This window comes from Lithobates pipiens, unplaced genomic scaffold (assembly GCF_037356315.1).
Source record: "Lithobates pipiens isolate NorthernLeopardFrog02 unplaced genomic scaffold, aLitPip1_a1.2 Scaffold_3, whole genome shotgun sequence".
NCBI lineage: Eukaryota > Metazoa > Chordata > Amphibia > Anura > Ranidae > Lithobates > Lithobates pipiens.
In genome coordinates, this window is record NW_027507790.1 from 236,776,249 (window position 1) to 236,918,285 (window position 142,037).

At 45.1% G+C, this 142,037-nt stretch overlaps 1 protein-coding gene and 1 long non-coding RNA gene across 2 annotated transcripts; one reads left to right on the forward strand and one right to left on the reverse strand.

The window, feature by feature from the left end:
• The first annotated feature begins 31,173 nt into the window (after window positions 1-31,173).
• LMAN1 (lectin, mannose binding 1) lies at window positions 31,174-97,876 on the forward strand. Its single transcript, XM_077462908.1, has 13 exons — window positions 31,174-31,401; window positions 43,173-43,327; window positions 46,397-46,504; window positions 55,418-55,479; window positions 57,573-57,672; window positions 57,781-57,904; window positions 58,769-58,827; window positions 67,499-67,631; window positions 68,710-68,897; window positions 69,484-69,554; window positions 77,434-77,581; window positions 88,612-88,727; window positions 91,380-97,876. Exons 1-13 carry the CDS (start codon window positions 31,203-31,205, stop codon window positions 91,414-91,416), a joined length of 1,500 nt encoding a protein of 499 aa, XP_077319034.1. The 5' UTR covers window positions 31,174-31,202; the 3' UTR covers window positions 91,417-97,876.
• On the reverse strand, window positions 78,495-85,264 carry LOC143941026 (uncharacterized). The gene is made up of 2 exons (XR_013263968.1): window positions 84,582-85,264; window positions 78,495-79,997 (listed from the first exon to the last, which is right to left on the reverse strand). It is a non-coding gene; the product is annotated as an uncharacterized LOC143941026 (long non-coding RNA).
• Window positions 97,877-142,037: the final 44,161 nt, after the last annotated feature.

The window sequence follows — 142,037 nt, forward strand, 5'->3', positions numbered from 1 at the left end:
TGCCATCGCATTTTGAGAGACCCGAACCGTTACAGTTGTTACAGTTTACAGTTCAAAAAAAAGTGTATAAAAAAAAAATATATATAAAATATAAAAACCAAAAATAGTTGTCGTTTTATTGTTTTCTCTCTCTCTCTCTCTCTCTCTTCTCTCTAATTTTTTATACTTTACTGTTTACTGTGTTATTGTTAACCATTTTTCATGTTTTCAGGTACGCCATTCAGCTGCAGCGTGGATTTATTTATGTTGACAGCAACAGCGTTTGCTCCCACGATACATAAAGCCGTGACTCCAGTGCTGTAGGAGGTGATTTCACCACCACAGTTAAAAAAGAGCATATATGCCGAAGCATGGGGGCATAAGGGGTGGAGGAGCGATTTTGCTCCTAATGCCGCGTACATACGGTCAAAATTCCGACGGAGGGCTTGCCCGTGGAAAAGTTTGAACGTATGTACGCGGCATAACTTTTTTGCGGGAGGATGCCCCCATGCTTCGGCATATATAAATGGTGCATGTATGTCCATCATTAGAAGTGGGTGGATGAAGGGAGGTATTCTAATGGTGGGCATACCCACCGATCAATCTCTTTTTTTTCGTTCAGACAACATGACTCTCAGTAAATAGCTTGGGGTGTCTACTTTTCAAAATGGGGTAATTTGGGGGGGTTTTGTGCTATTTTGGCATTTTATGGCCTTCGAAACTGTAAGGCTGCGTACACACGCGGGGACTGTTCGGCCAACTTTGTCCGCTGAACAGTGTTTCGGCGGACAGTCCGCCCGTGTGTGGGCTTTCAGCGGACAGTTTCAGCGAACAGTCCGCTGAACAAGGTTTTTCGGAAATTCCGAAAAACTGTCCGCTGAAACTTTGTTTCAGCGAACAGTCCCCTCGTGTGTAGGCTTGTTCGTCAAACTAAGTTCCGCGCATGCTCAGAAAGGATTTACATGCCGAAAGTTATAATGCAGTGTATAGGACGTCGTATTTTTCGTCCCGTCGTACGTGCCGTTCACGTCATCGCGCACGGTTTCAGCAAACTGTTCGTTCGTCGTGTGTGGCCATGTCCATCCATGCTAATTTTGAGCGGACTGTTTGCTGAAACTGTTTGATGGACAAAGTTGGGCGAACAGTCCCCGCGTGTGTACGCGGCCTTATAGGTAGTGAGGAGTGAAATAAAAAAATTGCGCCCTTAGAAATCCAGAAGGTGGCGATTGGTTTTTGGGGCCCCGTACGCAGCTAGGCTCCCAAAAAGTCCCACACATGTGGTATCCCCGTACTCAGGAGAAGCAGCGAAATGTATTTTGGGGTGCAATTCCACATATAATTATGGCATGTGTTAGCAATATATCATTTAGTGACAACTTTTTGTAAAAAATTTTTATTTTATTTTTTGTCATTATTCAATCCCTTGGGACAAAAAAAAAAAAAAATATTCAATAGTCTCAAGATGGCCCTCGGCAAATAGCTTGGGGTGTCTACTTTCCAAAATGGGGTCATTTGGAGGAGTTTTGTGCCATCTTGGCATTTTATGGCCGTCAAAACTGTGATAGGTAGTGATAGGTAGTGAGGAGTAAAATAAAAAATTTATGCCCTTAGAAATCCTGAAGGCGGTGCTTGGATTTCGGGGTCCCGTACGCGGCTAGGCTCCCAAAAAGTCCCACACATGTGGTATCCCTGTACTCAGGAGAAGCAGCAGAATGTATTTTGGGGTGTCATTTCACATATGCCCATAGCATGTGTGAGCAATATATCATTTAGTGACAACTTTGTGCAAAAAAAAAGTTTGTAATATTCCCGCAACTTGTGGCAAAATATAAAATATTCCATGGACTCAACATGCCTCTCAGTAAATAGCTTGGGGTGTCTACTTTCCAAAATGGGGTCATTTTGGGGGGTTTTGTGCTATTTTGGCATTTTATGGCCTTTGAAACTGTGATAGGTAGTGAGGGGTGAAATCAAAAATTTGCACCCTTAGAAATCCTGAAGGTGGTGATTGGTTTTCGGGGTGCCGTGCACGAATAGACTCCCAAAAAGTCCCACACATGTGGTATCCCCGTACTCGGGAGAAGTAGCGGAATATATTTTGGGGTGCAATTCCACATATAACTATGGCATGTGTGAGCAATATATCATTTAGTGACAACTTTTTGTAAATTTTTTTATTTTTTTTTTGTCATTATTCAATCCCTTAGGACAAAAAAAATAAATATTCAATGGGCTCAACATACCCATCAGCAATTTCCTTGGGGTGTCTACTTTCCAAAATGGGGTCATTTGGGGGGGGGTTTGTACTGCCCTGCCATTTTAGCACCTCAAGAAATGAGATAGGCAGTCATAAATTAAAAGCTGTGTAAATTCCAGAAAATGTACTCTAGTTTGTAGACGCTATAACTTTTGCGCAAACCAAAAAATATACGCTTATTGACATTTTTTTTACTAAAGACATGTGGCTGAATAAATTTTGCCCTCAATGTATGACTAAAATTTAGTTTATTGGATTTTTCTTATAACAAAAAGAAGAAAATATCATTTTTTTTCAAAATTTTCGCTCTTTTTCCATTTATATCGCAAAATATAAAAATCGCAGAGGCAATCAAATACCATCAAAAGAAAGCTCTATTTGTGGGAAGAAAAGGACGCAAATTTCGTTTGGGTGCAATATTGCATGACCGCGCAATTACCAGTTAAAGCAGCGCAGTGCAAAATTGTAAAAAGACCTCTGGTCCTTAAGGTGTTTATTGGTCCGGGGCTGAAGTGGTTAAGCTTATGATCTACCCTTGATACTCCCAGTTGTTCTCCCCCTAGTATGTATGATGCATGCATATTCTTAGCCCCCAAGTGCATAACTTTATATTCATCAACATTAAACCTCATTTGCCACTTAGTTGCCCAATTAGACAGAGCATTGAGGTCGGCTTGTAAATTGGAGACATCCTGTAAGGACGTTATTCCATTGAATAGCTTGGTGTCATCTGCAAAGACAGAAATGTTACATTTAATCCCAGACCCAATATCATTTCTAAAGATATTACAATGTAAGGGTCCCAGCACTGAACCTTGGAGTACACCGCTGATAACCTTACACCATTCAAAGTAAGAATCATTAACCACTACTCTCTGAATTCTGTCTTTTAGCCAGTTTTCTATCCATTTATAAACTGATCTTTCCAGGCCTGTAGATTTTACCTTACACATTAGACATGTGTGGAGAACTGTGTCAAACGGTTTTGCAAAATCCAAGTATACCACGTTCACCGCCACCCCTCTGTCCAAGGTTTTACTTACCACCTCATAAAAAGAAATCAGGTTTGTTTGACAACTTCTGTCTTTTATGAATCAATGCTGTCTGTTGCGTAAAATATTTTTTTTTTTTCCAGCAAGAATGCGTCTATGTGGTCTTTTCTTAAACTCTCCAGTATCTTCCCGAATTTAGAAGTTAAACTAACAGGTCTATAGTTACTTGGTAAAGACTTTGATCCCTTTTTAAACCTTGTCAATTGGATGACATCTAGATTATTCAAGGTGTTTGATTAACTGCTTTCTGGTGAGTTTAAACCCCTAGGAGAGTGTGACTCACGCAGTGTGGACTCTGGTTCTTGGTGCACACTCATAGACTATCAACCTGAATCTTCACCCACCATTAAGAACTATTTCATCGCCAATTATCGGACTATTTTTCTCAAAGCCTCTGTATTGGTCTTTAAAAATAACATTTTACTGTATATTGCGACTTATCAGGAATGTATCATTCCAGTCTTGTAAAGTTTCTAAAAAGGACTACTTTACCAAATATCTGACCAAACTAGCCATAATTGTATTAATAAGGGGGAAAAACACAGACTGGGTTTTATTATTGTAAACTCTTTTGTATTTAAAAACTTTATTCCCCTTCCCATTTACAATTACTAATGAACTCCTAATTGTTAATTTATAAAGCCAGCGGCTTTTAACTTTGTTTTGTTGTAACGATTGTCCTATTTAACCAACTTTTTTTTGCCCCCCCTGTGCTTGAGTCATTAGTTGCTGCCATAATAAACATTTCCTCCACTTTCCATTTCTTTAGTTCCAGCAGGTTTTGGAGTCACTGACCATTCCCAGTTCATTAACTGATTGACCTCGGCATTAACACCCCCTCAGCCAGGGTTGTCTTGGAAACAAAGCTTCCTGTGCGTAATCCAAGATTATCCCGGTCTTTATCCCGCATGTGACCCTTAATTACTTGCTAAATTAGAATGGTTTTCTGAAAATCACAAGAGGAGGTTAATGTGTTCTTCCAAATCTGGTCAAGCTAAGATGACACTGAGTTTGCAGGGAATTCAAACTTCATGATCCCTGAAGGCGTCTCTTTTCAGGACAAGGGCAGACTATGCCAGTAGGAGCCAGTGTGCCCCTTGTAAAGAGTCTGTCACTACCTTCCTGGGGTCATTATCCAACTATTACCTAATCTCATCTACTCTATTTGCTCTTGTAAGTGGACTTACCTGATAATGAAGAGCTAGTCAGAAGTGATTGGGTAAGCAAAAGTGTATTATGAATACTGTAAAAAAAAATTAAAAATGGCGTTAGGTTCCCCTAAAAATACATACCAGAACCTTGATGAGGACCACTTACAGATGTCAAGAGGGCAAGAAAAAAAGGGAGGGTTCTACCACATTCCATATTCTGCTATGAGTTTAGAGGAGAAACCCAAAGGAAAAAAATGAGAAAAGAATTGTGGTGTCCCAACCAAAATTTATGCTAAAACATACCTGGTTTGGATTTTGAAATGAGGCCCTACCCATATTCCATACTCTGGTATGAATTTTAAGGGGGAACTTAAAATAGGAAAAATTAGGAAGATCAAAGTGTGGGGTCCCACCCAAAATCCATGCAGAGCATAACTGGTATGGATTTTGAAAAACATTGACCTTTTTCTTGATCAGAACCTGGTATGGATGTCAAGAGGGGCCTATGGAAAAAAAAAAAACAAAGGCATAGGGCTCCCCCGAAATTCCATATTCTGGTATGAATTTTAATGGGAAACCCAAAGGAAAAAAATGAGAAAAATACATTCCAGACTCCTTTGCTTGGTGAATATCTGGTATGGATGTTAAGTAAGCCCTTATCCAAAAAACAAAAACAAAGCAAACAAACAAGGGCATGGAGTCCTACCCACATGCTTTATTCTGGTATAAATTTTAAGGGGGAACCTAAAGAAACAAAAAAATTTATAAAAAAAATCATGGGGTCTCAACCAAATTCCATAGCAAAACATACCAGACCCCTTTTCATTACATACCAGACTCCTTTTCTTTGTGAGGATCTGGTATGGATGTCAAGAAAGGGCCTATACAAAAAAAGCAAACAAACAAGCAAAAAATTAGGGTCTCCCAAATTCTATATTCTGGTATGAATTTTAAAGGGGAATCCCAAGGAAAAAAATGAGAAAAGAAAAGCTTGGGATCCCACTCAAGATCCATACCAAAGCATTTCTGATATGGATTATAAACAATACTCAATATTCTCATAGTACAAGTAAGTTCCTGGAGTAGGCAATAGGTAGGTGGGTGCTGTAGAAACTACCAGCTGAGGACCAGTAAAATCATAAATCAAAGCATAAATCGCCAGTACATTATGGATCCTCAAGATAAAGTCTAAACGTTTATTAGGTCCCCTTTTTTCCGGCATATGAAGAGTTACTACGTATCCCTAAAATGTACTGCTGTGATGTGATCACCTTATTAACCAAATGTGTCCCCCCCTGTCAGTGCCACCCAGCAGTGCCCATAGTGCCACCCAGCAGTGCCCACAGTGCCACCCAGCAGTGCCACCCAGCAGTGCCCACAGTGCCACCCAGCAGTGCCCACAATCTGCCTCAACTAAGGTGCTGCACCCCAGTGCCACATATCTGTGCCCATCAGTGTCATCTACCAGTGCCCATCAGTGCCCAGCAGTGCCGCCCATCAGTGCCCAGCAGTGCCACCTATCAGTGCCACCTATCAGTGCCCATCATTCCCATCTATCAGTGCCCCTTAGTGCCACACATCCGTGCCACCCATCCGTGCCATCTTATCTGTGCCCATCTTTGCCCATCAGTGCCGCCTTATCTGTGCCCATCGGTGCCGCCTTATCTGTGCCTATTAGTGCCGCCTTAACTATGCCTATCAGTGCCCACCAGTGCAGCCTATCAGTGCCCACCAATGCAGCCTATCAGTGCCCACCAATGCAGCCTATCAGTGCCCACCAGTGCAGCCTATCAGTGCCGCCTCATCAGCGCACTTCAATGAAGGAGAAAAATTACCTGTTTGCAAAATTTTATAACAAACTATTAAACATGATTTTTTTTTTTTTTGCATCTTTTTTTGTTTGTTTAGCAAAAAATAAAACTCCCAGCTGTAATTAAATACCACCAAAAGAAAGCTCTATTTGTGGGGAAAAAAATGATAAAAATTTCATTTGGGTACAGTGTTGTATGCCCGTGCAATTGTCATTCAAAGTGCATCAGCGCTGAAAATTGGTCTGGGACTGAGGGGGGTTTAAGTGCCCAGTAAGCAAGTGGTTAAATATTTGCATGTTATTTTGAAATTCCATAGTGTGGAGGCGATATACTGTATGCTTGGACTCATGATGTTACCAGTCTTGCATATTTGTTGACTATTCCAGGAACGTTTGCAGTGGCAATATTGCATATTGTTCAAAATCCATACCAGACCCTTATCTGAGGATACAGACTGGTAACTGGTAAGCAAGGAAAGGTTGGGGACAAGTGTGCACCCCGCACCCAAACTATACCAGGCCACATGCCCTCAACATGGGGAGTGAGGTAGCTTGTCCCTCCCCAAGCTGTCAGCTGGAATGTAAACAAAGGTGCAGCATATATACATGTGGTCATATTTGGCCAATTGTGTCAGCAGCTCTCCCTCTCCAATTGCTTACATGGGGTTCACAGTAGACATGAGTGATTTGTTTCATACGAATTTCTGTAAATTCGTACATTCGGGAGGATCCGAAATACAAATTGCTATGCTTCCGAATTTTGTACGAAATACGAAATTTTGTTTACGAATTTCGGATCCAAATTCCGTTACAACGGAAAAATGACTGGTGTTTTGTAGACCAATCAGAGGTTTTCTTCTGCTGCGTGTGGGTTGGGAAAATTACCTTTTTTAATATGGGCGTGGGAGACTGGTACTGGTAGTCAATGGGAGATTCAGAATCAGACAAAATAAGAATTTTCGTTAATTATGATTATTCATTATGATGAAACGCAGGAAGTCAGCACAGCACAGGGATGGTGGGAGCCCCTCCTAATGATAAATTCATCATATGAACATTTGTAATTGTTACAAAAGGTTTACGAATCTAGAGAAAATTCGTATTTTGTACGAATCCAAATTGAATTTCGAACACGAATTACGAAATACAAATTAACGGCTAACACAAAATGGAACGGAACGAAACAAAACAAATTTATTGACGGTGCACATGTCTAGTTCACATCCAGCAAACAAATAAGGCTGTGTGACATCACCTGACACAAACAAGGTGGATAGCAGAATCCTCCACCCCTGCCGGGACATTGTATTCTGACAGCGGCAATCTCCACTGATAGAATACACTGATTCATAGCTGCAGCTGATTGGCTGTATCCACTGATCATTGAAGAATTTCTGACAGAAATCAATTAAATAATTGACTACTGTGGTGTGGTGTGTTGGGAGGTCACACCGTGATCAACATTTCAATCAGCGTATAGGCATTTTTAGGATGTGGTGGTTGCCGGTGTTCTGTCAAGAAGTGCCCCCCATGGAATAGTGATGTGACTGCGGCGCACGCCAGGAATATCTGTGACTGCCGGGTCAGCATCACGGTAAATGGCCGTCATTTGACAGAGCGATCACTAAACAAACCTGCGTTATGTCCGGTTCCTCTCTCCTCTCTCTGTACCGATCGTTACAGAGAGGGGAGTGGGGAGAGATCAGATGCTGCTGCAGAACTGTGGGCTGGATGTTTAGTGCCCACAGCGCTAATTTGTGCCCGCTTCAGCCATCCATTCATGCTCAGCCAGCCGTCCATGCTCAGCCAGCCATCCATGTCCAGCCAACCATCCATCCATCCATGCTCAGTCAGCTATCCATTCTCAGACAGTCATCCATCCATCCTTGCTCAGCCAGCCAGCCATCCATACTCAGCAATATTCATCCATGCCCGGCCATCCATCCATAATCAGCAATACTCATCCATGCTCATCCATCCATCCATACTCAGCATTACTCATCAATCCATCTATGCTCAGCCATCCATCCATACTCAGCAATACTCATCCATCCATCCATGCTCAGCCATCCATCCCTATTCAGCCAGCCATTCATACTCAGCAATACTCATCCATGCTCAGCCATCCATCCATACTCAGCAATACTCATCCATCCATCCATGCTTAGCCATCCCATTCACCCCATCCATACTCAGCCCTACCCAGCAATACCCAGCCATACTCAGCCATACCCAGCCATCCCACCCGTACTCAGCCATACTCAGCCGTACCCAGCCATCCCATCCGTACCCAGTCATACTCAGCCATGCCATCCCATCCGTATCCAACCTTACTCAGCCGTACTCGCCCATACCCAGCCATATTCAGCCGTACTCAGCTGTACTCAGCCATACCCAGCCGCACCTGGCCATACTTAGCCATATTCATTCCTGCTGAGTCATCCCATCCATACTCAGCCATCCACAGCTCATCCATCACCATTCATGCTCATCCATGCCACATCAGTTCTCATCCATGCCACATTCATTACACTAGAGTGCCTCACAAAAGTGTAATAGGTAGTCAAATTAGATTTTACATCATAGGGTAGGGACCAATGTGAGTGTGCAATATACAGGGATAGGGACAATTGTAGATGCTCACGCAGGTTGAACTGGATGGACTGGTGTCTTTATTCAACCTTACTAACTATGTAACTATGTAACATTTATGCCTCTAGAACGCCTGATGGCGCTCCATACATGTTGGACCTCTCGATGTGGCCAGGCTGTAAAAGTATCCCACAGGTGGTATCACCATACTCAGGAGGAGTAGGAGATTCTATTTTGGGATGTAATTTTTGGTATGTATATGCTATGTGTTAGAAATATTGTATAAATGGACAACTTTGTATAAAAAAAAATGCTTTTTCATTTTCTATACACATTTTCTAGAAACTTGTAGAAAAAAAATGAACCGTTCAAAAGGCTCATCATGCCTCATAGATTATACGTCGGGTTGTTTTCTTTCCAAAATGGGGCCTTTTTGGGGTGTTTCCATTGTCCTGAGCCTTCAAAAGTTTAGAGGTAGTCAAGAAATGATATGTGTAATTTATGCTCCAAGAACGCCTGATGGTGCTCCTTGCATATTGGGCCTCTGTATGTGGCCACGGTGTGTAAAAGTCTCACACATGTGGTATCGCCATACGCAGGAGGAGTAGTAGAATGTGTTTTGGGGCCTAATTTGTGGCATGCATATGCTGTGTCTGAGAAATTACCTGCTAATATAACAATTTTGTGGAAAAAAAAAGAAAGAAAAAACAATTTTGCAAAGAATTGTGGGGAAAAATTACAACTTCAAAAAACTCACCATGCCCCTTATTAAATACCTTGGAATGTCTACTTTCCAAAAAGGGGTAATTTAAGGGATATTTTTACTTTCCTGGCTTGTTAGAGTCTCAAGATATGAGATAGGCCGTCAGTACTTCAGGTGTGATCAATTTTCAGAGATTGGCACCATAGCTTGTGGACTCTATAACTTTCACAAAGACAAAAATAATATAAACTGATTTGGGTTACTTTTACCAAAGATATCTAGCAGTATACATTTTGGCCAAAATTTATGAAGAAAAAATACAAATTTGCTAAATTTTATAACAGAAACTACAGAATGTTCGGTCTTTTTTCTTTTATAGCACAATAAATTAAAAAAAAACAGCGGTGATTAAATACCAAGAAAAGAAAGCTCTATTTGAGTGAAAAAAGGACAAAAATTTCATATAGGTACAGTGTTGCATGACTGAGTAATTGTCATTCAAAATGTGAGAGCACCAAAAGCTGAAAATTGGTCTCGTTAGAAAAGGGATTTAAGTGCCCAGTGGTCAAGTTGTTAAGGGAAAAAAATCTGTCCAAACCTGCCTGGCCCCACTAAGTTAACTCAGTTAAGGTCAGTGTTCATGATTCAACAATAAGAAAGAGACTGGGCAAAAATGGCATCCATGGGAGAGCTCCAAGGCAAAGGCCACTGCAGACCAAAAAAGAACACAAAGGCTCGTCTAACATTTGCCAAAAAACATCTTGATTATCACCAAGACCTTTGGGAAAATATTCTGTGGACTTATGAGACCAAAGTTGAACTTTTTGAAGGTATGCATCCCATTACATCAGGCGTAAAACACAGCACTTCATAAAAAGAACATCATACCAACGGTCACACATGGTTGTGGTAGTGTGATGGTCGAGGGCTGCGTTGCAGCTTCAGGACCTGGATGACTGATCATAATTGATGGAACCATGAATTCTGCGCTCTACCAGAAAATCCTGAATAAGAATGTCCGGCCATCAGTTTGTGACCTCAAGCTCAAGCGCACTTGGGTTATGCAGCAGGACAATGACCTGAAACACACCAGGCATGACCTTAAACAGGCCTTTCATGCTCCAAAACCCTTCAATGTGGCTGAATTAAAACAATTCTGCAAAGAAGAGTAGGCCAAAATTCTTCCACAGTTATGTGAAAGACTCATTGCCAGCTATTGCAAACTCTTGGTTAGGCCGCGTACACACGCGCGGACTGTTCGCCCAACCTTGTCCGCTGAACAGTGTTTGGGCGGACAGTCCGCTCGTGTGTGGGGCTTCAGCGGACAGTTTCAGCGGACAGTTGGCCGAACAAGGTCTTACGGAAATTCCGAAAAACTGTCCGCTGAAACAAGGTTTCAGCGGACTGTTCGCTCGTGTGTAGGCTTGTTCGGCCAACTAAGTCTCGCGCATGCTCAGAAAGGATTTCCACGTCGGAAGGTTGCATTGCAGTGTATAGGACGTCGTATTTTTCGTCCCGTCGTACGTGCCGTTCACGTCATCGCGCACGGTTTCAGCAAACTGTTCGTCCGTCGTGTGTGGCCATGTCCGTCCATGCTAAGTTTGAGCGGACTGTTCGCTCAAACTGTTGGACGGACAAAGTTGGGCCAACAGTCCGCGCGTGTGTACGCGGCCTTACAGTTATTGCCGCAGAGGGTGGCACAACCAGTTATTAGGTTTAGGGGGCAATTACTTTTTTTATTTTTACAGCACTGTATATGGTAACTTATGTATATACAAAACAGCCATCACAACATATATTTGTTTTTAAGAATGTTTTGTTCCTTTTGTATTAATAAACATTGTATAAGGTCTTATGTATCATTGTTCACTTTTTTATAATATTTTTTCTGTGGTTGCCATTAACCGGTTCCTGACTGGCTCACATACATTTACTGCGGCACTATGGCACTGATGCGTGAAACCCCGTATACATACGGGTTCCTTTATAGATGTCAATGGTCCCAAAAATGTATCAAAAGTGTCTGACCCGTCCACCGCAATTTGGTAATACTTGCAAAAATTGCAGATCACGGTCATTACTAGTAAAAAAAATAATAATAAAAATGCCATAAAAATGCCTTAAATCTTTTCCGTGGTTTGAAGACGCTATAACTTTTGCGCAAACCAATCAATATATGCTTATTGGGATTTTTTACCAAAAATATGTAGAAAAATATATATTGGCCTAAACTGATGAAGAAATTCCTTTTTTAAAAACATTTTTGGGGATATTTATTATAGCAAAAAAGTAAAAAATATTGTTGTTTTTTTCAAACTTGACGCTCTTTTTTGTGTATAGCGCAAAAAATTAAAACCGCAGAGGTGATCAAATAGCACCAAAAGAAAGCTCTATTTGTGGGAACAAAAAGGACTCAAATTTAGTTTGGGTACAGCATTGCATTACCGCACAATTGTCAGTTAAAGCAACGCAGTTCCAAATTGTAAAAATTGCTCTGGTCAGGAAGGGGGTAAAAGCATCCGGGGCTGAAGTGGTTAAAGTAGTCTAGGGGTTGCTTTTGTTTTGTATTTTATGTTGAGTAACTTGTATAGGAAGGGAAGCCGTGAGATACTAATGCTGAGCAGTAATTACAGGACACCTTCCTCTCTGCAGCTACTTCTTAGAACACTTCCCTTAATGGAGCATGGAGGAACCATAGACAATGTCCCAGGCCAGGCTTAAGCCTAATCAAAAATGCAAGAAATTTGGCCCTGGACTTCATCCAGACCGGCCCACTTACATTTTGAGTGTCCCATCAGCAGCCCCCTTACATCAGAGTGTCCCATCAGTAGCCCCCTTACATCAGAGTGTCCCATTACCAGCCCCCTTACATCAGAGTGTCCCATCAGCAGCCCCCTTACATAAGAGTGTCCCATCACCAGCCCCCTTACATCAGAGTGTCCCATCACCAGCCCCCTTACATCAGAGTGTCCCATCAGCAGCCCCCTTACATCAGAGTGTCCCATCAGCAGCCCCCTTACATCAGAGTGTCCCATAACCAGCCCCCTTACATCAGAGTGTCCCATCAGTAGCCCCCTTACATCAGAGTGTCCCATCAGCAGTCCCCTTACATCAGAGTGTCCAATCAGCAGCCCCCTTACATCAGAGTGTCCCATCCGCAGCCCCCTTACATCAGAGTGGCCCACTGAGCCATCGGCCCACCGGGAAACTCCCGGTAGTCCCGATGGCCAGTACATGCCTGGTGAGACCTCATTTAGAACACTGTGTCCAGTTCTGGAGACCTCACTTACAGAAAGGTATTGATAAGACAGAACGAGTCCAGAGATGGGTAACAAAAATGGTGAATGGTCTGAGAGATAAAACATATCGAGAGCGACGTCAGGAACTGAATATGTACAGTCAAGGGAAAAAAGGAAAAGGTGAGACACGATTGAAATATTTAAAACGGTTGTAAACCATTGTGTTTTTTGTTTTGTGTTTGCAACCAGCAAGGCAATGCCATAATGTACTAGTATGCATCGTATACTAACACATTATGTGAAACTTACTTTAGAACAAAGCCTTCCAGTGGCACGCTGTCACCACTGAAAAGGCTTCCATCTTCACCTGGTCTTCCTTCCAGGTTTGCGAATTCCAGCTGTGTGAGTGGCCAGAGCCGCAATGACCGTCACTCCCGCAGGAGCCGCTGTTCATGGCACACGAACGTTCCTTCGGGGGGCATGTGGCGTGATGTCACCGGCTGCATGTCCAGTAAATATCTCCTAAATGGTGAAGGTGAAGGAGATATTTACAGTAAATATAGGCAAGCCTTATTATAGGCTTACCTATAGGTACAAATTTACTCCCACTTTAAATACATCAAGGGCGGTAAATAAGGTTTAGTTGGGCAGTATTTTCAATATGAAACCAAAAATAAAGAACACGACCTAAAACTAATTGAAAGAAAGTTCATAACTAATAAATTTCCTTAACCACTTCCTGCTTGCCAGCCGTCCAAATGATGGCTGGGCAGCACGGCTCTCATTCTGGATGGATGTCATATGACGGCCATCCAGAATGACCGCTCTTGCACGCATTGCGGCGATCGGTGGTGTGGTATATCAATCTGGCACACCGTTACACCAATCTCGGTAAAGAGCCTCTGACGGAGGCTCTTTCCCACGTGATCAGCTGTGTCCAATCACCACCAGGGCCGGACATACCATTGGGCTTGACTGGACTGGGCTTAAGCCCATGGGCCCCGCCGAGATACATAGCCGAATGTACTCAGCTCAGCTCCGCTCACAGTCACGCCCAGTCCCGCCCTATGATGGACATAACACAGGAACTGGGCGTGACTGTGAGCTGAGCTGAATACACTCGGCTACTCTTGGCTCCGCTCGGGACTGCGAGAGTACCAGAGAGCCAATGTAACGACATATTCTGCGACCCATCGCAGTTTGCTATGGAAGTGGCGGTCCGTTGCCACCATCTTGCTACACCCCACACTCATCCACAGTAAGGATACACTAAGAAGGGGTAAAGCTGACATGTTGTTACACCCACCAGAGTTTTGCATTTTACACATATTTATAACATTAAAGTTAGTATATAGTGAAATATAGTACAGTACCGTCTGACTACTTAATGTTGAATTTTCAAAGCAGCGAAATTCTGTCAGATTAGCAAACCTGTGAGATGAGCAGGGTTGCCATTGCTTTTAAAATTCAAGATTTAAGTAGTCAGACGCAGTTCTAAGTCCTGTATTTCACCATATAAACTGACTTTACTATTATAAATACGTGTAAAATGCAAAACTCCGGTGGGTGTAACAACATGTCTGCTTTACCCCTTCTTAGCCCTTGTACACACGGTCGGAGATTCTGACGGAATGTGTCTTATCAAACCGTTTTGTCGGATGTTCTGACTGTGTGTGGTCTGCATCGGACTGTTTCCGTCGGAATATCCGACGGACCAACTTTTCCAACTTGCCGGTAAAATTTTCCAACAAAATGCTCCGATCGGACATACTCCGATCATGTGTAGCCTACTCCGACGGACAAAGTGCCACGCATGCTCAGATCAAATTCCTAGACCAAAGTTATTGGCTACTAGCCTGAACGTAGTCCCGTCGTAACGAAATAACGTCATCACGTTATGTACAATCGGATTTTCCGACAACTTAGTCCGACCGTGTGTATGCACCTCTTCGGAATTAATCCGTCGGAATTACTCCGACGGATTTGGTTGTCGGAATCTCCGACCGTGTGTACAAGGGCTAAGTGTATCCTTACTGTGGACGAGTGTGGGGTGTACCAAGATGGCGGACAACGGAACCTCACTTCCGTAGCAAACTGCGATGGGTCGCCCAATATGTCGTTACACCGCCCAGAGGACATGGCAGCCGCCGAGATCCACAGGACTCTGTATCTCAGCAGTGCCATTTTTAAACTTCAAGACTGGAATGACAAGACTGCAAATGACAAGGCTGCAAATGACACTGGGGCAAGGCTGCAAATGACAAGGCTACACTGACAAGGCTGCCAGTGACACTGACAAGGCTGCATTGACACTGGACAAGGCTGCAGATGGATGGGCAAGGCTGCAGATGGACACTGATAAGGCTGCATTGATGGGCATTAAAATGTAAGTTTTTTCCTTAAACTTCCCTCCTAAACGTTATTTTCCTTAAAATTCCTCCTAAACTTGGGGGGCGTGTCATACGCCGATAAATATGGTAATGTATAGAAGATAGGACCCGAAAGTGACTCAAGCACGGCTGATCAGGGCTGATCACAATGTAAACAGGAAGAGTTGTTGATCGGCTTTTCCTCACTCATGTCTGCATAGTTGCCAACTGTCCCGAATTTCCTGGGACATTCTCGGGATTAGGACATTTGTCCCGATTTAATTTTATCCCGGGAAATGTCCCGGGAAATTCGGTTTGTCCCCGATTTTCGCTGCCGGCCGCTAGAGGTCCGCGGCCGGCGGAGACAATGTCTCAGTCGGCTGCCATTTTAAAGAAGACCAGAAGCTGGTCTTCAATAGAGATGCTGCGGCGCCGCCCACCCCCGCTGCCAGTGTCTGTGAAGTGCATGAAGTGCCCACCCCCGCTGCTGTCCCTCCACCCCCCCTCCCTCTCCATCCCGCATTCATCTCAGACTCTAACCACACCCCTTTTGGCCACACCCCCATGTAAGCCAAGCCCGCTATTTTACGTAAACTACGCCCATATTTTGCCGCGCGAGCCGCATTTTCACCTTTTTCTATGCCACACCTATAAACACATGCCCCGCCCCCTAATTATAATACAACTCCGCCTACTGACAATAAAGTGTCCCAATTTTTTTTTTTTTACAATGTTGGCAACTATGTGTCTGACAGACACGAGTAGAGGAGAGCTGATCAGCTGCTCTCCTGATGGGGGGGGGGGGTCTGTGCTAATTGTTTATCAGCACAGCCCCCCCCCTCAGAACCCCACCTCACCAGGTCCTCACCAGGTTGCTGCCAGGATGACCAGGGATTGCCACCACACTGGACAACCAGGTATGTCACCCTAAACCACCAGAGAAATGCCAATCAGTGCCCAGGCAGCTCCCAGTCAGTGCCCATCCCCTGTGCCTGCCAGTGCCATCAATGATGCCTATAAATGCCATCTATCAGTGCCGCACATTATTGCCCATCAGTGCCACGTATCAGTGCCACCTATCAGTGCCCAGCAGTGCCGCCTATCAGTGCCACCCATATGTACCCATCGGTGCAGCCTTTCAGTACCCATCAGTGTCACCTATAAGTACCCATCAGTGCCTACCCGTGACACCTATGAGTGCCCATCAGTGCCACCTATCAATGCCCATCAGTGCTGCATATCAGTACCACCCAACAGTGCCGCCTACCAGTGCCCATCAGTGCTGCCTATCAATGCCTATCATCAGTGCCCATCAGTGGCCATCAGTGCCACCTCATTGGTGCTACCTCATCAGTGCTGCCTTATCAGTGCCCGTCATTGCCACCTTATCAGTGCCCATCAGTGAAGGGGAAAACGTACTTATTTACAAAATTTCTTCTTCAGCCTTAGAGATTTCTTTATGTGGATACCCCTCGTTGTTGATCTTCTTGGCAGGTATCAGCTAAGTTGCCTGGCTGCTCCTGGAACAGGAACCTCAACTGCTCAAGCCTCGTCAGACTATTTATGTTCTCTCCAGCCACCCTCTAGGCACAGCTCACCAGGGATTGGACCTCATAAATATACAGAATGCTCACCCAGCATGCTCCACTCCTATGGTATGGAGCTTTACAGAAAGCAAGGAGAAGCAATCTAGTGTGCAGTCTGTGGGACCCTGATCAGTCCAAAGCAATCAGCACTGCTCCACTGATTACAGAAGAGCATAAAAAAATAACTAAATTTGCTTGACAGCCTAGCACCTAACTAGGAGGGTGCTACAGTGGGGAAAATAATTATTTGATCCCCTTCATATTTTGTAAGTTTTCCCACTTACAAAAAAATTAAGGGTCTATAGTTTTTTATCATAGGTGTATTTTATTTCAAAACTATAATCATAGTAAAAGGTGTGGGACTTTTGAGGCATAGCATTTTAGTAAAATATATAACATTTTATATAATTTCCTTAAAGTTGAACATAATAACACATTTATAATAAAATGCAATTATAAAACTGTCATTTCCAACCACTGCAGTGATTTATACAACATAGTCTTTCTGCTCAACACATTTCTTGGACATGGTCCTCTTCATCAGAAGCCCTATATGGCGTAGGGGTCCCATGGAGCCCTCTCCATGGGACCCCTATGCCATATATAGTTGAACCATGAGGAATATTTGGGTACATGTCGCAGTCCTTGGCATGATGTGTGAAATTATGCTATATATGCTATATTGATATGACTACTCATTCAAAACAAATTGTGTCATTCTATTTAGATGGCAGCAACAAAAGTCTGTTATCTCCTGATGAAGAGAACCATGTCTAAGAAACGCGTTGAGTGGAAAGACTATGTTTTATAAATCACTGCAGTGGTTGGAAATGACTGTGTTATAATTGCATATTATTATAAATTTGTTATTATTCAGGCTCCAGTCTCGTAGAACTTGTTAGACGTTATCAGGCTAATAACAGAAAAAGTGAGCAGGAGAACACCATGGCTTTGAAGAGAGATAAGAAAACGCTGCAGATATATGTGCTCAGCTTAAATTTCATAAATCGTGTTTACATTCACTTTAAGGTTTCTTGGCTGTTGCATGGCAACTTGAAGTTTCAGCTCCATCCATACATTTTCTAAAGGATTAAGGACTGGAGACTGACTAGGCCACTCCATTGCCTCATTGTGCTTCTTCTTGAGTCACTCCTTTGTTGCCTTGGTGTTATGTTTTGGGTCATTGTCATGATGAAAGACCCATCCATAACCCATCTTCAGTGTTCTGACTGAGGGACGGAGGTTTTCATCCAAGATTTTACAATGCATGGCCCCGTCCATTGGCCCCTCAATGCGGCAATTCGGCCTGTACCTGTAGCATAGTAACAGCCCCAAAGCATATTGTTTCCACCTTTGTGCTTGTGTTCTTAGGGTCATAGTCAGCATTTTCCTTCCTCCAAACATGGCGAGTTGAGTTCATGCCAAAGAGTTAAATTTTGGTCTCAGCTGACCACAGCACTTTCTCCCAATCCTTCTCTGAATCATTTAAATGTCCATTGGCAGGCCTGTACATGTGCCTTCTTGAGGAGGGGGACTTTGCAGGCGCTGCGGGATTCCAATCCATGGTGGCATATTTTGTTACCAATGGTTTATTTGGTGACTGTGGTCCCAACTGCCTTGAGAACATTCAAAAGCTCCTCCCATGTAGTTCTGGGCTGATCACCCTTGCCCCATGAGACAAAATCTTGCATGAAGCTCCAGACCGGGGAGCGATAGATAGTTATTTTGTATTTCTTCCATTTGCAAATAATAGTTGTCTCCTTCTCACCAAGGTTCTTGTTGATGGTCTTGTAGTCCATTTCAGCCTTGTGCAGGTCTACAATATTGTTCCTGACAACATTTGACAGCTCTTTGGTCTTACCCACGATGGTGGGTTTGAATGGAAGAAAGGGATTCTGTGGACAGGTGTCTTTTATACACATAATGAGTTGTCGTTAGGAGCACCTTCTTAAAGTAAACCCGCCTATCGTTTTCATCCAAGGAAGCTGCCATCTTGGCCTCTGTTTAATTTACAACTGCCATAATGCTGCACATGTGATCAGTTATGACACCAGCCATTGGATGGTTTGACAGTTTGGTTGAAAACACAACCAATGTGACCGTTAGCATTCCCGGCATTCCCGGCATGCCGGCAATATACATGTTTTTAGAAACTGTTAAATTGATGGGCTTACTTCCACTTTAAATTGACAGGACTAATCTGTGTACAACATGAGGAAATACTGTAGCCAGACTGTGGGAGCCAGAATTATTGTTGGTTGATATGAGATCAAATACTTATTTTACTCACTGAACTGCAACTCATAAACTTTATAACATTTTTATCATGCATTTTTTCTGAATTTTTGGTTGATAGTCTCTATCATTTAAAATACACCTATAATAAAAATGATAGATCCTTAATTTCTTTGTAAGTGGGCAAACTTACAAAATATGCAAGGGATCAAATAATCATTTCCCCCACTGTACACAAAGGTGGACTAACACTGTACACCCTTACCAACCCCCTCCCATTCCCTGCTGTACTCAAAGTGGTTGTAACCCTAAAAAAAAAAGAAAATTTGATCCTGTTCCTTTAAAGCATGTTATATAGCACAGTGCTTGCTTGTTCTGTGTAATTTGGTCCTTTCTATCATCTAAAATACCTAGCTGATCCTGCCTGGTGCTGCCCTCCCCTCTATAAACTGACCATGGTAATCATGGCTGCTGAGCCCAATACTGTGGTCAGTTTATGTGCCTCCATCATCCACTGTCTCTCCTCTTTCCCCCTCTTTGCCTGTCAGCTCTTTGCCAGTGCCCGTCCCTCCCCTCCTTCTGCTATAATTACTGTGCTTTGTTAATGGAATCCCCTGTGTTCCATTAAGTTATGTTCCCCACTGTATGTGCTTAAAAAAAATATGTAGATACAAGTATATACCTTATTTCAGAGCTGCTCAGTGCTCACGTGACTGTCCATCTCTCTCCACTTCTCCTCCCCTCTTCCCCGTCTAACGTCAGCTGAGTTTCTCAGCCCCACCCACCATAATTCTCAGATCAGGGAAGACAGTGGCGGGCATTCACGTAAGCACTTAGGCCGCGTACACACGGGCGGACTGTTCGCCCAACCTTGTTCGGCAAACAGTTTCATCAAACAGTCCGCTCAAAATTTGCATGAGCGGACTTGCCCACACACGAGCGGACTGTTTGACGAACAAGGTTGGGCAAACAGTTCGCTCAACTTTTGAAATGAACGGACTCGCCCACGTAAGGCGGAGGCAAATCCGCCCATTTCGAGCGCGTGTACAGGTAGGCGGGGCCCGCGAAGGAGACGTCGCGGGCTCCGCCGCCTGGAATGGGCTTAAAGGGGAACCCCAACGCCGAAAAAAATCGGCGTGGGGGTTCCCCCCAAGTCCACACCAGACCCTTGTCCGAGCACGCTACCCGGCCGGCCAGGAAAGGGGGGCGAGCGAGCGCGCCCCCCCTCCTGAGCCGTACCAGGCCGCGTGCCCTCAACATGGGGGGTGCCTTGGGGAAGGGGGGGCCGCGCGGCCCCCCCACCCCAAAGCACCTTGTCCCCATGTTGATGAGGACAAGGGCCTCTTCCCGACAACCCTGGCCGTTGGTTGTCGGGGTCTGCGGGCGGGGGGCTTATCGGAATCCGGGAGCCCCCTTTAAGAAGGGGGCCCCGGATACCGGCCTCCCACCCTATGTGAATGAGTATGGGGTACAATGTACCCCTACCCATTCACCTGTGAACTAAAGTACAATAAAAAACACAACACAGAGAAAAAATATTTTATTGCACAGCTCCGGGGGTCTTCGGGGGTCTTCTCGCCGGACTCCTCCGCTATGTGTGTGTAGCTCTTTTGCTAGCGGAGGAGTCCGGCTTTCTTCCTCCCCGCCGCCGGCCTCTTCTCCCGACTTCGGGGGTCTTGTCCCCCTCTTCGGTTCTTCTGCCGGGCCACCGCGCCTGGTCCGGTGGCCCGGTCTTCTGTTGCCGCTGTCGTCGCCGCCGCCGCCGCCGCCTTCCGTTCTTGTTCTTCTTCTTGTTCTTCTTCTTCTTCTCCTGGAGATGTTGACTCGACGAGCTCTCCGGCCGGAATGCCAGGGACACGCTCCGCTGCCACTTATATAGTGACAATGGGGCGGTGTCACATGGTATATGTCACATGGGTTGGTCACATGGGTTGATGTCACATGGGGACTATGACATCGTAAGGGGGCGGGGTCACCATGTGACCAACCCATGTGACATATACCATGTGACACCGCCCCATTGTCACTATATAAGTGGCAGCGGAGCGTGTCCCTGGCATTCCGGCCGGAGAGCTCGTCGAGTCAACATCTCCAGGAGAAGAAGAAGAAGAACAAGAAGAAGAACAAGAACGGAAGGCGGCGGCGGCGGCGGCGACGACAGCGGCGACAGAAGACCGGGCCACCGGACCAGGCGCGGTGGCCCGGCAGAAGAACCGAAGAGGGGGACAAGACCCCCGAAGTCGGGAGAAGAGGCCGGCGGCGGGGAGGAAGAAAGCCGGACTCCTCCGCTAGCAAAAGAGCTACACACACATAGCGGAGGAGTCCGGCGAGAAGACCCCCGAAGACCCCCGGAGCTGTGCAATAAAATATTTTTTCTCTGTGTTGTGTTTTTTATTGTACTTTAGTTCACAGGTGAATGGGTAGGGGTACATTGTACCCCATACTCATTCACATAGGGTGGGAGGCCGGTATCCGGGGCCCCCTTCTTAAAGGGGGCTCCCGGATTCCGATAAGCCCCCCGCCCGCAGACCCCGACAACCAACGGCCAGGGTTGTCGGGAAGAGGCCCTTGTCCTCATCAACATGGGGACAAGGTGCTTTGGGGTGGGGGGGCCGCGCGGCCCCCCCTTCCCCAAGGCACCCCCCATGTTGAGGGCACGCGGCCTGGTACGGCTCAGGAGGGGGGGCGCGCTCGCTCGCCCCCCTTTCCTGGCCGGCCGGGTAGCGTGCTCGGACAAGGGTCTGGTGTGGACTTGGGGGGAACCCCCACGCCGATTTTTTTCGGCGTTGGGGTTCCCCTTTAAGCCCATTCCAGGCGGCGGAGCCCGCGACGTCTCCTTCGCGGGCCCCGCCTACCTGTACACGCGCTCGAAATGGGCGGACTTTCCGAGCGGGAACAGTCCGCTCATTTCGAAAGTACAGCGGACAAGCCCACACACGGGCGGACTGTTCGCTCAAACACAGTTTCAGCGGACAGTTTTTCGGAATTTCCGAAAGACTTTGTCCGTCCAACTGTCCGCTGAAAGCCCACACACGAGCGGACTGTCCGCCCAAACACTGTTCAGCGGACAAGGTTGGGCGAACAGTCCGCCCGTGTGTACGCGGCCTTAGAGGTGTTCTGAAATAAGGTATAAAACTGTATTTTTTTTATAAACCACTTTAACCTTCAGCGATGCCCCCTCCTTTCCACTGGGATAGCTGTACCTAGAGCAGCCTTTCTCAATGTCTTAATTATCAGAACCCTTGAAATCATTTTCAGGTCCCAGGGAATCCCTGCTAATATGTTTTATATATGCATAAGCCATGCTTCATTAGCGTAATCAGTAAATCACGTAAATTATATTAAAGGAATGGGACAGGAAATGTGTTAAGACTATAGGACATCTCTTCCTCTCCTCTACTTCATAATATAGGAGTGAGGTGTTCTGTAGTCTACAGAGAAAGCTGTTAGTACTTCTGACTCCTACACTATATTTTTTTATGTCCTCCTGACCCTGGATTCTGTGCATTATGTACTCCAGACCCTGTGCATTACTGTACATACTCCTGACCCCTGTGCTCTGTGAATTATGTACTCCTGACCCCTGTGCTTTGTGCATTACATACTCCTGGCCCTGTGCTCTGTGCATTATGTACTCCTGACCCCTGTGCTCTGTGCAGTATGTACTCCTGACCAGGGGAGGGCTGGCAGCCTTAGGCCTGGGGGGAATGTCCAGTCAAGTGGCCCATAGAACCAGCGGTGACAAAGTGATGTATCAGGGAAAACAATCTAAGGTTTTACATTAACACAAAGTTGGGTTAGGGACAGGGAGGACAATGTGGCCCTCCAGGGTCCATTTGGGACTTGTACCACCATGGCCTCCAGGAACTAAAGTGCAAACAAATCTCTGATTGAATCCCTCAGAGCTGAGGAAGCTGAGGACCTGACCCCCCCTGCAACTATTGAAGGACTACAAGTCCAAGCATTAACGCCTGAGATCTAAGGATGTGACCCCCCCAATTAGTTACGGAGTACAAGTCCTAACATGAACACCTGAGATTTAAGGATGTGACCCCCCTTGGATCTCATGGATTCATGCTGTGACCTGTAATTCTTCACTAGTGGGGGGGGGGGGTTGTGACACATCCTGAGTGCTGGGGAGTTCATGCTGGGACCCGTATTCCTTCACTTTGGGGGTCACGTCCTCAAAAGTGAAGGAGTAAAGCAAGTCCCAGCATGAACCCCAGAGATTTAAGGATGTGGCCCCTTAGATCCCATGGGTTCATGCTGTGACCCTTTGTCCTACACTATTTGGGGGGTGTCACACATCCTGAGTGCTGAGGGGTTCATGCTGGGGACCTATAGTCCTTCACTATTTTAAGGGCCGGGGGACACGTCCTCAGTTCTGAGGGGTTTAAGCTGGGACTGTGGGACCTGTAATAAAACAACCCCCCTATTGGAATCCATATATCCGACATCCTGAAAGGGGTTGTGTGCATGGATGGATGGCGGCAGCAGGGATTTGGGGGGCAGTTCCCACAATACATGGGCTGCCACATTTGTATTGTTGCCCCACACAACAGATCAGGAGGTCTGTGATAAGTAACCTGTGGCCGACCATGTTGCTGCTTCCAGAAAAGGGTCATCACCTTGCTCAGCTGCAGTGTCTTCCCAGCAGGGAAAGGGGAAATAATTCTTCCCTCTCAGGCTCCCTCCAACTCGTACTCACTGCCTCATGATCCCCTCTCATCTCCCTCGATGTCCTTTGCAGCCTCCTGGTGTTCTCTCCCCTCCCCCTGTGCATGCTGCGGGCTACAATCAATTCCTAGGCAATCACCATTTTTCCACTGGTACTTGGGACTACATATCCAATGATCCTCTCCTGCTCTGACACCTCCCTCTCATTGGCTCTGACCAGGGCCAATGAGCAAAGGAAGAGAGCAGACGAAAGGCAGTGTCTGTGTGAAGAGGAAAGGGAGGGGGAGGAAATCCCCCCGCAGCTGAAGGTTATATCCCTTCACCTAGCCTGTCAGTGTCAGTGCCGCTGCCTTGTCAATCCTGTGGCAGCAACGGCTGGTAGTATGTCCGTATGGGGGCCAGACATGGACTATAAAGCTGCCACCTGATGGGGTTGTTCAGCCAATTGCGGAACTGCGCCTCGATGTTCACCACTGGCAGCACAATAGCACATCAGCCTTTTTCTGGGGAATCAGAGCGGCCCAGGGGGCAATTTCATCCCTGCCCCCTGGCCCAGCCCGCCCCTGCTCCTGACCACCCCTGTGCTCTGTGCATAACGTACTCTTGACTCCGTGCTCTGTGCTTAATGTATTCCTGACTCTGGGCTCTGTGCATTACGTACTTCTGACTCTGTGCATTATGTACTCCTGACCCCTGTGATTTGTACATTATGTAGTCCTGACCCCTGTGCATTATGTACTCCTGACTCTTTACTGTCTGCATTACATACTCCTGACTCTGTGCTCTGTGTATTATATACTCCAGACTCCTGACTAGGGATGAGCTGGGTGTTCGAATCGAACGCATGTTCGACTCGAATACCCAGGATGACTGTGGCCAATTATGGCTCAGGGGGTTTAGTACATGGCCCACACTATACAAGGCCGCCTGCGCGGCGGCCTTGTGTAGTGTGTTGCGGCTCATAGAGAGAGATAGACGAAGAGACAGTAACTTAATTTCCTTTGAAGCTATTCCAATTACAGTCGGTGTATTGTGCCCCTGCACAGTGTACACCTGAAGCTACCCCAATTGCTGGTGTTCCGGTCCTATACCACAGGCAGCTGCAGCAGTTACAGTCGGTGTATTGTGCCACCTTCACAGTGTGCACCTAAAGCTACCCCAATTGCTGGTGTTCTTCAGATCCTATACCACAGGCAGGCAGCTGCAGTAATTACAGTCGGTGTACTGTGTCATCTGCACAGTGTGCACCTAAATCTACCCCAATTGCTGGTGTTCTGCTGATCCTATACCGCAGGCATCTCCAGTAATTACAGTCGGTGTATTGTGCCACCTGCACAGTGTACACCTGAAGCTACCCCAATTGCTGCTGTTGTTCTGGTCATATACCACAGGTAGCTGCAGCAGTTACAGTCGGTGTATTGTGCCACCTGCACAGTGTGCACCTAAAGCTACCCCAATTGCTGGTGTTCTCATCTCCCTACAGGTCATTAGTATGTCTGGAAGGCCAAGAAGGAGAGGCAGACAGTCACAAGCCAATAAAAGAGGGCAAGCGGGCTCTGTGTCTAGAGGCAACAGTGCTGGTCGTGGACGCGGTGCATCCTCATCAGCACGTGGCCATGGGACACGCTTGTCCTTATTTTGGGCAGTTGGACGTGTTGAGCTGCAACATGCCGAAGACTTGGTAGAGTGGATGACCAAGCCCTCCTCATCCTCTCTCCCCCAGGCTCAGGGTACTGGCAAAGCAGCTGCCAACGCGGCTTCTTCCCTCGTCTCAATGGCATTAGTCACTCCTTCCCTAGACCCACCATGTCCTCCTGAGGAGTCCCCCAAACAGTTTGAGCACAGTGTTGGGTACATGCTCCAGGAGGATTCCCAGCATTTTGAAGGCTCTGATGATGATACCCAGGTAGAGGAAGGCAGTAGCGTGAGCCCAGAGAGAGGGATGCCCAAGAAGGACAGCAATCTGGCAGTCATGTTCCACCAGCTGCAGTATACTGCCAGGTTTGCTCCAGTGATGAAGAGGGAGGAGATGATGAGGTCACTGACTCCACGTGGGTGCCTGATAGGAGAGAGGAGGAGGAGGAGGAGGAGGAAGCACATCTCCAACAAGGCAGGATGCCCTCCAGGGGCCATCTTAAGGGCAGCACACCGACTGAATCACACTGCAGAGCTCTGCCTGTGCAGGGTGCTGCGTCTGCGCGTTATTCCAATTTCTTTGGTGTGGGCCTTTTTTTAGATGAGTGCATCAGATCGCACCGCTGCTATTTGCAAAATATGTTTCAAGCATATTTCGCATGGCCAAAACATCAGCCGCTTGGGCACCACATGCTTGACCAGACATATGTTGACCTGCCATGCAGCTCATTGGCAAGCGTACCTTAAAGACCCACACCAAAGAACAAAGCGGACCTCTCCTTGCTCCTCATCAGCTGGGATCTCCAACCCCACTATACCTTCAGTCCTCTCTGAAACCTGCACTGAGAGGAATGAAGGTGTAGAATTAGGTGTGTCACAGCCAAGTACTTGCGGGCAATCTGCTAGCGGTACACGGACGTCCGATTGTAGCAGGCAAATGATCCTGCTGATAGCGTGGAAGAACATTTTTGGTTCTGGGCACCGCCACCAGTGGCTAAGGCCCAATTTTTCAGCCCCTGCTTAACAGGGGCGTGTAATTACAATTTTTGATGCAATACTTTGCAGCAGGGCTCATTCCTGTGCTCCAACTAGAGTATCTGTGAGGGGTTGCAGTGTCGTGGCACCAGCACCAGTGCCTAAGGCCTAATTTTTCTGCCCCTGTTTAACAGGGGCGTGTAATTACAATTTTTGATGCAATGCTTTGCAGCAGGGCTCATTCCTGCTCTCCAATTAGAGTTTCTATGAGGTGTTGCAGTGTTGTGGCACCAGTGCCTAAGGCCCAATTGTTATGCCCCTGTTCAACAGGTGCATGTAATTACAATTCTTGATATAATAGTTCACAGCAGGGCCCATTCCAGCGCCCACCAAGAGTAACTGTGAGGATTTACAGTGTTATTGCACCAGCACCACCACCACCACCACCACCAAAGGCCCAATTTTTCTACCACTGTTCAACAATGGCATGTAATTACAATTCTTGATATAATAGTTCACAGCAGGGCGTTCCAGCGCCCACCAAGAGTCACTGTGAGGGCGTACAGTGTTGTGGCAACACTAACACCTTAGCCCACATTTCTGCAGAGCATATAGGGCAGGCCCCTACTTTCAAACATCCAACTTACAAACGTCTCCTACTTGCAAACGGAAGGAGACAACAGGAAGTGAGATGAAATCTACCCCTAAGAAGGGAAATTTTCTCCTGTAAGAGTTGATATGGGAAAAATGTGTCTCCTCTCTCCACTGATGCTTTATCCCAATCCTTGTTTTACTAAAAAACCCAAATTTTCAAAAAACATTGGTCATTGGGACAGAAAGTGAGGTGAAATCTTCTGAAGAGGTGCACAGATGGAAAAAAATGTTAAAGGGGTGATAACCCTTCCCTATGTTTTCCAAAAAGCTTAAAAATAGATTTTCTGACTGGAGTTACACTTTAAAAATGTACCACTTCAAAATTACAAACAAATTCTATTTAACACCAAACCTACACAGTCCCTGTCTTGTTTGCACCGCCAGTATACTGCTGTTCTGAGTATAAAGGGCCTGGGGGCCCCACGCCTTTCCTTTTTTTAATTTGGGTACGGGGTTCTCCTTAATATCCGTACAAGACCCAAAGGGGCTGGTAATGGGCAGGGGGGGGGGGGCTACCCATGCCATTTTTCTCAATGATTTTCATCCATATTGCCGGAACCAGACATTACATTAAAACCGCAAGTAGTTTTAAATGACTTTTTCCCGTTAGAAATGTCATTTTGTGCAGGGACTAACCACGGGAAACACATGCCACTTCACAGGCATACTATAGACACCCCCCAGGCACGATATTTAAAGGAATATTTCACTTTTTTTTTACTTTAAGCGTCATTAAAATCAGTGCTCCTGAAAAAACTGCAGTTTTTAAAACTTTTTTTTTGCATTGATACATGTTCCCTGGGGCAGGAGCCGGGTCCCCAAACCCTTTTTGAGGACAAAAACTTGCATATTAGCCTTTCAAATTAGCACTTTTGATTTTGAAAGTTTGAGTCCCATAGACTTTAATGGGGTTCTAAAGTTTGCGTGAATTTTCGGTCCGTTCACAGGTTCTGGTGCGAACCAAACCGGGGGGTGTTTCGGCTCATCCCTACTCCTGACTGTGCTCTGTGCATTATGAGCTCCTGACCCCTGTGCATTACGTACTCCTGACTCTGTGCTCTGTGCATTATGTACTCCTGACTCTGTACTCTGTGCATTATGAACTCCTGAACCTATACTCTTGGCACTATGTATTCCTGACCCCGTGCTCTGCGCATTATGTACTCATAACCCCGGTGCTTCGTGAGTTACATACTCCAGACGCCTGTGCTCTTTTTTTATGTCCTCCTGATTCCTGCATTTTGACGTATCTACTCCTGACCTCTGAAGTCTATGCATTACGTACTCCTGACCCTGTATTCTGTGCATTATGCACTCCAGATGCCTGTGCTTTGTATGTTATGTATCCCTGTCCCCTGTGCTTTGTGAGTAAGGCTCCATTCATACCTAGGCGATTTGCATTCCAAATCACGGCAAAACACAGGATGCGTTTGTGATGCCATTACTTCTTAATGGCACCCTAAACATAGTGGGATTTTGCCACGTGATAAATCTTGCGGCAAAAAAAGCTCCTGCTCCTTTGTTTAAGAAGTAATGGCATTGCAAACAAGTCCCATATTTTGCCGTGATTTGGAATCACAAGCAGAAAGCAGAAACACTGCTTGTGATTCAAATTGGCTAGGTGCGAATGAAGCTTAAAGTACTGCAGACTACTGTATTTTATGTTTTCCTGAACCCTGCATTTTATGAATTATGTACTGCTGGCCCCTGCATTCCATGCATTACATATTTCTTGCAGTCTTTATGCTATATTGTATAGTATATACTCCAGACCAAACTGTTCTCAACTAGTACCATTTGCTGAGTACTGCCCAACTGTTTTAACAAAGTTCTTCTTTAGGTGGATTCAGAAAAAGTGTCTATAGTCTACGTGCAAAAAAATCATCTAAATTCTCACATACATCTAAAAATCATCATTTTTTTTGCTAGAAAGTTACTTAGAAGCCCCAAACATTACATATTTTCTGACAGCAAAAGCCCTGGAGAATAAAATGGTGGCTGATGCAATTTTTTTTATGTAAGTTGATATTTGCGCAGCATTTTATCAAATGCAAATTTTCTGAAAAAAATACACTTTAATTAATTTTAGTGCGTACAAGCAAAATATAATACCCATTTTTTTGGTATAATATATAAGACAATGTTGCGCAAAGTAAATAGATACCTTGACGCCATGTCACACTTTCAAAATTAGCAACAATCTAGCAACAAGGCAGGACGGGATGATGCCACCTTTGGGAGTTTTTCAGCCAGGCTTCAGGGGAAACATAAATGGCCTACATCTATAGCAAGTGCATTATTCAACTTTAGTCAAAGTATATACAGGTGTCCCTTACCAGCCTAGGCAGCTTTATTGGTAAACGGGAACTAACCCTTTAAAGCATATTTAGTGCGTACAAGGACTGTGGCACATGTGTGACATGTATACAGTAAATAGAGCCAGGTGTTGGATTCCTTTGATTCCTTCCAGCTGTTGTGCAATTTAGCCACACCCACGATTCACCACACACCTATCAGAGCTCTACTCTGGGTGCTCCAGGTCTGTCGCAGTCCCAGCAATGCCCCCACTTCCAGCGACAACTGTGTACATCAGGGTTGGGCAACTGCGGTTCTTCAGCTGTTGTGGAACTAGTCTCATCATGCCTCTGGGAGTAACTGTCAGTCTTCCCATCATGCTTCTGTGAGTAACTGTCAGTCTCCCCATCATCCCTCTGCCTCTGGGAGTAACTGCCAGTCTTCCCATCATCCCTCGGCCTCTTGGAGCAACTGTCAGTGTTCCCATCATTTCTCTGCCTCTGGGAGTAACTGTCAGTCTTCCCATCATGCCTCCACCCCTGGGAGTAACTGTCAGTCTTCCTATTATCCCTCTGCCTCTGGGAGTAACTGTCAGTCTTTCCATCATGCCTCTGCCTCTGGGAGTAACTGTCAGTCTTCCCATCATGCCTCTGCCCCTGGGAGTAACTGTCAGTCTCCCCATCATTCCTCTGCCTCTGGGAGTAACTGTCAGTCTTTCCATCATGCCTCTGCCTCTGGGAGTAACTGTCAGTCTTTCCATCATGCCTCTGCCTCTGGGAGTAACTGTCAGTCTTCCCATCATGCCTCTGCCTCTGGGAGTAACTGTCAGTCTTCCCATCATGCCTCTGCCCCTGGGAGTAGCTGTCAGTCTTCCCATCATGCCTCTGCCTCTGGGAGTAACTGTCAGTTGTCAGTATTCCCATCATGCCTCTGCCCCTGGGAGTAACTGTCAGGCTTCCCATCATCCCTCTGCCCCTGGGAGCAACTGTCCGTCTTCCCATCATCCCTCTGCCTCTGGGAGTCCTGCTTGTAACTGTCAGTCTTGCAATGCCTCATGGGATATGTAGTTCCACAACAGCTGGAGGCCCGCAGTTGCCCACCCCTTGTCTAAATGCTTGCTGCAATGTGTGACCAGGAGGTTGTAAATGCAGACAGTTGAGCTGTGGTTTTATTGCTCCCAAACTCCCAACTGCCCCGACCTAATCAAGGGCATGCAGCCGCTTAGGACAGTAAGCATGCCACAGCTGTAATGCCAAGCGTGACCCGCTCAAGAGTATGGAGCTTTGCCACAGCCCCCCTGCAATGCATACAATTTCGGTGTGGTGGGTTGCCATTTTCATAGTTAAAACAGGCAGTGAGGAGGCAACAGGCACTTTTTAGAGGGTTAATTTGGAATAACACACATAGGAAGGAGTTTCAGTGCGATTTGCTCTTTCTTGAAAAACCTACTCCCTCCCACTTCCTTTTGTATCTGAAGACAGGAAGTGAAGGAAAATCTCCCCTTAAAGAAACACATACACAAAAAGAGCACTCAGCACTCTGGAGGATTTAACCCTATTCCACCCAGAACCAAAAAGCCTTTACTTTCCGGTATACTTTAAATAAAAAATAAAATAAATGATTGGTTGAACATAATTACAACTATTTTAGCAGGTATCACAGTGTACATAATTGTTTCCACTATATTTCCAGTCCACAGTTTATTTCTAACAAGTAGGGTACAAATTAAAGGACACTTTCTATGTAAACCACAACTTCACAAACTCCAAGGTGTACTGAGGACAGTGAGTACCCCTCACACCCCCCCTGTAAGATGAAGTCATCAGCGCCTACAGCGACCCCTGCGGCCGGAGGAGCGCACAGCCTGTCACGTATTAACCATCGGCAAGGCAACGCGTGTCGTCCCGCCCACCGGCCGCCGGCAGACCAATCAGCGAACGCCCTGTTGGCTGAGCATGGTTTCCCCGGTCACACTACGTCAGCACTGTCCAAGATGGCGATGTCCATAGAGCGGTGGCAGCAGCGTTCAGTGGCCGGGCTGTGCTCGGTGCTGGTTCTATTCTGGAGCCTGAGCTGTACCGGGGCGGAGGACGACAAGCCGCCTCACCGCAGGTTCGAGTACAAGTACAGCTTTAAGGGGCCCTACCTGGTGCAGTCTGACGGCTCCGTCCCCTTCTGGACTCACAGTGGAAGTAAGTGCTGAGGGAGAGGGACTGTGTACACCACCCCATATATATATATATATATATATATCTAAAAAAAAAATATACACACACATTCTCTCTACCTGGGGGAGACACCCCCATATATACTCCACCGGGGGAGAAGACAGCCCCCCTTATACACTCCACCGGGGGAGAAGACAGCCCCTTGTATACACTCCACCGGGGGAGAAGACAGCCCCTTGTATACACTCCACCGGGGGAGAAGACAGCCCCTTGTATACACTCCACCGGGGGAGAAGACAGCCCCTTGTATACACTCCACCGGGGGAGAAGACAGCCCCCCGTATACACTCCACCGGGGGAGAAGACAGCCCCCCGTATACACTCCACCGGGGGAGAAGACAGCCCCCCGTATACACTCCACCGGGGGAGAAGACAGCCCCCCGTATACACTCCACCGGGGGAGAAGACAGCCCCCCGTATACACTCCACCGGGGGAGAAGACAGCCCCCCGTATACACTCCACCGGGGGCTGGGGGAGAAGACAGCCCCCCGTATATACTCCACCGGGGGCCTGGGGAGAGACACCCCCATATATACTCCACCGGGGGCCTGGGGAGAGACACCCCCATATATACTCCTTGTGAGGCAGACACCCCCCTACATAGCCCTCCTTAATACATACGCTTCCTATTTATCCATCATGTGAGGAGACCTTTATAGTATCTATGTCCTGAGGGCAGACATTCCTGATATGGCTCTGCTGGGAGCACATAATACCCTACGGCCTTGACCTGTCAGCAGACATTCCTCTGCATGTCAGTGTGGAGAGCAGACGTCTCCTGAATGGCTGATGAATACAGACGTTACTTTTACACCCCGGGGACGTATACCTGATCTTCTTCTTTGTCTCTCAACATCCTCTCTCAGATAGCAGCAACTAAGGTGGGATGAAGATATTCTGAGCTCTGATAGATGAACACTGCCGACCACCGATATCTGCTGAAGACATCCCCGGCAGGGGGAAAGACCCCCCCCCCCGTATATGCCCCACTGACAACCCCCCCGTATACCCCCTCCAGATCACATCTGGCCCCCATATTTGCTCTGCAGGGGGCAAGACACCCCCCTTCCAGATCACTGATCCCCCCCATACACCCCCTCCGGATCACTGACACCCCCCGTACACCCCCTCTGGATCACTTACACCCCCTCTGGATCACTTACACCCCCTCTGGATCACTTACACCCCCTCTGGATCACTTACACCCCCTCTGGATCACTTACACCCCCTCTGGATCACTGACACACCCCCCGTACACCCCCTCCGGATCACTGACACACCCCCCGTACACCCCCTCCGGATCACTGACACACCCCCCGTACACCCCCTCCGGATCACTGGCACCCCCCGTACACCCCCTCCGGATCACTGGCACCCCCCGTAAACTCCCTCCGGATCGCCCCCCCCCCCCGTAAACCCCCTCCGGATCGCCGGCACCCCCCCTGTAAACCCCCTCCGGATCGCCGGCACCCCCCGTAAACCCCCTCCGGATCGCCGGCACCCCCCCCCCGTAAACCCCCTCCGGATCGCCGGCACCCCCCCCCGTAAACCCCCTCTGGATCGCCGGCACCCCCCCCGTAAACCCCCTCCGGATCGCCGGCACCCCCCACTGTAAACCCCCTCCGGATCGCCGGCACCCCCCACCCCTGTAAACCCCCTCCGGATCGCCGGCACCCCCCCCCCTGTAAACCCCCTCCGGATCGCCGGCACCCCCCCCCCCTGTAAACCCCCTCCGGATCGCCGGCACCCCCCCCCCCTGTAAACCCCCTCTGGATCGCTGGCACCCCCCCCTGTAAACCCCCTCTGGATCGCTGGCACCCCCCCCTGTAAACCCCCTCCGGATCGCTGGCACCCCCCCCTGTAAACCCCCTCCGGATCGCTGGCACCCCCCCCTGTAAACCCCCTCCGGATCGCTGGCACCCCCCCTGTAAACCCCCTCCGGATCGCTGGCACCCCCCCTGTAAACCCCCTCCGGATCGCTGGCACCCCCCCTGTAAACCCCCTCCGGATCGCTGGCACCCCCCCTGTAAACCCCCTCCGGATCGCTGGCACCCCCCCTGTAAACCCCCTCCGGATCGCTGGCACCCCCCCTGTAAACCCCCTCCGGATCGCTGGCACCCCCCCTGTAAACCCCCTCCGGATCGCTGGCACCCCCCCTGTAAACCCCCTCCGGATCGCTGGCACCCCCCCTGTAAACCCCCTCCGGATCGCTGGCACCCCCCCTGTAAACCCCCTCCGGATTGCTGGCACCCTGCTATAATATACCCCCTCCCGAGGACTGGCACCCTGCTATAATATACCCCCTCCCGAGGACTGGCACCCTGCTATAATATACCCCCTCCCGAGGACTGGCACCCTGCTATAATATACTCCCTCCCAAGGACTGGCAGCCGGCCATGATACCGCTCCCGAGGACTGGCACACCCACCACCTATATACCCCTCCCAGGGGGACAGGCACGCTCCTATATGACCCCCAAGGGGACAGGCAACCCCATATATACCCCTCTGAGTAGTTAGTTAAGAAATATGGCCACCAGGGATGGACTTAATGCAGGCATCCCTGGTGGCAATGTGTGCTCGCTCATGATGCCTGCCAGTGCCTCCTAATTGGTGATGCCAATCAGTGCCACTCAGTGCCCATATGTACCACCTCATTGGTGCCACCTTATCAGTGCCTGGCAGTGAAGACTCATCAGTGCTAATCAGTGAAGGAGAAAACTTACTTGTTTAGAAAGTTTTATAACGGAAACAAAACCGTTTTTTTGACATTTTTCGGTCTTTTGTTTATCAAAAAATAAAAACCGCAGAGGTAATCAAATTCCACCAAAAGAAAGCTCTATTTGTGGGAAGAAAATTATAAAAATTGGCATTTAAACAGCGACAGCGCTGAAAATTGGCCTGGGCAGGAAGGTGCCCGGTATTGAAGTGACAGTGAAACCTAGAAGCTGATTGGGTACTATGCACAGCTGCACCAGATTCTGACCCTTGATAAAGTCACGTGACGTGACACAACGCGTCGTGAAGAGCCAGTGATGTCATCTGAGGTGTCTTTGTGAACACAACAGATGCTGTGTGTGGAACGCTTTGAGCGACTGATTGTTCATAAGCGATGGTGCTGATCATTTTACATGTGAGTGAATCGGCTTGTGATTGTATGAACTATTACAATGATCATTGCGCAATGATTGTTTTCTTTGTTTTTATGATATATAAGCCAATCAGTGAGCATATTGAAGAACTAGAGAAATCTATGTAAAAAGTGAAAAATGAAAGGAGGATTGAGCCTGAATACCTGAAGTATTGTGGACATTGTTTACATTTGAAAAGAGTTTCCCTTGTGAATATATTGAGTACACTTTATACATACTACTTTATTTAGTGCGTTTCTGGGGACTAGTGAGATCATATTTTATATATCTATCATTTTTTGGAGCTTGTGATGGTGCATGTGTTCTCATTTTGATTAATGAGCACTAGTTTTCACAGTATTCATTGGTGATCATAATGGTGGTATGATCATCATATAGCACACAGCACTTTGTATATTGCACGCCACTGTGGTATGATCAGTGTATATATATATATATATATATATATATATATATATATATATATATATATATATATATATATATATATAGGCACTCTGCACTTTTTATACCTCATATATTGCACTTTATTTTTGATGTGTGCACTTTAAAATAGAAAGTTGATTGCAGCGCACTATTGCTAGCTACTTATATATTTTTTAGGGTGTCAGAACACTATGATGATGGTTGTAGCTCAATCATTTAGGTTTTTTCTATTTTTTTTTTTTTTCTACTAATATTTAATACCACATCAGCACACCTTTTGTGCACCAGATTCTGTGCACACTAGTTTGTGTTCCTTCCCCACCCGGATTTGTAGAAAAGCCAACAACTGGTACAGAAGTATTGAGAATATGTTTTGAATTTGTGTCTCCAGTAACTATTGCTTTCTGTGAGATAAATTCTGAAGAACATATTCTCTCTAAACTGTATCTTTTTTAATCAGCATTCCCCTGAGAATATCTGTGGGGTTGGCTATGCACCACTGATTGACACGTGGTGGTTTCAGTTCCCCTCATATCTGATCTATCCTAACGCTGATGTGTCCCTATTTGCCATGCGGCAGTGTCGGTGTACTAATATTTGTACTGAGTGAGCTCGTGGACTCTGACTTAGAAAACAATTCGAAACTTGCAGAGTGATTGTATAAGCATGGTGTACTGTGAACAGCTTGTAGTTGTATCTTTTTAATTTAAACTTCTTTTTATCTATTGGTGTGAGTGCCGGTTCATACTATAGTGACTTGGGATCCGACTTGGATGTCCTCAAGTTGCTGGACATAAGAAATGCCATAGAAGTAAATGAGAGGCATCTTCATGTACACTACTGGAGTCTCTCCGACTTCAGAAAAGGTTCCTGTATTACTTCAAGGAGACTTGTACCCATAGAGGCCCCTTTTCAGACCTGCGGATCCGTATTTAGCCATCCGCTTGTCAGTGGATGATTATGGACCGCATGTCCATTTTCATCCAATCTGCCAGACGGATGGAAAATAAGACATACATCCGTCTGGATTTTGCAGAGCGGATCAGATGTCACCGCTGACATCCGTCACTCCATAGAGATGTATGGAGCGACCGTTCAGAACCGCCTGAAAAAACTGACTGGCGGATCTGAATGGTCCGCATGTTACATAGTTAGTAAGGTTGAATAAAGACACCAGTCCATCCAGTTTAACCTGAGTGAGTGTCTACAATTGTCCCTATCCCTGTACATTGCACACTCGCATTGGTCCCTACCCTCAAGGATCCCACAATCCAAGGTCCCCATTCATATACTAGGGTCAATTTCGGACAGAAGCCAATTAACCTACCAGCATGTATTTGGAGTGTGGGAGGAAACTGGACTACCCAGAGGAAGCCCGCACAGGGAGAACATGCAAACTCCAGGCAGGTAGTGTCCTAGTCGAACCAGCAACCCTTTTTACTGCTAGGTGAGAGTGCTGCCCACTATCCCGCTGTGCTGCCCACTATCCCGCTGTGCTGCCCACTATCCCGCTGTGCTGCCCACTATCCCGCTGTGCTGCCCACTATCCCGCTGTGCTGCCCACTATCCCGCTGTGCTGCCCACTACACCACTGTGCTGCATGTGTGAAAGGGGCCATAGATTTCAATGGAAGTTGCCTCCAAGTCGAATCTCCATCTAGATTTCAATGGAAGTTGCCTCCAAGTCGAATCTCCATCTATATTGAAGTGACTTTACAGGTAAAAGAAAATAATTTACACAACTTGGTACGTCCCAAGTTTGCCCAGGCAACCCCCTCCCCCCGCAGAGCTGGTTATTCTGTGATTGGCCACAGCCAAAGTTGCCTGTCCTGGAGGCAACTTTAAGTCGCATTGTAAGTTGCACAAAGTTGCCTCCAAATCGCCTTGCAAAGTCTCTGTGTGACCCGGCACTAAAAAGAGTGATGGGCAGTTTTCAAACTTAAAGAGGTCCAGGCTGGGTGAAAAAAAAAATTAAATGTCAACAGATACAAATACTGCAGCTGCTGACTTTTAATATTTGGCCACTTACCTGTTCAGGGAGTCGGTAATGTCGGCACCCCAGCTTATTATTGTTTAAATTCCTTGTAATAGGAAGAAAAGTGATCAAAAGAGGACAGTGTAAAAATAAAATGTAAAATAAATGAGAATTTTTTTTTTTAAAGCACCCTGTCCCGCGGTGCTCGTGCGCAGAAGTGAACACATAAGTTATTAGCGCCCGCATATGTATATGGTGTTCAAACCAGACACATGAGGTATCGCCGCAATAATTCTAACACTAGACCTCCTCTGTAACTCAAAACTGGTAACCTGTAAACATTTTTAAACGTCGCCTATGGAGATTTTAAAGTGTCAAAGTTTGTCGCCATTTGACAAGCGGGCACAATATTGAAGCATAACTTGTTGGGTATCGATTTACTCGGCGTATTATCTTTTACAATTAAAAAAATTGGGCTAACTTTACTGTGGGTTTTTTTTTTTTTTTTTTTTTTATTAAAAAAGTGTGTTTAAAAAAAAATTGCATTTGTAAGACTGCAGAGCAAATACAGTGAGACATAAAAGTATTTCAAGGCCCGCAATTTTATTCTCTAGGTTGCCTGAAATAAAAATGTTTGGCGGTTCTAAGCAAATTTTCAAGCAAAAAAAAAAATTATTTTAACTTGTAAACAGGTTTGAAAAATAGGACCGGGTCTCAAGTAGTTAAACAATGCAGAGCTCTGACCTGACAGCTGGGATGTGATGGGTTTTCTTTACCTGCAAAGCAGGGAATAAAATCCAGCACATCCCTTTAGTAAAAGCACCACACAGTACACACATTAGGCATACGTTTAACCCTTTGATCGCCCTAGATGTTTAACCCCTTCCCATCCAGTGTCATTAGTGCAGTGACGGTGTATATTTTTACATAGTGCCAGTTAGGCCTGGTTCACACCTTTGCATTTTTAAGTGCTTTTTCAGTTTTGCAGAAATGCACTACAGTCCATTTAACATGGTTTGCTATAGATGTAATTCACATCTATGCATTTTATGGAAAGGCCAGCAAGTTTTTTTGTTACTTTTGCGCAAACCAATCTACGCTTATTGGGAAAATAAGAATTGGCCTACGTTTATGAAGACATTTCATTTTTTAACGTTTTTTTAATTTGATATGTTTTATAGCAGAAAGTAAAAAAAAAAAATACCGTTTTGTTTTTTTTCTCCAAAATTTTGTCTTTTTTTTTTTTTTTTTGTTTTTTTGTTTATACCGCAAAAAAAAAAAAAGATGCAGAGGTGATCGAATACCACCAAAAGAAAGCTCTACTTGTTGGGAAAAAAATTACAATATTGCATAATTGTGGAATTGTCAGTTAAAGTAATGCGGTGGAGCATAGCAACGCAATGGCCTGGTCATAAACGGGGTAAATTTTCCAGAGGTTGAGTGGTTATAAATAGACAACCACACTTTAAATTCAATAATGACTTTAATAGTTATTGCACTGAGTTTAATATTACAACAAGAGAAGTGCAATAATTTATACCATGCAATTCCTCTCAGTGGCAGGACAGCAGTGATATTGTGTTACTGCACTTTGTAGACATTTGTCTCTTTATACAACATTATTAAGAAGGGTTGTGTGCTTTTCAAAGTAAACCAAGACATTACCTGTATTGCCAGACTGGATAGCTTTCATTATGTATACACATTTAAATATAACCGGTTTATAATGATTCATCAGATCATTGTTTTATTCATGCTGAAGATGTAATTGCATCATTTGCTTGGCAGAGAGGACCTGGCAATAAAAGTTAGACCGTCTTAAAGGAGACCTGACTTCGTAAAACTGACAACATGGAGGGTTAAGAACAGGTACCAGAAGAGAAGCACTTTATTTTATTTTTTTCTTCTTCATGAGCTGTCTGTCCCTAGAACGAATTCTAGAACTACAAGGGTGCTCAGTAAAATTTAAAGAAAGGGTACTTTTAATTTGTTTTATCTTTTTGTTTTTTTAATGTCTGGCTTATTGCGTTTAACCACTTGCCAACCTCAATACGTATATATACGTTGCAGTTTGCAAGTGGTTTACCGGGATTATGGCTGAAGATATCGACCATAACCCTATATTATTATTATTATTATTATTATTATTATATATATATATATATATATATATATATATATATGTATATTTTTTTTTTTTTTTGCAGCTAATGGCTGGCTTTCACATGAAAGTGGTCCGAGCGGCTCATGATGGAATGCTTTCCGAAGCAATGGGAAGTGTTCCGGTGTTTCTTGGGCTTACCGTTTACAGTGGTTTGCTCAAAAAATGATCCAGGGGTGCAGCCGACTGTTCCCATAGGTGATCAGAGAGTAGATCCTCTTTGATTGCCTCTATAGCCTTGAAGGACTGGGCTGACATCGTGATGTCACGTCCAGGCTGGAAGTAATTTTATTTATTTTAAGCAAAAGATCAAAAAAATAACATTTTTTAAAAGCAATAGATCAAAAAAAATTAAGACATTTGGGGTCTCTTCGACCCCAGATAGCTTCGTAAAGAGGACCTGTCATCCTTATTTCTATTACAAGGAATGTTTACATTCCTTGTAATAGAAATAAAAGGGATAAAAATAAACAGTAAATAAAATTGAAAGTGCCCCTATTCCTCCATGAATCAAGCACATACGCAAGTAAACCGTGTTCGCACCACACATGTGCCGTATTGAGTGAGAGAAATAATTCTAGCACTAGACCTCCTCTGTAACGCTAAACAGGTAACCTGTAAAGACGTTCAAAACGTTGCCTGAAACTGAGCTGCAGCACGGTGGCCAATAACAGGACAGGTTCCACTCAGAACAGGCCTTGCCATGATGGACCAAAGAAGTTGCTCGGACATGCTCGGCATCATATCCAGAGGTTGTCTTTGGGAAATGGATGTATGAGTTTTGACAACATTTCTGCAGAGGGTGGGGGTCAGCCTATCAGTGATCAGACCATATGCTGCACACTGCATCAAATTTGGTATGCATGGCTGTCATCCCAGAAGGAAGCCTCTTCTAAAGATGATGCACAAGTAAGCCTGGAAACAGTTTGCTGAAGACAAGCAGACTAAGAATATGGAGTTCTGGAACCATGTCCTGTGGTCTGATGAGACCAAGATAAACTTATTTGGTTCAGATGCTGTCAAGCGTGTGTGGGGGCAACCAGGTGAGGCATACGAAGACAAGTGTGTCTTGCCTACAGTCAAGCATGGTGGTGGGAGTGTCATGGTCTGGGGCTGCATGAGTATTGCCGGCACTGGGGAACTACAGTTCATGGAGGGAACCATGAATGCCAACATGTACTGTGGCATACTGAAGCAGAGCATGATCCTCTCCCTGTGGAGACTGGGCTGCAGGGCAATATTCCAACATAATGACCCCCAAACACACCTCCAATATGACCACTGCCTTGCTAAGAAAGCTGAGGGTAAAGGTGTTGGATGGGGAATGGAATCCCCATGCTTCTGTTTTTAGCGGACTGGATCAGATGTAGGCAGGTATAAACACACGTGTCCATTTTACATCAGTCTCTAGAGAGAACAATGGTTGGTCCAATTGGGCCGTGTGAAAAACGAAAAGGCAGACCCGATCGGTGTGCTTGTGTGGAAGGGGCCTAAGGCCTTGTTCACACAGGGCATACACAGCGTACCTTTACAGGGATGCATAGGTGTTCCGTGCATCTCTGTGCAGGCAGTCCCATTGATGTCATTTGGGATGTAGCACCTGCACAAACAGAGCAGTTTCCCCCAATCCATGTAGGTCCGCATGCATGTCCCTGAGCTCACACTGCCAACGTTCGGAGTCATGTACCCACACGGATGTCAGATAGGGAACAGCAGCTATGCCTGTGCAGCCGTTGCCTCCCAATTGATATAAAAGGGACTGCCTGTACAGGGATGCATGGAACACTTATTCATCCCTGTGCAGGTAAACATGGCCCCCTCCTTGGGCATACACTTTAGTATGCCACGTGATGATGCTTTAGTAGCAATTTAGCAGGAATTTTGTAAGTTTTAAATTTGTGTTTATGTGCACTATTAATGATTTTAGTGTATTTTTAGCAAAAATTTTCTTTTGATAAACACTTGTCAAATATCGCGCTGCCTTTAAAAATCTGTAGCACCTTCTTTCAGTTCTACTGGCCGTATGGTTTGGGGGTCTTTTTTACCAATTCTGAAGGCTGTAAGGGAAAAACGAAAACCTCCAGATTTTTTGGAGAAATTTTTGGGTACGTTCAATTTTCACCACTTTGCAAAAGGAACAATTTAAAATGTACAAATATTTATTTATTAAGTGCATACAGGTTAAGCTTTTATATTTAGTAGGGATTTAGCAGGAATTTTGTAAAATTAGCTGTGTTTTTATATGCTACTAATAGTTTTAGTGTATTATTATTTATTTTTCTTTTTTTTGTGAATATATTGATTTGATAAAAATTTGCACAAATACTGCAGGGTCTAAAAAAAAAAATCAGAAGCACCTTTTTATTCTAGAGGTCATATGCTTTCAGAAAATATATAGTTTTGGGGGTCTTTCACAAATTCTGAAGGCTGTAAGGGAAAAATGAAAATTTGTATGTTTACATTTTTGCGTACATTCCATGTTCTCCATTTTGTAAAAAGGCGCAATGTAAAAATTACAAATATTTGTTATTAACTCAATACAGGTTAAGCTTTTATATTTAGTAGGAATTTTGTAAAATTTGCTGTGCATTTATCTGCTAATCATGAATTTAGTGGATTTTTTGCAAAAATATTGTTTTGATAAACATTTGCGCAAATATTGTGGGACCTTAGAAATCAGTGGCACCACCTTCCCCCCCCCCCCCCCCCTCTACTGGTCATGTGCTTTCACAAAATATATGGTTTGTTGGGTCTTTTAAAAACTTTGAAAGCTGCAAAGGAAAAATTGCAAAAATGTCTGCCCACCTGAGTGTACAAAATGGAGCACAGGGCCTGGCAGCGAAAGGGTTAAAATGTATCTTTATTTTTTATTTATTTTTTTTTCATAAAAATTACATTTGAAAAAATGGACTGCGCAAATAACGTGGCATAAAAAAATGCAACGATTGTCATTTTATTCCTTAGGGTCTCTGCTAAAAAAAAAAAAAAAAAGTATAATGTTTGGGGTTTCTTAGTAATTTTCTAGCAAAAAATACTGATTAAACTTGTAAACAGTGCCAGAAAAAGCCTGATTGGCAAGTGGTTAACATTCGCCAGCTTTACCTTAGGGCCGGTTCACACCATAGAAATGCAGTCCGGATGCTCTCCAGATGTTTTTTCTGCGTGCGTGTTTTTTGTATGCATTCTTGATGCGTTCCAGTGCGTTTTTTGGTACAGTGCCTTTTTTTTCCCCCCTTTTAATTTTTTTTAATTCATTTTTTTTTTTTTTTTTTTAAGCAAGGACGTGTGTTCTAGTGTGTTTTTGATGCTTTTTACAGCATTTTAGTGCAGGAAAAAATGCAGTTCAACTTTTTTTTTTTTTTTTTTTTTTTTTTTTTTCTAGAAAGCACTGGTGTGAACTATGCCATTGGAAATCCTTTAACCTACTTTCCATGTGTTTTTGATGCAGAAAAAAAACGTACTGTGGTGTGAGCTGACCCTTAAAGCGACCGTGTGGCTAAAGTATTACAGCTAAAATAAGGGTCCTCTGGTAATTTATATAAATACCTACCTCCTCCAGTGCCTGCCCGGCTGTAACAGAGATCCCGCAGAATCTAACACTTCCAGAAGTGTAGATTTCCTACTCCACGGTTGTGCTCAGTGATTCAGTCCACTGATGACATAGTGGTCAGCAGGGACAACCACAGAGCTCTGTGGGGGACCAGAAATCTGAAACTGTCAGATTTGTCCAATCCTGAAGCTGGGGTGAATTCCATGTAAACTAGTGATAAAAACGAGAAAATTATTGCTGAAAGCAACCTATTAGGTATTGCCTTTTAATTTTAGTAGAAATGTAAAAAATACTGATCTGTCACTTTTGCCAGCACCTCTCCTCCTCCTTTTTTTCTTTCCTCTCTTTTAGTTGTCTGCCTTGTAACAAATTGGCACCAAAAGACTTTCCTGTGTTTTTAGTGCATTGTATTTGACTTGTCATAACTCATATTCCTCTACAATGGTAACCAAGCCTGCTGTTGTCTTTCTAGATGCCATTCCCAGCGCTGATCAGATCAGAATTACCCCATCCCTAAAGAGCCAAAAAGGATCTGTTTGGACGAAAACCGCATCGAGCTTTGAGAACTGGGAGGTGGAAGTGACTTTCCGGGTAACAGGACGTGGAAGAATAGGCGCTGATGGGCTGGTAGGTGCCTGCCTTTTACCTGGGTCTCTTTTTTAAATTAAAAACATTTTTTTTCTATCAACAATGTTTGAAAATGCAAGTAACGTTTTATGAGTTTTTAGGGCATTAAAGCATAAATAACATTCCAGCCACACAGCTAAATACAAGCTTGAAGTGAATGTCAGTTCTTTTACCTTGCAAAATATCTTTAAAGGGAAAGTCCACCCTAACACTAAAATTGCTACATCTTGAGACATCCACGATATATAAGCCTAACCTATCTAGCACTATAAAGAAGAAATCGGTATACATACTGTTTTTGAAGCCAATTCTCCAGCGGCGGAAGCTCTGCAGAGGACACAGCCAACAATGGCTGTGAAATGAATGGGAAGTGACGTCACCCATAGACTTACTATGGGGCTTCCGTTGTCAGTGTTGTCCTCTGCACCATCCTCCACAGCGAAGCCGCAGCTGACCGCTCAGCGTGGGATCGGGTCTGATCGGCTTAAAAAAAAGGTATATGTTTTCTTCTTTAAAGGATTGTATAGGTTAGTGTTAGATCGTAGATGTAGATATTTTAGTGTTAGGGTGGGCTTCTCCTTTAATTCCGTTTTTTTTTTTTTTTTTTTTTTTGCATATGACCTATGATATGCTTTAAAGTGTAAACCCTCACATATACCCAGTGAAGTGAACAGCCTCAGATGATACACAGGGATGAAACAAATCTCCCTATATAAGTTTTACATGTATATCTGTTGTCTTCATCTTGCTATATTCTTTAGAAAGTGCACATTGTGTTAGAAATGTTCTCTTCCTGTTCAGCAGCTGGAGTGTAATCTTGGCATACGCTGTGTGACAGCTGATTGGAGGAAAGGCACAAACCCCCACTTCACATAGACAAAGGAAGGAATGTGCAGAGCTGTGCTGTGAATAGACCAGCTCTCTGGTAATCTGTTTATTTATAGCACCAAACCCAACATAAATTTCAGGCTGGTTTTATCTCTGAGAACTTGTCAGAAATTATGCTGATAACAGAACAGGAGCAGCAGAAACACACGGGAATTAGGGCTTTGGAGAGAGATGAGCACTGCAGATAAATGTGCCTATGTCAAATTTCATGATTCAGATTTACATCTACTTAAAGACGAAGTAAACCCTGATGGGTTTACTTCCTCTTTCATTCCCTGCAAAGGCAAAGCATAATGGACTACTATGCATCGCATAGTAGCCCATTATGTGTCACTTACCTGACACAGGAGCCAGCGAAGTCGCCGCTGTCCCCTGTAGTCCGCCGCATCCATCTTGCTGGTGGTGTCTCGCAGCTCCGCCGCTGTCATTCGGCGAAGCCGCGATGACGTCACTCCCGCGCATGCGCACGGGAGTCGACACGCGCGGCAGCTCCATTCTTGGAAATGCCGCGCTCAGTGCGCCTGTGCACGCATGCGCCATAGACAGCGGTGCCCGTTTTCTGGCAAATAACTCCTAAACCATATAGGTTTAGGAGATATTGCTTGGACCTACAGGTAAGCCTTAATCTAGGCTTACCTGTAGGTCAAAGTGGTTTGTAAGGGTTTACAACCACTTTAAGGTTCCCCACTCAGGCTGTCAAGGTCTGATGAGTTGCAAAAACTTTGCATGGCACCAATGTGCCCTAAATATAATGTAAACTCTTATTTCCTCCATCTTCCAGTACAGCTACTTGAGAGATGGTTGGCTCCACCCTCTACAGGAAATACAAATCGGACACAATTTAAAAGGCCCCGCCCTTTCCTCTGACCCTCAGTTGTTTTGCGTTTCCAGACCCTCCAGGAGTGCACACCGAAACATTTGTTTTTTTCCATTGGTCTGGTAACTGGTTGGCAGACCCACTCTTGCGGTATATATGGCTAGACTAAGTGGTGGCTATGTCCTGATATAGTTTTTCTTTTTCCTAAAGGGTTCCCTTTTTTCAGTTTTTTTTTTGTGGGTTACTTGCCGTTTTTACTTTAAATCTGTGAAGTAGGGGAAGCCCGCCACCTCAGGGTGAGTGAGCCGGGGGGGGGGGGGGGTTAGTTTAGGTGTATGGTGCGCGATGGGGGCCTTATCGCTGGGGGGGCGGCGGCTGGGTGTATAATGCACGGTGTGGGCTGCAGCACCAGGTTGGGGGGGGGGTCCCTGTGGTCAGGTCCATCTGCGCGGTGCTGAATAGCAAAAAGTGGCCCGGTCAGGAAGGTGGCCCATGTAAAGCTTCAGAGCCTCCAGACAAAAGCTTCTTTACCTGGCTGTGTCTGTGCAATCGATTCCCCCAATGACTTCTATGGAGGCAGTCTGCTGACGACAACCTTTTTGACACCAGGGATGGATTTCGTGGCAGCCAATTATTCTGGGGACCAGGGTAGTCTGTCTTCACCCCCCCCCCCCCCCCCTTCACATCACAACCCCCCTTTACAGCCATGTTCCACTTCACATCCTTGTCCTCCTCTACATTGGAGTGACACTTTTTTCATGCATTTTCCTTTACATTTAATGTATAGGGGACTGCACTGTAATGATTAAAGTGTCCCTTTCCAGTGCAGTCCCCATTATGTCACCGTGCCCCTTTTACATTACACCTCCTGCCCTTCTGATGACATCGTCTGGTGGCAAGAGACCCGGGAGAGGGGACACAGGCTAAGTGGCACAGCAGGAAGTGAGCTTCAATAGCGGTTGCCGCTCACCTCCCATGTGGCCTGGCTATCAACGGGCCGCAGACCGGTACACGTATGGAACAACAAAAACTTCTTACTAAGTGCACCTGAAATATCAGAAATAATCGCTAAAGTGCCAGATTTTTTTTTTTTTACACGGTTTAAATGTCTTTAACTATAGGTAATTTGAGTTGTCACCCCTGCCATGCTGCCAGACAAGAGAACCTTCTATCAAGCAATGTTCCATACCATATATCTTACAGCAGTGATCCTGCCTAGTGAATAATTTGCCATAAGTTTAGCCCTCCAGCTGACGAAATGTTTATGAATCTTTGCTATATGCAGTGTGTGTTCTTCCTGTAACATGTTGTCTTAGTGTGTGGTTTTTTTCTTTTATTTATTTTTTTGTTGTGTGTGTGCGCAGGCTATATGGTACACAGCGGAGCAGGGTCTGGATGGCGAGGTGTACGGGGCAGCTAACGCGTGGAACGGTGTGGGGATTTTCTTTGATTCCTTTGACAATGATGGAAAGGTTTGTTTGCTTTGCTCTTGCACTTTGTTATAGTCATACTGTGTTACAGATTACACAAAGGACAAAGCTTGTTTACTTAACTGCTGAAAATTGCATTAAACCAAATTATCTTCTTTATCCCTACAAGACGGGTTGTATGAAATCGGATACAGTTCTTTGCTTTCACTTAAATATCACACACTGTGTTATGGCTTAAAATATTTTATACAGACTCGCAGATTAAAGTCAATAGACATCAAGAGCTTTGAATAGCACCGCATACCTCCACATACTGTTTCCACATTCAAAGCACATGAGCTGTATATTATTGGAATTACATTTTTCAGAATGTGTAAAATGAAGCCATTTCACAGAAGCACTGCTGGTTATGTACAACTTTTTTTTTTTTTCCTCCCTAGTCTTCTTCCAGGACAGCATATGAGAGACAGAAGTTTCCACCCACTGGGACAGCAAACATGTCCTTACAGTCGGGTTGAATGAAAAAAAATTATCCAATTTCCCCTTATACACATTTGAAGTGCATGGGGGATTCACTCCTGCTGTGCTATTGTGTTCAGATGGCGGGCAGACTTAACAGATTATATTTCAAGAGAATGGGCAGACCCATGAAAGGAAGCTTTTCTTCTAAAATACCCTTAAGTACAGGTTCCCTTTTGAAGAGAATTCTGAGCCCCGGTTCAGCAGATTTTACTGCCAGGGAGACTTGATAAAAAAATAACCAGTGCCAATCAGATTGATGTTCGCACTGGGACCCATGACATCTTGTGTCCTGGTGGAGTGGCGGGCTTGGTATTATCAGGGATCCCTTCAAGCCTTTCTCACATGGAACTGCTCTCATTCATTAGACTCTTTGGTAAGACTTCCACATAGTGTGCAGTCTCTGGTGTAGAATCCATTCACACCTACCACTAGGCCTCCTTTTTGAGTCTTCCCCATGTCTCGAAGAAAAACCATGGGCGCGAATACTCACGAATGGAGCACCCATGTAAAAAACATAATGCCTAGAAGGTCATTGGACCCTGGAAAAGACCAGGCAGCTGTTCAATTGGAAGAGTTCACTACAGTGTGGAGAGCTTTGAACGATTTCTTCTTCACAGATCATCACCTATTGGCCCTACCAGACAATGGTGACTTATATCAGAAGACACGTGACATGAGAAGTCCTTCTCTGCAGTCAGTAGCAGAAGTAATGTTTTTTTGGGGGCAGAACAAAATCTCAGTTCCTTCTCTTGCAATCCATTTGAAGGGTCCCCACAGTTGTCTGGCAGATTTTTTTGAGATGTCAACTACAGGGAGCAAACTGATCCCTATATCCAAAAGTTTTCACTTTCTGCAAATGGGCCTGTTTGCCTTGATCAAGATGGAACGATTCATCCTCTTCAACCCAGAAATCATGTAATGGGTCACGATGCCCTCACCAATCCCTGGAACGTCAATCTATGGTAAACGCCTTCCTTCCCCATTCAGACTCGCCGAAGAATTGAAAATTCTGCTTAGAGAATCGGAATCTGATTGCTCCATTTTTACCCAGGAAGGAGAATTTGTTATTTTCTGCCCATTCATGCTTAGTGCTGAGACTGGTTAAGGCAGACCTTCCTAATGAGCAGTTGGCTTATCCAGAGCAAAGGCTGTTAAGCATCTGCAATAGTCTTTTCATAATTACTGCAGTGTATGTAGCAAAATTGAAGGGATTTAAAAAAATTTAAAATGTGAAAATCTGTAGACAGTTTTTCACACAATGCAGTTATTGAGCATGAAATTCAGGTATGTAAGAACGTCTGATGCAATCTTTTTTCAAAAGCCATGACAAGCTTGAAAAGGTACAATTGCTGAAATGCCAAAGTAGCTATTTCCATTCACCTGGCAGATAATAGTGAGAAGATATTCAGGTTCGTAAGGAGTGCAGCATTAGTGTCAGTATGGTTTAAGAAGGACGATCCATGGGACCGCAGCTAACAATAACTGTACAGAAATTTAATCCAGCTCGGTCCAAAAAAGACACATTTTAACTTTCATATGAAGACAAATCTGAAGGAGATATAGAAGCTAACTGGCTGTAAAGGGAAAGGGATTAGGTTAAGGATAGAGAGGGGAGAGAGCGTAGATGGGGACATATAAGGTGGGTGAAGAAGCGAGGCGGGTCACTACCTGGGAGTGCTTCTCTAAGAAACCGTGTAAGAGATGTGGTCGGAAGGATACAGAACTGCATCAATATCCCAAAGCATGGGACATCATCTGTAGATGGTGATCAGTGGTGGTGTAGTATCTCCTTTTATCTCTAAATCGTTCTAATTCAATTTTGCTAGACGAGGAACCTATAAGGAAGGGAATTTGGACCCAACATTGCAGATCTGGCTTTGAAAGATGGAGGAGCTCTAAATGTGACCCAGACAGTGTCTACCTGCTTTAAGCCAACCACAGGACGTCATTCCTGTAACCTGCCTGTTTAAAAACCAAGTCAGGAACTGCGCTATGCTCTAATTCCAACAGGTTCCTTTTAATAGGCCTGCTAGGGAGAAACTGAATGATGCAAAATACACAAACTGGCATTTAGATACTTATAAGGTGGAAATGTTCTGGTAATCCCTCTCTGAGTGCTGCTCACACGGCTGTTGTGTTTGTAAAACATATTTGTTGAATGGAGGCCAATAAACCATCGGAGGGGCAGGTTGAAACAGCTTTAAAGTTTTAAGACCTGTAATTTAAAACTCGTTCACCGGCATAAAACCACCACAATCATAAAGAGGTTTAAACTAGTCTGGGATCTTCCCTTCATACACTGCCTAATAATAAAGTCCTTTGAATAATCTCCATATCCCAAAGGTGCTCTATTGGATGAGATGTGGTGAGTGTGGAGGCCATTGGAGTCCAGTGACCTCATTGTCCAGTGGTGAGATGATTGGAGCTTTGTGACATGGTGCATTATCCTGCTGGAAGGATCCATCAGAAGATGGGGACACTGTAGTCATAAAGGGATGGACATGGTCAGCAACAATACTCAGGTAGGTCGTGGTGTTTAAACGATGATAAATTGGTACTAAGAGGTCCAAAGTGTGCAGAGAAAATATCCCCCCCACGCCATTACACCACCATTATAAGCCTGAACCGTTGATACAAGGCAGGATGGATCCATGCTTTCATGTTGTTTACACCAAATTCTGACCCTACCATCTGAATGTCAAAGAAAAATCAACTCCTCAGACCAAGCAACATTTTTCCAATCTTCTATTGTCCAATTTTGGTGAGCCTGTGCGAATTTTAGCCTCAGTTTCCTGTTCTTAGCTGACAGGAGTGGCACCCGGTGTGGTCTGCTGCTGCTGTAGCCCATCTGCTTCAAGGTTCGATGTATTGTGCTTTCAGAGATAGTATTCTGCATACCTTGGTTGTAACAAGTGGTTATTTGACTTACTGTTGCCTTTCTATCATCTCAAACCAGTCTACCAATTCTCCTCTGACATCAACAAGGCATTTGGCTCCACACAACTGCCACTCACTGGATATTTTCTCTTTTTCGGACCATTGTCTGTAAGCCCAAGAGATTATGTGTGAAAATCACAGTAAATCAGCAGTTTTTCAAATGCTCAGACCAGCCCGTCTGGCACCAACAACCATGCCACGTTCAAAGTCACCTAATTCCCATTTTTATCCCCATTCTGATGCTCCCTTTGAACCTCAGCAAGTCGTCTTCACCACGTCTAGATGCCTAAATGCATTGAGTTGCTGCCACGTGATTGGCTGATTAGCAATATGTGTTGCCAAGCAATTGAACAGGTGTTTCTAATAAAGTGGCCATGGAATATATATACAAATGGAACATGCTGTAAAGCAGTGATGGGCAACCTTTTTGGCGTGGTGTGTCAAAAATCGGCAAAAAATCGAGCATAACTCGCGTGGTGTATCACTTCGACAAAAAAACATAATTTTTGCGCAATTTATAGTTTAAACTACAAAAATGTATAATTGCAATATATAATTGTATTTAATAAACCAAAAACAAATTATTTAACATACCTGCTTAGTAACTTCTTTGTTCATCAGTCAATTTCGTATGTTGCCCTTGATATTATTGAACTTGTTTGGGGTGCCGTGAACCAGGGCTGTGGAGTCGGCTGCTTCCAGCTCCACGTCCTCATCAACATGCCGCTCCAGCCCGCCCCTGCTATGAATATTCCTAGTGATGCGAGGGCGATGATTATGAATATTCATAGCGGGGACGGGCCGGAGCGGCATGTTGATGAGGACGTGGAGCTGGAAGCAGCAGACTCCACAGCCCTGCCGTGAACTGAGATAAGTGAGGGGGAGGGCGAATTCTTTAACTAACCTGCCTATTAGTGACTTTTTTGTTGCTGAATTTCATTGGCTAAATCTTCAATTGAAGGTTGGTATTTTGTACACTTCAGGCCCAAGAAAGCGCTACTAACCTCATCTGTCAATCTGTTTCTTTTGTTGGTTTTGATATTATTTAATGCTGAGAATAAGGTCTCACAAAAGTACGTAGAAGGAAAAATTGTGAGTAAAGCTGTTGCTATATTTGTCAGGGTGCTAAAAGTGTCTGGTAGTCTGTTCCAGGCACTCCAAATTTCCTGTTCGTAGTGGCACTCATCTTTATTCTCCAAGCGGCCCCTTTCCAGATTCTCAAGCTTTGACCTCAAGTCAACAAACACCTGAGCCCAGATGCTGTCTTGAAATTCTGCAAGCTGCATCTCCAAATCATCTATTTGCATCCATTGGAAACCATTTAATTCCAAACTATTGTAGACTACTACATCAGGATACTTAATTATTTTCATGGTCTGTTCTAGGCTTCTAAATTGACTAAATCTATCAGTAAACTGGTCAAGTAACGAGTCTAAAACATGCTGGTACTTCATATGCAAGAGTTCCACTTCATTTCGTACAGCTGCACTGGCCTTCTCAAAATGCTTTTGTACTCGAGGAAAATACTTATACGTTTTAGTTTCTACATCTCGCTTGAAAATTTTTACTTTACTTTCAAAAGCTTTTATGTATCCAAACATAACATCAATACTTTTGCCAAAACCTTGTAACTTTAAGTTCAGTTCATTAACATGAACAGAGAGATCTGTAAAAAACATCAGGGTGTTGACCCACTTATCATCATTGAGCTGAGGAAAGTTTCCCAGATCCTTCTCTTCAAGAAATACCTTAATTTCTTCAAAGCACTCCACAAAGCGCTCAAGAACCTTGCCTCGGCTCAACCATCTTACATTATTGTACATTAGCAGTCCACTGTAGGTGGAATCAACCTCCTGTAAAAGTGCTGAAAATTCTCGCTTGTGAAGGGGGCGAGCAGCTATTAAATTAACTATTTTTGTTAGAACTGACATTAAGTCATTTAAGTCAGTGAATCCTGCCTTGGCACATAAAGCCTCCTGATGGATAATACAATGAAAAGGCACAATCGCATGTCCAATAGCTTCTGTAAACAATTTCACAAATCCAACGTTTTTCCCCACCATGTTTGGGGCACCATCTGTCGTCACTGACACAACTTTAGATATATCAATGCTTAGGTCGCAGAATGTTTGCATAACAACCTTACTTATTTCGCTTCCTGATGTACTTGTTGGCACTGATACTAACTTTATCAACTCTTCTCTCATTGTGTGACCATCAGAATATCGACCAATAATGGCCAACTGAGCATGCGATGTGACATCAGTAGTTTCATCAAGAGAGATGGAAAAATATTTACAATTCCTTATGTCTCTCTTTAATTGCTGTTGTACGTTTGTGTTCAGTCTCATTATTCGGTCTTTTATGATATTTCTACTGAGTGGTAACTCAGATATTCTCTTAATAATTGCATCTTTATTCTGCATATCGTGAAATAGAACTGGCGCACATCTTAGGAGAGTTTCTTTAATAAATTCTCCCTCATTAAGCGCTTTTGCATGCTGAGCTATGGAGTGAGCAATGCTCAAACTTGCAGAGTTTAAATTTGTAGAGCCTTTTATAAATTTAAGGATGGAGTTAGATTGGCTCTTATAAAGGTGTAGCTTCCTGGAAATGTATTCCCTCCTATCATCCTCACTTTTTTCCAAGAGCTGGGAATGATTAGTTTCAAAATGTCTATTTATATTCCACGTTCTGCTTACTACCGTTTCAGTACATAGAACGCAAAATGATCTGCCATTTTTTTTCTATAATGCCATACATCTCGCTCCATGTCTCTTGAAAGGGTCGGCCACTGCTACTACCACTCCCTTTACTTAACCTTTGTTTTTTATTTTTTGGGTGCTCCATCAGTGGGCCAGTGACAGCAGATAGAATTATAGATAGCCAATTAGGGGTTAACTAGCCTAACAAGCTAACACAACCTCCCCCTCACTTATCTCTGTTATTGTGGGCAAGTCCATGGCACCCCAATAGTTGCTGCTAATGACGCTCACAGTTCCCGTTGGCACTCCGCTGTTCCCTGCTGTGGTGCGGTCGTAACTGACAGTCCCAGGAGTAGACTCTCTGTGCTGGCCTGACTGGAGAGAGGCGCGCACTGTTCCCGCGCTCCTCTCCTGCGGGTCCTCCCTCGCCGCGCTGATGACGTGTGTGCGCACGGCACGCACGCCTTACCAGCAGCCCCTGCGCTCAGAAAGGGGCGGCGGCGATACAGTGAGTGTGGGCGGGGGAGATCACACGTCCCGCCCCCCCCCCCCCCCCCCCCGCGTTCCTCCAGCACAGATTCTTTCATCCTCGGCGGCCGTGCAGGAGCCGAGGATGAATCGCATGAAATCCTGTGCGTGTCACCCCAAATGGCTACGCGTGTCAGCACTGACACGCGTGTCATAGGTTCGCCATCACTGCTGTAAAGTGAAACAAAAATGTTAATAAAGACAAAAAAAATTGCAGGCTTGTTTATGAATATCCTCAGTCTGAGAGGGCAGAAAGGCTTGTGGCTACATCCCCCGTGACGTGGAGATATTCTCAATCCCCTTACTGGGATGCTATATTTTTGTACAGGAAGTGTATTTTTGTTGAAAAAAATAAACTTGCCTACTTGCAGTCTTTTTTTTTTTTTTTACTGTACCCTTGGCTGCACATGTCAGTGTGACTGAACTCCTGTGCATGCGCTCCTGTGTGAGTTATGTCATCATGCACCAGCCAAGCAAGGCGACCTACAAGACCAGCACCCAGAACAAGCTGGGAAGAAGATGACAAACGGCAATGAAGATGAGGGAAGTATTGCAGACTTTAGCTCCACGTTAATGAAACCAGTTGGTATTCATATACCCAGGTTGTCACTTGTGTCAAGCCGTCAGTATTTACTTAAAGTGGAACTAAGAAATGAAAATGGGTGGACAGGCAGGTTTTTTTAATGCAGAAGAGACGTGCTTTCTCTTCTGCATTAAAGCTACTTAATCTACCTGTCCACCTTTGTACAGTAAGCTGCGCAAGCACAGCTCACTGCACAGATTCGGCAATACCGAATCTGACAGAACTCCCACGCATGCGTGGTTGTGGCGTTCTCTCGGGCCAGAGATCGAGACCTGGAAGTGCAAGCGGAAAGTTCCAGGGATGTTTATATTGCTGGATTAAAGATGCAGTATAGTTCCACTTTGATAGACTTTTACCAGCTCAGCCTGGGGGCCTTTTCTTTAGCAGATGTAAAATCTTGCAGACTTCCTTGTTCTTGGTTTCATTTAAAGGAGAAGTAGGGTCAATGGGTTTTTTTTTTTTAATTTTTATTTGTCTTCTGGAGATCATAGGCGTGAACTTCCTGCTGCTCTCTTTTGACCCATATTCAGCCAATCCAGGCTTTGGAGAGGTCCTAACTTTAATGTTGCGATCCGCCCAGATGCCTGGACCAGCAGCTGGCTCAGCCTCCCGCCCCCACCACAGCCTGGCACACTGGTAAGAGCTGGAGGAGCAGAGCAGTGAGTCACCAGCTCTCTGCTCACTAAAGACCGACAGTAGACTCCCCAATAAAATTGTTTGCCTTCCATAACTGAGATAAATCCTCCTTCATTTGTGTCTCGCATGCCCCCCCTCCCAGACGCCGCAGATCACAGTGGGAGGGATTCAGCAACAGGCCGTGCTGCCAGTCCAGAAAGCAGCAGGCAGTACTAGGCATGGCCTGAGGCTGATTGACAATTGGCTGCAACAGGAGAGTGATGATGCTGCTTTGAATTCAGCAGCAGTGCAGTAACAAAGTTGCCCCATCACAAGAAGCTACATGAGATGAACTTTGTTGGCAGGATCGATAGATATGTGTGAGAAAATTGCAGGGCAACAATTTGGAATGTCATTTACCTGCTCCTTCCTTTTCAGAATGAGTAGTCAGCGATCATTGGCTCTGTCCTTTCATAACTGAGCATCGTAAAATGTGTCCATTCATCATCTTCAGTGCAGCTGAGAAAGGGATTGGGGAATCTGTCCTCCAGTCCCTTTTCCCTGTCACAAAGGGGAGAGATGTTGGGGGACTGTTTAGACCCCTGATATCTCACCAAAGCCCAACAGAGTTGAAAAAAAAAAAATGTTAATATTTAAAAGTAAAAATAATTTTAAAAAACGCTGACACTGTCCACTCCACTTCCTCTCAACACCCCCACCCCCAAAAAAAGAAATAAATTGGAAAACATGAAATTAAACTACTGACACAGTTCCACATCTTCAGTGCTGCATGTTGGTGCCACTGTCACATGACTTTAAAAAAAAAATTAAAAAAAAGGGGGGGGGGGGGCACTGTAATATGAAATGTGATATGTATCCTGGTAAATTCAACTGATTTTTGCAGTAAAGTGTTTTAATTTTAAGCGTTTTTTTTTTTTTTTTTTTTTTTTTACATTGTAATGAAAAGATTACATGCAATTTGCTTTAAGGACCCTTTTGTGTGCTAACTACATACACTATCCAAGAAAATATCAAGTATTTTCTGTACTTTATTTTTTATTTTAGAAAAACAATCCGGTGATTTTGGTTGTGGGAAATAATGGAAAGCTCCTGTATGACCATCAGAAGTAAGTGTGTCTGGGTGTTTATTTTTTATTTTAATTTTTTTTCTCCACTTGTCATTGCTGTTTTAATGGGGCAGTTAATTCTGTGCCTCCTGAATGGCCGTCTTTTACCAGCACTAGTATGCAACTCACCCGGTGTGCACTCAGGGAATCGCACCCATGTGCCATATAGAGAAACAGCCAACCGAGGATGTGTATGTGTGAGCTGCTCAGGCTGCATGGGAATGAAGTTCTGTATCCACCACTGTGAGTGCTGGCTGGGAAGGGAGCTGGTCTATGCTCCAGGCGATAGTTCAAGAAGGTAACTAGGTGTCCTGGGAGCCACACATCAAGTCAAAACCCAATGTATGGTGGTAAATGGCCGTCTCAGTCTGGACCATCTGCCAGGCAATGTGCCCAATGCATTTTGTCCTGCCCTTGGAGCTTACACATGGGGAACTTAAGTAAACTCCAGGGGCAGAGTGAAACCAGGTGTCCCAGAACACCTAATTACCTTCAACTATAGAGAAACAGTTTGCCATATACATGCAGCCGAGTGTCCCAATGGAGCACCTGTACATCTCTGTGCCAGTAAAAGTCAGTTTTGCAACGTGGAACAGAGTTAATCGCTCCATGTGAACGGAGCCCAAAGAGCAGACGGAGAATAGCAGCTAAATGGGCAACTTGAACACATCCATTTTACCTGCCAAAGATAAGCAAGTAAGATTTACTTTTTTTTTTTTTTTCCTACTACAAATGATGTTGTTTGATAATTTTGTGGTCCATTAAGGCGATATTTAAACCCATGAACAGAGATGTAAAATATTGCAGCCTACAGGTCTACGTTTCCTATGCGCGCTCCTGATTTGGACTACAAATACCTCCCCCTCTCTACCTACATGACATTGGGGGAGGTGTGCTTTAGCTTACAAAAAAGACCTGGGAAGGCTGATGACATTGAGATTTCAGTTCAGTGCACCGGGGTTTTCAAGGGCACTGGATTTCTGGCAGGATCAACAGCTATCAATGTGTAGCCGGACTGGAGTGTGAGAGGAGCAGCACAAGGAGCCAATCGGTTTATTACTGACTAAAAGCATGCCGATAGGCGGGATGAGCGGAGTTTCAGAACTTATCACTATGCTGCTTCTCCTTTCACTGTCCAATCAGACGTGTGAGTCTAGGAGGACCTGGGCTCAGAGGGAGGTAGTGGGTTGAATAATGCTGGACTTAAGATCAAGGACATCTAGTGGCAGAAAAAAAAAGTACCGTGGGGGGAAGTCTCTGGAATAAAGGTGAACATTGCAAAGAAGGCCGATTTTATCATTTTAATGTGTTTTTTTTTTTTTTTTTTTCCTGTCTTGTTTCTGACTGGAATCCTGCTTTCAGTGTTTAAGGTTGCAGAATGCTTGGTTGGCCACCACCTGTATGGTGGTGATCACTAAGTCTAGGTTCACATATGTGATGCAGCCCAAAGTGGTTTTGCGTGAACAAAACACATGGACGCAGATGCATGGAGGTGCCAATAAAAATGACGGTCCCCCTGAACGTGTGCTAAAGAGCAGTGCGTTTTGACTGCGGGTCAGGAACGTGCATGATTATGCACGTGTTCCCCACCCGCAGTCGAAACGCACTGCTCTTTAGCTTGTGTGCAGGGGGCCTTTCATTTTTATTGCCACTTCCACACAGAACAACCATGTTTTTGTTCACGCAAAACTACATGGTGCTGCAGCACCATGCTGTTCGGTGTGATTCTTCTTATAACAAAGGGCAGGGGACTTCTTTCTAAGCAATTCTTGCGGGTGGAGCAGGCCATTAACATGATACTTTGCTTTGTGGGCAAGGCAAAATGAATATAGCCCCTGTCGTATTCACATGGCAATACTGCCACTGAGCGTGACCTATTCAAGACTGTGCAGGCCTTATTGGGTTAAAATAAGCACTGAGGAGGCAACATATCATGTCCTCACTGCTTGTCAAACACCTCTGAAAACCAATCCACCACAGACCCCTTTTCAGAGGGGCAGCAAGGTATACTGCATGTGGAAACTTCAATTTTTACTTTACTTACATTTCTTACTAACAGAAATGGCAGTAACAGTAGTTGTGTGTATTTGCAGTGATGGAGCTTCTCAAGCACTGTCCTCTTGTCAGCGAGATTTCCGAAACAAACCGTATCCAGTTCGAGCAAAGATCATCTACTACAAGAAGACTTTAACAGTGAGTATCCCTACTATGGTATACGTGGCTTATGCTATAAATAAAAAAAAAAAAAACCTCTCTATCTTTCTTTTCCTTGAACACTTTCTTTCCACGCTGTTCATGTAGGTAATGATTAACAACGGCTTTACACCCGACAAGGACGACTATGAGTTCTGTGCCAAAGTGGACAATATGGTCCTGCCCCTGCAAGGCTTCTTTGGGATATCTGCAGCTACTGGAGGCCTGGCAGGTTGGTCATATATCTGTCCTTTAAAAAACATACGTGTGTGTATATATGTGTGTGTGTGTGTGTGTATATATTTCCCTCAAACAAAAAAAAAACATACACAAGCTATACTGTAATTAATAAGCACCTTTTTTTTTTTTTTTTTTTCTGTGAAAGCTCAATGCAATGTGGCAGCCTGGAGGTGTTTTCTGCACCGTTGATGTACAGAACGACTCCAAAAATGTCATGTCCCGCTTGGGTGAAGAACTGCACTAAGATACAAGTCAGGTTTTAGGCATCCTCTGCAACAAAAATTTAGTTTTTAAGTGAGATACTGCCTAATGTTTAATCACCACCTAAAGGGATGCAGGCGCTGCAATTTATTAGGACATCAGCTGATTAAAGCAAATTAATCACGTGCATTCAGAATCACTGTGCACAGGACATTGTCTAACAAAAAGCTATACCTTCAGAGCAGAAACCAGTAGGAATCTGCAATAAAGTTTGTTCTTGCAATATACATTGGCAACAAAAGTACTCTTTAATTCAATACCCATGATCTATTCAATAGAGGCCTCTGATGCAATGTACTTGACCAACTGCCACTTCCCAACAGCCCCTAATTTTTTCCCTGGCAGGAGTTGTGGTTGTTTCGTCTGGGAGTGTCCATAACCCTTATTCCATGCAAGGACTAACGGGACTTGAATGCCAATGAAGGAGATATATCGTTATACACCTTCTGCCCTGTTGGATGCCTTACAGAAGGGAAAAGCATTTCTAATTGAACCTACATATGTAGTGTTGACATTCTGGTTAGCATTATTGTTTTAAGGTTTATATTCATCCTGCGTAAAAAACATTAAATAAAAATCCCTTTTTTTCTTTTAGATGATCACGATGCACTGTCTTTTCTAACTTTCCAATTAACGGAACCTAGCAAAGATGCAGTGAGTATTTTATTTTTTCAAAAATATTGGTATGGCATATTTCTTTTTCAAAAAATAAAAGTGTGTGTGTGTGTGTGTGTATGTGTGTATGTATGTATGTATGTATGTGTGTGTATGTATGTATGTATGTATGTGTATATATATATATATATATATATATATATATATAAGTGTGTGTGTATATATATATATATATTTTGCATCATATTTATCTGGAAGTGTGTACTGTTGGTATGTCCTTTGGTTGAGCATGTGCAGGGTGACTATGCAAAAGCACAGTTGGGTGATAAGTACAAAGTGTTGTCACCCCGTAACAGGTCGTGTCTGCACATGGATCTTTATCTGATGGTGTTTAAAAAGCTTGAAAATGTTTTGAAATTACAGTGACATGTTTACGTCTATGAAATCTTAGTGTTTGGGTTTTTACATATGCTTTAGTAATAATAAAGGTGCCCATTCTGCCCCTAGTCATAGCAGAAGTAAAAACTGCCTGCACTTTAAAGAGGAAGTAAACCCTGATGGGTTTACTTCCTCTTTTTTTCCCTGCAAAGGTAAAGCATAATGGACTACTATGCATCGCATAGTAGCTCATTATGTGTCACTTACCTGACACAGGAGCCAGCGAAGTCGCCGCTGTCACCTGTAGTCCGCCGCATCCATCTTGGTTGTGGCGTCTCTCGCAGCTCCGACGAATGACAGCGGAGAAGCCGCGATGACGTCACTCCCGCGCATGCGCACGGGAGTCGCGTCTCGGAGCTCCGACGCTGCCATTCGGCGGAGCCGCGATGACGTCACTCCCGCGCATGCGCACGGGAGTCGACAAATTAGGCAAATCCATTCTTGGCCTTGCCGCATTTAGTGCGCCTGCGCGCCGCTGTCTACGGCGCATGCGCCGTAGACAGCGGTGCCCATTTTCGGGCAAATATCTCCTAAACCATATAGGTTTAGGAGATATTACTTGGACCTACAGGTAAGCCTTAATCTAGGCTTACCTGTAGGTCAAAGTTGTTTGGAAGGGTTTACTTCCATTTTAATGTTGGGACCAGGCAGCGAACTGGCCCTTATGAAGTTGGAAAATTTGCCGCCATATCACTCCAGCTGATCCTAAATGGTCTTCCATCTGCATGTTCAGTAGTGAGTTGTGTTGTTTTCCTAAAAAAAAAAAAAAAAGTTTCCATCTGTGTTTGCTGTTGGAGATTTAAGTCCAGAATAATGGTAAAAAAAAACCTTCCCCACTCTATCAAAAAACAAAACAAAAAACCTTTTGACTAGATGTACACTTATTGGGGGTATGTGCATAAGGAACATACCTCTCGTAATTACTAGGGGTGCACCGAATGGGTTTTTTGGTGCCGAAACCAAAAATGAAAAATACACCAGGCTGAAAAGCGATACCGAAAATGACCAAAACACATTTATAAAATTTTTTTTTATACAGGAGATGGTTAGAGACTGGGGGACACGGTACAGGAGATGGTCAGAGACTGGGGGACACGGTACAGGAGATGGTCAGAGACTGGGGGACACGGTACAGAAGATGGTCAGAGACTGGGGGGACACGGTACAGGAGCTGGTCAGAGACTGGGGGGACACGGTACAGGAGATGGTCAGAGACTGGGGGGACACGGTACAGGAGATGGTCAAAGACTGGGGGGACACGGTACAGGAGATGGTCAAAGACTGGGGGGACACGGTACAGGAGATGGTCAGAGACTGGGGGGACACGGTACAGGAGATGGTCAGAGACTGGGGGGACACGGTACAGCAGATGGTCAGAGACTGGGGGGACACGGTACAGCAGATGGTCAGAGACTGGGGGAACACGGTACAGCAGATGGTCAGAGACTGGGGGAACACGGTACAGCAGATGGTCAGAGACTGGGGGGACACGGTACAGGAGATGGTCAGAGACTGGGGGACACGGTACAGGAGATCAGTGCCACCAGCCCGTGTCCCCACTGCAGCCAGCCCGTGCAAGGGACGAGAGAGGAGAGCTGCCGCCACCGCCTGGTTGATTATAGCGCCGTGAACATAACCGCTTTAATTTCAATAGCTGTGTGTTCCCCGCCGTGTGCTGTCACATACAGCCCCTCCCCCTTGTCCAGGAAATTGACAGATGGATCACTTTGACAGACAATCCTGGGACAGTGATCTGTCTGTCAGTTTCCTGGACGAGGGGGAGGGGCTGTATGTGACAGCACGCGGCGGGGAACACACAGCTATTGAAATGAAAGCTGGTATGTTCCCGGCGCTGTAATCAACCAGGTGGGGGCTCTCCTCTGTCTTCTGCGCTGTAGGACACCCCCGTGATGGGTGGCACCAGGGCCGGGGGGTGGAGCCCCGCCCAATTTTCGGCTCCATTATCGACCATTTCTCTTATATTTACCGACCTACACAGCTCCTCTATTAGCCATTGGGTTGTTATTCCCACCACAAGGAGAATACTAGGCATTACTTGTTATGTAACGCTCAGAACTTTTCAGTTCCGCCCAGGGGGCGGTCCCTTGGGCAACAACCCTCCAGCCTGCCATGCAGTCATCAGTTTTAATTTGCCTAGTGAAGGAGAAAGACCTATGAACCCTGCGGGCCCATTGGTCCATGCTTTTTTTTTTTTCTGCAGAAGCCTGACTTTTTGCGCAAGGTGATTGATCCTGTGATCTGATATCAACAGCTGGCTGGGTGACAGGCTGGATGCCCTTATCTTTGTAGTCTCCCCAGTCTAGCCATCGAGCATGGGCAGGCCGCAGCCCCGCGCTAGGCAGGCCACGACAAAACCTCAGCTCCAGAGGTGGTCGGTGAGCTTTTATGCTCCGGGGCACACATATATGACCGGGCTACTGATGTCTGCGTCACAGTGTGCCGGGCCAACAGGCAGCCTGTACTGATCAGTGAGTGGGTCTGTGACGGAATGTCTCCCAGCTGTGCAGGACCGGTAAGTACAGCTCTCCCTGCCTCGGTGGGGCTGAGCAGCTGGGCATTCCCTGGGAGGCCGATTCAGGGGTCCCTCACCTCCCTCTCTTCTCTCCCTTTCCCCCTCCCTGGGGGGATGCTGCTGAGCGGTGTGTGTCTGTGCAGGGGCTCTCATCTGGGGGCGGGGGGGGATGGTGCTGGCTGAGTCCTGGGTCCTGTTTTTTCATGTCCCTGGAAGGTGTCTGTGAGGCTATGCTGGTGTCCTGTGCAGTGCTGTACTCGCCGCCATTGTTTCTCTGTCCCTTATGGCTCTGGCATTTGGCGGCCATCTTAGGTGTGGGCAAGGGAAAGCATGTTCTCCTAGGCTTCGGCTGCCATTTTCCTTGTGATTGTCCCTATACAGGACACCGACCATTTTCTTGAAGCCTTAACATGTTTTTCAGTGTTCTCTAGTGGCAGCATGTGCTCTGACAGCCATTTTCCCTGTGTTTTATGTCCTTGGGGTGGACGCTGGGTGGCCATTTTCTTGAAGCCTGAGCACACTTCAGAGCGGTTTCAGCGCCATTTGCAGCTGCTTCCACTGACAGTACCATTTCCTTTGCACCTGGGAGCCAGCAGAGACTACAGGCACTACCTGCTGGATAGCGCAGAACCCCTCAGGGTGGTGAGTCCTGCGGGAAAGAGCCCCTCAGCCAGCAGCAGTAAGGAGGGTGGGACTGTCACTGTCCTAAGTCCCCTTCGGGTGGCAGACAGGGTAGGGTCAGCATGGCTTCAGAAACTGGTGTTTCTTCCCTCGAAATCTAGGCAATTGCAACCGGGTCGCCTGGACTGCGCAGTGCCCCTGGGCACCCTAACGGCGGTCCTCAATTAGTTTGTTGCAAAGATGAAGTGAGGCGGCACGTGGACAAAAGGGTGCAAAAAAAAGCCCCTGCCCCCCCGTCCTCTGGGTAGAGCACTGAGGCTGGTGACCCCTGCTCTCTTGTCAGACGACACTGACCGGGACCGTTCGGACAGTGAGGATGATCCCCATCCGGGTCCATGCGTGAAAAAGCGCTTGTTGGAGAACTTATCACAGCTGTGCGTGATACCCTGAAGATTCAGGAGCCAGCAGGTCCCTTTTGGGTCCCGCAAGCCAGCACGTTCACCTAAGGTATTCCCGTATCTGACTTATTTTGACAAGTTCATTTACAAGGAATGGGGTCGCCCGCAACTGACCTTTTCGGTCCCCAAATCCATGGCAGTGGAAGAAGTGGTCGGCTCCTCCGGTTGTGGACTCCCCAGTATCCAGGTTAAATAAAGTAACTACGATGCCGGTAGAGGGGGCTCCTGCATCTAAGGATCCCATGGACAGGAAGGCCGAGGCAGTGGCTCGTTCCTTGTCCTTGTTTACGGTGGGGGGGTCCGCTGTGCGACCAGTACTGGCATCCGCGCTTGTGTCGCAGACACTGAGTGGGCAAAACTGTTGCACCGCGAATTGGGAGAGCAACAGGCTTCTCCTGTCTGCGTGGAACAAGCAGTGCAAGGCCTTAAGTACATTTGTGATGCGACCCTGGATACTCTTCCTCTGTTATCCAGGGCTTCAGTGTCAGCAGTGGTGCTGAGGCGCCTGATTTGGTTAAAATGCTGGTCTGCTGACCAGGCATCTAAGAACACCCAGAGGGATGGATCTTCCCTTCCTTGACGACCGGCTTTTCAGAGCCTTGTTGGATGACATTATTAAAAATGCCACCGGTGGTAAGAGTACCCTACTCCCACAGGCCAGGAAGACTAAGGAGCCACGCCGTAGGCAAGGGGCCTCTTTTTACGCTCACAAACGGCTTTGGCTAAACGTCCCCAACCCAACAGGATGACCACGGAAGGACAGAAATGTCCCTGGAACAACAAGCCTGTGAAAAAAAGTGTTACCGCATGAAGGTTTGCCCCCACCCATGTCTCGGGTGTGGGGTCGCCTTCAGGAGTTTGCAGCCCAGTGGTCCTCTCTACAAGATAGAGTTTCTCTCTTGGCCACCAAACAGATTTTTCCCCTCCAGCATACCCGTATCCCTGGTTCGCCAGGAGGCGCTCTTGGGGGCAGTAAGGGACCTGCTGAGTCGCGGGGTGGTTGTACCTGATCCGGAGTCGAAACTTTTCCAGGGATTCTACTCAAATCTGTTTGTAGTTCCCAAGAAGGAAGGGGTACATCCAATCTTGGACCTAAAAGCCCTCAATCACCTTGTGAAAGTGCAGAGGTTCAGAATGGAATCAGTTTGCTCAGTAGTCGCTGCACTCCATGAAGGGCACTCCCTGGCGTCCTTAGACATCCAGGATGTGTACCTCCACATACCCATATGCCTTCGGCATTAAAAGTTTCTGAAATTTGCAGTGGGGAAGCCCACTACCAGTTTGTGGCTCTTCCTTTTGGTCTGATGCCCCCCCCCCCCCGAGTCTTTACCAAGGTATTGGCTCCAGTTTTGGCATTGCTGCGGCAACGTGGGATCGCGATCGTGGGATACCTTGACGATCTCCTCATGAGGGCATCTTCCACCTCAGAATTAGAGGAGGATGTAGCGATCACCATGCAGACCCTGCAAGAATTTGGGTGGCTTTTGAACCTAAAGAAGTCAGTGATTGTACCGACCCAACGTCTGAAGTACCTGGGCTTGCTGCTGGACTCCAGGGAAGGGAGAGTGTTTCTCCCAGACAAACTGCAGACTCTCAGATCCACAAGTGGTCGTCGCTCTGCTTCTGCATGCGAGTCCTGGGACTCATGGTAGCCTCCTTCGAGGCAGTACCATATGCCCAGATCCACACCAGAGTCCTGCAGAAGGAGATTTTGACAAAGTTGTCCCTGGATCGACAGATCCAGGTGAGTCAGTCAGAAGTTCCCTGAACTGGTGGCTGAGGTCCCCGGTGATTCAGTCCGGGAAGTCGTTCCTACCTCTGAAGTGGACAGTGATCGCAACGGACGCCAGCCTTTCCGGCTGGGGTGGAGTGATGGAGGTTCAGTCGGCTCAGGGCCTCTGGTCAGCGGAAGAATCCAAGTTGCTGATCAATCTGCTCGAGCTAAGAGTGATCAGGCTGTGCCTCTCCATATGGTCGAGGAGACTACAAGGGCATCCAATCAGGATCCAGTCAGACAACGCCACGGCTGTGGCATACATCAATCACCAAGGAGGAACAAGAAGCTCAGCCGCCGCACGAGAGGTCGCTCACATACTTCGGTGGGCAGAGCAACACATACCGGCCCTGTCAGCCATTTACATCCCGGAAGTGGAGAACTGGCAGGCGGACTATCTGAGTCCCCAGATGTTGGACCCAGGAGAATGCCAAGTACCAAGGCCTCAGTGGCCTTGGTACGCAGACCTAGAGCGCCTGGTGGCAGACCCACCATGGCGACTGTGATTACAAGAGGACCTTCTGTCTCAAGGTCTGATTCTCCATCCTGCTTTACCATCGCTGGCTTTAATGGCATGGCTATTGAGAGCCAGGCGTTGAGGAACCGGGGTCTGTCGGACTCTGTGATCCCAACTATGTTGAGGGCACGGAAATCTTCTTCTCAGAAGATATATCATCATGCCTGGAAGGCTTACATCTCCATGTGTGAGGAGAAAGGATGGCATCCGCGCTCCTTTTCTATATCCAGGATCCTGCTGTTTCTTCAGAGAGGAGTAGACCAGAAATTGGCATTGAGCACCATTAAGGGGCAAATATCAGCCCTGGCTGTCCTTCTTCTTCTTTTTTTTTTTTCAGCGACCTCTGGCGTCTCACTCATTAGGGAGTACCTTTTATTTAGGGGGTGCGACATGTAGTCCCTCCGCTGCGTCCACCGTTACCCCCGCGGGATCTGAACCTGGTGTTGTCGCTTCAAAAACCGCCATTTGAAAATATCAGGGCGATTCCCCTGTTGACGCTTTCCCAGAAAGTGGTCTTTCTAGTGACCATCACATTGGCCAGGAGGGTTTCGAACTGGCGGCTTTATCATGCAAGTCGTCTTATCTGGTTATCCACAAGGATAATTTTGGTGTTGCGTCCGCAACCGTCTTTTCTGCCGAAAGTGGTCTCGGCTTTTCATATCAATGAGGACATTGTATTACCATCTGTGTCCTAAGCCGAAACACCCTAAGGAAGTGGCCCTGCACTCTCTGGATGGGGTTCGGGCTCTAAAGGTGTATTTGTCTGCCACTGCTCCCTTTCGGAAGTCAGACTCACTGTTTGTTTTGGTGGCTGGTCCAAAGAAAGGCATGGCGGTCTCGTCGGCCACCATTTCCAGGTGGATCAGACAGATTGTAGTGCAAGCCTACGCCTTGAAGGGACAGGTGCCTCCCTTTCTGGTCACAGCCCACTCCACAAGGGCAATCGGAACATCTTGGGCCTTCCGGCACCAAGCGTCTGTCACTCAGGTGTGTAAAGCGGCGACCTGGTCGTCTGTCCACACCTTTACCAAGTTCTACATGGTAGACATCCGTGCATCGGCTGATGCTTGTTTTGGCCGCAAAGTTTTGTAGGCGGCCGTATAGTTGCAATTGAATATGCAATATATTTTCTTTTTTCCTGGTTTTTCGATAAAAACGCAGTACCATTAATTTAATGCGCTGTTGCATTACATTCCTCAGTTTTGGTGCGGTTGTGGGTAGTCACTCCTGTTGAGGGTACCCTGCTTTTGTGGTGGATTTCTCAACGCACTGTTTTTCTGTGGGTAAAGTTTCACTAGTTCCCACTTGCCATGGTGGATGAAGTTTTTAATGCTGTTTTCCCACCCCTCGTTTGGCACTGCTTGGGGACGTCACAATGGCTAAGAGAGGAGCTGTGTCAGTCGGTGAATATAAGAGAAAATAGGATTTTTTGTACTCGCCGTAAAACCCTTTTCTCTGTAATTCACCGACTGACACAGCACCCACCCCTCCTTTTTCTCTTTAGGTTATACTGCTTGATGACCTACTGATGACTGCATGGCAGGCTGGAGGGTTGTTGCCCAAGTGGACCGCCCCCTGGGCGGAACTGAAAAGTTCTGAGCGTTAAATAAATAACAAGTAATGCCTAGTATTCTCCTAGTGGTGGGCATAACAACCCAATGGCTAAGAGAGGAGCTGTGTCGGTCAGTGAATTGCAGAGAAAAGGATTTTACGGGGAGTACAAAAATCCTATTTTTTTTTCTATTTCGGTAAATTGCCGAAAAGGCAATTTTTCCCTGATTTTGTTTTGTAGCTGAAATTTCGGTGCATCCCTAGAATTACCCTCAGAAAGAGGTGTGGGTAATGTGTAAGCCAGCCATAGATGTGTTGAATTTCGGTGAGTTCATTAAGGACCTACCAAGATTTGATCCATGGTTGTACTTCAGTCTATTCATTGATTACCTTCAGAACAAACCAGCATGTCAAATTTATGGCATAAGATTACTGCAAGCACCTATAGAGCACAGCAATGCATTCTTCTTACTGTTTCTGGTCCCTGCACATTCTGTTTTTAGTACCTATTCTTATATTTAATAGAATTAGCAGTCATAGTTGAATACCAGAGAATCACCAGTTCCACTAAAACGCCAACAGTGTTGTGAGAGTGGTTTAAAACTAACAGGATGGAGGAAAGTGTAATTAACACCTTACTCCATTCTTTCTGGAGATCATTCCTGGGGCTCTCCTTTTAATAATAATGTACAGAGTAATAATTTGGTGGCTTTCGGTGCAGCCGGTCACTGTTTCTGTGTATCTGGATGAACAGAATTCTGCTTGACATGTGGGCCGTACATTTTATATGGGAACCTGACATGGATGATGTTGTTTAGCCTCCAGCTGATGGGGATATCACAAAGGCAGAAAAAGACAAGTATCAAGAGGAGTTTGACAACTTCCAACAAGAACTTGATAAGAGGAAAGATGAGTACCAGAAGGACCACCCAGAGCTCCAGGAGCATCCAGGTATTCTCTCACACTGCAAATTTACCAGCACTATACTATTCCTAAGAACCATTTACTGCACATATTTAATGTCATATCACATGCTTTATTAGTCTGTTGTGCATTTTGGGCTAGAGCCATGCATTGGTTGACCTTGCTATTGTCCCCATTATACTCTCTCCTGCACTGCAATGGTTATATATTCCTTTTTTTTTATTAGGATACCAGTTTAAAGCGGAGGTCCAGCTGAAAAAATAAATAAGTCTGCAGCTACAAACACTGTTGCTGCTGACTTTTAATAAACACACGTGCCTGTCCACGGTGGCTGCGATGTCGGCCGACCGAATTGGGTCCCGGTGCCTCCATTCGAACTAAGGGAAACGGGCAGTGGAGCCTTGCAGCTTCACTGCCTATTTCCCACTGCGCATGCGTGAGTCGCATGGTGCTTTGTGAATGGCCGGCTGTGTTCTGGGGCACACACAGTTCCCAGAACACAGCGTGCCCCATTCCCCAGAAGACAACGGGAGGAGGAGAAGAATGAAGATCACTGCAGAGTAGAAAGTGACAGATTAGGACAATCTGCCTAGCAACAGCAATTTCTGGTAAGTTAATAAAAAATGTGTTTTCACATTTTTAGGAGCATTTTTTTTTTTTTTATAATTTTTTTTGGGTGCACCTCCGCTTTAAAACGCCTTTTTTTTTTTTTTTTTTTTTCTGACCTTATCCCTTGCCACTGCAGGCTTCTCCTTCCATGAGACTGGTCCTGAAAGCTTCTTCTCTTTGGTGCTCTTGCTTGAGGTTACAGCTGTGACATAATTATTTACAATGAAGGGTCAACAGTCCTGTACTGTAAATGAGGATGTTGAGGGACTTCCAACTCAGAGCATCAATGAAAATAAGCACAGGTTGCCAAGGCATAAAAAGTCAAAAGATTGACAATTTAACCTTTGCAGTGTGGGAAGAGACCCATTGCAAGGGTATCTGTTATTCATTTTTTGTCCAGTTCGGAGACATCAGCTTCAAAGTGACCCCCTAAAAGTACAGTGCCTTGAGTGTTTACTGAGATCATTCTTAACCCTGTTGTTAACTGTGTCTTTAGTGGATGATATTTTTGAGTCGGTCAATGAACGAGAACTCAGGCAGATCTTTGAAGGCCAGAACCGTATTCACCTTGAGATTAAGCAGCTGAACCGGCAGCTGGACATGATCCTGGATGAGCAGCGGAGATATGTGAATGCAGTGAGCGAAACCATGACTAAGACAGGAGGAGGAAACGAGGCACAACAGGTACACTTAGAATTGTGTCCATTTTGAATACTGAAATCCTGGACTATTCATATACAGATATTGCCATTAAGTTGCCTGAATTTTCACTTATTAAAGTTAACCTGACTTGGCCTAAAAAGTGGCAGCAAGAGTTCAAAGAGCAGCATTGTGTGGCGCCTGAAAATACCTGACAGTCTGACTCAAATCCCTTTGGAGTCTCATGGTTCTTGGTTCTAGGGTGTTTTCCAGCCCTTGATATTTTTATTTTATTTTGCCCCTTCCTTTTTTTTTTTTTTTTATGTCTCCCCCTGTCAAATACCAGAGATAGTAGAGGCTTTGACATTTAACAGGTGCATAACAGGGAATGGGTCTTAGTGTCAGGTAGGGTGCCTCTTAATCTCCTGTTGCACAAGCAAAGGCTTTATGTACATCCAGAGTCTAGGATCAGTGGGGCTACACAGGGACTGATTCCTGTACTGTTAATACTGTAGGCATTTATTTATTTTTTTGGTCAGGTTCACTTTAACTGAATAAATTGTGGCCTGTTTAATTTATTTGTTACTCAATATTTAAAAAGTGCCTTTTAATATTTATTTTCTTATTTCAGGCCTCCCAGCAGGAACTGGATACTCTGCTCAATGGACAGAGGGAGGTATTAAAGCATGTCAACGACATGAGGTAAGAAACATTACAATAAAATGATAACCTAAAATGTATATATCTAGCGCTCACCTCTAATTTTACTCTTTTCATTAAAGCACATATATTAAGATTGTTATGCCACTTGTCCTTATGAGGATATCCAGGAGCCACAAGTGTATCCAAATGTGCAATAGGACTAATAACAGTCTATTCAGTCTAAGGGTATAGGTTTTAAATCCACAAAGCTGTACAACTCCTCCTTGCAACTATCGTAAAGTGCTTATAAATCCTTTATTTAAAAAAAAAAAAAAGTTGCTATACCTGTGTGAACACGCACGCACACACGCGCGCACTCAGCCTCACCCCCCACTGCTCTGTATCCTGCGAGGGATAGTGTAGGTCACAGCACTGGATTGCTGACAGGCCCAGGTAAGTGTTGGGGGGGAGGGTAGGGGGGAACAGTTGGTCAGGACTTTTTTTTTTTTTTTTTTTTTTTTTAACCTTAGACCCCTTTCACGCTAGGGCGCTTTGCAAGTGCTACAGCACTAAAAATATCGCCTGCAAATCGCCCTGAAAGAGCCGCTGCTTTGTCTCCATTGTGAAAGCCTCGAGGGCTTTCACACTGGCGCGGTGCACTGGCAGGATGGTAAAAAAAAGTTCTGCTAGCAGCATCTTTGGAGAGGATACACTGCTCATGCCCATTAAAATCAATGGGGCAGCGCAGCTTTACCGCTGGCAAAGCGCTGCTTTTAACACTTTCTTGGCCGCTAGCAGGGGGGTAAAACCGCCCCGCTAGCGACCGAATGCTGCCGCTAAAATGACGAGGTGCTAAAAATAGCGCCACTTTAGCGCCGACGCCGCTCCTACCCCAGTGTGAAATGGGCTTTAAAGTAGAACATGTTTTTTTTTTCCATTTTGGATAGTGTAGGGGAGGGTTATAACCCCTGTAAGCTTTATTTTTGCTATCTGTGTCCCATTAGGGAGATATAGCCAAAGCAGGTAGTGAGAGGAGATAACTGCAAATTAAGGGGATATCTTTGCCCCCCAAGTCACCAGAGTTGGTGTCCCCATTGGAAGATTTCTCCTTTTTCTGAGGACAACCCAAAATTTTCTTTTACTTTCAAAGATAATGGCAAACAGGTCAAATAGTAATAAAAACTGACAGGTATTCTAATCCCTCTCCACTCTATCCAAAACTAAAAAAAAACAAGTTTTTCCTTTACTTATACTGTAACTTGGCAAATCCATCAAGGTAAAAACAACTCTTGGGCTTTTATAACCACCTTAAAGTATTAAAACGTAGGGACAAAGATATCAAGCCCTACCTATTGTCTGTATGGCTACATTCACACCGAAGATTAGAGCTGGTGTAAATAGTAGCAGCAGTAATCGGCGATTCCTGATGCAGATAGGTGTAGCTGCTTACCAGGTTGATGGCGGCTGCTGCTAATTGCGACTCTGCACAGCTAGTATAGTGATTGCTGCCGGACGCACTTAGCCGACGAGAATCGCATCAGGAGCTGCTGTTACAATTCACAGCTGCCTTAATCGCCAGTGTGAATGTAGCTATTGGTGAAATGCTGTACTTCTTTTTTGTTTTTGTTTACATTATGTATATTTTACTATATGCTGGTGTACTGTGAGCAGACCTGTTCATTCCCATTGGGCATTGCTGTATCTATGTAGGTCATCTGTACTGTAAAGATTATCATAGTTTTGCTTTCTGCTCTAGCTTTTGCTTTAATATTCTTTGTGATTCTTTTTTTTTTTTTTTTTTTTTCCAAGTGAGCAAATTAGATTTACCAGTAAAAGTCTCAAGCCCCTGGCCTTATTTAATATTTACTTAAACTCTTCTTAATATCCCTGGCCCAGATTAAAGTCCTGTTTATGGTTATTCTTAGAAAAATGAACAGCCTCTTTCTTCCTTGTTACTGCTCATATTCAATCTTCCTCTAGAGAATTAAGTATTTTCCTTGTGCAGATTTGTGGATTTTTATTTCCAAATCGTCTCATTGGGAGCTCTGTCTGTGTTGATGCCTTGCTTAAGATTTAATAAAAGCGGTTAATATCTAATATGTTTCTCTGAGGGATTTGTGTTTTATGATTTTAATCCTGGCATGAAGCCTATTGCCAATTTCAGCAAGCAAATCACCTCTAAGCCTTTTGTGTTTATTGATTTCATTTATTTTCTAATGAAGGACAATATGCACTGTGTTTAAAGAACTGGGCATGATTTCTTTTTTTTTTTTTAAGGAAGTGATTTTGCTCTGACCCTTACACCCCCCCCCCAAAAAAAAATAATGCAAGGTAGCAGTCTAAATGCAATGCATGCACCCTCAGGTACCTGAACCAACCTTATTCCAGGGTCATCAGTGACACAGGAAAACACTGAACTTGAAGCAACTTAAATTGTTAATATCTAGTTTTGCAGTAAAGGGATAACCAAGTACCTGGAAAGTTTTTTTTTTTTTTTTTTTTTAAGTGCAAGTCTACAAAAATAAAAACGCATCTCATGCAGATTTTCCCCATGTAAAAATGCTGCAAGTACAGAAAAATACCTGTTGATCTTGGCAAAAAAAAATCAGGGAGCTCCTAATTTCCACTGAAATCCTCAGGCAGTGTTATCTGCCCTGTCTGAGTTCTCAACTACTGAACTACGGAACACCTCCCCTTATGTTTATGAAGATAAGGAAGGTGTTCCATAGTCCAGCAGAGGAGAGCAAAGACAGGGTTGGCAACACTTGCTTGGGATTTAAAGTGGTTGTAAACCCTTACAACACACTTTGACCTACAGGTAAACCTAGATTAAGGGTTACCTGTAGGTCCAAGAAATATCTCCTAAACCTACACGGTTTAGGAGATATTTGCAGAAAGACAGGCACCGCTGTCTACGGCGCATGTGCCGTAGACAGCGGCGCGCAGGCGCACTGAGCACGCTGCGGTCAACGGGGATATGCATCGAGTGGCGGCTCCCGTGCGCATGCACGGGAGCGACGTCATGGCGGCTTCGCCGAATGACAGCGGCGGAGCAGCGCGACCCACCGAGAAGATGGATGCGGCGGACTACAGGGGACAGTGGTGACTTCGCTAGCTCCTGTGTCAGGTAAGTGACACATAATGGACTAATATGCGATACATAGTAGTCCATTATGCTTTACCTTTGCAGGGAATGAAAGACGAAGTAAACTCATCGGGGTTTACTTCCTCTTTAAGTTCAGCAAGATGTATTGTGTTATCATCTCCATTAGGAAGTTGGGTACATACTGGATTTCAACAGATCTTTTCGTGTCCTTTTTAAATTGAGAAGACATGGAGTATGTAATGCAGAGGTGTACTGAACTTATTTTATTTGCACTCAGACATTTTAAATAACAGATGATCTAGCTGTCCCATAGGGTGTAGACTGATTAGGAATGTTCATGTTACCTAAACTGTATTGCTGCTTGCTTGGAGTTCCACTTTAACTACTTGCTTACTACCATACAATTTAAATTGATGCTCTGCTTGCTACTTGTGCACATGCCATGATTGCACATAATGCCTGTGATTGTGCTTTCATTGGACAGCTCAGATCATAGGCAAGAACGCACAGAGCCTTATTTTATATTGGGGATTTTTTACATTGATTTAACCACCTTCTGCCTGGCCTATAGAAAAATGACGGCTGGCAGTGGTTCAGTTATCCTGACTGGACGTCATATGACATCTTTCAGGATAACTGCCGGCGTGTGCCCGTGGGGGCGCACCGCATGTCGATTGGTGGTGTGGCGTGTCATTCTGACGCACCGCTAAACCAATCTCAGTAAAGAGCCTTTGGCAGTGGCTCTTTACCACATGATCAGCCATGTCCAATCACAGTTGATCAGTGTAAACGGGAAAAGCCACATATCTGCTTTTCCTCACTCGCGTCAGACAGGGGAGAGACGATCGGCGGCTCTCCTTACAGAGGGGGTCTACGCTGATTATCAGTGCAGCCCCCCTGCGGATGCCCACACTGAACCACCAGGGATGGTACACAACGAATGGATGACCAGATATGCCACCAGAGATGACAGTGCCCAAAATATGCCAATCAGTACCCACAAATGATGCCAGTCAGAGCCAATTACTAATGCCAGATGTTTCCCTATCGGTAATGCCCATCCATGCCATCTCTCAGTGCCCATGGGTGCCGCCTCTATTTGTGGGAACAAAATGATAAAAAAAGTTGTTTGGGTGTACAGTGTTGCATGACCTCACAATTTGTCATCCAAAGTGCGACAGCGCTGAAAGATGAAAATTGGCTTGGGCAGGAAGGGGGTGTAAGTGCCTGGTATTGAAGTGGTTAATTTTAGTCAGTTTGTATCCAATTGTGCATTTATATGTGGAATTTGTTGCTGTATCGTTCATACTGCAAATTCATTGGATTGTTTTATTTTGGTCAGTTTTGATCACATGTATTCTGCATCTATATGTGGAATTGCGTGAGCGTTGTTTGGGTAAGTATCGGACCTGATTTCTGGAATGAGAAGGAAAAGGATAATTTTCCTGCAGCATATAGAAACAAAGCATATACAGGACTATTAAACAAAGTTCTGATATCTGTTTTAGAAGGTTACCTTCAGGCCAACCCCAGATTGTCAGGCTATGTAGAGAATAATTAAAGAGATTACAGGATGGTGTTGGGTAGTGGATAAAGAAGACTCTGCAAGCAGCATTTATTGGGGTTGGATAAGGTCTCGGGACAAGGTTCTTGATTTTATTCTTTTATAATTGTATGATTCTGTTCTAATTGTATTAGACTATAATTTGTTCTTCTCGGATTGGCAGCCACCTCCTCCTTTTTTTATTTTTATTAAATGACTATTAGAAAAGGCTTGTAACTTGAGCCCTATGTCCCCAACCTAAAACAAGCCCTTTCCTACTTTGCATGCTTGTTCTAGGCCAGTGTCTTTTTTTTTTTTTTTTTTTTTGTTTGTTTTTTTGTTTTTGTTTTTTTTTTGTCCCTTAGTTGGCAGACAACCTTAAAGGGGGATTAATAGCAAAAATTATAAATTTTTATACTTTTTGGATTAGAGTTGGGATAGGTTAAAACCACTATTGGGTTATGTATATGTGGGTTCATCAGTACAAATAAAAAGGGGCAAATCTCTCCAATGGGGACACAAACATATAAAACTTGATAAACGTTTCTCCTCGATTGTATGCAAAAAAATAAAAAAATACACAATAATTTCACTGAAAAAAGCACCCTCGTGGTCCCTCGTGGTCCCTTGGGGACCACACTAGACAAATGCGAGAATAAAATAAAAATGTAGATAAATATAAACTGGTCAAGCAAAATCCATCCAATTTTTTTTTTTATTTTTTATTTTTTTTTATTTCATTTATCTTTTGAATGTAGTGCTTTATGCATTGTATATGCAATTTTCATCTAGCTGGGATGAAACTTTCCTCCTCTTCCCCTGACAACAAGAAGGTCGCATACATGCTGTAGCTGTATTTTTGTTTTCATCTCTGCACATGAAAACATGAAGCATCTGCAGTTGTGATTTCTTCAACATTTTATCACGCAGAATAAGCTTCTAAGAACTAAATTCCGTTACTGGGGTTAGTTTTTTTTTTTTTTTTTTTTCCTTTGTGTCTTTTTTGCCAGAAGTAGAAAAGGGATTAAAATCCCCATGATGATAAATATTGCAGTTACAGACCTTAATCTCCTTTGCAACAAAAAAAAGTAACATAACAGCACAGCTGAGCGATACAAGCATATTGATTAAGCAGCATGTCTATGTGTGCTTATCCGATCACGTTACAGATCTGTGTAAACGGCCTGCTACCTAAACACTGTCTGGCCTTTAATTTGATTTTTGTGGCGTTGGAAGAAGGGAGGAAAACCCTTGAGCTCGAAATATTCCAGCCCCAGCCGAGCACATATGGGAAATGAGTTTCTCTTATGTTGAATGTAATCTTGGACGTTAGCTCTAAATCTTTTCTTATCCTTAAGCCTCTTCATTTCTTGCACAACTGCATTAATTTCTTTTGGAAAGCTTTGCATTTCTCGACCGTACACAATTCGTACACAACGTATGAAGAAAAACTAGTTCTCATCATGTGGAGCACAAGAGGAGGTGAAATTTATGGTATTTAATTCTATTTTTATTTTTTTCTTGATTATTTAAAGTGATCCTGTCCTGAGAAAATAGGTTAGCTGGCACTGCTGACTTTCTACCTAAAATGTTAATTGCTTGGTTGTGTCTGATTGCTTCACTTGGAGTCCCTTAACTGAAAGAAAACAAATGCTGCTATTGTTTTTTGCCCAGTTATGTTTTTGTGCATAGTTGAGTTTCCTAGCCTTGTGTCCATATCCTATGCATGAAAATATAGGAACTGGTTTGCAGAAAAATGTCAGCAGGTGCTCTGTACTAGGGATCCACCAATATTGTTTTTCGGTGCCACTACGATACCGATATTTCGGCCATCTCTCGGGCCGATGGCCGTTATTATCTGCCGATTATAAGAAGAAAAAATTACACTTTAAAAAAAAAAAAAAAAAAAAATCTTTTGCTGTCACAAGGAATGTAAACATCCCTTGTAACAGTAATAGGCAGTGACAGGTTCTCTTTATGGAGGAATCGGGGGTCTATAAGACCCCCCAGACCCCTCCACTGCACTTGAAAGTATTCAAAACGTCAAGATCTGCGTTTTTGAATACTTTTATATGTTTTTAAAACTGGCGCCTTTTGAGGTGCCAGTAATCCAGGAAGTGATTGCTTCCGGGTTACTAAATCTGAGACTTGAACAAAGTATCGGCTTTGTTTGGGACTTCGGGCAGACGTGGGATGGGAGAGCCCAGGCGAGTGGCGGAAGGTGGTGGGACATATCCTCCCACGGCTTGTAACAGCTGAGCTGCATCGATTGGTATTACAATAAAGCCGACTGCTCTAAAGAACAGTACCGCAGTGATGCATGCAGCTGCATGCATCACCCCCCCCCGGTAAAACTCCTCAATGCAATATCGGGTACGTTTGTGCCCAATACTTAAAAAAGAAAAAGTGAAAATCGACCACGATAATGGGCCCCACTGATAGTCGGTTGTTTCATACTCTGTACTGATCAGTGAGCATTTAAAATATTTGGCTGTCGCAGGAGGCAGTTTGTTCATGAAGGGCTGGAGAGCGGTACTATAATGATATATAAAATTATATAATTGAGTGTCTGCAGGCATGGTGAATGTGCCTTGCAAGTTTGGGGCTGCATTTCTGCAAGAGGCGTTGTTTTGGTCAGCATCAATGCTGAGAAATACAGGCAGATACTTATCCATCATGCCATCAGGGAGCCATGTGATTGGCCCCAAATTCATTCTACAGCAGAATAACTACCTCAAACACACAACCAGTCATTAAGAACTATCTTCGGTGTAAAGAACAAGAAGTCCTGAAAGTGATGGTTTGGCCCCCACAGAGCCCTGATCTCAACATCATGGAGTCCGTCTGGGATTACATGAAGGATTTGAGGCAGCCGACAGTCACAGAAGATCTGTGGTTAGTACTCCAAGATGTTTGGAACAACCTACCTGCTGAGTTCCTTCAAAAACTGTGTGCAAGTGTACCTAGAAGACTTGATGTTGTTTTGAAGGCAAAGGGTGGTCACACCAAATATTCAGATTTTTCTTCTGTTCATTTGTTAATTAATTTATAAAAATAAACTATTAAGAATAAACACTATTTCTGAAAGTATTCCCAAGTTTACAGCATTTTTCCCACCTGTCTAAAACTTTTGCACAATACTGTATATCGTGTTTGGTTTGTAGCAGTAATAGGTTCACTTCAGGGATATTTTCTGATTTGACATTGGGATATACTTGTTAAATTTGCGAGACAAACGGTGTTCTTGATCATTTCTAGTTGACTATATACTTGCTGTTTCTCTTGTTTAGAAATTCTGTGGGTGAAACATTAAAACTGGTGTCTGGAAACCAGAATTTAGGTGCTGGAGGCTATGAGACCACCCAACACTTCAATGACCTCAAGGAGCACCTCCATGTGGTGAAGAGGGACATCGAACATCTAGTGCAGAAAAACTTGGTAAGGACCTGATAAGTGTTGCTGTTTAGATCACTGCCTTGTTCCATCTGCAGACTTTTCTTCCTGTAAAGCCTCACACACAGTCCCAGCAGGCTGAAGAAAAAAAAACGAAGCGGTTGCCGTACTAACTGCGATGTTAGTACAGCGATCTTCCCCACCGTGCTGTTGCATAGTCTGGTTGAAAAAAAGTCCATCTAGTTCAACTAATAGGGGGAAATAAATATTCCTATAATCCTATATACACAATCCCATACCCATAGTTGATCCAGAAGAAGGCAAAAAAAAAACAGCTAAGCATAATCCAAGTTATATTATCTACATTTTAGGAAAGAATCCAGGCCTTTTTCTTTTTTCTTTTTTTTTTTAATCTACTGAGCTGGGCAGAACCACTTCTTAAAGAGAGTCTATTCCACATTTTAAACATTTTTAGGAAAACAAATTATGTACTGCATACAGCAAAAAGAATATTGTGAGATATAAGGATTTTCGTATAGTGTGTGCACACAACTTTCAACAGCTGATTCCGAATTTTCGGACATCAATTTCTTAGGGAACAACCTCAAAATTTTCAGGTACGGGAACAGAACAAACGATTTTTGTTTTTAATGTGTACCATTTTCATACAAGAAAAAGCATAAAAAGACTGCGCATGATCACAAACCATAAATAACAACAAAAAGCCTTTGTAGTGCGATAATTTCCGTATGAATTTTCATTTATCGGTTCCGATTTGCTGTGAAACATAAAAAAATAAAAAAATCGTACAAATGTTTTTCCGGAATTTCTTATAGTGTGTACCCCACTTAACACAAAAAGAACTGTTAGGTCGCCCGTCTTTTCCTTATGGCCTAGGCACTTGGAGATGGCTCAGTGGAGGTCCTCGCCGGCGAGATAACCAATGACTCATACACAATTGTTATGCTGAAATGGTTACAATCTTTAATTCTGGTTTTGCCGTTTTATACTATTTTTACAAGACTCTGCCCCAATTTTGGGGACCAATCAAAATTATACACATTAGCTCACATTGTTCATTAGCTCATTATTTTGTAATGTCTTGTGACCTTAACCTCTGTATTTCAAAGCTTATCCCAGTTCAATAATTCCTTACTTTCTGTTACCGTCTGCTGACCATGACGTGCCAGCCACAACTTCCTAAAAACCAAGTCTAGCCTTTCCATACCCAGTAACAGTGTACAGAGAGGAAAACCACAAACAGATGCTTTAAGATGAAGACATTTTAACAGAAATAGATAGTCATGACCATGAGATAATTCAGTATTAAGCAATACTGTCATGAGATAGATTTTCTAAATTGTATCAAGTAAAGTTTCTTTAAATCACTTAAGCAGATAAGCAATCCTGTATTGATTTGTATTGTATTGATATAAGCAATATATCTCCAGGGTAAAAGCAATAATCAGAATCAACAATCAATAACGCAATGTATTATGGAATCTCCTTACAATCCTCCCTTTGACCATTCGATATTATCGAAATGGTCATTCTCTACCCTCTTCGTTAGGCCTCATGGATTCATATCCTCCGGCCTCATGTTCCTGACTCTCGTACCATACAGTGGGATCTCTGGAAATGGAAGTCAGCTTCTGGAGCATGGCTTCTACCCACGATTTGAAAACTGAGGGGCTTTTTGGGACTTTTCCTTATGACATTGGCAAGAACAATAGGGGGTGTTCCATTCAGGAAAGGAGTGATGTTTAAGGGAATGGCCATTAATGGGATTCTGGCTGTACTAGGGTGGAGTTTGCTGCATATCCAACATTTCTCAAAACCAGACTTTTGTGCATAACTGTACTTAAACTTTAACAACAACATCCTGTCGGTGAAACCTGAAGGGGGTTCAGTGGGGTGTATACTTCTTTTATATTTTAAACTAGGTGGTGCATTGGCTGTCTGTGCTTTCCCACATATGCCTTCTAGTAGCCCTGAATCTTCTGGATGGTACACACAATTTGCTATTAACCAAACAGGTATGAATACTATCAGAATCAGACATGTCCAGAAGCATAATGTTTTTCCTGACACAAAAGTGGAAATCATTTTTGTCAGGTACTGTGTACAAAGTTCTGCTACTCGTTTCTTCCTGTGGGTGAGGGATTTGTCTCGTTGTTCAGAGAGATTTGCTTTATGCCTTCTTGAACGTCCTTCAAATCTGGTTGCTGTTCCTGGTCAGAGGAGTCCTGGGGTGCTGGAGGCGGGTCTGGGGTCTGGGGTTGCTGTGGACACTTCTTTAGCCGGCTGGCGTGGATCCAGGTGTTTCCTAGATCGGTCAGTACAGCAGTTCTGGAAACCTTCTCTATCTTCCAAGGTCCAGAGTAGATTGGTCCGATCCTCTTTTTGTGGGCCAGTTGCTTGACTAGCACTTGATCTCCTGGGATGAAGGGGTGTGTCGGCTCTGTGGAAAGAGGAGAAAAAGTGACAGAGACATGTTCGTTCATTTCCTGTAGCATACTTACCAGATTTTTCACGTACATTTCCTGTTGGGAATAGATGTTAATGTCAGTGTTTTGATCTAAGAGGGGCAGCTCTATGTTTGCACACTGCTTGATTCTGGTATGCCCAATATCTTCCCCTCTTTTGACCAAAGACCTTCTTGGTCCTTGGTCAAGCCATCCTTGACCCAAAAAGAAACATCCTCCTTTGTAGCTAATCCCTGTATTTGTGCCACAATGGTTTTAAAGTTGGGTGATGTAAAATGTTCTTTGAAGAACATTGTTGTGGGGGCTGGCTGACCAATGTATAGGGCAGCGGCCTTTTTTGCTTCTCTGTCTGCCAGCGCGTTTCCTTTGGAAATTCTGCTGTTATTTGATGAATGTGCCTTTACCTTGATGACCGCTATCCGCTCTGGGAGAAGAATCGCTTGCAAGAGTGCTTTAATTTGCGTAGAGTTAGCAATTGGCTTGTTGTCAGCAGTTTTAAATCCTCTATTTGCCCATATTACGCCATAGTCATGTGTGACCCCAAAAGCGTACCTACTATCTGTGTAGATGTTTACCTCCTGATCTGAGAAAAGTATGCAAGCTCTTGTGAGCGCCTCCAATTCTGCTACCTGTGCCGAGGAGGGTGGTAAAGCTTTTGCTTCCAACACCACATCAGGGAGTTGGACAATGGCGTACCCTGTCAGGAATGTTGCATCAGAGGGGCGGGAGCAGCTGCCATCTATGAAGACGTCCTGTACTCCTGGCAGGGGAATATCAGTGAGATCTGGGCGAGGGCTGGTTATTGCTGCAACCTGTTCAACACAATTGTGTTTCTGATCAGGGTCTCGTGGCAGCCTGAGCAAAGAATGCAAAAGGCGGACAGTGGGATTACTTGGTGGTGCGTGTTTGAGGGTGAGGTTATCAGTATTCAGAAGTGTGATCTCATACCCACTAAGCCTTTGTGCTGTCATATGCTGCGTGTTCATGTTTTGCAGGAGGTGAGTCACTGAATGAGTAGTGTAGAGAGTCAGCTCATGGCCTAATACTGATTTGTTAGCTTCTTGAACTGCCATTGCACAAGCAGCAAGGTTTTGTAAACAAGATGGCATCCCTTGTACTTGGGTAGGCAACTTTTTTGAGAGATAGGAGACTGGCCGGTACCCGGTTCCATGTTGCTGTGTCAAAACCGCAGCAAAAGAATTTCTCGACACCACACAGTATAATTGAAAAGGTTTGCCATATTCTACCAATCCCAGGGCGGGGGCCTGAGTCAGACTTTTTAACAAGGCCTGAAAAGCATGGAGCCTTTCTGTTGTCCAATCTATTGTCTTTGGGGCGGTGGACAAGGTAGCCTCCCTCAGAATGCCATCATAATATGAACAATCTGGGATCCATTGGCGGCAATATACGATTGCGCCCAAGAATGACAGCAAGGTTGCTTTGTCTCTCGGAGGACTGAGAGCCTGCAGGGCTGCGGCACGTTTGGGGGATACTAGCCTGGTTCCCTCCTTCAAAATGCATCCCAGGTATTCTACCTGACTTTGACACCATTGTATCTTCTTCCGCGATGCTAGGTGGCCAGACCTGGCCAGGTGATGTAACAGAGATGTGGAATCGACCGCACAATCTTCAGCAGATCGACTGCACAGGAGCAAGTCGTCCACATACTGTATTAGTACCGACCCGCGCTCAGCAGTCCATGACTTAACTGTCTCATTAAGGACCATGGAGAAGGCTGCCGGACTGTCCACATACCCCTGCGGTAATCTTGACCAGGTCAACTGCTGAGCTTTTTTTCCCCATCCCCATGAGAACGAGAACATGGGCAATACCCCTTCATCGATCGGGATGCTAAAAAATGCATTTGCCAGGTCCACTACTGTGTAGCAAAGGGAATCAGCAGGTATTTTCAAAAAGATGAAAGAAATATCTGCCACCAACGGTGGCAGAGGTATAACCTGCTTGTTGACGGCCCTTAGGTCCTGTACAAGCCTCCACTCCCCATTCGCCTTTTTCACAGGGTAGATTGGTGTATTCCAGGGGCTTATAATGTGTTTCAGAATCCCTTTTGCTATGTAATCATCAATTAATGGTGTGATGCCTTCAATTTTTTCGAGTGGCAGGGGGTATTGCTTATGATATTGTACTTTGGCGTCTGGACGCATTTGTGGTGTGTAAGGTGTACAGTTAATAAAACCCACACTCCCTTTGTTTTCTGCCCATATGGCATGTGTTTCTAGAGTGGGTGGTAATGATGCAAAGAGTCCCCTGTTTTGCTAGGATAAGTTCCTGGAGTGCGGATGAACCCTTGTATATAGTAGACCAGTGATTCCCCATGCCTTTCCAAAAAGATACCCAATCTTTATCTTCCTTTATGTGGGCTGTCCATAAGGCCTCTACGGGATGCCCTTCTGGACTGTCAGGGTCAATTATACTAAGGATCCCTTTTATATCTTCCTTATCCAAGCTTGTCCCTGCACTGTATTTTGCAAGGAAAGCGCCAGCCTCCCTTGGGCTTTTCTTTGGGCTGGGGCATAATTCCTTTATTTTTGACAGTGTGCCTAAAGGTAGGGGAATATGGACTTCCGTCTCCCCTATATGCATAAGCGGTGCTTTAAAGGTGGCACCCAGACTTTCCTGTTCCACGTCTATTTCTTTCTCACCCTGCTCCCTTTCCTCCTGTGGGGGTTTCTGGCTTATGGCCGATTTTCGTTTGGCTTCTGAGTGTGGTGGATGGCTGTGAAATTATCTTTCCCTTGGCCTCCTCAATCCTTCTTGCCTCTTTCTCTAGTTTCCTTTCGTATGCCTCTAAATCTTCCCTTTTCCTCTGTATTCTTATTAAATTCTTTCTGTTTCTCCTCCCATTCCTTTTCCCTGGGGCTCAACTTCCCGACTCCTTCCTCTTCCCCCTCTTTCAGGGTCTTTCCATCCCTTTCTTCCTTAGTTATCGCAGAATATTCTCTCATCTCACCTTCCCTCTTATCCAGCTCTCTTTTGTACTCTTCCAGCTCTTCCTCCCTTCTAGACATTTTCTGCTCTATTTCCTCCTTTCTTTCTCTAAGCTCTTTTAACTTCTCTTCTAATTCCCTTTCCATTTTTCTAATCCTCTCTTCTTCCCTACTTTGTATACCTTCTGCCCGGACTTCCTCTTTCCTGCTTCTACTTTCGTTTTCCCATCGTGTAACTTGTGCCTGATCAGCTGCCCCATACACTATGGTGGCCAACACTGCTGAGTCTAAAGATGGATACAGCTGAAGACATGGACCCAATGTTCCATCTTCCTGTTTAACCATCACATAAGGGGGGGGGTGGTGGTGCCTCAGGTTGCTGAGATAGGGCGGGTGAGTTTACAGGCTTTACTGTGGGGACTTTAGTTACATACTTTGTTTTGTACTTGGCTAAGCATTTATTCCATGTTTTGTAACAATCTTTCATGTACTGGGTGTCTTCCCATTTCCCAGGTGGATAAGAGTGCTTGTGCACCTGACACACCTTGCTCACTTCTTTCCATTCATCTTCTGAACAGGGACCTAGTGGTCCTGGGTCATGTATTCCCAGCTGTTGGCACCGTTCTCTGACCTGTGTCCAAAAAGGTTCTACCTGTGGCCCCGGTAGTGTGTTTTTAACATACTCATAGGGGGATGGGTTGGCCGTGGTCTGGGTTGCTGCAGAATTCCCCATCTAATAACCTTGGTAGGGTGTGTCTAGTACAGGGACAGAGATGAAAGCAACCTGTTTGTGCTATAATCTGTTCCCTGACTTGTGAATATGTCCCCTCGTCTGTTATTGCTGTGGGGCTGATATAGCTATGAAGGTTAACCCTCAGTACTCGGTATAGGAAACCCCTCCTCGTGGTAGGATATACTCCCCTTGCACCAAGTCGGTATGAGAACCCAGTTGGTCTAGTAGTTAGCAGGATCCACGTCCTGTCAACACTAAGGAACAGTAAACCAAAGGTGCAACGTGGGCAGGCGGGCGCTATCTCACTACAATCGGGTTCCTGATTTATGTTGTTCATTTAGTGCATATATGTGTAATGCCTTAATAAAACCCTTCAAATCAATACAATACTTTACATTCAGTTGTCATACATATATATACCATACACTTATCTCTAATTCTCTATACACCCTAAATACTTACGGTGGTACCTAAAAGAAAAACAAGCAAAATCATATATATATATACAATGGCCAAACAAATTTACATTATATCAACATGTTATTATAAGTGCACTATATTTCCCCCAAAAAGATTGGGCGTCCACTCAGCCACTCCTTATACTGCGGGCGTATCCTATACTTCCCGAGTTTTAAACACACTTATTATATATACCTCTACCTCTACCTAACATACTCAATACAGTCAGACCAGCCTAGTCAGACTACTCTAAAAAAAAACAAAATACCTGCGAGCCCCTCTAACCTTCCAAGGGGCCAGCCTAGCCCGTTGCGAAGGCACAGTTATGTAAGTGGGTGGATATACAAGGTTATTTGAACAAGGCAAGCACCAACACCAGTTCACCAAAAATAGGTAAAAAGGAGCAGAATGTGTCTTACCTGTTCAAACAAACGCAAGACCCCACTTCTGGTACCAAAACTGTTAGGTCGCCCGTCTTTTCCTTATGGCCTAGGCACTTGGAGATGGCTCAGTGGAGGTCCTCGCCGGCGAGATAACCAATGACTCATACACAATTGTTATGCTGAAATGGTTACAATCTTTAATTCTGGTTTTGCCGTTTTATACTATTTTTACAAGACTCTGCCCCAATTTTGGGGACCAATCAAAATTATACACATTAGCTCACATTGTTCATTAGCTCATTATTTTGTAATGTCTTGTGACCTTAACCTCTGTATTTCAAAGCTTATCCCAGTTCAATAATTCCTTACTTTCTGTTACCGTCTGCTGACCATGACGTGCCAGCCACAACTTCCTAAAAACCAAGTCTAGCCTTTCCATACCCAGTAACAGTGTACAGAGAGGAAAACCACAAACAGATGCTTTAAGATGAAGACATTTTAACAGAAATAGATAGTCATGACCATGAGATAATTCAGTATTAAGCAATACTGTCATGAGATAGATTTTCTAAATTGTATCAAGTAAAGTTTCTTTAAATCACTTAAGCAGATAAGCAATCCTGTATTGATTTGTATTGTATTGATATAAGCAATATATCTCCAGGGTAAAAGCAATAATCAGAATCAACAATCAATAACGCAATGTATTATGGAATCTCCTTACAAGAACCAGTGAAGCAAAATTGGAGTTTTAAAAAGCCAGGGACCATTACAGTCTACATACACCAGGATTTGGGCCTTCATCTTGCAGTGTATGTGAAGTCCCCACAGTGTGGTGAAAAGTCGGATATCATTGACTGAAATATGCCCTCTCAAGCGCCTGTTCTCCAGAGAGAATAAGTTCAGTGCTCGCAACCTTTCCTCATAACTAATATCCTCCAGACCCTTCATTCGCTCCATTTCCAGCACATCCTTCCTGAGGACTGGTGCCCAGAAGTGGACAGCATACTCCAGGTGCGGCCGGACCAGAGTCTTGTACAGCGGGAGAATTACCATTTTATCTTTTGAGTTGATCCCCTTTTTAATGCCAATATTCTGTTTGCTTTGTTGGCAGCAGCTTGGCATTGCATGCCATTGCCGAGCCTATCATCTACTAGGTCCCTCTCTTCCTTTTCCATCCTAGATTCCCCCAGTGTATAGATTGCATTCATTTATATTTTTGCGACCCAAATGCATTATTTTACATTTTTCCACATTAAACCTGATTTTCCATGTAGTTGCCCACCACATTAATTTCAGATCTTCTTGCAAGGTTTCCACATCCTGCGGAAAAGTTATTGCCCTGCTTAGCTTATTATTGTCCACAAATACAGAAATTGAACTGTTTACCCCATCCTCCAGGTCGTTTATAAATAAATTAAATAGGATTGGTCCCAGCACAGAACCCTGGGGGACCCCACTACCCACCCCTGACCAATTCCGAGTACTCCCCATTTATCACCACCCTCTGAACTCGCTCTTGTAGCCAGTTTTCAATCCATGTACTCACCCTATGGTCCATACCAATGGACCTTACTTTATACAGTAAACGTTTATGGGGAACTGTGTCGAATACTTTTGCAAAATATCTACACCACATCTACGGGCCTTCTTTTATCTAGATGGCAACTCGCCTCCTCATTGAAGGTTAATAGATTGGTTTAGCAAGAACGATTCTTCATGAATCCATGCCGATTACTGATACCGTTTTCATTACCAAAATCTTGTACAATTGTCCCTTATCCCCTCCAAGAGTTTACATACTATTGATGTTAGGCTAACTGGTCTGTAATTCCCAGGAATGTATTGTGGACCTTTTTTTAAATATTGGTGCTACATTGGCTTTTCTCCTATCAGCTGGTACCATTCCAGTCAGTAGACTGTTGGAAACGTGTTCTATCTTAGCTGCTCTGATTGCACCCTTACATTTCTTGTTGCAGTCTTTGTAAAATCTGAATGCTGATGATGATCCCTCAGTCTTGTATTAGTTGTTATGGGTAAAGTTGCGCTTTAAGAGGCAGTTTTTGGACTAAAAGTGCTCTCATTAACTCCTTAAAGCGTAGTAGTAGCAGATCTAGGTGCGGAAGTCATGGGCCTTACATCCAACCTTCTCTTTTGTCCTGTGTTGATGGGCTTTTGGCTTTTCTAAAGGAGATCAGCTTGACATCGCAGGGAGATGCCTCTGAATTCATTGACTGGTGCATTTGACCATCTTCTGGCTGCATATAACCTGCTTTAACACAGGCCCTCACTTTGGTAAACAAATTCTAAAAAGGAAAAAAATTAGCAAATTGTCTTTGTTCGTAGTTCTTCCAGTGATGAAGTTCTTAGTGCATTATGAAAAATTGTGTTTAGGGCCTTCCATGGTCTTGTATGGTAATGCAGCAAAGAACGTGACCATAATCACCTGGCAAAGCAAAAGGGCAGAGAAAAAGACTGTTGCACTGTGCTTCAAGATTTTTATCTTTTCATGAAGCTCCAATTTGTTTTTGGTCAGGTAAAGTTGCATATATTCCTAGTCCCTGTGGCATTTTTTCAGTTAAACATATTTGCCTCTTTGAGCTTATGCTAACCCTTTTTTAAATGCAGTGAGCAGTGGACAAGCTGAAAGAAGTAAATGTGATACCCTTCAACTTTTTGAGAAGTCTTTTGTACTTATGGCGGCACAGTGGTGTAGTGGGTAGCACTCTCGCCTGCAGTAAAAAGGGTCGCTGGTTCTAATCCAATCCACGACACCACCTGCCTTGAGTTTGCATGTTCTCTCTGTGCCTGCGTGGGTTTCCTCCTGGTACTCCGGCTTCCTCCCACACTCCAAAGACATGCTGGTAGGTTAATTGGCTTCTGTCCAAAATGGGCCCTAGTATATGAATGGGGACCTTGGGTGGTGGGCTCCTTGAGGGTAGGGAACAATGTGAGAGTGCAATATACAGGGATAGGGACAATTGTAGACACTCAGGTTGAACTGGATGGACTGGTGTCTTTATTCAACCTTACTATGTAAGTGACTAAATTACATATTTTCATTATGCTCTTGTTTTTCTGACATTTTTTCTGTATTTAACCACTTGCAGGCCACTTAATGTACATATAATGCAGCAGGTCGGCTCTATTGCTCGAAAATCTCGTACCTGTACGTCAATTTGTGCAATAGCCACTTGGGGGTGCCCGATCGCCGTGGGAAGCCCGCTCACAGGCTGATTGGACAGAGGGGGAGCCAATCAGAGTGCCTGGTGAAACCGATGGCCACCATCGATCGTTCCCGAGAGACGCAGAATGGCGGTCTGCCTATGTAAACAAGGCAGATCGCCGTTCTGACGTGGGGGAGAAGATAGAGATCTTGTGAACACGGATCTGTCTTCCCCAAGTCAGAGAGAACTCCCAAAAAGTTAGAAAACATGCCCTAGGGACACGCTTAACCCTTTGATCGCCCCTGATGTTAACCCTTTACCTACCAGTACAGTGACCATGCATATTTTTAGCACTGATCACTGTAATAATATCACTGGTCCCCAAAAAAGTGTCAGGTGTCTGATTTGTCTGCCACAGTGGCACAGTCCTGCTAAAAATCGCTGATCACCGCCATTACTAGTAAAAAAAAAAAAAAAAAAAATGAAATGCCATAAAAATATCCCATGGTTTGTAGACACGATAGCTTTTGCGCAAACCAATCAATATACGCTTGTTGGGATTTTTTTTTAACAATAATATGTAGCAGAATACATATTGGTCTTAATTGATGAAGACATTTTTTTTTTTTTTTTTTGTATGTTTTATCACAGTAAAAAATATAGTATCTTATTTTATTTTTTTTTTACCAGAAGAAAGCTCAATTTGCGGGCAATAAAGGACATCAATTTTATTTGGGTACAGTGTTGCACGACCATGCAATTGTCAGTTAAAAATAACGCAGTGCCTTATTGCAAAAAATGGCCTGGACATTAAGGGGGTACAACCTTCCTGGGGCTGAAGTGGTTAATATACTGTGTGATTTCATACTAATCCATTTTTCTATATTTTTTTTTTACAGCCACATGAAAAACAGAAGTGTCCAGAAATTCCCGTCCCTTCTTGTCTTTCCACCACGCACTTCTTTATGTTTGTAGCAGTTCAAAGTGTATTATTAATTGGTTACTTTATGTACAGGTAAGTAAAACCTCTGCTGTCATCGGTCAGTGGACTTATTTAGCTGTGTACTTGAGATCAGGTGACTCATTCCTTGGCTGAAAGGGGGGGGGGGGGGGGTTAAAACCCCTTTTCATTAGGTTTCCTAGGCAGAGCATTTTTTTCTACGTCTTGTGCTTGTACTCTTAAGCAGTCTTAAAGTGGATGTAAACCCACTCTCATCCTTTCTAAACTACTGCAATATTGGTTATCTAGAAGGATATACATGCCTCCTGCATGTATACTTATCTGTCAAATGTCTCTCCTCTGTCTGCTATGAGACCCGAAAAACTGCATATTTTGTGGGTGGGTGTGCTTTCTGGGCTCAGTGGGTGGAGTTGTGGTGTCAGTAGACTCCCCGCCCACCTCTTCACTCCCCTTATCAACATGCATTTTCTCCTGTGTATTTCTTACACTGAACTTCTGCTTTGATCACTAACATCCAGTCAAAACCCAGAAAAGTCCCCACATGACTTCAGCATGCCAAATCATGCTGAGGTGTGGAACAGCCAATCCTTGCAGAGCAGCAGAAGAAAGGAGTGGGAGGGAATAAAAAAATAATGCATGTCTTAGGTTAGTGCACGAGATATGTAAATCACCTGTCACTCACAGCAAGGGGGAAGGATTTGACAAAGTTTTTCTCTGTTTGTCGAGTTTTATCTCACTGAACAATAAGAGGCAAGACTGGGCTCAAATGATAGGAAATCATAAACTCTACATTATGACATCAGAAAAAATTATATAAATACATTTTCGGGTTTACATCCACTTTAAGGCTTGTACACTCAATCTGAATATTGTAGTCAAAATACCGCTTTCAAAGCGATCGTACGATAATCTGATCGTTTGTACAGAGCTTTCGAGAGCCGATCAAAACCGATCAGACAAGGCCGAAAAATTTTCTGCTAAGATACCAGATTGTACGATTTTCGTTTAACTAGTACAGTTTACATAATTTCCGAATTTTTATTCTGCTGTACGAGAATTTCTTGTAACTTTAGTAAACTCTTCATTTTTGATATGAGATTTGCATGAAAATAAAAAATGGATGATCATTCGTCCGATAATCTCATTGTGTATAAGCATCAACACTTCCTACCCGGCTCATATTTTCTGGCTATAACGATGCAATGTGATTGGGAATGATCATGGCGAGTCAGGAGAGAAGTCACCGAGAACTCATGTTGTCAGGTTTAGGAGATTAATTGAAATAGAACAGGCATATGGGCAGCGTGCGGCTCCCAGTGGTCTAAGACTTAAACTTAAAGAAAATAATCTGTTGAGTTGATAAGGCACACATTCTCCTATAATTTTGTAGCTGAGTACTGCAGAAAATGCTTTACGGCTGCTTTCTCTGATTTTTAATATGGTAAGTGGCATTTTGTTTTTTTAGAATGTTGAAGTGGTTGTAAAGCCTTACAAACCACTTTGACCTACGGGTAAGCCTAGATTAAGGCTTACCTGTAGGTCCAAGAAATATCTCCTAAACCTACACGGTTTAGGAGATATTTGCTGAAAGACAGGCACCGCTGTCTACGGCGCATGCGCCGTAGACAGCGCCGCGCAGACGCACTGAGTGCGCTGTGGTCAACGGCGATATGCCGCGAGTGTCGGTTCCCGTGCGCATGCGCGAGAGTGACGTCATCGCGGCTTCGCCGAATGACAGCGGTGGAGCAGCGAGACCCACCGAGAAGATGGATGCGCCAGACTACAGGGGACAGCGGTGACTTCGCTGGCTCCTGTGTCAGTTAAGTGACACATAATGGACTACTATGCGATGCATAGTAGTCCATTATGCTTTACCTTTGCAGGGAATGAAAGAGGAAGTAAACTCATCAGGGTTTACATCCTCCTTAACGTACATCTGAAGGCTTGTGTGTGACAGTCAAAACATTTAGTTCCTATGTGATGTATAAGCTGCATAGAGTAAACAAAATATTTTTTACCTTTTCTGATGGAGCTAAATCCTCCATTTGTGTGTATCACACCCCCCCCCCCCCCCCCCCAGGCACTACAGCTTGCAGTAGGGGGGTTTCAGTAATTGAAGCAGTGCAGCCAACCCAGAAAGCAGTGGACAGGACAAGGTGTGAACAAGGGCTGATTCTTTACAGGATTGTAAATCGGCAATGACTTTGCCCATAGCCCTGCAACATTATTCTTCATCACACAAGCTGACACAACCTTTTATGAAAGTGGCAACTGCAACATATTTGTTGTGCACAGTCACATGAAGCTGCATTAGGTGGACTTCACTGGCAGGATTAACATGTATTTTTGAGACTTGGGAGAATACTGATGCTGCACTTTTATAATTAATTGCTACGGCTCTTTTATGTTTATTTTTTTTTTAATGGAGCCATAGTTCTTGAAGAGCCCAAATCTTGTTTTGGAATTATGTGCCACCCAGGTAGACATAATGTGACCTCTTGAAGACTCGATCCTCAGTTCTGCCCACTGTGTCATCTGAGTTTTTTATAGTGCCTTTTGTTGATATTGGCAACCCTACCAATTTCAGAAACCAAGAACAGACTATTAGTTATATTTGGAGATCTAAAGAGCTCCGCAAACCAAACAATATGAACATTATGTATGTTACGGTTTGCCTTCCCTAATGAGCTTTTTTTTCTTTTTCAGAAATCAGCAAGAAGCAGCAGCTAAAAAGTTCTTTTGATGAGCCATTGTACATCCTGTCTACCTACGCCACAGTACACCTGGTGTAGGCCTGTATGTGAGGGACTGCTCGAATAGTTTAAATTATTGAATTTTTGAAAAAAGAAAATGTGGCAAAGAATTTCTGAATTTATTAAAAGTTGGATATGTGAATTCAAGAAAGGGATCTTGAGGAAAAAAAGATTTTTATCTATTTTTTAAACTGTGTCTACGAGAACTGTGTGATTTTCATTTTATTGCAATAACTTCTAGTGTGTGATCAATATCCGTAAGACCCATCTACGCTCAGGACTGATTTTTTTTTTTTTTTTTTTTTAATCTTTTATTCTTTCTTTTTCCTCACTTTAGCAATAGTCATACTTTTTTGTTTTGGATAACCTTAAAGTAAACCTGTTGTTTTGCCCCTTGAGGGCAAAGTGACAGGTTCTCTGTATAGCCCACTCCTTCTGCTATTCATACTTCTATTTTTGGCTAGTTGAAACCCTTAGAATGACATAGTACTCTGGGTATGAGAGTCCAGGTGGCCCTCTTCCCTTCCTTCCCCTATGCAGTGCACTATTGCCAGGTCTGTCACATGGGGGATGAGGGGATGCCATTTGGCCCTGTGTAAGTGCACCACATTTTCAATTGGAGGCTGCAGCAAGAGAACAGGGTGGTGTGGCGATGCAAGAAAGTTTAAGTATTAAATGCAGAGGAAGTGGGAAAAGTGACAGGTTCACTTTAATGCGGTTAGAATTACAATTAATTCGGCAATACTGTAAACCTTTTTGTAGAAAATCACTCCAAGGTGTATACTGTTAATCCTTAAAAGTATTTGTTACTCTTTAAAGTGGTTCTAAATGCAAAAGGTTTTTTTTTTTTATCCTAATGCATTCTATACATTAAGATGATAAACCACCTGTGTGCAGCAGCCCCCCAATACTTACCCGAGCCCGATCTCAAACCAGCCATGTTGCACGAGAGATTCGGCTGTCCAGAACTCTCCCTCCAAAATCCCAGTACAGAGCAGGTAGGTATAACGTAATTTTTTTAAAACAAGACTTTAGTATCACTTTAACCTCGCTACATTCACCCACTTGCAACTTTTTATTAAAAGGGTTTTTCACTTTAATTTTAGGGGTATACACACAGTTATGCGTTTTGAAAGTCTAAACGCATTTGATTACTCTGTGACTTTGTGACTTGCAATTTGTATGCAAATTAGTCACATGGTTGACTATAGAGAGAGTGGAGGAATTTTGCATCCAAGTACGAATTTAAATTTCTAATAATGCATGTTGTAAAGGGGGTTTTGTGTGATTGAAAATGTGCTGGATGCCCAGAAATTTGGGAAAAGATTTGATTTTGTGTGTATTCTTACATCAAAAATTCTAATGGAGTTTTAAGAAGCACTAGTCATGGGCATCAAAAACTGCAATGCATTCTAAATGTGTGTGTACGCTTAGACTCTTCTGCAGCATTGAACATGCTGAAAGGTACTATCAGAACTAGAATTGGCATTTGGAGACTGTTTTTATTGAGCAGGGACAATTCAGTATGCAAGTTGTAAACCACACACATCCTAAGAGGTTGGAAGGGCCGAGGAGGGCTGCTCCACTTGGTTTCCCCTTGGATGATTTAGCTTTAGAGCCTGTATTGTAGAACATTCTGCTATGGGAGACTGAAGTCTGCTTGTCAATGCTGAACCATGTTTGTCTACGGTAGCTTTTCCTTTTTTCTAAATTGAATGTGTACTATCTCCATGCAGAGCAAAATAACAGAGTACTTTAATAATCATTGCTTAGCTGGTTTTATTTGCCGTTCTTTGGCACTGGTTACAAACAGAGAAAGCCTTTTGTAAGCAAGTCATCATCTGGGGCTTTTGCAAGGCTAATGACTCTCTCTCTGCCCTCATGTGACAGCACTAGTTGGATGAGTGGTCAATCACTAAGTACCAGCACTGGAGTATGGGAGAAAGGAATGCGAGTCACCTGCTCCCTATACCTGGATGTACAGGTATTCTTCTCTCCTTATGGTCAAACAGAGTCATGAGGAGCAAAGTGAAGGTAAATGTCAGCAGCTGGTGGGGCACCTATTGAATGTATACCAAGATTAGTTTGCTAAACTGACAGAATTTATGAAGTGGTTGACTATACCTCTTCAAGAGTATGCTTGGATCCCTAAAGCACAAGGAAGCATAGCTTGCAGCTCCAAATCTAGTGCTGTCATGCCTTCTCCAGCGTAACCATTTAGTAACTTATAGAGGGGTGTTCATTTGTGGGAGAATGTGGAGGCTTGGTTTCATGTCCAGTCCTGTAGGCTCCCACATTACTCGGGCTGCTTTAGGTATTTGCAAAGGGAAATGAAGGGGGATAGGCCATCGAAAAGTAATATTTTGAGTAGCTGGTGCCTGATTTGGGAGGGGGGGGGGGGGCACAATTTCTCCAACACCATAATTCTGGCTGTTTTTCTGTCCAGTTGGAGTTTTTTTATAGGGATAACTTCATCTCCCAGTTTATTTATTTTTTCTTAAGGGGCAGAAGTAAGACCCATATACAGTCAAAGGTCAATTTGAGGTGATTGGTGTGCATTCTGGATACTTGGGTATGAAAACATGCTTTGCAGTCTCCATAGTGAACATGTAAAAGCTGGTAGTCCTAGTAGACCATTCTCATCCTTGGAGTTTGTAGGATTCAACAAGCCTACAAGTGACCAGACCCAACCCCACTGGTCATTTTGAGTTAGAAATCATGTAATTACCCAATTGAAATTGAATTGAAGTGACCGGTCATATTGAGGACTGGTAGTTTGAAGAAGTTAACTTGCTTACCAGCAACAACTAATAGTATTTTACAGTTTGTGTTAATGTTGCATACCAATGACTGAAAAAAAAAAATTGAAAGTAATGCATTGCCTTCAAGGATTCTCTGCTTAATTCAGAAAGGACATGATTGTATCTATAATGCAAATACAACACAGCTGCTAATCCCTTCCCTTGCAAGATGCTTCTTCAGCTGTCATCCTAAGCTGCAATACGCGAACACATAATCACATACTGTTTCTTGGCCCTGTATGCTATACATTGGTGTGTGATCAGTTGGCGTCTGAATATATGTCACTGCTGCTTTTGAATTCTAGCATCTAGAAATGTTCTTCGGGGATTATACACATCTAACGATAAAAACTACTGGTACCTGTATTAGCTACTCAGATTTCATTTTTCTGTGCAGTTTATAAAGTGAAGGCTTTTTTTTTTTTTTTTTTTTTTTTTTTTTTCCAACCTGACATATTTGAACTACTATTCATAGTAGTTAAGAATATTTTTTTTTTTTAAATGACTTGCCAAATAGTCTTTCACTATAAACACTAAAGCATGTGGCCTACCGTGTCTTTTACTTTTCCAAAAGATACTACCCCCTTTAGTTAGTGCAGTTCAATACTGAAGTGTGAGGCAGGGAAGAAGTGGAGAGACTGAGTGGGTAAATAGTGCAAAAAGTCAGTCACATTAGGTGAGGGTGGTGGTCACATTCTAGGTACCAGTATTGCCTGTAGTTTTCCCTACAGCTCATGTTGTTTCTCATTACGGATTGTACATGCCTTGTCTCTATATATGGAGATGGCCATCACAGGGCTTTGCTTCCATATTTGCATCTGTTTGCAGTTGGTGGGAAAATATTCAGGAAGAGGGAGAAGTGGACGAAGCAGGAGCTCATTGCACTGCAGGTCCTTGGGTACAGCTTCCTCTCCAGCAAGGAGAACAGTGAGCAACACAGTAGTGAAACCATTAAATCTCACTTCAGTGACAAATTGCATCTAAGGCATTGCTGACTCTATCCGTGCCTTAGGTGATCTCACTCTGTAGATAGCATCTATAAGACCTATGCTGCTGTTTTTCAGGAGGCAATCGAGACAAATGGTAAATCTTTCAGGTATTGTTCATGCACAATTGATATATTGGCTATAATATAGCAAAATGTGAAGGACGTAAGTATTATTGACATCTAAACTGGCCATTCTGTAGCCTTAATGCAATTTGAGAAAAACTGTGATCCTTTGTGTGAAAAGAACTGCTGTCTATACATGTAGAAATTTGAATCCTTATTTTTATTTGACCTGTTGACCAAGTGTGAACCAAAAGCTACAGGACTCCCATAGTGCCATTTGAGCTTACCCTGACCATGTGCAAGTTCCATTGTCCGCATCATATAGTGGAGGGGCTGGAAATGGGCTTCTTCAGTTTTGGTCCTATACTGAGCTGTTCCCCATTGTAAGGAAATGCATAATAGTCATAAATATGTGTATTTAGTGGTTTCCATAGCACTTCGTATTGAAACCATATGTCCCACTTTTCCATTTAACTGTCATTTTTTAGTTTTGGCTTGGCTCATCTCCACTTTTATAAGTTAACTAACTTAAAGCCTACAATAGTTACCGGTAATGTAAAATACTGTGCATTAGACTTGCGTTTTGCTGCTACTGATTGTGGGTGTGATGTGTGTTGTATTTTCTCTTAATGTGGAAGTCAGTTCAGTTGGTTGCCGGTAGACATACTATGTGTGGGCACAACTGTCCTGCCTTCATAAATCAAATATGCTGCCTTAATCTGTGTTCATCTCCAAAGCAAAGTCTGTATGCTGTAAGCATTAAAGTGTATTAGCCAGTTACTGGAATATTGCAAAAATTTTACTTTACCCTTCCCATCAAAAAAAGTTGTATATCGTTGCCATAGACAAATCAACATTCCGCCCATTTACAAAGCCTTAAGAGACAACTAAAAAGGTGTGTTTGAATAAAAAAAAAAAAAAAAGTTCACTGTTTGTAAGATTTTTTTTTAAAGCATCTCTTAGACAAGCATACGAAAATTATTGGAGTGAAAGGGCAAAAATTGCATTTGGTAATTGTCTGAAAAATGTTTCAATGAGGCTTTCAAGGAAAGGCCCCTCATAGCCTTGATTCAGTGCCACCCAATTCCTGCAAAATCAGCTGAAATTTGAGCTGTTGGTGGCCCCCTGCAAGCATCATCCGACTCAACAAAAGTTAGTTTAAAATATTGCTGCACTGGATAAATCATATCAGATGCAGTCACTTTTAAATCGGCACTATTGTATTTAAGCAGCTGTAGATGCCGTGACTGCCTGAATACAAGAACTAGCAGATGAGGCCTGTTTCACATGGGCTTCAGCTGGTAGAAGAGCAGTGTAAACAGCAAGCTATGACAACGTATTTACAGAGCTTTCAGCAAACTTCCTTGAAACTTCAAAAGTACCCTTCAGGTTCAGTTTGTAAGCTGAACACAGAACCTAATGGGAGTATTGATTACCATTTATAAACAGGCTGCTAGCACGCTCTCAAGCCTCAAAGTACTGAAGCCTGCTAGCAGCTTGTTTAACGTGGCAACAATACTCCCATTAGGATCTGTTTTGAACATTTGCAAACTGGTGCTGAATTGTATTTTAAAAGCTTGCTGAAAGCTCTGCAAATACTTTGTCAAAGCTTGCTGCTCTTGTACAAGCTGAAGCTGTGTCAAAACGTCTGAAATTGTGTGATTTTTGGTAGTGCCGGCAATGGAATCACTTTATTTTTGGAAATGAGAGAAAATTAAGTCCTGTATGGAAGCCTTTAGGGGTTCAGCCCTTTCAAAATACTGAATCACAAATTACTTTAGCTCAATATCTTTTGTGTGCGCGAAAGGCTTTGCAATGTTTGAGACCTTATCTGCAATCATTCTTGGATGGACTAGTTGGTGGGACTGCCAAAGACAGCCATGCCAGTAATTAAGTCTCCCCAGTGATGAGTCTACCTCCCAGTGTGGTTGATTTTGTGTTTAAGTATAAGGTTTAGAGCATGCTTAGCTTTTTGCTTTACTTCTCCGTCAGTTTTTTGTAGAGCATGTTTAAAGAATTGGTTCCCTAGAAAAAAAATGCATCAGAAAAAAAATCTAACATACTTGGGAAATCTTTTATATGATATTGGTTATTCTGATGGTGACAGGCTCCAGTTATGGCCCTTTAGAGAGGCCTGACAGGGTGCATCATCCCAGAAAAGTCTTGGTTTGACCCGAGTATGATCACATGAAGTTTTACATAGCTGGTGGGATATATTCTGACAATAACAAGAAAAATCTAAAGGGTAATGTGTCAGAACACTGTATAATAAGCTCATACAAAATTGTATGCCCAATAATCTGTTATGTGTCAGGAAAATGTACAGAAATGCCATTTGAACCTAGCAGATAAAGAATCTACTGAAAATCTGCCATCAGTATTTCCATTCATAAATACAATGTATTTGTTTAGCCAAAATTATTAATTTGGAAATGTATTATTTTTTTCCTTGCAAATTATTTGAGTTGTTTTGTTGTCCACAAAAACAGTATTAAAGCAGTCATGCAGCTAATTGGCTGTATACATTTCAAATTTTGTTTCTGTAAATTGGGCATTTTTATTTTAACTTTGGAAAAAAATAAAGAAGTTAAAATAGTTCATTGTGTTTTGCAGTTTTATCTCTGACAGTAAAACAGCCGGTATATGGCAGGATGTGGGATGCGTAGTCCATGGCTAATCTTTTCTGCATTCTAAATGGAGGAATTGGCTGTTTAATTTGCATCTATTGCTGACGCACGTACATAACTAAATCCAACTCCAACCAAAACCTTTCCATTTTCTTATTGCAATCTTTCATTCTAGTGTGCGACTGGGAATCCGGAGATCGGATCTGGCGGTGGTTTACCTTAAAGCTGGCTGTGGACCCTGGGAGGCCGGAAGCAATGTCATGACGTCACTTCCAGCTCTAGCAGATGTAAACATCAATGACAGTTTTTCCTTCTTTTTTCTCCTGGATTTTTTTTTCATGATTTCCAGGTTAGAGGCACTGTCTGGGTCTTATTGACCCCAGATGTTTCCATATTGAGGGCCTGTCAAGTCTTATGCCTATTACAAGGGCTGTTTATATTTCTTGTAATAGGAATAAAAGTAATCAAAAAAATGAAGGGACAGTGTAAATATACAAAAATACAATTTTAAAGCATCCACATCCCGCACGCAGAAGGGAACGCATATGTAGGTTGTGCCCTCATGTGAACGGCATTTGCACCACACATGTGAAGTATCTCTGCAAACGTTAGAGTGAGAGCAATGATTCTAGCACTAGACCTCTGTAACTCTAAACTGGTAATACCGTGTATTTCTCCCTTTAGCATCAATGACCGCTTGAAGTATTTTGTGGATATTTATCTTTATCTTCTCAGATGGTAAAGCTGCCCATTCCTCTTGGCAAAAAGCCCTCCAGTTCCTGTAAATTCTTGGGCGGTCTAGCATGATCTGCACGTTTGGCTCAATGATATTGAGGTCAGGAGACTGAGATGGCCACTCCAGAATCTTCGCTTTATTCTGCTGTAGCCAATGACAGGTCGACTTGGCCTTGTGTTTTGGATCATTGTCCTGTTGGAATCTCCAAGAACGTCTCATGCGCAGCTTCCTGGCTGATGAATACAAATGTTCCTCCAGTATTTTTTGATAACATACTGCATTCATCTTACCATCAATTTTGACCAAATTTCCTGTGCCTTTTGTAGCTCACATATCCCCAAAACATCAGCGATCCACCTCCGTACCTTTCATTATAGGGAAAAAAGGGGGAAGCGCAGTTCGATTAACACGGACTGCAGAAGAGGTTACTTTGGGCACCAAAAGATATTTCAAGATAAGGTTAATTCATACAAAAATTAGATTTTATGTTTATATTTTGAATTTCATTATTAACCATAATTAAATTACTAAAAAACCAAGGGCAATTTATAAAGAATACCCATAGACAATACATATACCGTGAAAGACAGACTACCGACAGGACATAAATAACACACACAACAAACACAGAAAAAATGACGCTGGTCCGGACCAATTGCTGCGAATTGCCGTAAATGGGTATAGTATACTAATTAGACCTGGAGAAAATGCTCACAATGTCTTTAAACATTTGCCAGGCAATCATCAGCAAGCTAAGGGGAGAAACTAATATTGAACTACAGCTGTTGCTATCAGCCTAGTTACTAGTTGGATTTGTAACAGAGTGTTCATTTGCTAATTATAATTATAAAGTTCATTCTCCAAGTTTGATATAAACAAATTCCATTAAATGGATTTTCAGCTTAGGTCAAGCTACTTTGTTTCAAAAAAAGTTTTTTTCAAAGGCAACAAATATCTGTTCCAAAAGCCACAAAAGGCTAGTATATTGCAGACCGGCTGGGTTTTTCAGACCCGGAGGCTATTCTTTTTAATTGTATCAGTGAACTCAACAAATGATCTTAAATATCCATGTATATATTGCATACGTTACCATAGCCCTCCTGGGCACTGTTGTTCGATTCTCTATAAAGATAGAACAGTCCAGTCTTTCAGAACTTGCTTAGCGGGCATGTCATTGGCTCTACCAAGCCCTATTTTGCAAAATCCACTCACTCACTCACTGGCCGACCGCACGCCGGTCGTTATCGTTTCAAATGTGGATTAGTTTCGGCGTCACAAAAGGTCCTCTGCTGTTGGTAGTTCAGCACACATAACTCGCACAAGCAGACCAAAGCTTCCAAGGGCACCGATCATCCATGTAAGGGAGGAATATTTTGTTAGGAGAACACCCTGTGCACCAAGCTGCGTCCACTGTCTCCAACCTATGCAAGGTTCGTCCAGCGTCCGGATGTGACTTCAACGCGTTTCGCTGGCTATTAGCATAGCTTCATCTCGGACGATCCTTACCACACAGTCACACGTCCTTTTATGACAAGTTATCCAGGTTTGTTAATCAACTTTTGTTTTTGCCTGTTTTTGGAAAATATTACGTCAGTCAAAAAAAAATCCTTCCACAGAGGCTGCTCCTGTCTATTTTGTAACCTTTCCTCAATTGGACATTCTTAAAAGTAAACGTACAGGATAAATGGAGACAATAACGAGGACAAAATAAAAACTCACAATCAAACACTCTCAAAGTGACGATTGCAAATACTGAAGCAAAAGTCCCTACCACCCAACATCACAATACAACATGAAACACACAGACTAACAGCGTAGGAGAAGTTAAAATCCAAATTTTTATGTCTTATTACAGCATACAACTAAGTAAGCATCGAATAAGAAGCAATATAATCCCCATATCAAAAATGCTAACACATCGATCCTGGGTCTCATAGTTCCAAGAACACCTGCAGATTGAGCTCAGTATTCAAGCCCACTGGAGTGAGCGTTTTTAATCGATACACCCACCATTTTTCTTTTTATAGGAGGATGCGATCAAAGTCGCCCCACCTGCTGGGCAATTTTAGGGCATAGATGCCCTTAACTGTCATGCCCTTTGGATTGTGGTCATGGTGCAAAATGTTTGAGTGGTTTCTCTGGTCATTTGCTCTTATCTTTGATTTCACGTATATGTTCACCGATCCTGATCCTCAGCGATCTTTTCGTTTTGCCAACATATATTTTGGGACAAAGGCAGGTGATTACATAAATCACTCTTGTTGTTACACAATTAAGTCACGTTTCTGAAAGGACTCCTGACCAGTGGCGTCTGTGAAAACTGAAGTTCGATGCACATACGGGCAAATTTGACACTTTGTACAGGGAAACATTCCTTTGGTACGTGGATACTCAGACAGCCATTTTGGATCGGAGTCTCTAATAAATTCAGAGCTAATTAGCATGTCACCAAGATTTCTTGTACGTCTTGCTACAAGGCTAGGAGATTGACCAACTATTTTGGCTAAACCTAGTGAGTTAGTGAGAATACTCCAGTGTTTATTCAGGATTGATCTAACCTTGTCCCATTGAGACCCATAGTTTGTTAAAATCCTCACTGCCTCTGCTGCATTTTGTGAAACTTTCTCTGTCATAGGTGGGCCTATCAAAAGGCTCTCACGTTCCCTCAGGGCTACTTTCTTCTTAGCTTTTTTAATTTGCCTACGAGAGTACCCACGCTCATGAAATCTTTTTTACAATTCCTTACTTTCGCGTCTGAAGTGGTCAGCACTTGCACAATTCCGTTTGGCTCGTAAGAATTGGCCCACCGGAATGCCATTTTTGAGCCAATATGGATGGTGACCTTTCATCATAGGCCTTGTTGACTTCTCTCCAAATGTAGTGTTTATGGTTGTGGCCAAAAAACTAAATTTTGGTCTCATCACTCCTAATGACTTTGTGCCAGAAGGTTTGAGGATTGTCTCTGTGCTTTTTGGCGTATTGTAAGCAGAATACTTTTCTACACACACACTAATTACAAGCAAACAGATCACAGGTGAGGATGGTTACCTTTAATAGCCATTCAAACCCCTTTTCTGTCAACTTGTGTGCATGTTATCAGGCCAAAATCGCCAGGGTATGCAAACGTTTGATCAGGGTCATTTGGGTAGTTTCTGTTGTGATTGTGATTATGAGTAAACAGCCGATTTGATAATAAATGGCTTCACCCAAACACTAATAACCATAAGTGAAAAATGTTTGTGTTATCATTCATATTCTCATAAAAATGGCCAAGAAATAACTTCTGTCAAGTTATGTAAACTTATGAGCACTTTTTTCTTGCTGAATTTATGCATAAATGTCCAGAGTATAATAGAAGTGAGAAACAAAGGGAAAACATTTTACATTTCCATAATTTGGCGCCTTCTAAGGGTGCTGAGCTTGATGGTAAGATGTGCGCTTTAGTTGGCATCAATTCTACTAAGTGAACGTGTGCTGCTCAGACAGTCGAGAAAGATAAGCGGATGGCCATTGCTACAATGAATCTTAGTCTACCGCACTTTTGGTCACCGTAGTCCTAGTCCCTATAATAAGCAAAACGAGGCACTAACAATTTTCTTCCTTTCAGTTCCATCCAGATTCCAAAAGCTTAAAAACTACAGCCAAAGAGCAACAAAATGTGCTTTCTTTGAGCATCTGTAATATGATGCACTATATTACCAAAAGTATTGGGACGCCTGCCTTTACACGCACATGAACTTTAATGGCATCCCAGTCTTAGTTCGCTTAGGGTTCATTATTGCGTTGGCCCACCCTTTGCATCTATAACAGCTTCAAGTCTTCTGGCAAGTCTTTTCACAAGGTTTAGGAGTAAGTCTATGGAAATGTTTGACCCTTTCTTCCAGAAGTGCATTTTTGAGGTCAGGCACTGATGTGAACGAGAAGGCCTGGCTCGCAGTCTCCGCTCTAATTCATCCCAAAAGTGGTCTGTCAGGTTGGGGTAAGGACTTTGTGCAGGCCAGTCAAGTTCTTCCACCCTAACCTTGCTTATTCATGTCTTTATGGACCTTGCCTTGTGCACCAAATCATTTGGTGGAGGGGGGATTATGGTGTGAGGTTGTTTTTCAGGAGTTGAGCGTCAGCATACCAAGACATTTTGGACAATTGCGTGCTCCCAACTTTGTGGGAACAGTTTGGTGATGACCCCTTCCTATTCCAATATGACTGTGCACAAAGCAAGGACCATAAAGACCTGGATAAGCGAGTTTGGGTTGGAGATTATTCAGCCTCATGCTGAAAGACTTGTACAAGGATGGTATTTTTGCCTCCTAAGTGGTTTGCACAACAATACTAGATAGAAGTTTCTGAAAAAAAAAGGGGGGGGGGGGTGGAAAATGCTGTGTCTCATAAGACCTTTACTATAACAGTGGACAATGTGTTGGTTAAGGAACTTTCAGAGAAAAAAAATGTAGTCCTTTTTGTTTGTGTGGGTCTTTTTTTTAATTTTTTATTTTTGTGACCATGTAACCCACCATTGCATCCATTAAGTTATGCCAGACTTTTCTTGTATGGGTAGAGTGTAAAAGAGCCCGGACTCTATTTAATCTGGTTTGTTGACTGAGATAACACTTTGAGCTCTTCTCAGACGCATTGCTCTTCTGTGTATGGGGGGGGGGGGGACTTGGGAGATTCTTTCTGGCAATTCTGCTGTGGCCTGTGTCACTAAAGGCAAAACATTTTGTTTTGGATGACATGGAGAGGAATTAGAACCAGTGCCAGGTTTTATTGTGCCCCCATTAGGGAGATTCATCCTCTCTATCTGTCCCGTTTACCATTGTCATGGAGGGTGAAAGTAAAAGAAAATCACAAATTTTGAGTTGATGTCAAAAAGTAATACAGGGGGGATCTTCCAATGGGGACACTAGTTCTGGTGACACCCTGGGATTCCCCTTACTTTAAAGACTTCGTGTTTTGTCTATGGAGCAAGAAGTGATGTGTAATCTCCCTAATAGAAGCTGACAGTGGTTATACCCATCCCTTACTCTATCCAAAAGTGGAAAAACAATTTTTTGCCTTTAGTGATACTTTAAATGCTGATCAGCTGAGCTCCCCTGCAAGGAGCTGGAACAAATGCCTTTTAAAAGTGAAAAACCCTTTGGTAATGCTCTGTATACATCTATCAAGAAGATATGGGATGGATATGCACTCTTGCCTCTAAAAAAAAAAAAAAAAGCAGGAAAAGCTGCCTTAATCCAGTACCAATAAGAGTTAATTTTGCTCTTCTCAGAAACTAAAAATTTCCTTTTGTGAAAAAAGTGTTGGAGACCCAAGCCCACCAAGATGGGCAACAAACCTTACCAATGAAGAGGTGCCCCCCATTTCTGCAAATGAGGGGGTCACTTGGCAGTCTTTGCAGCTGTATGGATTTGAGACGCTTCTGATTGTATGGGTCCAAAATTTGTCCAGAGGCTACCAACTGGAGTTTAGCATCTTGTCGCCTCCACACATGCTTACTGTACCCAGCATACAGTGCAGTTTTGCTGTCAGAGGGTCATTGCCCCCTGTTCCAGAAACAGGCTTACTATTCTAACCTGTTCAGGGTGCCCAAGCAAATGGCTATGCTCAGCCTTTTCTGGACCTGAGTTGCTTGAACAAGCTCTTACACGTTCAAAATTGCCATATGGAATATGTAAGAGACATTGGTTGCTTCCCTCCATTTGGGGTATTTCCTGGCCTTGGAGATCAAGGATGTCTACTTCCATATCCTTATATTTCTACATCTTAAGCCCTACCTGCACTTTGCAGTGGGCGAAACAACATTTTCAGCTTGTGTCTCTACCCTTTGGCCTAACTTATGCCACTGTGAGTGTTCATGAAGGTCCTGGCCCCAGCGAACCAGGGGGATCCACATTCTATGGTATACTCCTGAAGCAACTGAGAAAAAGTCTCAGGCCAATGTGCAGCAGATGGTACAAGTCATGTAGGATTTTGGCTGTGTTTTCAGTCTCAAGAAGTCAACCCCAGTGCCATTGCACCAACTAGAATATCTGGTATTTTGGGCAAAGTTTAGGCCTTAGTTTTTCTGCCCCAGCAGTCCCAAGGTGTAGGCCTTGATCCCTGGAATGTCCCTCCATTCACTTCTGTATGAAGGTGCTGGGGTTGATGGTAGCCTCCTTCAAGGGAGTTGCATATGCACTGTTGCGTTAAACATCCTGACCATGTAAGACACCCTCCTGTGTGGTTTATAATGTTGTACATACACTACTTTTTTGGTGTGGTCCAGTGCAATTTCAGCCCATTCAAATGAATGGGTTGAAATCGGATGTGAAACGCACAGCGCTTTCCTCTGCAATTCATGGTGTGAACTGCCCCTAAAAGCATGCTGAATACCATACATACACTGATCAGCCATAACTTGATGACCACTGACTGGTTAAGTGAATAAATCAGAAAGTCAGTGGAATATATTAGGCAGCAAGTAAACATGTTGTCCATAAATTAAATGGGAGAGAGAAAGGGATTTTAACAGTGCAGTAGGAAGAAGTAATGATGAGAGAAAATTTGTAATAATATAAAAATATATTTTTCTCAAGTCATCTTCCAGGATGGCACACCTGAGAGATAAGAGGCTCCTCCCTACAGGAAACACAATCAATCGACAGCTGTTTTAAGTCCCCACCATTCCCCTTGATCCTCAGTTTTTGATTGTGTTTCTCCCTACACAGTGAAACTTTTTTTTTTTTTTTTCTCAAATGACCCGAAGCCTGGGGCTGGTGGTCTCCCCATGGTAGCCGAACCACAAGCTTGGGAAGCCTCTGGGTCTGGTAGGATACTCTTATCCTTCCTGGGGGGTTCCCCTATCTTTTCCTCAGAAATTGGAAGAGCCCCCCTGAGAGCTGAAGGACCCTGGGTACAGTGGTGTACCCAGAACTTCAGGGGCCATTATCCTGTCTCCCCTCCTTACCTGTCCAGGTGGCTGTTCAGACGGGGGTGCTGGCCATCGGTTCTTTCCAGGGGGATCGTGTCCCTGACTCCTGGGCCCCCGGTAGCTCGCGTGGGCTGCTGGAGAGGGCGTGGCGACAAGCACCCGCATCATTTTCAAAGTTTGGGAAAATGACGGCGGCGCTCTTACCCAGAAGGGAAGGCTGAGAGTCAGCAGGAGCAGGCGCCCACATCCTCCTTTCGCTAGAACGAGGAGGCACCAGTTCACTACGGTGGATGTCTGCCTTAACCACCTCAGATGGGAATGAGGAACGGAAGGCATTGCTGCCCCCCCCCCCCCCCCCATGTGTATATACTGACTGGTACAGTGCGGGACACAGCCTAACCTTGCACCTCCCTATGGGACAGCAGTTGGGCGGGCAACTTTGGCGGCTATCCTCCTTGCGTGTGGACCATAAGGATGAAAAAGCAAGCCCGTTGGCTGTGGCAAAAGGGGAAGACGACAACGGTGAGTACTTTCCTTTGCCTTGGGAATTTAGCTGCAAAATCCCCAATTCCAGCCAGAGGGTCTGGATTCAAATAGCCCTGAAGCTTCTGCTAAAAACACCAGCTGCAGCCCCTCTTACATCAGAGATGCTGTATGGAGGACAGATGGTGCAGAGGAACGAGCATGCCTAAACCACCTCAGATGGGAAAGAGATAGGTAAGGCATTTCTCCCTTTTCCCCATGTATATACTGACTGGTGCAGTGCAGAAGCTGGGGTCCGGATACAAATAGCCCAGACGCTACTGCTAAAACCACCACCCACAGCTCCCTCTTGCAGCAGAGACACTGTGGTTATCGCAACAGTAGGTTGCCAGCCTCTCCCTACATGCCCAGTTGTGGTACATTAGTAGGGATGAATATAGCGTACAGAATGGACCTGGTAGATACAAAAATTTACTTACAGGCCAGGTCAGGACATTGTAGCTGGTATGGATATTTAGGGGGACCCCCACGTCAATTTTTTTTATTTGACACGGGGTTCCCCTTAATGTCCATGCCAGACCTGAAGGGCCTGGTAATTGAATTTAAGGGAACCCCCACGCTTTAAAAAAAAAAAAAATCAATGAATTGTCAGCTAATACAGAGAACACTCATTGAGTGTTCTCTTTATTACGGGAGCCGACAATGGAAAGTGATTTTAAGACTTTTTTTCCTTGCGAAATGACGCTTTGTGCAGGGACAGTTCTAAGCACGGGAAACATGCGCCCCTTCACAGGCATACTATAGACACCCCCCAGGTACGAAATTTAAAGGAATATTACACTTTTATTGTTTCACTTTAATCATTATTAAAATCACTGCTCCTGAAAAAACGTCCATTTTTAAAACTTTTTTTTTGCATTGCTTTATGTCCCCTGGGCAGGACCCGGGTCCCCAAACACTTTTTAGGACAGTAACTTGCATATTAGCCTTTGAAATTAGCACTTAGCACTAGATTGTGAACGTTCGAGTCCCATAGCCTTTAATAGGGTTCTAAAGTTCACACGAAGTTTAGGTCTGTTCGCAGGTTCTGGTGCGAACCGAACAGGGGGTTCGGCTCATCCTTACTTGTGACAGATCCTCCTTTTTGGGGGTTGCTTGCTATAGGTAACTTTCATAAGCTCCAACCTCCCACTCCACCTTTACACTGTGGTTATATTATAGTGTAGAAGGTAAGAAAAACCTTATTTGTTGGTTTGGGCTACAATCCACTCAGTGGCAGATCTAAGGGCGTTTCACCATAGATCGCTTCCTACATTCTTTTAACCACTTAAGCCCCGGACCAATTGTCAGCCTAAGGACCAGAGGTCTTTTTACAATTTCGCACTGCACTGCTTTAACTGGTAATTGCGCGGTCATGCAATGTTGTACCCAAACAAAATTTGTGTCCTTTTCTTCCCACAAATAGAGCTTTCTTTTGATGGTATTTGATTGCCTCTGCAATATTTATTTTTTACGATATAAAAGGAAAGACTGAAAATTAAAAAAAAAAAAAAAGATATTTTCTACTTTTTGTTATAAGAAAAATCGAATAAACTCAATTCTAGTCATACATTTAGGCCAAAATGTATTCAGCCACATGTCTTTAGTAAAAAAAAAAAAAAAGTAAATAAGCGTATATTTATTGGTTTGCGCAAAAGTTATAGCGTCTACAAACTAGAGTACATTTTCTGGAATTTACACAGCTTTTCATTTGACTGCCTATCTCATTTCTTGAGGTGCTAAAATAGTAGGGCAGTACAAACCCCCCTCAAATTACCCCATTTTGGAAAGTAGACACCCCAAGGAAATTGCTGAGAGGCATGTTGAGCCCATTGAATTTTTTTTTGTCCTAAGTGATTAAATAATGACACAAAAAAAAAAAGTTCACAAAAAGTTGTCACTAAATGATATATTGCTCACACAGGCCATAGTTATATGTGGAATTGCACCCCAAAATATATTCTGCTGCTTCTCCTGAGTATGGGGATACCACATGTGTGAGACTTTTTGGGAGCCTAGCCGCTTACGGGACCCCGAAATCCAATCACTGCCTTCAGGATTTCTAAAGGTGCAAATTTTTGATTTCACTCCTCACTACCTATCACAGTTTCGAAGGCCATAAAATGCCAAAATAGCACAAAACCCCCCCAAATGACCCCATTTTGGAAAGTAGACACTCCAAGCTATTTACTGAGAGGCATGTTGAGTCCATGGAATATTTTATATTTTGCCACGAGTTGCGGGAATATTACAAACTTTTTTTTTTTTTGCACAAAGTTGTGACTAAATGATATATTGCTCACACATGCTATGGACATAAGTGAAATTACACCCCAAAATAAATTCTGCTGCTTCTCCTGAGTACGGGGATACCACATGTGGGGGACTTTTTGGGAGCCTAGCTGGGCCCCCGAAAACCAAGCACCGCCTTCAGGATTTAAATATAAAACGCTACCAAAAAAAACTGTTAGCGATCGCAGGGATCAGGCCTGACTCTGCAAACGCTGCAGTTATGTGTTTTGTAAGTGACAGTGATCGATCGATACTGCACTTGGGTGGGCTGGGCGGAGGGGCAAAACGCAGGTGCTAGCAGGTATCTGGGCTGATCCCGCTAACAATGTGTTTTTTTGGAACCCTAAACTGCTGGGGACGTTGGTATAGATCTGATCAGATATTGATCTGTTCAGATACTATACCACTACGGGAGGTGTATTCTTTGCGTGTGGGTATTAGCGGTACTGGCACTAACCTAGCGCTGCCTGGGGCGACACAGACCCTATCTGACCCTAAAACCTAATTGATATCACCCGCCGGGTGATCAGGGGGTTAAACCTTTATTGGGTAATAAATGGTGGGTGCCCTGATACGATGTTAGCAAACTAACTAGCCAGAGTCACCCGTAACACTTATACGGTGATCACTGGTGAAAGGGTTGACTAGGGGCAATCAGGGGGTTAAAACCTTTTATTAGGTAGTATATGGGGGTCCCTGACGCTATATTAAAACCTGACGGGGAACCTAAATAACTAACTGGCTAACCAGCGTCACCAGTGACACTTATACAGTGATTGCTGGTGAAAGAGTTAACTCTAGGGGCAATCAGGGAGTTAAAATCTTTAATAGGTAGTATATGGGGGTACCTAACACTATAAAAACCTGGCGGTGAACCTAAAAAAGAACTAGCTACCTAGTGGCACCAGTGACACTAATGCAGCGATCAGAAAAACGATCGCTTAGTGACGCTGGCAAAAGGGGGTGAAAGATGGGGGGTGATTTGTGTGCCTATGTGTACCTACATGTCAGTGTAGTGATTGGTGCACACTAACTATGTCCTCTCCTCGCAGTCCGGTCAAAAAGACCGCCCCGAGGAGAGTGACGTCACTTCCTCCTGCCTGTGTTTACACTATACAGGCAGGGGAAGCTTCTCATTCGCCAGGAGCGATCGAGAGGGGATGGCCAGAAACCAACGGCCATCCCCTCACCCCGAATCGCTCCTGAAGCGAAACGGACCGGCGCAGCCAGCGGGAGAGGGTCCGATCTGACCCCCCACCCGCTGGAAGGCAAGCAAATATGGGTACGTGCTTGTGCCCGTACAAGCCATTCTGCCGACGTATAATTACATGCGGCGGTCCTAAAGTGGTTAATTGAGGATTTTCTGTGCAAACCTATGCAAGAGCTACATGATTGCTTGTTTGAAGCCTGCAAGTAGCTATTTACCCCCAGGCTAAATTGGTAACCACCTCTTCTAGAGGCTGTCTTAAATTGGTCTCTAGGGCTGGGCTCATTGAGACTTTAGTTGCTAATCAGCCCCACCTGGGTATGAGCTGGCTAGTGTTTGCTCAGTCTATGGAGGTAAGGTAGGACAGCAACTACTATAGTAGGGTGTCCAACCATTTTAGGATTTGTTCCTTCACTGGTGATGAAGGTTTAGTATCTACAGCCCAGGCTATGCCTATGAAATAAAATGCCTGTTGGTTATTTCATAAAGGGATAGACCATGACTCCTCCTTGGCTGCACACCAGTAGACCTCCGTAGTGAAGGTTTGTCCTTGCTGGGATGTTTTTGTGGCACAGCAGAAGTACACATTGAGATTTGTGACATCTCTGCTCATACGGGATATATTGCTGTACATCAGAAATGCACTGCACTGAAGCTTGTTTGCTGTCCTTTATATCCTAAAGGTACTGCTTTGTTTGGCTACAGATCAGAAAAATACAACAGTGAAGGTGGTCTGTACTTTCTGGTTTTGTGCCGCACAGCAGGAATGCACATCATTGAGTCTGGTGACATCTCTGCTCATAATGGTTATATTGCTGCACATCAGACGTACACAAGATTGAGGTCTGTATGTGGAGCTTTGTGTCCTGTATTACTGCCTTGTTGGTTACTTATCAGAAAGGCAGCAGTTAAGTTTGATGGTCCTGATTTGTTGGGCTGCATAGCAGAAATACAAATTGAACCTGGGCTTAGGGGTAGTAGATATACTGCCTTTGGTAATAGGTGCAGCGCCGCAAAGTGGCGTTGTGCTGATCCAGACAGTGCTATTAACGGCAATGGCTGCCGAGTTTAAGCATGCGATTTGACATGTTGAGTCGCATGACAAATTTCAATATGGATGTGCTATCTCTATTCAGAGTGTTTTATTGTTGCACATCAGACATATACAGGATTAAGGTCTGTGGGGTTTTGTGTCCTGTATTACTTACTGCCTTATCAGAAAGGCAGCAGTGAAAATTGATGGTTCGAATTTGTTGGGCTACATAGCAGAAATACAAATTGAACCCCTGCCAGGGGTAGTACATATACTGCCTTTGGTAATCCGTGTAGCACCACAAAGTGGTGGTGTGCTGATTTTAGCCATGTGTTTGACATGTTGAGTCGCAATGCCAAATCACTTCAATATGGATGTGCTATCTCTATTCAGAATTGTTATATTGTTGCACATCAGACATATTCAAGATTGAAGGTTGTCTGTCCTTTTTATGTCTTGCATATATTGCCTTATTGGCTGTATCAGAAAGAACATAGCAGTGAAGGTTGCTTGTCTTTTTCTGGTTTTGTTTTTTCTGCTCAGCTGAGAGACACATTGAGTATGGCGGCATCTCTGCTCAGTATTGGTATATTGCTACACATCAGACATACACAAAGATTGAATGTTTGTGTCCTGTATGTCTTATATTTACTGCCTTATCGTTTTGTATATCAGGCACAGCAGTGAGCAGGGTTTCCTATTGATCTACCTTTCTGCATCTTAGGGATACACAGCAGGGGGTTGTTGGCTGCACTCCTCCAGGGAGTCACAGCATTGGAGACCCCTCACTTGTTCGATCTGTGTAATCTTGAGGTCTGTGGATCTAGGAATCGGGGACTGCTGGAGTCGCACAGACACGAATGGTACCCATTGGAAGCCATAGTGTATGACTTCTCATGCATCTTGCAGTCCCAAGTGGCAGGTTGGGTGGCACGGGTGTGGAAGCCCTAAGCTTATCTGTCCCTTCTGGTTGAGGTTTTGCTATGCAGCAGCAATACTCCTCATGGAGTTATTGTCTTATTTTGCAGCAGACCAGAAAGATTGCAGCTGTAAAGGCTGTCTGTTTTTTTCCTCGGTGTCTGTTGTTTTTATGTTGTTGCACAGCAGATTGAAGCTTGTTGGTGCTTTGTTTCATATTGCCTTACCTTCAGAAAAAAACAATGCTGCAGGTTGCTTGTGTCCTTTCTCAATGTTGGTTCTATCTGAACTACACTACAGAAGTGCATAACAGAAAGGATTGTCTTGTGTTCCATATTTTACCCTGTGGCATAGCAGAAATGCACTGCACGGGAGTTGGTGTTCATATTAATCTTATAACTGTATTTGGTGGTTTGTCAGAAATATGCAACATAGAAGTTTGGGTCTTTATATTTATAGCCTTGTTTTGCTGTACATCAGTAAAACACAACAGTAAAGGGGTTCCTGTCCTTTCTGTATCTATATATCAGTTATGACCTAGCTAGCTGCACTTCAGAAATACGCAGCATTTAGGGTTTGCCATGTTTTTACATCTTGGCAGCACATCAGAAAACCAGACTGTGAGGACTGTTTGTCTACATTGAGGTTCAGATTTGGGTCTCTTCCCATATTTGATATATCGGTTTAGCTAGTCACATTCAGGTACACAACATTGTTGTCTATGCTTGTGTCCTTTTCTGTCTAAATCTATTGTGCCTTGCCCACAATCTATGATCTTTTTATTTGTGATATTAATAATGCATGTATCACCTTTTGTATTTCAACCTTCTTTTCCATAGAGGGGCCAGGAGTTCTGGCTGCAGATGTTGCATGTCAGAAAGCCTCGACCCCTTACATTCAGGGATGCCAAAACCATTTCCAAGGGTTAAAGCCCTGGACACTGGAGGAAGGGGATAATGAATCGCCCTGTTTAGTAAGAACTTGGAGAGTTCTGTTCAGAGGAGTATTAGGGCCTGAGGATGAAGTATAAAGATGTATACCCGATCAAATAGGTTTCAGCTCGGTGCATGGCCTTCATTTCGCCCTTCTAGCAAAACTAGACGTAGCAATATGGGTAGTCTACTCCTGGTAGGGACTTTAATCTCCTGAAGTAGGCTCTCAGGCGTAGGTAAAGCCATAGAATGGAATGGGCATGCCTTAAACCCAGGGATCAAGCTTCTGTTAATCTATTACCCTTAAGTAGGCTTCCCTTTAGTCTTTGCTGACGTAAAGATAAAAAGGAACAAAAAAGGTTGTCTGTCAGGCCCCCCCCCCCCCCCCCCTTTTTTTTTTTTTTTTTTTTGCAGCTTTATTTCCCTGAACAGGGTAGTGTTAAAACAGGCCCTCTTATTGATTAATGTAGTGTCCTTGTCTTACACAGGTCTCTGATTTATCTTTTTAGTGGTTCTAAGTAGCACCTACAGGCACAATAGGCCATGGTTGTTAGATGTGTGAGACAGGCAACATTGCTAACCTACAAGTTTAACATGTTTTCTGATTCCATCTTTAAGAGCCCATTCCACCTAGATACTGCATCTGAAGCGGAAAAGGCAGGGACATCTGTGGAACAGACCTGCAGATCAGCCGCATGATCCAGCTAAGATGCCTTCATCAAGCATATGGAGTGGAGGTAAAGCTCACTGCAGAACCAAGGTTTGCCAAGAGGGTCTTGCAGTGGCCCCACCCTAAGGTAGCCCTGAGGTACTTGTTTATCCTCTCAGGGGTGCCGTCCTGGAAGATGACTTGAAAAAGGTACCAGTTACTTACCGGTAGCTGTCTTTCTGGGAAATCTTCCAGGACGGCAGGCCTACTTCCCGCCCGTTGGAGGAGGGAAAATTTTAGAACACTAGAAGGTGAGTGCCTATGAGGAATGATTTCCCTTGTGAACCGGTGTGGTAAAATTTCCTGCGACCTGTGAATTTCGCTCACCCCGTCACTTCCGGTGCGGCTCCGTCACTGTAACAGCTGACGGCGGGCCTTTACTGCGCATGCGCCAAGTCCGTGATATTAACGAACATGCGCAAGATCTTTATTTCAGCGGTGGTTAAAAATTATACACGGAGACTTGCGGGTGGGCGGGCGGACCTGAACCGATGCTTAGGACGTCAGCAGCAGCCCCGCCCACCCCACTAACATGCCCCTGAATCTTAAGCGGTGGTTAAAAATGATACACTCAAGTGGGCGGAGACTTGCGGGTGGGTGGGCGGAGCTTATGGTGAAGAAAAATTATGGCTTCAGCTGCTATTAACAGCAATCGCGCATGCGCGGGATCATTGTTTACTGATCAGAAAAATTATGCACTCAAGCACATTCTTATTGGTGATGAAAATTGATAGACTCGGGCGGGCGATGGCTTTATTATATCATCGGCAGCACCAATATGTATAGTATTTTTTTAACCACTTGCTTACTGGGCACTTAAGTCCCAGACCAATTTTCAGCTTTCAGCGCTGATGCACTTTGAATGACAATTTCGCGGGCATACAACACTGTACCCAAATGAAATTTTTATCATTTTTTTTCCCACAAATAGAGCTTTCTTTTGGTGGTATTTAATTACAGCTCGGAGTTTTATTTTTTGCTAAACAAACAAAAAAAGATGAAAAAAAAAATCATGTTTAATAGTTTGTTATAAAATTTTGCAAACGGGTCATTTTTCTCCTTCATTGAAGTGCGCTGATGAGGCGGCACTGATGGGCTGCACTGGTGGGCACTGATGGGCTGCACTGGTGGGCACTGATGGGCTGCACTGGTGGGCACTGATGGGCTGCACTGGTGGGCACTGATGGGCTTCACTGGTGGGCACTGATGGGCTGCACTGGTGGGCACTGATGGGCTGCACTGGTGGGCACTGATGGGCTGCACTGGTGGGCACTGATGGGCTGCACTGGTGGGCACTGATGGGCTGCACTGGTGGGCACTGATGGGCTGCACTGGTGGGCACTGATGGGCTGCACTGGTGGGCACTGATGGGCTGCACTGGTGGGCACTGATGGGCTGCATTGGTGGGCACTGATGGGCTGCATTGGTGGGCACTGATGGGCACTGATAGATGGCACTGATAGGTGGCACTGCTGGGCACTGATGGGCACGGATATGTGGCACTGGGGTGCAGCACCTTTGTTGAGGCAGATTGTGGGCACTGCTGGGTGGCACTGTGGGCACTGCTGGGGGCACTTACTTTTTATTAATGTGGCACTGGCAAGGGGCAGGTGGGCACTGGCAGGGGGCAGGTGGGCACTAGCAGGGCTGGCCGTGATCGGGACTGATGTCCCGATCACGGCCGCCGGTGATCTGCTTTTTTTTTTTTTTCTCCTCGCGCTGACTTACCGGCTCCGTTATATATCACATGATCAGCTGTCATTGGCTGACAGCTGATCACGTGATAAGGGGTCGGGATCGACCCCTTGCACGGATCGGTGATCAGGCGAGTCTATTGACGTCATCCCGGAAAAGGAGATCCGCGCTGTAGCCGTCATTCGGCTATAGCGCGGGTCTCAAGTGGTTAATCAGAGTATGCAGTGTATTTATTAAATCAGCAGAATATGGGCACAATGTCTGCGTTTGGGGCACAATGCCTGCATTTGGGGACAGTGTGTGCGTTTGGCGCACAATGCCTGAGTTTGGGGACAGTGTGTGCGTTTGGGGCACAATGCCTGCGTTTGGGGACAGTGTGTGCGTTTGGGGCACAATGCCTGCGTTTGGGGACAGTGTGTGCGTTTGGGGCACAATGCGGCAAACACCACCTCACTGTGACTAGAAATCGCCGCCTCACTGTGCCCAGCAAACACCCCGCTGTGCCCAGCGAACACCGCCTCACCGTGCCCAGCAAACCCTGGCTCACTGTGCCCTTCAAACGCAACCACTGTGCCCATAAATTGCCTCCACTGTGCTATCAAACACAGCCACTGTACCCATCAATTGCTGCCAGATTGTCAAGCCGTAGCTGTGCTCCCTGGGGATATGCTGATCACCCATCTGTGCTGCTGGAGGGAGCCCAGACGGGCATAAATGAGGGACCTGCATGTCATGGTAAGTGAGACCATCCCATATCCCACTACATCTTTCCCCAGAACAGGGACCCCCTTCCAACCCCCCCCCCCCAGGAGAGGGAACCCCTCCCCCCCTCTGAGGACCCCCTCCCCCCAAGACAGAGACCCCCTTCTCCCCCCTGAGGACAGGGAAACCTTCTCCCCCCTTAGGACAGGGACCCCCTTCTCTCCTGGGGACAGGGGCCCCCTTCTCTCCTGGGTGACAGGGGCCCCCGTCTCTCCTGGGTGACGGGGGCCCCCGTCTCTCCTGGGTGACGGGGGCCCCCGTCTCTCCTGGGTGACGGGGGCCCCCGTCTCTCCTGGGTGACGGGGGCCCCCGTCTCTCCTGGGTGACGGGGGCCCCCTTCTCTCCTGGGTGACGGGGGCCCCCTTCTCTCCTGGGTGACGGGGGCCCCCTTCTCTCCTGGGTGACGGGGGCCCCCTTCTCTCCTGGGTGACGGGGGCCCCCTTCTCTCCTGGGTGACGGGGGCCCCCTTCTCTCCTGGGTGACGGGGGCCCCCTTCTCTCCTGGGTGACGGGGGCCCCCTTCTCTCCTGGGTGACGGGGGCCCCCTTCTCTCCTGGGTGACGGGGGCCCCCTTCTCTCCTGGGTGACGGGGGCCCCCTTCTCTCCTGGGTGACGGGGGCCCCCTTCTCTCCTGGGTGACGGGGGCCCCCTTCTCTCCTGGGTGACGGGGGCCCCCTTCTCTCCTGGGTGACGGGGGCCCCCTTCTCTCCTGGGTGACGGGGGCCCCCTTCTCTCCTGGGTGACGGGGGGCCCCCTTCTCTCCTGGGTGACGGGGGGCCCCCTTCTCTCCTGGGTGACGGGGGGCCCCCTTCTCTCCTGGGTGACGGGGGGCCCCCTTCTCTCCTGGGTGACGGGGGGCCCCCTTCTCTCCTGGGTGACGGGGGGCCCCCTTCTCTCCTGGGTGACAGGGGCCCCCTTCTCTCCTGGGTGACAGGGGCCCCCTTCTCTCCTGGGTGACAGGGGCCCCCTTCTCTCCTGGGTGACAGGGGCCCCCTTCTCTCCTGGGTGACAGGGGCCCCCTTCTCTCCTGGGTGACAGGGGCCCCCTTCTCTCCTGGGTGACAGGGGCCCCCTTCTCTCCTGGGTGACAGGGGTCCCCTTCTCTCCTGGGTGACAGGGGTCCCCTTCTCTCCTGGGTGACAGGGGTCCCCTTCTCTCCTGGGGACAGGGGCCCCCTTCTCTCCTGGGGACAGGGGCCCCCTTCTCTCCTGGGGACAGGGGCCCCCTTCTCTCCTGGGGACAGGGGCCCCCTTCTCTCCTGGGGACAGGGGCCCCCTTCTCTCCTGGGGACAGGAACTCCATCTCCCCTGGGAACGGGGACTTCATCTCACCTAGGGACCCCATCTGCCCTGGGGATCAGGACCCCACCTCCCCTAAGAACAGGAACCTGATCACCCTGTGTGCGCCAACCTCACTGCCCTGCCAGCCATGTGTCCTGTGTGAGGGCCCTCCTGTGACAGCTCTTATAAGGACTTCACCCCACTGTGTGATCCCCCTACATGACTGATCCCTCTGTGTCCAAAACTTACACGGGGAACCCCTCTGTTTGCTCCCCCTACATGTCTGCATACTCTGACCACCCCCTGTACCATTTCCACATCCACTGACTGCCTCCTGTATCCTGTGCACATGTTCCGACCCCCTCTTGTACCATGTCTGTAGCCTCTAGCCACCTCCTGTGTCCTGTCTGCAATCTCTATCTCTTGTCTTTTAACGTGTCTGCAGTCTCTTAGGGGGAGTCTGGAGAGGAATCAAGAGTGAGAGCACCGCCAGGATTGGGATTACGCGAGGAGGCTGATGTGTATGGGCTGTGGAGAAGAGACTATAGAATAAAAACCAGAACCACCAACCTGGAGCCGTCTAACTGAGCCCTGCACGCTGCACTGGAGAGGAGGTCAGTGACAAGAGGGCACTCGTATAAAGGTTTCCCATCATCTCAGTAACACCCCCCCCCCCCCCTAGTGTATTCACTCTGCGGAAGGTGGTCTCTGGTCACCAGAGTTCCCCCACCCCCCATAACATTTCCCGGCATTCCCCTTTACATCAGAGTCCGCAGGATTCTTCCCCAAGGCAAAGGAAAATGCTACAGAGCATGATCTAAGGAGGAACTCTGATGTAAGGGGTGCTCTGGTCACCAGAGACCACCTTATATCAGAGTCCACTGCATTCCTATTTACATCAGAGTTCCCACTTACATCAGGGTCTGCAGCATTGCCCTTTGCATCAGGGTTCGCAGAGTTCCCCCTGTTAGATTAGAAGGGATGGAGGCCCGGAGACATGTCCAGAGTACACAGAGGATACATGGGATAGATTAGAAGGGAGTGCAGCGTGCAGGGCTCAGTTAGACGGCTCCAGGTTGGTGGTTCTGGTTTTTATTCTATAGTCTCTTCTCCACAGCCCATACACATCTGACTCCTCGTGTAATCCCAATCCTGGCGGTGCTCTCACTCTTGATTCCTCTCCAGACTCCCCCTAAGAGACTGCAGACACGTTAAAAGACAAGAGATAGTCAGAGATTGCAGACAGGACACAGGAGGTGACTAGAGGCTACAGACATGGTACAAGAGGGGGTCGGAACATGTGCACAGGATACAGGAGGCAGTCAGTGGATGTGGAAATGGTACAGGGGGTGGTCAGAGTATGCAGACATGTAGGGGGAGCAAACAGAGGGGTTCCCCGTGTAAGTTTTGGACACAGAGGGATCAGTCATGTAGGGGGATCACACAGTGGGGTGAAGTCCTTATAAGAGCTGTCACAGGAGGACCCTCACACAGGACACATGGCTGGCAGGGCAGTGAGGTTGGCGCACACAGGGTGATCAGGTTCCTGTTCTTAGGGGAGGTGGGGTCCTGATCCCCAGGGCAGATGGGGTCCCTAGGTGAGATGAAGTCCCCGTCCCCAGGAGAGAAGGGGGCCCCTGTCCCCAGGGGGGAGAAGGTTTCCCTGTCCCCAGGGGGGGGGAGAAGGTTTCCCTGTCCCCAGGGGGGGAGAAGGTTTCCCTGTCCCCAGGGGGGGGGGAGAAGGTTTCCCTGTCCCCAGGGGGGGGAGAAGGTTTCCCTGTCCCCAGGGGGGGGGAGAAGGTTTCCCTGTCCCCAGGGGGGGGGAGAAGGTTTCCCTGTCCCCAGGGGGGGGGAGAAGGTTTCCCTGTCCCCAGGGGGGGGGGAGAAGGTTTCCCTGTCCCCAGGGGGGGGGGAGAAGGTTTCCCTGTCCCCAGGGGGGGGAGAAGGTTTCCCTGTCCCCAGGGGGGGGGGGGAGAAGGTTTCCCTGTCCCCAGGGGGGGGGGGGGAGAAGGTTTCCCTGTCCCCAGGGGGGGGGGAGAAGGTTTCCCTGTCCCCAGGGGGGGGGGAGAAGGTTTCCCTGTCCCCAGGGGGGGGGAGAAGGTTTCCCTGTCCCCAGGGGGGGGGGGGGAGAAGGTTTCCCTGTCCCCAGGGGGGGGGGGGGAGAAGGTTTCCCTGTCCCCAGGGGGGGGGGGGGGGAGAAGGTTTCCCTGTCCCCAGGGGGGGGGGGGGAGAAGGTTTCCCTGTCCCCAGGGGGGGGGGGGGGAGAAGGTTTCCCTGTCCCCAGGGGGGGGGGGGGGGGAGAAGGTTTCCCTGTCCCCAGGGGGGGGGGGGGAGAAGGTTTCCCTGTCCCCAGGGGGGGGGGGGAGAAGGTTTCCCTGTCCCCAGGGGGGGGGGGAGAAGGTTTCCCTGTCCCCAGGGGGGGGGGGGAGAAGGTTTCCCTGTCCCCAGGGGGGGGGGGAGAAGGTTTCCCTGTCCCCAGGGGGGGGGGGAGAAGGTTTCCCTGTCCCCAGGGGGGGGGGGAGAAGGTTTCCCTGTCCCCAGGGGGGGGGGGAGAAGGTTTCCCTGTCCCCAGGGGGGGGGGAGAAGGTTTCCCTGTCCCCAGGGGGGGGGGAGAAGGTTTCCCTGTCCCCAGGGGGGGGGGGGAGAAGGTTTCCCTGTCCCCAGGGGGGGGGGAGAAGGTTTCCCTGTCCCCAGGGGGGGGGGAGAAGGTTTCCCTGTCCCCAGGGGGGGGGGGAGAAGGTTTCCCTGTCCCCAGGGGGGGGGGAGAAGGTTTCCCTGTCCCCAGGGGGGGGGGGAGAAGGTTTCCCTGTCCCCAGGGGGGGGGGGAGAAGGTTTCCCTGTCCCCAGGGGGGGGGGGGGAGAAGGTTTCCCTGTCCCCAGGGGGGGGAGAAGGTTTCCCTGTCCCCAGGGGGGAGAAGGGGGTCTCTGTCTTGGGGGGAGGGGTTCCCTCTCCTGGGGGGGGGGTTGGAAGGGGGGTCCCTGTTCTGGGGAAAGATGGAGTGGGATATGGGATGGTCTCACTTACCATGACATGCAGGTCCCTCATTTATGCCCGTCTGGGCTCCCTCCAGCAGCACAGATGGGTGATCAGCATATCCCCAGGGAGCACAGTTACGGCTTGACAATCTGGCAGCAATTGATGGGTACAGTGGCTGTGTTTGATAGCACAGTGGCGGCAATTTATGGGCACAGTGGTTGCGTTTGAAGGGCACAGTGAGCCAGGGTTTGCTGGGCACGGTGAGGCGGTGTTCGCTGGGCACAGCGGGGTGTTTGCTGGGCACAGTGAGGCGGCGATTTCTAGTCACAGTGAGGTGGTGTTTGCCGCATTGTGCCCCAAACGCACACACTGTCCCCAAACGCAGGCATTGTGCCCCAAACGCACACACTGTCCCCAAACGCAGGCATTGTGCCCCAAACGCAGACAATGTGCCCATATTCTGCTGATTTAATAAATACACTGCATATTCTGATTAACCACTTGAGACCCGCGCTATAGCCGAATGACGGCTACAGCACGGATCTCCTTTTCTGGGACAACGTCAATAGATGTAGTCCCGTGCACGAGCAGCCTGCGCGCCCCCTGTGATCGGCGAGTCTGAGACTCGCCTGATCACCGATCCGTGCAAGGGGTCGATCCCGACCCCTTATCACGTGATCAGCTGTCAGTCAATGACAGCTGATCATGTGATATAACTGAGCCGGTAAGTCAGCGCGAGGAGAAAAAAAAAGCCGATCACCGATGTCCCAATCACGGCCAGCCCTGCTAGTGCCCACCTGCCCCCTGCCAGTGCCCACCTGCCCCCTGCCAGTGCCACATTAATAAAAAGTGCCCCCCAGCAGTGCCCACAGTGCCACCCAGCAGTGCCCACAATCTGCCTCAACAAAGGTGCTGCACCCCAGTGCCACATATCCGTGCCCATCAGTGCCACATATCCGTGCCCATCAGTCCCATCTATCAGTGGTACCTATCAGTGCCCATCCGTGCCACCCATCCGTGCCATCTTATCTGTGCCCATCTTTGCCCATCAGTGCCGCCTTATCTGTGCCTATTAGTGCCGCCTTAACTATGCCTATCAGTGCCCACCAGTGCAGCCTATCAGTGCCCACCAATGCAGCCCATCAGTGCCCACCAGTGCAGCCTATCAGTGCCACCTCATCAGCGCACTTCAATGAAGGAGAAAAATGACCCGTTTGCAAAATTTTATAACAAACTATTAAACATGATTTTTTTTTTTTTTTGTTTAGCAAAAAATAAAACTCCGAGCTGTAATTAAATACCACCAAAAGAAAGCTCTATTTGTGGGAAAAAAATGATAAAAATGTCATTTGGATACAGTGTTGTATGCCCGCACAATTGTCATTCAAAGTGCATCAGTGCTGAAAGCTGAAAATTGGTCTGGGACTGAGGGGGGTTTAAGTGCCCAGTAAGCAAGTGGTTAAATACTATACATATTGGTGCTGCCGATGATATAATAAAGCCATCGCCCGCCCGAGTCTATCAATTTTCATCACCAATAAGAATGTGCTTGAATGCATAATTTTTCTGATCAGTAAACAATGATCATGCGCGATTGCTGTTAATAGCAGCTGAAGCCATAATTTTTCTTCACCATAAGCAAAGAACCCGCGCATGCGCGATTGCTGTTAATAGCAGCTGAAGCCATAATTTTTCTTCACCATAAGCTCCGCCCGCCCACCCGCAAGTCTCCGCCCACTTGAGTGTATAATTTTTAACCACCGCTTAAGATTCAGGGGCATGTTAGTGGGGTGGGCGGGGCTGCTGCTGACGTCCTAAGCATCTGTTCAGCTCCGCCCGCCCACCCGCAAGTCTCTGTATAATTTATAACCACCGCTGAAATAAAGATCTTGCGCATGCGCCGTTAATATCACGGACTTGGTGCATGCACAGTAAAGGCCCGTCGTCAGCTGTTAGTGACGGAGCCACACCGGAAGTGACGGGGTGAGCGAAATTCACAGGTCGCAGGAAATTTTACCACACCGGGTTCAGGAGTTGCTTCTCAACAAACTGAGGATCAAGGAGAAGGGTGGGGACTTAAAACAGCTGTCGATTGATTGTGTTTCCTGTAGGGAGGAGCCTCTCATCTCTCAGGTGTGCCGTCCTGGAAGATTTCCCAGAAAGACGGCTACCGGTAAGTAACTGGTACCTTTTTTTTTTTTTTATAAATTCAAAGTTAAAAAAAACAAATGGACAAAAATAGACAGTAATTCATATAAATGGTGGTCATAACAAGCAGGTTGGGTTGAGAAGAAATGTTGCACATTAGCCTGACATGTTTTGCTGTAATGCTGCTTCAGGGGGTGTGCAAACTGAGATAAGGGTGTTGAGAAAAACTGTACATGTATGGAAACAAAAAATACAAACAAGGATCCAAAGAATAAACTAATACAATGCATGTAAAATGACATCACAACACATGCTAGGCATTAGAGCCTGCTTACCCCGCAACAAAATCCACCCAGAATCAACCTGTCATGAAAATCGCATGAAGAGACTGACCTCCAGGTCTTCTGATTTACGATCGTCGCAGGTACACACGATCGTACGAACACGCATGCGTTCGTACGCAGGTGCGCGGGCACGTGCGCGGTTGCGTGCGTGCGTCCGTGTTGGCGTCAAACGGCCTATTTAAACTAGCCTCTGGCTAATGGTCTCTGCTGTCTGCTCTACAGCGTTATACCTGTTAGACCTGATCCGTATTGTTTGTTCCTGTTTGACCCGGCCTGCCTGTGACCCATCTGCTATCCGCCTGCACCTGACCCCGGCTTGTTGTGACGATTCTCCTGCCTGTTCCCTTGTACTTCGTTCCTGTCTGATATCCGATCTGGCTTGCTTTGACCATCCGTCTGCTAAAGGTGAACCTGCTTATACTGAACTGTGTCATCTGCTGCAAGTAACCTGCTTGTATTGAACTGTTCACCTCCTGTAAGTGCCTGCTCATATTGAACTGCTTATCTGCTGCAAGTACCTGCTTATATTGCGCTGTTTGTCTGCTTCAAGCCACTTGTCATATTGCGCTGTTCATCTGCTTCAAGTCACCTGTCTTATTGAACTGTTCACCTGCTGCAAGTGCCTGCTCATATTGAACTGTTTATCTGCTGCAAGTGCCTGCTCATATTGAACTGTTCACCTGCTGCAAGTGCCTGCTCATATTGAACTGTTCACCTGCTGCAAGTGCCTGCTCATATTGAACTGTTCACCTGCTGCAAGTGCCTGCTCATATTGAACTGTTCACCTGCTGCAAGTGCCTGCTCATATTGAACTGTTTATCTGCTGCAAGTACTTGTGTATATTGCACTGTCCATCTGCTACAAGTTGCCTGCTTCCCTGCACTGCTTATCATCAAGTTACCTGCTCCATTGAACTGTGTTATCTGCTATAAACTACCTGCTGATCCATTCACTGTGATTACCTGCTTCACTGAACTTCACCTACCCATCCTACCCATCTGTTGATCCTGCCAGGCACCTGTACCCCTCCTTACTCCTGTGTTCCCTGTTACATTGCCAGGAAACCGGTAGTGGGAGTCGTAAGGGAGGCCTCTCTCCGCAATCCGGGCTCGCTACTAGAAGGTACGTGACACAACCACTGCCTAGTACCGGAACGAAATTCAGAATATATGCTTGACATTTCGACAGGTCACGGTTGTGGGTGGCCCTGTGTGCTGTGCCTGTCGTTAGCCTGCTGCCCTGTTGTTGCTTCCTCCCATCCGGCCGGTGCCTTACGTTTACTTTCTTTTCCCCAAGGGATTGTCCATAGTAGTCATACGGACGCCCAGGGCATCTAGAGATTTTTTTTTCCGCTCTATGCCCTTTTAGCGCTGCACTTTGCCAGGGACCCCCATGCCCCCAGGGCACATTTTGCCATCCCTTTTCACTGTATTAACATCCACAGTTTGTTTAACATCATCTCGCCCACTTCTCCTTGGTCTGTGAGCTGTTAGGGAGGATCTCGCGCCAGTCGCAATCTGCCACTGGTGTTGGCGCCCTGCCCGGGGCCCTCCCACTGCCGCAAGGCCTCTTGGGTGTCATAGTTGCAGAGGCTGACTTGGTTTCCTGGGCATGCGCAATAGCGTCTTCTCATTCGCATTGAGTCAGTGACATCAGACGCCAACTCGGTGGAAGACACAGTCTGCCATTCTGGCATCTCCAACGACAGAGCCGGAGGGTTAGACTATGTCTATCAGTCCATCTTATTGGTTAGTTTAAAATTTACTCAGTTCATTGACATTTTACTCTATTCATACGCAGAGCTTCTTTATATTTTCATAAGCTTGTTCATAACTATGCTCTTTATCTTATCATCCTTTGCATTCATTGATTTGTTCTATTGTTCCTCCTATACATATACCCATATATAAAGAGACATTAGTCCTCTAAGTTTTTTTCTAAAACTGGTAATTTTACTACTATTGATTTTTGTTATCTATTATATATGCATATAACTAACTTATCATGATAATAATACATATATTCCTGATTCATTTTCTTTCTCTTTCTTTTTCCCTTATTATGTTTTCACTATAGAATGACATCCTGCTAATACTATTTAGTAGGTTGTCCAAAGTCGCCCTCCACCTCATGCTTTGTTATTGTTGTTTTAATGTAAGTAAAACTTTTTCTTGCACCCTGCTGTTTTTTCTATACAGCATGTTATTTTAATTTTTATTTTATTTTGTGTTTAGTAGCTTTTTTGCTCTCTCATGAATACATATTCCCTATTCTTTTACTTGTTTAGCTTGGCCTTTTTTTGTCCTCTGTGACTACACCAGGGATCTTTGCCTCAGGGAATTTCCTTTGTTTCCGGTACTAGGCAGTGGTTGATTCTGGGTGGATTTTGTTCCGGGGGAAGCAGGCTCTTTGTAATGCCTAGCATGTGTAGTGATGTAATTTAATATGTATCGTATTCGTTTTATTCAAAGTATAATTGTTTTTATTTTTTTGTCTTTCCATATATGTACAATTTTTCTCAAAATCCATGTCTGTTTGCACATCCCCTGAAGAAGCATTACAGTGAAACATGTCTGGCTAATGTGCAACCTTTCTTCTCGACCCAACCTGCTTGTTATGACCACCATTTATATGAATTACTGCCTATTTTTGTCCATTTTGTTTTTTTTATGAGTACAATTTTCTCTCATCATTCCTTATTACTACTGCACCGTTAAAATCCCTTTCTCTCTCCCATTTAACTTATTTTTTCATTGGGATTTGGTGCCAATCACACTGGGTGTTTCACCATCAATCGGACACAACCTATATGTTGCCCATAAAGTTGATGTGTTGAAAGCAGAAAAAATGGGCATTGCAGCTTGTGTGTGTGATGCTGGTCAGGGTGCACATGCTGACCCGTGTCCACAGCCAAATGCGCAAAGGCCCAATCTTGATGGGTCAGAGCTGTTTTGGTGGCAAAAGGGGGGACTTGCTAAATGTTAAGTGGGTGGGCATAAAGTTTTGACTGGTGTAATGTCAGCCAACTTGGAATAGCAATAGTAGCTGGCTTCTGGATCGATAAATGTTTCAATTAGAGGTCGGCCGATATTTGGCGTTTTTTTCATTAATTGGCATCAGCCGATTGTGCTTCTTCAGGGTATGTATCTTCAGCGCGACTTGCAAATGACTTCTGTAATAGAAGTCACTACAAGTTGCCTGAGTCTTCAGTGAAGTGACTTGTTTCCTCTCTGGGCAGTTTGCCAAGAAAAGAGCAAAGAGATACAATGTTTACACTTATGAATGAACTGAGCTCTGTGTGCGGGTGTTCTCAGTTTAACCATTTAAAGACTAAATCTTTTCTGACACTTGTTGCTTACAAGTAAAAATCCTTATTTTCTGCTAGAAAATCACTTAGAACCCCCAAAAATTATATATATTTTTTTAGCAGAGACCCTAGGGAATAAAATAGCGGTTGTTGCAATATTTTATGTCACATGGCATTTGCGCAGAGGTCTTTCAAACGCAATTTTTTTGGAAAAAAGACACGAATGATTTAAAAAAAAAATGAAAACCGTAAAATTAGCCCTTTTTTTTTTTTGTCTAAAAGTTTTGATTACTTGTTTTTGTATATTTAATATATAGTTTTTTTTTTCTTCTTTTTTTAAATCTAAATTATACATACAAGTGAACTGATTGGAGGTAGGGATGAGCTTGGTGTTCGATTCGAACGTATGTTCGACTTGAATATCAGCTGTTCGCATGTCCGGCGAATACCGAACGTTAAGGGCCATTCACGCCAAATTCGTGTGGCGCTCACGGCCCACAATGCACTGCACCATCGCAGTGCATTGCTGGCTCATGATTGGCCAAGCATGCACTGTGACCCCACATGCTTGGCCAATCACAGCGTCGGCAGTGAAGAGAGCAATAATTGGCCACAGACAAGATGCCTGTGGCCAATTATAGCTCAGGGGGGTTTAGTACATGCCCCACACTATATAAGTCCGCCAGCGCAGCGGCTTTGTGTAGTGTGTTCCGGTGTGCAGGGAAAGAGCTAGATAGGCAGGGACAGTGTGTTCTTTTCTCAGGCATCTGCAGGAGTTGGTGGGTGTTGTGTGCCTCCAGCACAGTATACACCTGTATCTACCCTTTATTGCTGGTGTTCTCTCATACAGGCATCTGCAGTAGTTGGTGGGTGTTGTGTGCCTACAGCACAGTATACACCTGCATCTACCCTTTATTGCTGGTGTTCTCTCATACAGGCATCTGCAGTAGTTAGTGGGTGTTGTGTGCCTACAGCACAATATACACCTGCATCTACCCTTTATTGCTGGTGTTCTCTCATACAGGCATCTGCAGTAGTTGGTGGGTGTTGTGTGCCTACAGCACAGTATACACCTGTATCTACCCTTTATTGCTGGTGTTCTCTCATACAGGCATCTGCAGTAGTTAGTGGGTGTTGTGTGCCTACAGCACAATATACACCTGTATCTACCCTTTATTGCTGGTGTTCTCTCATACAGGCATCTGCAGTAGTTGGTGGGTGTTGTGTGCCTACAGCACAGTATACACCTGTATCTACCCTTTATTGCTGGTGTTCTCTCATACAGGCATCTGCAGGAGTTCGTGGGTGTTGTGTGCCTCCAGCACAATATACACTACCCAATTGCTGGTTTTCCCATCTCCCTGCAGGCCATTACTATGTCTGGAAGGCCAACAAGTAGAGGCAGACAGTCGCGAGCCAATAAAAGAGGGTAAGCAGGCTCTGTGTCTAGAGACAACAGTCCTGGTCATGGACGCGGTGCATCGTCATCAGCACGTAGCCATGGGACACGCTTGTCCTTATTTTCGGCAGCTGGTCGCGTTGAGCCGCATCAAGCCGAAGACTCGGTAGAGTAGATGACCAAGCCCTCTTCATCCTCCTCATCCTCTCACCCAGGCTCAGGGTACTAACAAAGCAGCTGCCAACGCGTCCTCTGCCCTCGTCTCTGTCATCATCGGTCACTCCTTCCCTAGACCCACCATGTCCTCCTGAGGAGTCCCCTGAACTGTTTGAGCACAAGGTTGGGTACATGCTCCAGGAGGATGCCCAGCGTTTTGAAGGCTCTGATGATGATACCCAGCTAGAGGAAGGCAGTAGCGTGAGCGCAGAGAGGGGATGCTCAAGAAGGACAGCAATCTGGCAGTCATGTTCCACCAGCTGCAGCATACTGCCAGGTTTACTCCAGTGATGAAGAGGGAGGGGATGATGCGGTCACTGACTTCACATGGGTGCCTGGTAGGAGAGAGGAGGAGGCACATCTCCAACGAGGCAGGATGGCCAAAACATCAGCCACTTGGGCACCACATACTTGACCAGACCTATGTTGACCTGCCATGCAGCTCATTTGCAAGCGTACCTCAAAGACCCACACCAAAGAACAAAGCGGACCTCTCCTTGCTCCTCATCAGCTGGGATCTCCAACCCCAGTAGACCTTCAGTCCTCTCTGAAACCTACACTGAGAGGAATGAAGGTGTAGAATTAGGTGTGTCACAGCCAAGTACTTGCGGGCACTCTGCTAGCGGTACACCCATGTCCGATTGTAGCAGGCAAATTTCCCTGCCCCAGCTGCTGGACCGTCAAAAGAAGTTCACTCCCAGCCATCCACACGCCCTGCGGTTAAATACTAACTTGGCTAAATTGCTAGCACTTCAACTGCTGCCTTTTCAGTTGGTAGACTTGGCCCCCTTCCGTGAAATTTGTGCAATGTGCGGTTCCTCAGTGGCAGGTCCCCAAACGCCACTTTTTCTCACGGAAGGCGATTCCAGCAATGTCCTTATTTCGCTGGACAAGGCAGTAAGGTGCATATTACCACTGACTCATGGCCCAGCAGGCATGGACAGGGACATTACCTATCTTTCATGGCCCATTGGGTCACTCTTCTGCAGCTGGGAAGGATGCAGGACAAGGTGTTGGAGGTTGTTCCGCCACCATGCCTCCAAAATGCTACTACTGGTTGTGACACACCTCTCTCCTCCACCCCCTCCTTTTCTTCTTCCTCCATGGACTCTTCCAGTGCTCTGTCCTCGGAACCAGCAGTGCTCCGTAGGTGTTCAAGGGGCTACGCAAGTAAGCAGGCAAAAAGATACCATGCTTGTGCTAGTTTGTTTGGGGGACAGGAGCCACACTGGGGCAGATATTTTGTCAGCTCTGCAGGGGCAGGCCGAGAGGTGGTTGACGCCACGCCGGCTTAAGCCAGGAATGGTGGTTTGCGACAATGGCACCAACCACCTCTCTGCCCTCCGATAGGGACAACTGACCCATGTGCCCTGTGTGGCTCACATCCTTAACCTTGTGGTGCAGCGGTTCTTGCGCAGGTATCCAGGCTTACAGGATGTCCTGAGTGAGGCCAGGAAAGTCTGTGTGCATTTCCGCTGATCATTTAATGCCAGTGCTCGGCTTGCTGAGCTCCAAAAGGAGTTGAACCTGTCCAAGAACCGCCTTGTTTGTGACATGCCCACCAGGTGGAACTCAACGTTGGCCATGCTGCAGCGGCTGCACATGCAGCCAGCAGAGGGGCATCAATGAGTACCTGTGTGACTACGGCACCAGGACAGGGTCAGGGGAGCTTGGTTTTTTCTCACCACGCCAGTGGGGCATGATCAGGGATGCATGCACTGTCCTGTCACCATTTGAGGAGGCCACGAGGATGGTGAGCAGTGACAGTGCATGCATCAGTGACACTGTGCCTCTTGTCCACCTGTTGGAGCATTTGCTGCGTGGAATAATGGACAGGGCACTTGAGGAAGAACAGAGGCAGGAAGAGGAGGACGTCCTTGCCTCTCAAGGCCCCCTTTATCCAGACAGTGTTCCTGCTGTCCCACCCATCACACAGGAAGAGGAGGAGGCTTGTGTCAGCATGGAGGTGGAGCCTGGCACTCAGCAGCAGCAGTCTTTTAGGGATGATTTACAGTCCCACAAAACATGTGGACTTGTACGTGGCTGGGAGGAGGTGGCTGCGGATCAGGTTTTCCTTAGTGACCCAGAGGACTCTGGACCGAATGCTTCAGCTAACCTACGCTGCATGGCCTCCCTGATCCTACAAAGCCTGCGGAAGGATCCTCATATTCAGGAGAGGGACCATTACTGGCTGGCCACTCTCCTTGATCCACGGTACAAAGGTAAGGTTGCAGACCTTATCTTGCCATCGCAGAGGGAGCAGAGGATGAGACCTCTCCGGGAGGCCTTGCGGAAAGGTCTGTGCAATGCATTCCCAGAGACTGGGAGGTTACAAACTCTTGGTCCTGGACAACGTGTTGCTGAGGCTTCGGTCAGTCACAGAAGGAGCGGTGGAGAAGGTGGCCATCTGACCAATGCGTTCAGACAATTTTTTAGTCCGCAGCCCCAAGGTATGATCGGTTCCAGCAACCATCGCCAGCGTCTGATTTACATGGTGCAAGAATACCTAGGGGCAAAGTCAGACTTCGACACCTTTCCCACCGAAAATCCTCTGGCTTACTGGGTCTTGAGGATGGATCACTGGCTAGAGCTTGCACAGTATGCAATTGAGCTACTGGCCTGTCCTGCATCCAGCGTTCTTTCGGAACACACCTTCAGTGCTGCTGGTGGCTTTGTAACCGATCACAGGGTGAGCCTGTCCACCGACTCAGTTGATCGACTGACCTTCATAAAGATGAATCGGTCTTGGCTCACCACCAGCTACCAAGCACCTGAAGCTGATGTAACCAAATCATTTTTTATCACATCCCTTCAAGACTGCCTATGCTGATGCTGAGTGACTGTCCTGTTATGTTGACGGACTATCCTCTTCTTCCTCCTCAATGATCCTGCTGATATCTTGGAAGAACCTTTTTTGGTTCTGGGTGATGCCAACAGCCCAATTTTTCAGCCCCTTTTTAACAGGGGAGTGTAATTGCAATTTTTGATGCAATGCTTTGCAGCAGGGCTCATTCCTGCACTACAACTAGAGTAATATGGGAGAGGTTGCAGTGTCGTGGCACCAGTGCCACCAGCCCAATTTTTCAGCCCCTGTTTAACAGGGCCATGTAATTACAATTCTTCATATAATATTTCACAGCAGGGCCCGTTCCTGCGCCCACCGAGAGTAACTGTGTGGACTTATAGTGTTGTGGCACCAGCACCACAACCACCAAAGGCCCAATTTTTCTACCACTGTTCAACAATGGCATATAATTACAATTCTTGATATTATAGTTCACAGCAAAGTCACTTTGAGGGCTTACAGTGTTAACTTGTGGCAACACCAACACCTTAGGACCACATTTCTGCAGAGCATATAGGGCAGGCCCCTACTTTCAAATATCCAACTTACAAACATCTCCTGCTTGCAAATGGAAGGAGACAGCAGGAAGTGAGATGAAAAAAGACGGACAGCCCAAAAAAATTATACAGGGGTGATAAACCTTCCCTATGTTTTTCAAAAAGCTTAAAAATAGATTTTTTGACTGGAGCTACACTTTAAAAATGTACCAGTTCAAAATTACAAACAGATTCTACTTAACACAACAAACTGGGGGCCCCACGCCTTTACTTTTTTTAATTTGGGTATGGGGTTCCCCTTAATATCCGTACAAGACCCAAAGGGGCTGGTAATGGGCAGGGGGGGGGGGGGGGGCTACCCATGCCATTTTTCTCAATGATTTTCATCTGTATTACCGGAACCAGATATTACATTAAAACCTCAAGCAGTTTTAAATGACTTTTTTTCCGTTAAATGTCATTTTGTGCAGGGACTGTTCTAAACACGGGAAACACTTGCCACTTCACAGGCATACTATAGATACCCCTCAGGCACGATATTTAAAGGAATATTTCACTTTTTTTTAAATTTTAATTGTCATTAAAATCAGTGCTCCCGAAAAAACGGTTGTTTTTAAAAACATTTTAGGCATTGACCTATGTCCCCTGGGGAAGGAGCCTATTCCCCAAACCCTTTTTAGGACAATATCTTGCATATTAGCCATTAAAATGAGCACTTTTTATTTCGAACGTTCAAGTCCCATAGACTTCAATGGGGTTCTAAAGTTCGCACAAATTTTCGGTCTGTTCGAAAGTTCTGGTGCAAACCGAACTGGGGGGTGTTCGGCTCATCCCTAATTGGAGGTTTGTTTTGTTTAAATGTAAGAAATTAGCTGTATCACTTATTTCTTAAGGCTGCTTTCACACTGGAGCCGGCAGGCGTTGATGGTAGTTTTAGCTGCAAAGTTTTAGCGGCGCTATTCGGCTGTTAGCGGGGCACTTATAACCCAGCTAGCGGCCGAGGAAGAGGTTAAATGCACCCAGAAAGCGCCGCTGCCAAATCTCATTGCATGCGCTTCGGCAATGGTGCCCATTCATTTCAATGGGCAGGAGTGGTGGAGGAGCGCTATACACCACTCCAAACGTGCTGCTTGCAGGACTTTTTTTTTTTAACATCATGCCAGTGCATCACCTCAGTGTGAAAGCACTCGGGCTTTCACACAGACTGCAGGGGAGCCGTTTTGCAGGCACTTTACTAGTGCTATTTTTAGCCCAAAAGCGCCTGAAAAATGCCCCAGTGTGAAAGGTGTCTGTTAGATTTATGAGATGAAGGGGAAAAAATAAAATAAAAATCGGCCTAACATATTGGCCCAAAACAATTGGCATTATATATCGGCCATTGGCCGCCACGATTTCTAAATATCGGCATCGGCTAGAGAAAAACCCATATCGGTCGACCTCTTGTTTCAATGCCCATCCTCAATAACATATCTACACCCTAAGCCCTTGTACACACGGTCGGAGATTCCGACTACCAAATCCGTCAGAGTAATTCCGACGGATTAATTCCGGAAGAGGTCCGGAAGTGATGTTGCATACACACGGTCGGACTAAGTTGTCGGAAAATCCGATTGTACATAACGTGATGACGTTATTTCATTAGACGGGACTACGTTCAGGCTAGTAGCCAATAGCTTTGGTCTAGGAATTTGATCTGAGCATGTGTGGCACTTTGTCCGTCGGAGTAGGCTACACATGATCGGAGTATGTCCGATAGGAGCATTTTGTCAGAAAATTTTAGCGGCAAGTTGGATAACTTGGTCCGGATATTCCGACGGAAACAGGTCCGATGCAGACCACACACAGTCGGAATATCCGACAAAACGGTCCGATATATATATAGTACACTGTTGCCATGTTGATCATCTCTGTAAAATATTCAGTGCTGTAAATAGAAAAAATTTTTTTTTTTACTGTATCAAAGTAACATTTTCCCTGTAACTGTCATTAATGTACAATCATAGTGATCATTACATGATCAGGAACACAATTTGAAATATTGTATTCCTGTTACATATCGTGTTATATATCAACTGAAGCAGAACTTCCATTGTTTATTTTGCCTCAGCTTGTTGGCTTTTATTTTTTGTATGAGCAAAGTTAATTTCCTTGAAATGATCGATGGTAAGCTTGGATTATAGAATATCCACAACTTTCTGGGAACGGATACTAATTTAATTAGAAAGCAACTAATGCAAATGAAGGAATTAACCCCTCGAAACTCCTCCTCTTCTGACGACTCTAAAAATAGAGCAGTGTTTCTCGAAATCTGTTATTAAGCTGATTGCATTGGTGCTGCAGCACATGTCGAGCTCATGATGGACTCTGAGCTGAATCTGCAGGAAAGAAGTTATTTCTATTTAATTCTATCAAACGTAAAGATGCCTAGATTTTCAAAGCATGATGATAAAGTACACAAAAGCAGCAACATAACCGTTATAAACTATTTTTTAAAAGAGTTTATTTTGTTTATATTTACAGGCATGTATTCATAGAAGATTACCCTCCCTTTATGTTCTGGTGGCAATTTATAATTTAGTTTTTCCCCTTACTTTCAGTCCCTGTGACATGATCACCAGGACAAAAAGAGAATGAATCGCTCTAATAGAAACACAGCCTGCAATAAAAATCTGACAGAGGTTCAAACCTTTTACCACTCTATCCAAAACCTAAAAAAGTTTAACCCTTTCATGACTAAGCCTATGTTTGACATTTGGTGTTTACAAGTTAAAATTCATATTTTTTTGCTAGAAAATTACTTGGAACCCTATATATATATATATATATATATATATATATATATATATATATATATATATATATATATATATATATATATATATATATATATATATATATAATATTTTTAGCAGAGACTCTAAAGAATAAAATAGCGATTGTTGCAATATTTTATGTCACACGGTATTTGTGCAGCGGTGTTTTAAAAGCAACTTTTTGGGAAAAGGGACACTTTCACGAATTTTAAAAAAACGAAACGGTAAAATTAGCCCAAATTTTTTGTATAATGTGAAAGATAATGTTACACCGAGTAAATAGATACCAAACATGTCACACTTTATAATTGCACGCATTCGTGGAATGATGACAAACTACGGTACCTAAAAATCTCAATAGGCGACGCTTTAAAAAAAATTCCAGTTACCAGGTTAGAGTTACATAGGAGGTCTAGGGCTAGAATTATAATAATTACGATCGCGGCGATACCTCACGTGTGTGATTTGGGCACCGTTTACATATGCGGGTGCGACTTTAGTATGCGCTTTCTTTGCTGCGCAAGGTCACGGCGACAGGGGCGCTTTAAAACATTTTTTTTTCTTATTTTATTTCTTTTAACCACTTTCAGACCGGACCATTTTGCTGGTAAATGACCAGAGGTCTTTTTACACTTTGGCACTGCGCTGCTTTAACTGGTAATTGCGCGGTCATGCAATGTTGTACCCAAACAAAATTTGCGTCCTTTTCTTCCCACAAATAGAGCTTTCTTTTGATGGTATTTGATTGCCTCTGCGATTTTTATTTTTTGCGATATAAACGTAAAAAGACCGCAAATTTTGAAAAAAAATATTTTCTACTTTTTGTTATTAGAAAAATCCAATAAACTCAATTTTAGTCATACATTTAGGCCAAAATGTATTCAGCCACATGTCTTTGGTAAAAAAAAAGTCAATAATTGTATATTTATTGGTTTGCGCAAAAGTTGTCACATCTACAAACTAAGGTACGTTTTCTGGAATTTACGCAGCTTTTAGTTTACGACTGCCTATCTCATTTCTTGAGGTGCTAAAATGACAGGGCAGTACAAAACCCCCCCAAATGACCCCATTTTGGAAAGTAGACCCCCTAAGGAAATTGATAAGAGGCATGTTGAGCCCATTGAATATTTTATTTTTTTGCCTCAAGCGATTGAATAATGACAAAAAAAATTTTTTTTTTTTTTTTTACACAAAGTTGTCACTAAATGATATATTGCTCACACATGCTATGGGCGTATGTGAAATGACACCCCAAAATAAATTCTGCTGCTTCTCCTGAGTACGGGGATACCACATATGTGGGACTTTTTGGGAGCCTAGCCGCGTACAGGGCCCCGAAAACCAAGCACCGCCTTCAGGCTTTCTAAGGGCGTAAATTTTTGATTTCACGCCTCACTACCTATTACAGTTTTGAAGGCCATAAAATGCCAAGATGGCACAAAACCCCCACAAATGACCCCATTTTAGAAAGTAGACACCCCAAGCTATTTGCTGAGAGGCATGTTGAGTCCATGGAATATTTTATATTTTGCCACAAGTTGCGGGAAAATTACAAACTTTTTTTTTTTTTTTTTTTTTTTCACAAAGTTGTCACTAAATGATATATTGCTCATGCATGCCATGGGCATATGTGAAATGACACCCCAAAATAAATTCTGCTGCTTCTCCTGAGTACGGGGATACCACATATGTGGGACTTTTTGGGAGCCTAGCCGCGTACGGGGCCCCGAAATCCAAGCACCGCCTTCAGGCTTTCTAAGGGCGTAATTTTTTGAGTTCACTTCTCACTACCTATTACAGTTTTGAAGGCCATAAAATGCCAAGATGGCACAAAACCCCCACAAATGACCCCATTTTAGAAAGTAGACACCCCAAGCTATTTGCTGAGAGGCATGTTGAGTCCATGGAATATTTTATATTTTGCCACAAGTTGCGGGAAAATTACAAACTTTTTTTTTTTTTCACAAAGTTGTCACTAAATGATATATTGCTCACGCATGCCATGGGCATATGTGAAATGACACCCCAAAATAAATTCTGCTGCTTCTCCTGAGTACGGGGATACCACATATGTGGGACTTTTTGGGAGCCTAGCCGCGTACGGGGCCCCAAAAACCAAGCACCGCCTTCAGGCTTTCTAAGGGCGTTACAGTTTTGAAGGCCATAAAATGCCAAGATGGCACAAACCCCCCCCCCCCAAATGACCCCATTTTAGAAAGTAGACACCCCTAAATTTAGGGGTACACTAGTGAGACTAGGTAATAAATGGCGGGTGCCCTGAAACTATAAAAAAATAACTAACCAACCAGCGTCACCTGTAACAGTTATATGGTGATCACTGGTGAAAGGGTTAACTAGGGGGCAATCAGGGGGCTTTATGCGGTAGTATATGGGGGTCCCTGGCGCTATAAAAAGCTGCGGCGAACCTAAATACCTACCTGCCTAACTAGCGTCACCTGTGACACTAATACAGCGATCAGAAAAACGATCGCTTATTAGGCTGGGTTCACACTGGAGCGATGCGGGAACGCCACGAATGCGCGGCGGGTTCCCGCATCGCATGCCTCCCGGCGGCAGTTCACACTGCCCTATGCGAACTGCTGGGAGTGTCAGTGAAATGTTAATGACACCCCCAGATCAGTTCGCATATCGCAGTGCGATCTGCAAACTTGGATCGCATGGTGTGAACACCCATGCGATCCGATTCTGCTGCGGACCAAAAAAAGGGTCCCGTGCGAGTTTGCGGCGGGTGCGGCGGGTGCGACACGAATTCAGCCATACTATCTGTATAGCTGAACTCGAATCGCACAGAGATCGGATGTGATTTGCACTGCAGTGCGGTGCGAATCACATCCGTTCTCATAAACCGCTGCAATGTGAACCCAGCCTTAGTGACACTGGCGACGGGGGGTGATCACGGGGTTAAACCTTTATTGGGGGGGTTAGGGGGGTACCTTAGAACTAAAGGGGGCTAACCCTAACTGCCCTAACAGTTATTAGTCACAAATGACACCTGCCGGGTGATCAGGGGGTTAAACCTTTATTAGGTAATAAATGGCGGGTGCCCTGAAACTATAAAAAAATAACTAACCAACCAGCGTCACCTGTAACAGTTATATGGTGATCACTGGTGAAAGGGTTAACTAGGGGGCAATCAGGGGGCTTTATGCGGTAGTATATGGGGGTCCCTAGCGCTATAAAAAGCTGCGGCGAACCTAAATACCTACCTGCCTAACTAGCGTCACCTGTGACACTAATACGGCGATCAGAAAAATGATCGCTTATTAGGCTGGGTTCACACTGGAGCGATGCGGAAACGCCGCGAATCCGTGGCGGGTTCCCGCATCGCATGCCTCCCGGTGGCAGTTCACACTGCCCTATGCGAACTGCTGGGAGTGTCAGTGAAATGTTACTGACACCCCCAGATCAGTTCGCATATCGCAGTGCGATCTGCAAACTCGGATCGCATGGTGTGAACACCCATGCGATCCGATTCTGCTGCGGGCCAAAAAAAGGGTCCCGTGCGAATTTGCGGCGGGTGCGGCGGGTGTGGCGGGTGCGGCGAATGGCTGAACTCGAATCGCACAGAGATCGGATGTGATTTGCACTGCAGTGCGGTGCGAATCACATTCGTTCTCATAAACCGCTGCAATGTGAACCCAGCCTTAGTGACACTGGCGACGGGGGGTGATCACGGGGTTAAACCTTTATTGGGGGGGTTAGGGGGGTACATTAGAACTAAAGGGGGCTAACCCTAACTGCCCTAACAGTTATTACAGTCACAAATGACACCAATGCAAAAAAAAAAAAAAAAAAAAAAAAATGACATTGGTGTCACTGTGACTGGGGGGGCAGGGGTAATTGGGGGGGTGATCGGGGGGTAAAGGGGGGGTGTGAGTGTGCCTGGCATGTTCTACTGTGTGTGGGATGTGTTGGTGCAACTCACTGATCCGCTCTCCTCCGTGTCGGAACGAAAAATACCGACACGGAGGAGAGAATACATCACTTCCTCTCCTGTGTTTACATTACAGGAGAGGAAGTGATGTCACCGGGGATTTCCATTCGTCGGGAGCGATCGCGAGGGGGTGGCCATGAATGAATGGCCGTCCCCTCGTCCGGGATCGCTCCCGAACGAAAACCGACCGCCGCAGGCACCGGGCGGGGGCCCGATCGGGCCCCCGACCCGCGGGAGGCAAATCACGTACATGTACGTGCTTATGCCTGCCCGTGCCATTCTGCCGACGTACATCGGCGTGAGGCGGTCGGCAAGTGGTTAAAATTGTTTTAAAAAAATAAATAAAAATTTTACCACTTTTATTGCTGTCACAAGGAATGTAAACATCCCTTGTGACAGTAATAGGTGGTGACAGGTACTCTTTATGGAGGGATACTTCAAAGTATTCAGATTGCCGTTTTCGGCGATTCTGAATACTGTATTTTGACGTCGCTTCCGTGGTTACGATTAGGAGACTGGAATGAAGCTGCTTACGGCTTCAAGCCAGTCTCTCTCTAGCCGCTAGATACAGCGGATGTTAGAGCGGGGCTCCCGATTGATCGGGAGCCCCGGTAAGAGCGGCGGGAGGGGGAAGTGTCCCCTCCCGCTCCTCCGGCATAACAGCCGAGTGACTTTTAGCCGCATCGGTTATTGCTGGAAAGCCGATCGCCGGCTCTGAAAAACGGTACCGGGATGATGCCTGCAGGTGCGGGCGTCATCCCGGTATAACACCCAAAAGCCGAGTACGCACATCTGCGTACACTCGGCGGGAAGGGGTTAAAATCTGAAAACTAATTTAAAAATTCATACTATTTCAGTGATACAAAAAAGGTTGAGTAGCGTAGTTTTTAGCCATAAATAGTTTTTTTTTTTTTTTTTTTTTTTTTTTTCGGCTACTGCCCCAACCTATAACTGGCCTTAACAGCAAGGAGCACATGGAAGGGTGATGCATGTTTCCCAGCTCAACTTCCCATCAAGCCTGCAACAAACCGAATTGTCCTAACTGTTCACATTAAAAACGGGTTTAGTTTGCATACATTTGAAAATACATACGTAAGCGCAGAGGCCAGGTTACGGCACCCCCCAGTATTATCTGCAGTCCTAACACTGTAAACTTTGAGAGCTTCCATAGTAGGAGCACATATATAGGAATGGATAGATTAAGGGTGGGAACACCTGGAGGTAGTTTACTCCTCAAAGGCACAGGGGAGTACTGGACACCCAGCAAATGGCACAATGGCAGTGAAGGTGTCCAGTGCGCCCCCTTGCCAAATAACCAATGGTACAAACAACGGCTGGCCTTAAAAGCAAGGAGCGCATTGGAAGTGCAATGCATGTCCATCAACAACAAAACATTTTCTGTATCATTGGTTATTTGGTGAAGGGGTAAACTGGACACCTTTTGCTGCCATTGTGCTAGTTGCTGGGTGTCCAGTGTGCCCCTGTGCCTTTGAGGAGTGGGCTCCCTCCAGGCATACCTGCCCTCAATATATCCATTATTATATACGTATGTGCACCTAATTATAGCGTTAGGACTACAGATAATACTGGGGTTCCATGACGTAACACAAGATTTCGTCAGTTGGTGATTTGCAAGGACTCCTGGGATACATGACGCTGCTAACCCAGGAGATCTTGCGAATCGCCTAGTGACGTAATAGCCTAGGCGGGGAGCTGCCGGATGTGTGTCTGAAAGAATACTATTAAAGATATTTAAATCTAAAAATAAAAACATTTCCATTATTCTTATTATTTCCACTATAAAAAGCAAGTTTATAAAATGGGTGGAAATGCAGATTAGAATTACAGCCCTTTAATTGGGCCGCCGGTTTGAGACCCCCTGATCTAAAGGAAAGTGAGCCTTGACTGCTGGATGCATGGCTCGCTGGTAGGAGTAGATGCAAGATCTCCTCTCCCCTACCCCCTTTGAGTTTGATTAATTATGCTACATACAAGATTATCATTGGCTGTGTGGTCTTGTTGGTGGTGTGGAAATCATTATGTGGGATTGTGTGAAGGGTGGAATGACCCTGAAGCTGTCCAGCCACCAGGAGAATCTCCACCCGCCCTTCCTGTTTTGAGTTTGCCATGGCTTTATTGATGGTGAATATCTTGCCAATACTGAGATGATGTTACAATAATTGGGTGCTTATATTCTACTCGAAACTTGAAGAGGTGTAGCCCTTACCCCCATAGGAGCCACTTTGTAGAACAGGTTCTAAGCATAAAAAGTCAATGCACATCAATAGGTCCTTGGTTTGGGAGTTGGCCCATTTGGGCAGCTCTAAAGGGCAAAGTCTTTCTTTGTATGCAACGTATGCAGGAGTGGCAATAGCTTTCAACTTCGGCCCACAATCAAAGTAGAATCAGTCTTGCTCATTTCAAAGTTCTTTCGGTCCAAAATTACCATGGTCTTCATTGAAGGCAGCCAACGCTGTTTCTCAGTGCTAGTCTGTCAGGAACACTTGTCACTTGTCCAGAGATGTCCCTCTGGTAGACCAACCTTGTCATGTAGCTGTGATTGGTCCCATTCTTTATGGAGCAGGTGTGCTTCCCTTGGAGTGTTCACTAGCAGCAGATCTGGAAATCCACTTTACAGTGCTTTTAGAATCAGACTGCAGAGAGGATCTTCCATCTGGTCTCTTGTCAAGACTTTCTTAGAAAGCTTATGTAGGCCTTCATCTCTCACAGTACAGCTTGAGAACACTTGCAGCAGAAACCTCAATAGCTTCAGCCCCTGTTGCTCTCTTGACTGGATGTTCTACTTCTCAGCACAAAGCTTGGATCTCTTCTGATGTTAGTTGGGCCCACTCTTCTGAGGGAGTTTTAGGGTCATAAAGTCTTCTTGACAGGGCATCGATATATTTGTTTCTGATTCCTGGGCAATACTTCAGAATCCAGATTGAGCAGCCAACCACCTATTCCCCATGGCATCCAACTTTGCTGCAGTGGGGATATACATGAACAGATTATTATTGGTCATAACCACAAAGTCTGCACCATACAGGTAGTCTTTCAACTTATCCACTACAGCCCACTTCAAGGCAAGGAACTCCAGCTTGTGGGTGGGATAGTTCTCAACAGGGTAGAGGCTTTGGCTAACACAGGCAACAGATCACAGGTGTCTGTCATGCTCTTGATACAACACCCTACCCAGCCCATCATGGCTGGCAGTGACATGAAGTTCATTATGTTTGGTTGGATCAGCACAGGCCAAGACAGGGGCATTGGTTAATACCTTCTTCAACTGATGTAAGGCCTGCTCACACTGACAGGTCCACTGGTCTTGGATTGATTCTCAAGGTTTACTTGGGTCCTCTAGTTTGCCTGGCTGGCTTCAGTGATTCTGTATCATCATCCTCATCTTCACTTTTCAGTAATTCATTAAGAAGCCGTGCCATCTTGTATCTTAGAATCCTAGAATCCTTCTATAAATCTTTGGTTCAGTCACATTATTTTGGTCTTGGCCATGAAATGACCACTTCTAGCTTCTTGGGGTCAGATAAAGTAATTTCTTCTATTTGTCTTCTGGGTATATGGGGATCTGGTAGTACCCACTCTTTAGGTCCAGCACACTGAACCACTTTGCCCCCGACAGGCATGGTAGGGCATCTTCTATCACTGGGATGATATACTGGTCAAGGATAGTTCTCCGGTTGAGTATGCAGTAGTCAATGCACATTCTTGGGGAACCATTCTTGTTTCACACCACCATTATAGGCAGAGGTCTGTATGATTCTTGAAAGATGCTTGTTCTGTTAAACTCTGCCAGCTGTTCGTGAAGATCTTCCAAGTCAGTCAATGGAACCCATTGAGCCCTCTCATGGAATGGCTTGTCTTCCAGAAATTGAATTTAGTGCTGGGCACCCTTGCTAGATACAGAGGTGTTCTTGGCTGCCAGCAGAATCCTCATTTTCATCACGTGTGACATCTGTGAATTCAGGGATGACTTCAGGGATGCTATTTCCTAATCGACTCCACTACATTCACAGACCCAACTACAACTGACAACCCCATGCTTTAGCTGGCCATGAATCTCTTGGCCTCAAAAAGAATTTACTCTTTTCTCACTACCTTAAAAAGTTTGGGATACCTCAGTGATGCCTCCTTTCTCAGATTATTAGCTGGATCAGGACCAAGTTGGAACAAAGTGTACCTCTTGGATCTGCTTCATTCTGACCTTATCTACACCTGCAGGCTCTATTCCTTTCTTAAGCAGATGTTGTACAACATCTTGTTCAGCTGTATAATCAGTGGGGCCCAGTCTTTAAGGTGGTTCACATAATGGTCAATCCCTTCAGTCTGCAAGCAGCAGTAAAATCAAACACCCCAGGTGGCCGCTCATCAGTCCCAGGCACATGGAACTCTGGACACTTGGCTGTCAGCAATCCTTCTGACTCTGCATTCAGGGTGACTTTTGTTCTCAGCACTCTGGTCCTCAGGCTACAGACAACAAGTACACACAGCAACAGAGATGTACACTCTGCAGGTTCCCTACAGCAAGAGGAAGCTCTGTCCTCTACAGCCTTGGAAAAACTGCTAATTTCTACTCCTGTTAACGGTCTATATCTGGGAGTTGTATTCCATCACTCCATCTCCTC

Bases quoted from the DNA above. Each gene is read 5' to 3' on its own strand.
- LMAN1 (XM_077462908.1), top strand. From the start codon at position 31,203: ATGGCGATGTCCATAGAGCGGTGGCAGCAGCGTTCAGTGGCCGGGCTG. The intron at 68,898-69,483 runs GTACACTTAGAA...TTCTTATTTCAG, and splicing joins GAGGAAACGAGGCACAACAG to GCCTCCCAGCAGGAACTGGA. The intron at 88,728-91,379 runs GTAAGTAAAACC...TTTCTTTTTCAG, and splicing joins ATTGGTTACTTTATGTACAG to AAATCAGCAAGAAGCAGCAG.